We start from the raw sequence: 144,179 nt of genomic DNA, 5'->3' as shown, positions 1-144,179 counted from the left end.
AAGGTGCAAAGATTTTCTTTCCCCACATTACATCATGTGCTACCTAAGATGGAAGCCAGGAAAGTTGGTTTTGTGCAGATGACTATGCGCAGAGATTGGACCTTGCAAATCCGCTAGAGGATCACCAAGTTCTAAAAGTGAGGCAGAGGGGCTGGGGATGTGGCTCTAGCAGTGGCACGCTCTCCTGGCATGCGAGCGGCCTGGGTTCGATCCTCAGCACCACAAAGATGTTGTGTCTGCTGATAACTAAAAAATACATATTAAAATTCTCTCTTTCTCTCTCTCTCTAAAAAAAAAAAAAAAAAAAAAAAAGCCTAAGGCTTGAGAATAAAAGTGAGGCAGAGTGGTAGCTGCTGGTGGTGACCCACAGCTGGATCTTTTAGGGTCATGTTTCCCAAATCTGGGGGGTGCATTAGGAGTCCCAGGAGTTTTAGAAGCAACTCTCAGGCCTCACCTTCAGAGAATCTGACTTAACTGGTCTGGCTGAGGCTGAGAAACTGATGTGACTCCATTTTTTAAAAAACCAGCCTCTACCTCAGAGTAAGGCCTGTCCAAAGGGGGGAGGGAGATGACCCAGCGTTCCTAAATTCCAGGAAAGGCCTGTGGAACCAGATACCCCTAACTGCAGTGACCAGATAGCCTTGACTCAGCAATGCAAGATCAAAGACCTAATGTAGGACCATAGCAACAGCCAATCAGAGTGGGTCAGGGAAAATATCTGAAATGCCAGGTGACCCTCCCAGTAGTTTCAGTGATTGATAACATGATTAGGTAACCCTGCAAGTTTAGCGCAAACACCCCTCATGGCCTAAACCAATCAGTTCAAATGTATCCACCACTTGAACTAACCAATCACCCTTACCCAACTCGTTCCTGCCAGTGAATGTGCTAATCAATGTTAAGAGTTATTGTAAAGAATTATTGTTTGATTTTCCTGAAATGATTTGCTGTGTGATGTTGTGACACATAGAGTATCCCCAAAAACCTATAAATCCTTACTGAACTAAGGGTCAGGACTCACTCCTCAGGACCACTGCGTTGGAAACGGTTGTGAGTCTAGGTTCGAGCTTGCAATAAAGACTCTTGTGTGATTGCCTCGGATTCGGCTCCTGGAGATCTATTGGGGTTCCACGAATCTGGCATTACGAGGCCTGGGTGTTGGTGTACTGTTTAAACTCCCCAGATGATTATGCAGCAGTGTGGAGAGCCTACTGTCCTTGTCCCGGATGCCAATCCAGTAATAAGGACACGGTTTTGAGAAAAGGGAAAAAGGTTTATTGCTTTGCTAGCAAAGGAGAAAAACACAAGAGACTCCTATCCCAGAGGCTGTGATTCTGCCCATCAGCAGGAACAGGGAGCTTTTAAAGAAGAGACTCATAAGCTACATTCCGTGTGTTCAGTGTGGAGTTGTAATTCACTTGCTAATTTGGGAGATAGTCATTTCTGAGATCTTCTAGTACATCCCGTTAGTCTGATGGACTTTGTTCCTGTGGTGGGTGTGTGCTCAAGGACAGATAACTCTGCCTAGGATGGGGAAGAAAAAGGTAACCCTGTTTCCCCTGAGATTAGGGAGGGGGAGAAATTAGGGAGGAGCAGGGAGAGAGGAAGAAAAGTGGCAGAGAGGCCAGGGCTATAGTCAAAGCATAAAGTGGACCAAGGTTAAACTACCGCCTCAGGTTTTCAGAGGCTGCTCCAATCCACCAACTAGTCTAGCTAAGCTTCTGAGTTGCAGTGCATGCTCTGTAAACTGCATGAGCATGTTCTCCGAATCCTGCTGGAGAAACAGGAAACCAAGCCAGTGCTCCAGTTTGTAAAGCTCAAGTGGGGCCCCCTGAGGGCAGTAGACAGATTCTTTCCTTAGGAGCAGTGGAAACTGTTGGCCACACATTTCTAAACTAGGAAGTAATCTTTCTTTCTTTTTGGTAGCACTAGGGATTGAACCCAGGGGCATTCTACCCCTGTGCTACATCCTCAGACCTTTTTTAATTTTGAGAGAGGGTCTTGCTGAATTGTCCAGGGTGGCCTCTAACTTGCAATAATCCTGACTCAGCCTCCCAAGTCCCTGGGATTGATTATGGGTATGTGCCACTACACCCTACACGAGGTAATAACTTTTTAAAATCCACTATTCATTGTTTTTGAAGCTTTGAAATGGATTTCTACCATTCTGTGGAAGCTTCATATTTGCTCACTAAGATCCACAGGCATATTCCGATTACGGCACTCTGACCGGGTTTATATTGAGTCTGATATCTTCCTCCTGGAATGAGCCTTGGGAAAGTCTGAGAGCAGTGCTTCTCACAGCTCTTACAAAGCATAGATGTCCATTGAAAAAGGAAATCTGCATTTAGCTAACCCTGAGGGATGTTGCATACTGCCCTTCTCCCAGTGATTCACGATATACATTAACATTTTAAAGGTTCTAAGAAATCCTACACTAATTAAATCAGCAGTTGGCAGGAATTCCCTTTTTCTCCACCCCCCCCCTTCTTCTCTCTTTATTCTTCCTTTCAGGTAATAGCCACTATCATCATGCAGAATTAGTGCTCCGTGGAATACCTTTCGAGCAATGCTATAGTAAAGGATTTTATCTTCAAATTCTTTTTCAGGATGGGGGAGTAGGGAAATAAGTCTCCAATTAACTGAGAGAATAAATGAAAAAAAGCTTCATGCTAAAGCATTTTTGAAGCTTCTAAGCTTGATTTAGGAGGTATGGCCTGGGTAGAGGCAGGAGATGGGTCCTTTCACATTCTTCGCCATCTCTGTATTGGTCCACCCACGTTCCATGATACTGTGATATTTATACCTTTTCTGCCTTTGAGATGAGATGCTGAGGGGCATGAGTGTTTGGCACATGGTAGACAGTGGACATGCAGTGAATGTTTGCTGAATGAATGAAAAAACAAATCATGTTTCTGCTGTAGTGGGTTGTTATAGCAGCACCCCTCCACCATCCTAAATTTCTATGTCCTGCTAATGAACGTGTGTCACTCATTCTAACAGATTTTCATATACCAAGAGGCCTGATTGACAACAAAAGAATTATTCTTTGCTGGTGATAAGTCATAAACTTAGTTCCCACTAGAGATTCTGAGGAGAGGCTACGCAGGCCTCTGTACTCTCTGCCTCAGTTGCCTTTCATTTGGATCCCAAGAAAGTTGGCTGATTACAAATTAGATATATCCCTGAACAGGGCCTGATGGTACTTCTTTCTATATCATATCTTGTCAGCTTAGAATATTTCTGAAACATGTCTCTCCTAATTTTATAGGATGCTGTACTAACATTTTAACAGCATAACGTTTTCAGTGTATTACTGAAATTACTTTCATCTCCTACTTTGTTTGGGTGACAAATGGTTCACAAGATTTTAAATCTCATGAAACAGTAATGTTAGGATGGCAGCAATCTTATGCAAAATTCATAAGTATTGTCTGGAAGAAACAGGCCAGTAGCAATGAGGACCTAAAGAAATGCTGTCACCAGTATTGTCATCCTGCAGGTGATTATTACAAAATCTACATCTTGATGCTTTTGACGCTCACCCCAATCATTAGTGGCTCTGAGTTAATGAGTCACTATGCATTCACTGAGGGTTCCATGAAAACCAAGCCATGCACAAGAGCGTAACAGTGTCTACTTTATGCTTTGAACATAACCCTTGCTGCTCTGTCACTGCAACTGATTTTTAAAATGGACATGTTTCTTTCTCTTCCTGTCTCTAGGCCTCTCCCTAATCTCTCCCCTCCCTAATCTCAGGGGAAACAGGATTACCTTTCTTCCCCATTTTAGGCAAATTTATCTGTCCTTGAGTACACACCCACCATAGGAAGAAAGTTACCCAGACTTTGGGGATAGTACCAGAAGATGTCAGAAATGACTATCTCCCAAATTAGCAAGTGAATTCACAACTCCAACAGAGAACGTGTGGAATGAAGCCTTTGAGTCACCATTTAAAAAACCCCTGTTCTCCAGGATGGGCCGAATCACAGCCTTTGGGACTGGAGTCTCCTGTGTTTCTCCTTTGCTAGCAAAGCAATAAACCTTCTTTTTCCTTTTTCTCAAACTGTGATATTTTATTTTATTCATTTGTTCTCTCAGTTAATCGGATTGGCATCGTTATTGGATTGTCATCGGGGACAAGGACTGAGCTTTTCAGCAACAAGAGGATAAAATAACAGGCAAAATAGTTCTTGCCCTTGGAGAGTTTCCAATCTAGTTAGAAGACTCCATATAAACTCCAATACTCCACCATCAGGCAAAGGAACCCCAGATACTCTATCAACATAAGAAGAAAATCTTATCTGTGACTGAAATTCTGAAAAAAAACCTAGTTCCTTATGAAGATACCATAAGGACCCTTCCCTAACAACCCGCTAGCAATGGCCTATATGACCTATATCTACCCTAGGCTATAATCAGAGGGTCTCAGTCTCCGCCAGGACCCCCTCCACCTGTGTGTGTGACTGTGAGCCACCTGTCCTTTCTATGCCCTTCATTTCCTTCTTTCCTTACACCTCAGTGTATGAGCTCCATCTCCAGCCCTCAAAAGATAAGTTTTAAAAGGTGAATTGTGGCACTTATGGTAAGAGAAATAAATCTAAGGGAATAGGAATCAAACACATGAAGGAATAATAGATCTATTAAGTAAATTACTTACAATAGCACTTCGATATCAAGATTTTCTTTAAGTGTTATTTTTTTAAAAAATTTGCCACGCGCCTTTGCTTTTGAAGCGGGAATATAAGAGATGGGTGTTTAGGGTCTTAAGAATGTGATACCTAGGGTTGTCATTGTTGATGTCCAATGGAGAATGAAAAACACCTAGCTGGAAGGATTAAGATAATTTAAGATCAAAGGTTCTGTCCTATGAGCTAAGAGGGAGGATAAAAACCCTGGGCCCCCAGGCAGCCATAGGCAGCCCAAACCTGCATTTCTTTCTCAAACTCACACGGGAAGTAAATATTTTTCTTCAGGCCCAGGATTTAATGCACCAGAACTAGGAGGCAGTTTAAAGTCTATAACAAGGAAATTGAATGAGAGAACCCCTAACCCTTTCAGGACATTGATGGCTTTCTAAATTTAGTCTGAAGGTGAAACTCTTAAAGGAGAGAGCAGTGCTTGCTCTGCCCTGTGGCGGTTGAGATGTCTACAGTCCTTGCGTCTGGGAGGGAGTTTGTTGTCTGGGTGAACAAAAGAGCGGCAAACACCAAGAGGTGAGCCTGGCATGAGGCATGGGGGTGGTAAGAGAAAAAACAGGAGAGAGGAAGAAAAAGTCTTCCTACCTACATTTTTTTTTTGGGGGGGGGTGAGGGAATATGCAATATTATTTATTATTTAAGACATTCTACTTGCATCCTGATGTCCTCACTGAAGGGAAAGCGAGAAATGAAAGACAGAGAGCAGGCAGAGATACACACCAGAGACACACAGGAGAGTTTATCTGTCAGAGCTGACACATAAAGGCCGGCTCTCTATAGGACAGAGGCCACTCTATAGGACAGAGGCCAAACAGGCTTGAGTTCTGGGACTTTTATGGGGGAGGCTCAGGAATGGGGGGAGGTCCTAACTGTGGGTGAATAAGGGTTGGGTTAGTATGAGGGAGTGGTGAGCCTTTCTCAGAAAGGCCCTTGGGCGGGGAAAGTGACACTTTTTCCTTAAAATGGCAGCTATCACTTAAGATGGCTTTTCAGATGGTAAGCAAGGACCTTATACTCACCATTCCATTCCATGAAGAAGCCCCAAGGGTGAATCCAAGAAGGACTTGTAAACTATGAGTGCACGGATTTTTATGTATGGAGAGGCTAAAACAAAGGCTATGCAGTTCTCAGTTTTTTAAAAAAAAAAGTTGGAATCAGAGCTAGAGTAAAATAAAGGAAAGGGGGAGGGAAGGATAGGATAACATAACCAATTAAGCCCAGGATGGTGATGCACGTCTGTAATCCCAGCAGCTCAGGAGGGTGAGGCAGGAGGTTGTGAGTTCAAAGCCAGCCCAGCAATTTAACAGGACGGTGTCACTAAATAAAATATAAAAAAAGGGCTGGGGATGTGGCCCAGTGGTCAAGCACCTCTGGGTTCAATCACTGGCACCAAAAACAAAAAGAACCAAACAAATATAAATTAATAGCGAAAGGAAGCCCAGTAGAGTGGAGGAGGGTGGGGAAGGACAGGAGGGAAGAGGGGAAGAAAGCAGAAGTTGATTTCCATGCACTATGAGTTTATCAGGATGAACCCAGCTACTCTGCATAACTATTAAGCTCCAATAAAAAAAAAATGTTGGAATCAGAATAAGAAAAGAATCATTGGCTGCTGCTGGATCATTGTCAGGAGAAGATTGGAGAGAGCAGATTATTGAGAGTCTGTCTTCTTTTTCTTTTTCCTTTGAGGGTGATCCCAAAAGTCACAGAAAACAGGACAGAGTGAAACTTAAGGATTCCAAGGCTTTTCTTAGTGTTCAGCCTACTAAGTCCTTCATCAAGGCTAAGGTTAATTCAGATCTTGGGACCACCTTAATCCTTCCCAGAGTTTTCTTTGAACAGCCTCTAGGCTGGCCCATCTTCCTCCTTTGAAGGGTTAGTCTGAGGATTAAAGGGGATAATATTTCTAAAGCACTTCATGCCATTCCTGTCTGTAAAAGAGAAAAAGAGGAAGCATTGTGGGTTTTTGACAACTATTAACATTAGATTTGGGCTGGGGATGTGGCTCAAGCGGTAGCGCGCTCGCCTGGCATGCGTGCGGCCCGGGTTCGATCCTCAGCACCACATACAAACGAAGATGTTGTGTCCACCGAGAACTAAGAAAAAATAAATAAATATTAAAATTCTCTCTCTCTCTGTCCCCCTCTCTCTCTCACTCTCTCTTAAAAAAACATTAGATTTGAGTTTTTGCAGGCTGTGAAGAAGGGAGGCCTGATGAGGAAGGGGCGGGGGTCCAGCCAAGACATGGCACTTGGAGTTCAACATGCAGCTAAAAATGGAGAGATTGTTTCATGTGGTTCATAAGCTAAAAATGAAAGTTTGTGTTTCACCAAATGCTACTAAATGGAAAAGAGAAAGCTTATGAAAGTGTCTTCACAGGACGTCCCAGCATGCTCAAGGTGACAGGTTTCACAAGTGCGCACACCTTCTGGTGTACTTTCTGTAGGGCATCACAGGGTGTATAAATGGGAACCCAGGGTCTGGGTTGTAGCTCAGAGCTAGAATTCTTGCCCAGAATGTGTGAATCCCTGAGTTTGATTCCCAGAACTGCAAACTGTTGTTGGGAAGAGATGGAGTGGGGTGAAGATTAAACAAGGAGACTCACAGGAAGAGGTGGTGCTAAACTTGCAATTGCTTCTGGCTGGTGCCTTCTGGGGATACAGGGATGCAGTTCTCAGTGGATAAGCCCAGAGGAACAGCCTCCAGATCTCTTTTGACTTTGTGGGGCAATGGGCTTGGATTCTTGCTCCTCCATGTCCTTGGGATTAAGCAAATTATTTAGTCATTGGGAGATCACTTATCTTTTCTCAGAAATCTGGGGCAATTAACCTGTCCTTCAAAAGAATTTCTATTTTGTTTTCACTTTTTATTATGAAAAATTTCAAACATTTCAAAGTGAACCAGAAGAGTATATTTAATGAACCCCCAAGTATTCAGGACCCTGCTTAACACCTACTACCTTAAGCAGATTTTTTTTTTTCTATTTTGTCCATCATCCTCCATACCACACTATTGTAAATCACAGGCATGGTGTCATTTAATCATTTAGTAGTTCAGCATGAATTCTAAAAGGTCTTTTTTTTAACACTATTCTCATAATAGTTTTATAACTATCACACTAAAAATTTTGATCAGTGATTCCATAATGTCAGGTCACAGCCATGCAGTCAGTGTTCAAATTTCCCCAAAGGCTTCATAATCTTCCTAACAGTTGATTCAAATTAGGAGTAAAATAAAGTCCATACTTTGCAAGTGATTGATTTATTTCTTGGGGCTTTTTTTAGCCATAAACTGTCTCCCTCCTTCTCATTTTATCTACTTGCTATGTCTTTTCTTTTATTGAGGTAAATTCCCTTGACACGTATCATTTTTCTTGTACAGTTGCCCACATCAAGCTGTTTTAAAATACAGGTTTTATTACTATTCAGGTGTGGGGAGGCCAACAGGTTAGGAGACCTCTGCCTCTAAACACTGCCCCTCACAGTTCCCAAGAGGAACTCTCAGGTAGTCTGGGAGCAACAGGGAAGCACAGGGTCAATCAGGAGGCAGAGACAGCATGAGGAACTGTTGTGGTTTCCAAGGGAAAGGCCGGGCAGAGTAAGCAGGGTAGGATGGGCTACTTCGAATAATTTCACTGGGCTATGTGCATAAGGGCTGTCCCTAATGATTTACCTGACCCTGGGTGGTTAAGGTAGGAAAAGCGAAGTATTTATCACTGAGCTACATTCTCATCTCTGCTGTATTTCCTATAAATTGGGGATAAAATATTGATTGAATTCAAATTCTATTTTCTGTGGCCTCCATCACAAAGAACATAATATCACATCTTTTTTCTTGTTATGCTAGCAGCCATTGTGAACAATGAATAGATTCATCATTGACATGGGGAATCATAAAAGAGTGACACTCTGTCCTTCCTTGTTTATTTATTAGCCCCATAATTTTTTCTGTAAAGATAAATGTCTCCTTAACAAATAATGTTTGTTAACCCAGAGAGGTTGTCTGTGCAGGAAAGCTAGGTTAAATTGTGAAGGTAAAATTTCTAAGCTGATTCTAAGCTGCAAAAGTCTGAGTTAAAGTGTAAAAGACTAGGGCATTGTAAAGCTTCTAGATTACAAGGCCTGGGCTAAAAGGTAAAAGCCTATTGTTACAATTCCCCTGCTATCCCCGGAACCTGCAATCTCTTGTTAGGACAATGCGGGACCTGCTCAGTAAATATCTCCATTGATTCCCTGGTTGTTTAATAGCTAAGGGCTCCAGGTAACATGGCACGTAGGCATCCAGGCCCCAGAACCAATCAGTTTGAATGTGTGCCCCACTTGGAAGTGACCAATCACCCCTACCCAAACTGTTCCCGCCAATGAATGGACTAATCATGTATCAGAATTGTTGTTCAATTTCCCCGCGCCTCATGATGATTTGTTCTGATGTATGCAAAGCCCTCCGCCCTCTCCAAAAAGTGTACTTAAGCTCTGCTTGACCTCTGCTCTGGGCTCTGGGCTGCTCTCCCTTCTTGAGTGAGCACAGAGCCCCAACGCGTTGGAACGGATCCCTAATAAAAATCCCCCTTGCCATTGCATGAAGCTAGTCTCGTGTGGTCTTTCCTTCTCCGACGTTTCGCCGGACCCTTACAAAATACTTGACGCTCCTTTTATTTACTTTTCTCAAAAAAAAAAAAAAAAAAAAAGAAGTGTTGATATGTGTCTTCTCTGAAAGTAAACAGTGAGTTTGTTTCATAGGTTTAAACGTATTTAGTTTGTTTCAATCAGTAAGAGTTATTATTCTTGTCAAAGCTGAGATTGTCCCATTTTTTGGCCATTGGGAACTCTTCAATTTGGCTCTTGTCTCATTTTGCTACAACACTGATGGTGTTTGGTAGCTTGTGTTTGGGGATGAGGAGGGTTCCAGGCTTATGTCAAATGTTTCCCACCCAAACCTGGAATCGGCCATGTCTCCGAGTGGTCCTTTCCTCTTAATGGAAGGCGTGTTCGGCCCATAGGCACATCATTACCGAAGCTCACTGCCTCCATATTGGTCATTGTTTCCAGCTCTTCTCAATGGATGGAGCAAGAAATACCTGCACGAAGGATAGGTTAACATGCCTCTTAGGTCTCCTTCCAGCACAGGTTTCCCTTGTCAGTTTTTCTGCTTTGCTCAGGCATACTCTTTGAATTTGGTTGTTGAGTTCAGACTAGCACTTCCAACTCAGATTCTCAAATTTTCAGGTGTTTTTCTTAGCTTTAATACCTTTGCATCACCCCCCACCCCCCGCAGTGCTGGGGATGGAACCCAGGGCCTTTCACATGATCAGCAAGAACTCTACTGCTGAGCCACATTCCTAGCCCTGCATCATGTTTTTTTTTTTTAATGCTGAAAATCTTGGTTCCCAGCTCAATCAACATGTTTATTCATTTGCTTTGTCTCAAAATATACAGACAACAATCCTGGAATAATAATTGCAACACTACTGCCAACAGGAGGGTAGCTGAAAACAGTTTAATTTTTAATCGTTCTTTAGTCCTTGGGTTCTACTTCACGAAAGGCTGTTCGTTTAAATTTTGTGTTTTGGACTCACCAACGTAATCCCTCTCTGTGAGCCACATTGCCAGCTTGATTCTCCACTAACTAGCTCAATCATTGGCTTTATTTTGCTTTAGATTTTTAAGGATTATTTGTTTTTTAAAACTTGTTATATCATCAAGGTGTGTTCAGAGAAATCTCCGTTCTATCTCAGTCTTCTCCTGAAAGGGTAAAGTTTCTAAGCTGCAAAGCCTGAATTAAAAAGTGAAGGACCAGGTATTGTTAAATTCCTCTGCTACACCCAGAACCTGAAATTCCTGAGGCAGTTAAGACAACGCCCTACTGGCCATTTAGCCTAGGGCCCTGTGCAGCTTGTCATGTAGGCCTACAGGGCCTGAACCAATCAGTTTGAATGTGTACCCTGCTTAGGAGTGACCAATCACCCCCGCCCAACCTGTTCCCCAATGAATGTGCTAATCATGTATGAGAGTTGTTGTTCAATTTTCCCGGGCCTCATGCTGATTTGTTCTGATGTGTGCAAAGCCCCGCCCTCCCCAAAAAGTGTACTTAAGCACTGCTTAGCCTCTGCTCTGGGATCTGGGCTGCTCTCGCTTCTTGAGTGAGCCTAGAGCCTCAGCACACTGAATTGGATCCTCAATAAATCCCCTTCTGCAATTGCATGAGTCAGTCTCTTGGTGGTCTCTTCCTCTGACTTTTCGCCGGACCCTTACACTCCCTCTGTCCTCCACTCTTATTGTCTATTATGGGTTTTTCACTTACCTCCTCCCCACTTTTAGTGTAAGCAGATCTTCGTCCCCCCACTTCTAAGATAAAGATAAAATTAAAAAATAAAATAAAAAGTGCTTTCTCTATACTTACTGTATCCTAAAGAACAACTTGCAGAAATATTTAAAATATAAAATACAAGTCCACAGTGGTTTAAAAATCATTCCTAAATCCTTAGAAATTTGGAAATCCATAAGTTTATTTTAAGTTTGCAGAGAAATCATTCAGAAAAAAAAATGGATCCTAACACATATCTGGCTCCAAGAATTTCAGATAAGGCATTCTGAACCCATAATATAAAAATCAGGGCTGGGGTTGTAGCATGGGCTGGGGTTGTGGCTCAGAGGTAGAGTGCTCGCCTAGCATGCGCGAGGCACTGGGTTTGATCCTCAGCCCACATAAATGTAAAATGAAGATATTGTGTCCACCTAAAACTAAAAAATAAATATTAAAAAAAATCATTTATCAGGGCTGGGGGTGTGGCTCAAGCGGTAGCGCGCTCGCCTGGCATGCGTGCGGCCCGGGTTCGATCCTTAGCACCACATACAAACAAAGATGTTGTGTCCGCCGAAAACTAAAAAATAAATATTAAAAAAATTCTCTCTCTCTCTCCTCTCTCTATCTTAAAAAAAAAAAAAGAAAAAGAAAAACCTGGGGGCTAAGGTTTTAGCTCAATGGTGGAGCGCTTGCCTAGCACACGTGAGGCACTGGGTTTGAGCCTCAGCACCACATAAAAATAAATAAAATAAAGGTATTGTGTTCATACACAACTAAAAATATCTAAAAAATAAAAAGAAGTTTAAAGGAAAACCCATGTTTTCACAGAAACCTCAGACTTTGTTGACTTTTTCTGTGTTTTAGTGTCATAGAATTTCAGATGGAAAGACCCTCCTTGGTTGTTGCTGGTAAGCATCTTCCAGAAAATCTGGACTCACCATGACTTGAATAAGAATCCTAACTTTCCCTGTTGCTTTTATGAGGAAGCCTTACACTTGTGGTGCTCATAGCAGGCAGGTATGAACTATAATTATAATACTTCTTACTCTATTGCCAAGTATTTTTCAGAATCATTACATCATAAGTTTTATTGAAGAGGTAGCTTAGGCCAGACTTTTTCACAATTAAGAAAACGGAGTCTTCTTGGTCTGAGAGATTGTACACTGTTCTAATAATCGCTGCTTCTCCTTGTGACAGGATTACGTGTCCTTGTCCCTTTGACAGAGCCATTGAACCTCATTTGGACAACAGACTGTGGGTGGAGATGACTTGGACCACTTATGGGAAGAGCCAGTCTCTTGTTTTTCTATGTGCTCTTGTCCCTCTGCTCCAGACTGGACAGATCTTTCCTTGGCCTGAGAGTGAGGCCCATGTGGTGCAGAGCCAGGGTTTCCCTGCGGTGGATACATGATGGGAGTGAGACATAAGTCACGGAGGTTTGGAGGTTGCTTGTTACCTCAGCACAACCTGATTTACTGACTGATACCCTTGTAGGGTCACGTACTGAGTTAGTCACCTTTTGATGACTATGACCAAACTACTGACAAGAACAACTCAGAGGAGGAAGTTTGTGCTCATGGTTTCGGAGGCTTGGTTGTGTTTGGCTGACTCCATTGCTCTGGCCCAAGGTGGGGTAAAACATGATGGTGGAAACAGTGGCAGAGAGAAGCTTCATGTCAGCAGGGAAGCCAAAGATGGCAGAGGTGAGGTGGGGGGGGATGACAGTTGTAGTCCAAGGCCATGTTCTGCATGACTGACTTCCTCCAGCCACACCTCACCTGCCTTCTGTGACCACCTAACAGTACTTTCAAAATTATTCATCTATCAAATGGATTAATCCACTGATGAGGTTACAGCTCTTATAATCCAGTCTTTTCACCTCTGAACATCACCACATGGCCTAACCCATGAGCTCTCTGGAGGCATTTTTAGATCTAAACCATAACATGTAGCCAACCAGTGTCCAGATGAGTCCCCCAAGTTTTTACTGAGAGTACTTAACCATTTGGGTTTCCTAATGCTCACTTTCCTTGCCCATTCTATTTTTTTTTAAATAACTAAAGACACCTAATTAATATTCATGAAGTTCTTTGAGATCCTATGGCAAATATTAAATGCCGAAGCACTAGTACCTTTAGATACAGCGAGTTGAAGTATTATAAATATTCTCACCATCAGACAGGGAGTGGAAAGAGAGTGACTGAGAGGTTCATAATCTAGGAAGTAGAAGAAAGATGAAAATGAGACAAGAGGTATATCATGATGGATGAATTTGTTGCATATTTTAATTTTCCTTGCTCTGATCAGGAAGGGAGGACTTTTGAAAGAAAGGGGTTTTCATCAATCTTTTTCATTTTTTTTAACCAAAATAAGAAAATGGGAAAGATCCATCTAAAAAAAAAAAAGAAAAGAAAAGAAAACAAAAACAAAAATCCAAACTACTCCCAGGATGGATGGAATTTTCACAAGTTTAGACTGGGCACAGCATCTTTTTGTTCTTTTTTTTTTTTCGGGTGTTAGGGGAGTACCAGGGATTGAACTCAAGGGCACTCAACCACAGAGCCACATCTCCAGCCCTATTTTGTATTTTATTTAGAGACAGGGTCTCTCTTTTTTTTTTTTTTTTTTTTTTAAGAGAGAGTGAAAGAGAGAGAGAGAGAATTTTTAATATTTATTTTTTAGTTCTCGGCGGACACAACATCTTTGTTGGTATGTGGTGCTGAGTGATCAAACCCGGGCTGCACGCATGCCAGGCGAGCGCGCTACTGCTTGAGCCACATCCCCAGCCCCTAGAGACAGGGTCTCACTGAGTTGCTTAGCACCTTGTTTTTTTGCTGAGGCTGGCTTTGAACTCATGATCTCAGCCTCCTTAGCTGCTGGGATTATGGTGTGTGCCACCATCTTTTTGTTATTTAAATGCTTATTTGAATAAATTTCAGTTTAGAGGTTGAAGGACACCCTTCCCCTCTTTCTTCTTCTTTTTCTTTCATTGTCTTAAAAGAAAACTGCTAAGGCCAAGCTACCATGCCATACCCAAGTCCATATAAGAGAGTCTTACAGAGGCTTTTGCAGTATAGGAGTGACAAAACTTGGCCTCACTGCTGAATTCTGTATCTTCATGAACTACATAGCAGTGAGGCTCCAGCCTGTTTATTCTAATATCTGTGAATCTTGGGGGAAATCAATTAAGCAGAGGAAATGATAGATAATTGGGAATTCTGCTTAATGTCCTCTGTTATCAAAGAGACCTTGAGTCAATGTGTCACATGCCAGGAACATTTTGCTTCTACTTTGTATTAAAAAATTGCCTCAGTAAAAAAAATGTTGTATATATGTACCAGGATAAAATAAACATTTATTGAGTGCCTACTGTGTGCCAGACTTTCTAATACTCATTGCCAAACTAAGCAGTTTGGAATAACTTCACATTTGGCATAAGATTCCAAATCATCTTGGACCCAACTCATAATTACACAATAAGGAAAGAGATTGGAATAAACTCTTGAAAAGCATCAATTTGGCTTGGCTTTAAAGGTCTGAATTAAAAGTGTGAATTGAGAAGGCAAGAAAAACCCAAGGAGTAGCATCCAAATGAAAGAGGATCAAAGTGGGCATGAGATGGGGGCTTCTGGACTTTTGGAAACCTTTAGTTGATTTATCCACTTTGGGGCAGCTGAGAGACCAGCATCAGAGATGCAAATCCACCAGCTGAACTCACTGACTCACCCTGAGAAATTTTATTACCAGGTAAAACATGCATTTCTTTTGAAGGATGATTACAGTACAGTGACTATGAGTCACACTCTAAATGATGTGGAAGCTCCCAATAATGCAGAAAAAAATTTTTTTTAAGAACATGGAACATGAATATTTCCACTCACCACCAGCATCCCACTTCATTCTCTACTTCCGACATAACTTAAGGGAGTAATATCCTCGATTCTCTCCTAGTGTTGATATGAATTTGGTTCTTTCGTCACCTATAATTTGAGGACAGCAAAGTATGCTCTCCCATCGGCTTTTTCTCAGCTCGTAGATGTTTGAACAAGTATGAGAGAAATAAGTTCTGGCAAGCAATAACTTGCAACTGCAGCTGTTTCCGTTGTTTGGGGATAAAAGAAAACATCCTAAATTCAGTCCACCCCAGGGACAAGCCTATTGGCTGCTGTTGGGAGGCAGGATCAAGGAGCAAACACCAGCTCTGCCCAGCCTCATCTGCTTTTTTCCTTCCCCACAGTGGGATGGGGCTGTTTCTGGCGATGATTTTGCTCCTAAGGCACTGGAGACAGGAGGGCGTTTTGGGCTAGAGCCAAAGCAGGTAGGTCTCACACATTGTTATTACAGGATAATTCGGGGAAGGGGCTAGGAAAGGAAAGATGTGAGAGAGAGAGGTGGCGGGGGAGAGAGAGAGAGAGCGCGCGCGCTTTAATAGGAACAGGTTCTGGTCACATAGCGATAAGCAGACTTAGATGGTTTGCATTTTGCTGAGATTTGGAGTGGGATGAGATCAGTCAAAACTCATGCGATTCAAGAAGTGGTAATGGAAAGTTCTTGATAAATGACTTAGAATTCCATTAAGGCCAAGAGGAAAGAGTTTGGGGACCAAAAAAAAAAAAAAATGAATCACAAGAAAAAATTCTGCCACTTTCAGGTAAAAAGATGCCAATTTGTGATGATCGCACAACCCCCCTGGCTCCGTGCACCCGTGGATGCATCCTTCCTGTATTAGTTATCAGTTACAGTGAGGCAAATTACCACACAATGCAGCAGCTTTGTAACAATAAAAACAAAGGCCAAAACAACACAACAACAGCAACAAAATAAACATCTGCTATTTGACACAGGTTCTGAGGGCTGGGATCCAGAAGTGGCTTGGCTGGTGGTCCTGGATCCAGGTGTCCAAGGAGATTGAGGTTTGCCCTTAGGCCAGCCAGGGCCACTGTCATCTGGGGCTTGACTGGGCAGGAGGATTTGCTTTAAGCTCACTTACTCGAATTGCTCTGAGCTAGCTGCCCCTGTTCTTCTGGTCTTCCTGTGGGCTCCTCCTCAGGCTGCTGGAGGGTCTCAGAGAGCGGCAGCCAGCTTTCCTAAAAGAGGCTGATCCACATGGTTACTTCTGTCAAAGTACAACCCACACCCAAGGGAGGGAAATTAGTCTGTGCCTTTTGGTGGTAGAAGGAGCAAAGAATTCATGGTCATACTTTTAAATGACTGCAGTAACGACTACAGGAAAACTACTCTGTCACTTTGTGGCAAAAGCTATTTTTGGTTATTTAACATGAACGATTGTTCATTTACTGTCCCTAATTTAACCTGAGGCCATCTCTCTTTGCTTATATAACAGTAGCAAAGCCAGACCTCCTTGCAGGCAAGAGGGAACAAGAAAGAGTGAGTGTGTCTGGCATTTAGAAGAAATGGCATCGGGCACATTGGGGCACCTTGTAATCCCAGGTACTTGGGAAGCTGAGGCAGGAGGATCACAAGTTTCAAGGCCAGCCTGTGCAACATGGCGAGACCCTGCATCAAAATAAAAATAAAAAGAGCTGGGATGTAGCTTAGTGGTAGTGTGCTTGCCTAGCATGCACTGGCTAGTCCCTTGCTTTGATCCCCAGTATTGCAAAAAAGAAAGCAATTGGCATTTCCCAGTGGACTTACCTAAGCATGGCCCCACAGACCTGCTCCATCAGAGCCACAGCACACCCACTCTGTGTGCCTAGATGTCCCTGAGTGCTGTTGTGGCTGACCCTGATTATTCTCTTCTACCCTTGATCAATGATAGTGCCTATTCTGTGTTTCCATGTACTTTCTGGCTACTACACAAGAAGTGTTACGTTCAGAGCTAAACAAAAATAAATAAATTAATTAAAGTATTTGAAAAAGGCACAATTATCTGATAAATAAGGATGGATGAGACCTGTGGTTGAGCTGTACGCAGAACCTTCAAAAAAAGTCCAGGGCAGTTGGGTGTGGAAATATGCTGCCCACAGCCCCCAGACCTCACTATTATCCTGTAGGTGGCCCATTTCCAGTTGTCAGCTTCTGCATCTCTTTGTTTGAGGGCTCTGTCTAGAAGCTGAACCTGACCTGCCATTGCATATCATGTTCCTCATGGAAACCCTCAACTAACAGCTGATGGGAGTAGGTAAATCCCCAGCTCCCTCATCTCTGGGGAGATAACTCAGAGGCACCATGCTCTACCCCAGCTTCTCAGAGTTCCCAGAAGAACTGTGCTCCAGTTGCTCCTGGTAATGGCTGACAACACACTTCATTTCCTTCAATTCTCTGCTCCCATATAGTGTTTCCTTGAACCACTTCTCAAATAAACTGCTGTATCTGAACAGATCCTTGAGACAGGCTTTGCTTCTTAGGGAACCAAAATTAGGACAGTAGATGACATGACATCTGTCTTCAGCGTTAGGCTATATGCCTTATAGAAGAATTATTTGATTTATTGTTCAAAGGGGAGACTTTGAGCCATCATATAATTGTTATTAGGGGCTGGGTTTTAGTTTAGGATAAGGAAGATTTCTATAAAACTCTAGATGCCTAGAAGTGGAATGTGCTGCCTTGGGAGGTAATAAATTAAACATTTTGGAGGGCAGGGTTTGTACCAAATATGTGTGATTGATATGTAGCTTAAACTAAATGATCTCCAATGACAGAGGTGGGTCCTTGAAGTTCCTAGCAATCCATTTGCATGATCAGACATTTCTATAATTTGCAGATTTGCAATTGATTAAGGCCGCTGCCTATTTTCACTCCAACTTCATTTTATTCTGCAAATCTTTTGAAAACAATTTATCAGATTCTGGAGTTTGTGGGTGACACCTGTGTAGTGCTGCTGGAAATGAATGCAACCTTGTGTGACGTTGCATGTTTTTATGCATCCAGACACATTGGATTGATTTTAGCACATCTGACACATCTTGTCCTGACAGCACAATGGTTCCAGGTGAAACATCAGGCAAAAGTGCCATCCCATGCAACACAATAGCGGGAACAAACAAATAATGTGGGCAAAAATAAGCTCCAGGGACAAACTTGTACACTGAGAGTAATTTGTTTACAAGACTACGTTGCTGTAGACATCTGATAATAATTATAAAAGTATAATTTGCTTTTTTTGGGTTTTTAAATTGTAGATTAATTTTAGATTTTTTTCATGATTCTGAACTGATCAAATGTTTAAATGATAGGAAGTGTCTTAGTGAAAACCCAAAGCGTAAATGAGAAGGAAATGGTTGTAGTATTTCTCATCTTTAAAAAAATTATATATCGGGGCTGGGGATGTGGCTCAAGCAGTAGCGCGCCCGTCAGGCATGCGTGCGGCCCGGGTTCGATCCTCAGCACCACATACCAACAAAGATGTTGTGTCTGCCAGAAACTAAGAAATAAAATATTAAAATTCTCTCTCTCTCTCTCTCTCTCCTCACTCTCTCTTTAAAAAAAAATTATATAACCTGTTTATGATTCTCACTAGAAATACATATTCATTTTTGTATCTAATTTTGCATTTATAATTTGCACTTATAATGTATCTTCTTTGTTTCTTTTAATTAAAGGGACTCTCATACAGGCATCACCATCTCTCTGAGATTCTTTTCAATTCAGAGATTCCTTTTTTTTTTTTTTTTTTTTAAGAGAGAGGAGAGGGAGAGGGAGAGAGAGAGAGAGAGAATTTTTTTAATATTTATTTTTTAGTTCTCGGTGGACACAACATCTTTGTACGTGGTGCTGAGGATCGAACCCGGGCCGCACGCATGCCAGGCGAGCGCGCTACCGCTTGAGCCACATCCCCAGCCCAATTCAGAGATTCTAAGTCACAGATTTTTTTTTTCTTCTAAAGATCTGCATGGTAACTATGTTCTTTATGTATCTCATGAAGAATAATTTGTAAGTCAGGTGTAGTGGTGCAGCAATTTGGGAGGTTGAGAAAGGAGGATTGCAAGTTGGAGGCCAGTCAGGGTAATATAGTAAGAACCTGTCTCAAATTTAAAAATAAAATAAAAAGGGCCTGGGGATGGTACAGCACCTTGAGTCCCTGAGTTCAATCACCTGTAATGAAAAAAAAAAAAAAGGCTCAAACAAAAAAATTCCACAGCCACCCTTATTTATTTACACATTGTCTGTGGCTGGTTACCTTCAAGTTACAACTGCAGAGTTGGTATGACAGACCCAATGGCCTGTAAAGCCTCAAATATTTACTCTCTGGCCTTCTGTAGAAAAAGTTTGCCAATCCCTAGTCAGGAGGAAATCTTTAGGCTTGGCAGGTCTCTGTGGGAGTTTGTAACGAGGTTATATAAAGGGAGAAAATCCTTTTTCTATTGGGAAAAAAAAAAAGCAGAAATCTTAATTCCATGTGAAACTCAATGAGACTTCTTTTGCTCTCGTTAGAGGAATTTAAACAGTTTTAAACATTTGATAGTGAAAGCTGTGAATCTTTGCTGTATCCAGGTCAGGCTGTGAGCTGTGACTAGGCAGTGAGGCGTTCATGCCTGCAGTTAGGATGGCAAAGGCAGACCCTCAGCAGCCAGGCCCAGGCCTAACCTGCAGCCTGACGCCCTCCAGCCAGGCTGCCTTACGCTGCTCCTCTCCTAGCTGTGGGTTCGGAACACCTGAGCTCAGCTCCCCTACCCACCTTTCCAGCATCAGCATCCAACACTCTCCTAGCTGGTGCACGTGTGCACATCTGTACTCTCCACAGGCATCCACCACACACGTGCAGGGCTTGGGCTGCACTAATCTCCGAGCTCTCTCCTGTATCTTTTCCTCGCTTGTTCCAGAGATCTGGTGGTGGAGAACCATAAACCAGATTCGTTTTCTCTTCCCTTGGAGCATGTTTGGGAAATGTGCCCCTTTATTTCAGGCTCCTATTTCTGAACTTTTGTTCTCCATGCCTTTGGATGGGTAAGATGAAATCCAAAGGGTCCAATTAGTGGGCCAATGGTACTTGGGCCTGCTGAACCATGTTTTTAATACTTCAAGGAAAATCCTAAATTCACTGAAGAGCTATAGTCTACAACTATAGGGAAGTTATCCTACTCTTTTTCAAAATATGTTTTTATTAGTGCATTATAGTTATAAATAGGGTTGATTTTTTTAGATTGTATTTTTTTATATTTAAAATATTTTGTATGGGGTCCCTTTTGACATAACCATACATGCATGCAACACAGTTTGCTCCATTCCAGTCCCCAGTACTCCTTTGCTCCCTCTCTCTTTTCATTCCTCTACACATCTTCTATTTATTTATTTTAATTGGTGCTTTATAGACATACATGCAGGTGGAATTCACTGTGATGTATTCATTTTCATTTCACAGTTCCTCCCTTTTCCTGACCTTCCTCCCTCCCCCTCGACCTTTTCCCCCTACTCCACTGATGTCCCTTCTATTTTCATGATACCCCCACTTTTTTTTCTACTCTTTTTTTAAACCAAGACTTAAATAAAGCTTTCTTTCTTTCTACTCTTTTTTTTAACCAAGACCTAAATAAAGCTTCCTTCCTTCCTTCCTTCCTTCCTTCCTTCCTTCCTTCCTTCCTTCCTTCCTTCCTTTCTTTCTTTCTTTCTTTTTTAGTCATCATAACCACAACTATATTGTAACCTTTGCCAAAGTAATGTGAGCATTTCATTCTTTGAGTGGCCTCTGAAGCCCCTTAGAGTGGTTGACATGCGACGGCAGCCACTGTGCTCATTGTAAAAAAGAATGAATGAGCTGGGCTTGGTGGTGCATGCACATAATCCCAGCTATTCAAGAAGCTGAGGCAGAAGGATTGCACGTTCAAGGCCAGCCTGATAAAATTAGTGGGACCCTGTTTCAAAATAAAAACTTTTAAAAGGTCTTGGGCCATAGCTTAGTGGTAGAGTGCTTTCCCAGCATGAGCAAGGCCATGGATTCACCCCCCATTACTGCAAAATAAACAAATAGAATAAAACAAAATAAAATAAAGAATGGCATTATGGCCGTGGAGGAGCACATGGTAGAAAGGTGAGCTGTTGTTTGGATGGCTATGTGACATTTTGTGGCATATTATATGACACTGACATGTGTGGCTATTTCTCTTAGATAACTTGTTGGCAGCCATTGCATTCCTGTCTTCCAGCATGGAGCTGCCATGTTGCACGACTCTCCAGTGCACAGGCCAACCCATCACGGGAGCCAGCCTGAACTGGTGTCAGAGCATGGGTTTTAAGGACACATTCTCAGATTTGATTCCCAACTTCAGCATTTACTACTTTATTGCTTCTGCAAAAGTTCCTTAAAGCACTTCCAAACCTCCATTTCCTCATCCTTACCATGGGGAGAAGTACCCCGCATTGTAGTTTCAGGAGCAGTAAATGAGCTTAGGTGTGACCCTTCATAAAATGACAGGTGCTGAATAAGGATGCTTTTTATGGTAGGTTCCTGTGGTTATCTCTGAATCTTCACTGGGGATTTTTTTTTTTTTAAAGAGAGAGGAGAGAGAGAGAGAGAGAGAGAGAGAGAGAGAGAGAGAGAGAGAGAGAATTTTTAATATTTATTTTTTAGTTCTCGGCGGACACAACATCTTTGTTGGTACGTGGTGCTGAGGATCGAACCCGGGTCGCACGCATGCCAGGCGAGCGCGCTACCGCTTGAGCCACATCCCCAGCCCATTCACTGGGGATTTACATCACTGTAAATTACTTTAGAATGGAATGGCTTTTGATGCTGTTATGTATGAATGTCACTGTATTAGTTTTCTAGGGATTATGTAATAAAGGATCACAACTTGGGTGACTTAACAGAAATTATTCTCTCACAATCCTGGAAGCTGAGAAGTCCAAAATCAAGGTGTTGATAGAGCCACACTCCCTCTGAAGGCCCTGGAGAAGGGTCCTTCCCTGCATCTTCTGGTTTCTGGTGATCACCAGCAGTCTTGGCTGGCGGGGACACCACTCCTGTCTCTGCTTCTGTCATCACATGGCCTTCTTTGCTCTGTGTGTCTCTGTCCAAATTCCCGTTTTCTTATAAGCACCTCAGTCACTGGATTAGAGCCTGCCCTCTACTGCATGGCCTCATCTTAACTTGACTACATCTGCAAAGGCACTTTTTCCAAATAAAGTCACATTCTCAGGCACATAGAGTTGGAACTGGAACGTATCTTTCTGGGACACATAATTCATTTCACAAGGGTGACCATGAACATAGTTTGGGGTGCTGACAGGGAGGTTTTCTCCAGCAACCTGACCTAGACAAGTGTTCAAGCATCTTTTCTTCTTTTCTGTACACCTGCAAAATGAGGAGATTGGGTAAGATGCTTGCTCCGATCCTTTAGCCTCATTGGGCAGTTTTATATCTCAAATTCCAGATTCACGGAGCCCGAATTCATGGGGTTTTCCTGCAGTTGAACCTGACATAACTAAGGAGGTCCTCATCTTGGCCTTTGGAGATGGGATCGGTCAGAGCTCACTTGCTGAGCTACCTGCTCTGTGTCCCAGGGACAGCTTCCCGGCAGCAGCCTTCATGTGCTGGGCCCCCTTTCTCACATCAAAATTTTTTCCCTATTTCTTTCATTCCTAAGCTACTGACATTAAAATTGATTTCTGTCTTTACAAAATCTGCCTCTATTTGAGTAGATTGCTTTCGGATCCAGTTTCATTTCAATCTCTGTTTTTGAATTCCATTAAGTACTAGGATAAAACACACAGCTCCCCCGCCCCCAAATAGGAGGGCCTCTGGATGTGTTTGCATTCCTCTCAGGTCTTTCGAGGCCCAACTCTTCCAGTGGGAACCCAAATGTCCTTGTGGTTCATTGGCTAAAGATGGATCTAGAGATTTATATCTCATGTGAGCTTAGAAAATTAGTCTAGCAAATACTCCATAAAGTAAAATATTTGTTTTATACTTATAAAGTAATTGAACACATTTTATAGCCTGGTAGAACCCCTAGGCTCTCCCTAGAGCTTTGTTGTTAAATAACTTTTAAATCCCAAAGCTACTGGAGTCTTAGAAGTTGTAGTTTTTATTATGAATGATGTCATTACCTAGGAAATAACCACCCAAATCCCATTCTTTGTAAGGATTGTATTGAATACACCACAAAAGTGTAGATTCTTCTGTATATATGCATTGAACAATCTAAACTTGTCAAATTGGTTTTGCATATTTTGAAAAATAACCAAATCAAAGGATATTGCTGTATAAATACTTCTAATATCTGTACTCTATATTACATATGCTAAGAATTATATTTTGCCTTTCTACTAAATTTTGCAAGTGTGACTTAATATGATAATTGTCAAAATAGAAATCCAGATTTTTTTATGGAGTATAATAAAGTGCTTTGGCATTCTGTAATGAATAAAACTCATAACTGCTTAATTTCTTGATTTGTTAGGAAAGGGTTTAAAAAGGTAAAATTCAGTATGGTTCTTTTTAATTTAACACTGACTATGAATTAGTAGCATGTGAATTAAAGAGATTTAAATTTGTGACTTTATTTTTTTAAATTTGCTTAAGTATATTCATTTTTTCCTCCTCTGGTTACATCCAAAGTGTCTCAGATATCACTCTGAGGATCTTTATTTCAGGGGCATAATTTTCTCCCCAGTACTGGGGATTGTACTCAGGGTCACACTGTAGCTGAGCTATATCCCCAATTCTTTTTATTTTTTATTTTGAGACAGAGTCTTGCTAAATTGTGAAGGCTGGCCTGGAACTTGTTATCCTTCTGTCTCAGCCTCCCGAGTAGCTTGGGACTCCATGTGTGTACCTCTGACACAGGGGCATGTTTTGAAGACAAGCTAGCTCTGACATCACCTTTGATGAGGTTATTTTAATCCCAGGTGAGTGGCTTGCTCCACAGCAATCTGCTTCCTCACAGCAGCTAGAAAGTGAAACAGTGTGAGTAAAGAACTTGCACCTTGGACATAGACTCAAGTTCAAATGCTATTTCCACAGCTTGTTAGCATGTCCTGGGCCTTCCTTCATTTCCCCAGCCTCAGGTTTCTCATCTATAAAAAGGGCCCAGCTTCACAGGTGAGTTAATGGGATTGAATGAAATAAAGCAGGGGCAGTGCTTTTTAAGGCATTGTAAAAATGTTAGTGGGATTAGCTAGTTGCAGGCCTTACTCTCTTACTCCAGGCAGTGTCCAGTATTCATAATGAGCTTATAGGAAACATTTGTGGAACAAAATTGAAATCACCATTTTATGTGCTGGTGGTTTGTGGAGGTAGAAAAGAAATGGACTTCATTTTGTTCTGTGGGATAGTTGATTTGGATGACATGATTTCCAAGAGCTTTTAGGTTCAATTCTAGATGGACCTACATGGTATAATAATGTATATTTATTTGGTCTTGGCCCCTGGTTATTGGGAAAGAGCTCCTAAAACTCTCAGAATTTACCTAACGAGGTGACTTTTGATCAGTCCCTAAAGAGCTTCAGGATGTGGGCCCAGTGAACAGAGGTTTAAACCTTGATTAGAAGGTTGAACTTCTCAGTTCCATCCTGGGACCTCCAAGGATGGGAGAGAGGCTAGAGATTGAGTTCAATCACCAATCAACAATGATTTAATCAATCATGCCTACATAATGAAACTTTCAAAATCTCCAAGCAATGAAGGGTACAGTAGCACAACCTGTAATCCTAGCTAGTCAGGGGGCCAAGTCAAAAGAAGAGCAAATTTGAGGCTAGAGTTGGCAACTTAGCAATACCCTGACTCAAAATAAAAAGAGCTGGGGATGTAGTTTGGTGGTAGAGCATTTGTCTAGCATGCATGTGGCCCTGGGTAAAGTCTACCCTATTGCAAAGGAGAAAAATCCACAAACAGCAAGAGTTGAAAATGATTCCAAGTCGGCAAATTCATCTGCATGCTGAGGTGGTAGTGCACCCCAAGACCAAGGGACAGAGGCTTCTGTGCTCCAGACCCTTTCAGACCTCACCCTGGATACCTCTTCATCTGGCTGTTTATTTGTAACTTTTGTAATAAGCTATAATAGTAAGTGTAGCCTTTTCCTGAGTTCTGGGCATCCTTATACCAAATCATCAAACCCAAAAGGGGGGTCCATGTGGGAATCCCCCCAAATTTTTTGCCAGGGTGGAGAGAAAGGTGAGTAGCTTGGGTACCTCCTTTGCCCCTGATATCTGAAGGGAGGCAGTCATCCAGTGCTGAACCCTTCAACCTGTGAAGGCTGATGGAGTTCTGTGCAGTTAGTGTCACAATTAAATTGAATTGTTGGACACCAGGTTGGTGTTGGAGAATTAGAGAATCTGAGAGCCTATTGTTCATTGTGTGTGTGTGTGTGTGTGTGTGTGTGTGTGTGTGTGTGTGGTACTGGGATTGAACTCAGAAGCGCTCTACATCACCAGCCCTTTTTATTTTTGAGACAGGGTCTCACTAAATTGGCAAGGCTGACCTTGAACTTGTGATCCTCCTGTCTTAAGACTCCCAAATCACTGGAATCACAGGCATGCACCACGGTGCAAGTTATTGTGTTTGTTTCTGGTAAGTTTTGCAACTGAACATATTAAGGCTGGTGCCAGGGAGTAGTGATGTTTCTTACCAGGGTCTCTACAGTGTGTGTGCATGGGGACGGGGGGTGGGGTGAGCTGTCCTGCTCTGAATTGCTGTTATCAGGTGGGCATTTCAGGGAGAGACTTTGGTGGCCTGAGTGAGCAACTATCGGCCAGGAGTCATGAAAATAGGGAGGTTGATTACCACAACCTAGGGCATCCTTGAACTGCCAAAGGGAAGCTGAGAGTGAGACACTTCCCATGACCATGGGTCACATCCTGCTTCATAGTACAGATCCTCAGATGTGTGGAAAACACGGTCCAATCCAGACTGAAAATATACCACACCACCAGATTTTTTTATTCACTGCACATCTTTTTTTGAAGTAGGTAAGTGAGCCTATAAACAACACATACGTAATATAGTTCATCTTTGCTATAATATCGTTAGGATTAATCTTCCAATGAACTTCCAAGTCCTCAAAAATCATCGTCTACTCCTGAGCTTCCTATTTTCAATTTTGAAATGTTCTCTCAGCGCCTGTTTCCTTCATGTGCAGAACCTATGAAGCAAAATTAATTTCCCTACCTCTTTCAGGGGTGTCTGCTCAGCCCCGTGAAGTTGGAAGCTAGAGCAAACATGTTAGAACTCTCCATGAGAACTAAAAATATTTTCCAGCTCGCAAATTGCTTTTTGTTTATTTAATTGTGTCTTTCACGGACTATATATTCAGCATTTGCCTCTGGGGTCTTTTCTACATTAACAATTCAAAAGCCACTGACCTATAATCATATTAAACTTCCCATTTTACCTCCAGTTCACCCATAATAGAACCCTCTTACATGACTTGAGCAGAAGCCTGGTGACTTGATAATCTTGTATCTACAAATATTACAGCATCAGGGTGTCACCAGGGATTGTAAAATCAAATTGTGGGCCATATTATTATTGAAAATGCTGTCATTGTCATAAAATGACAAGACATTCTAAGTGTCATGGTGGATCTAGCCATCACCTGATCGGTTGGTTTTCCTTCCGTCAGGGCTGCTGAGCCTTCCAAAAGGTTAAGAAGGAAAACAGCTCTTAGAGATGCTGCTTGCTTCCAGGATCCTGCAGGAGGTGAATGGATGGTGAGGGCCTCAGTGATTGAATCAAGAGCCCTTTCCACAGTGACCTGAGAGGGGGGAAATGCCTTGCTTCAGCAGCCTGTCCTGTCGAAAGTAGGCTAAGCTTGGGACACGTGAGGTGTTGGCTGAAATTTGTTTCTCCATGTAAACTTTGTCCTTATTAATCTTTGAGGTTAGCCTCTTGGCTCGTTTCCAAGTGGAAAACTGAACATGTTTGTTTAAGACAATAATGACGCTGACTGTCTGCCAGGCTTTGATTATCCAAACAAGTTCTAATGTCCTGTTAATGACAGTGTGATCTAAATTTCATTATTCAGTGTTATTAAGAGTTGTTCTATGAGGGAAAAAAAAAAAAGGGAGACAAGTTTAAAGCTGAAGTTACACAGGGCCATTTGGTCACTCTCTATGAGGCTTTTTAGACTTTTCAACAATAATTGCTGTTGATTTTTGTACAATTATTTAGATTACCATGTGATTAAGCCAATTTAGTCATTATGACTGCTAACGGGCTGGACTATGTGGCTGTATATTTGTTTTGGCCGTGTTAGGACAAATGAGGCTGTGTTTTCAGGATGCTTAGCTAGCTTATTAAGTGGAATGATCTCAGTGGACACAAACAGGACATGGGGTTATTTATTTTTCCCTTTGTGGCTTTGGATCTCTGTTCCTGACCTAAGATAACACCTGGGCAGGTCTCATTACTTGTGAATGGCTTTCACTTCTGAGGACTCTTAACTTTCAGGAGTTCAAATGTCTTCTCTAGTCCTGATCAGAACTGGTCTCCCATTCCATCCGGAAGGTCTTCCTTCCCACCAGCTCATCAAACGTTTTTGACAAATATATACTCACCACCCAGGTATACTCCCATGTAGAAACTGTACTTTTCATGATCAGAAAGCTCTGAAGGTCTTTAGTTGACTAGGCGAGAAAAGACTATGGAGCCGGGTGTGGTGGCCCACACCTGTGATCTCAGAGGCTCGGGAGGCTGAAGCAAGAGGATCATGGGTTCAAAGCCAGCCTCAGCAACAGGGAGGTGCTAAGCAACTCAGTGAGTCGCAGTCTCTAAATAAAATACAAAATAGGGCTGGGGATGTGGCTCAGTGGTTGAGTGCCCCTGAGTTCAATCCCCAGTACAAAAAAAAAAAAAGACTATGGAAGGTAAGTGGGAAAGAGCAGCCCATAATGAGCTTCTAGCCTGCTGGTTTTCACTCCAGGGGTAGGGGTCTGTGTGTCTGCTTCATACACATGGTGAGATGACCCTGGTGTCCACAGGTGGTTCCCATTTGCCAGAGACAGAATCAGGGCCATCTCTCTCCTCTCCATACCCCAACTTATGAGAGTGTGGTCTCTGTGATGTGGAGAGGAGTCCTGAGCTTTGTGCTGTCTCTGTTTAATTTGTTTATATTTTCATTTAACTACTCTGATGAGAACATTAAATCAATGTGGATGATTTTTGAAAAATGTAATCTAGAAAATTCAATTATTTCGTGTCTGGAAGGGTTTTGAAGATTAAAGTGCTGTGTAAAATGGGTAAGTATTTAGTATTAAAATTAAATACACACTTTCTCCATGCAATTAAATTGTCAAGAGTTTGTATAACTCCTCAAAACACATTTTGTGTTATTTTTTGTTTCATCTTCTCCTAATTCCTCTAGGCAGAATTAGAAACTGCTGTCTTCTGTTACTCCTATAGCTTTTCCCTCATACTTTTCTTGTAGCTAGATTCAATTTGATTTGACTAAGTTTCAAATAACATTTATAAAATGTCACTGTGTACTAGGTACTGTGCTAGGTTCTGAGGAACACAAGTCCCATAGTACCTTCTCTCAACCTTCTGGAATCTGCACACGTGGACCCTCTAGTGCACATTAACTTTACTCCAGTTAGTTCCTGGGAGGAACAGCATTCCAAGGGACCCATGGGGAGGGAATGCCTGTCATTGTTCCAGGGATTGAGGAGTACAAAGCACAATGACTGTGGTTATGCTGAGTTACAGCAAAATGGCGTCCTTCCCTTTTTGTAAGCTTTCAAATATTAGGGGAAAAAAATTCAAATCTTTGAGAAAGTGTCCTTCTTCCAAGGAAGAGGCACAACAGAAAACTGTGGTAGCAAAATTTTCCTTTCAGCAGCTCTGCCCTTGAACTTGGTGAGCACAGCTCAGCCAGTTGGAGCCATCTCTTAGGTGTTCCTGCTGCCCGAGTTTCCAACGAGGGTGCCCAGTGAGCAGACTTCTCGCCAAGCAGTTCTCTTCCCTTGCTCAGAACTCTGACCTGTTGACTAACGAGCTGATCCTGAGTATTAGGCAGGTGGTATTCAGGGGCAGAAGCTAAGAGACAGCACTTATGATTATACCGTCATTGCAAAAAGAATTAAAGAATCAAGATTTTGACCGGTAACTTTGGGAGTGTTAGCAGAGATTTAACGGGAAGGACATGAAACAAACTAAAATAAGTGTCCCCATTCCCCAAATGTATCTATTAAGGTGAAGATATGAAAAGGTGAGATAATAAAAACCATTTGTCTTAATGTTAAAAACGTAGCATAGTGGGCTGGGGTTGTGGCTCAGTGGTAGAGCGCTTGCCTAGCATGTGTGAGGCACTGGGTTTGATTCTCAGCATCACATATAAATAAATAAAGTAAAGGTCCATCAGTAACTAATAAAATATTTTTTAAAAGAACGTAGGATAGGGATCAGCCATGTTAGACATGTCTATTACCAAAACTTTGGATTTTGAAGAGAATGAGAAAAGCATCTCCATGTTTACTTATCTATAAATGTTTCATAACCTATTAAAATCTCCTTGAAAAAGGAACACTTTTTAAGCCATTTTGGTGAGGCAGCAAGTTTGATAGAAAATGGAATTAACTGTGTGTAAAAGATCAATGGAAAAAAAATTATGAAAGAGAGACAAAAGAAAGTGAAGGAAAAGAATCCAAAATGAAGAGAGTATTTTCCTACATACTCTAGAACAAATTATAGAGGATGTGAATTTTCATTCATTGGAAATTTTTTTTTAAATCTATCGGCAGAAAACTGGTTCTAGAATCTTCTTTCAAGAAATAATTCTTTGAAATTTTTTTAGTTCATTGTTATTGCTCTAGTACACTTTCCTGGTTTTGATTTCAAGTTGGAAATTTATGTCTCCCAGAAAAGGGCCAGATTATGAGGCTTACTAGCAGTGAGTCGAACATGGTTTAAGAGCTGTGTAAGCAAGTCTGTCACCCTACTTGATGACCCTCTGTCACAGTCGTCCTGTACTTTGTCACTTCTAAAGTTGTGTTACGGTTATTTCTGTTGTTTTTCTGCATGTAAGTTTTCAGACATAACCTACTTATTTTTTGCTTGATTATAAAGTTTTGCATTTTCTTGCCAATCCTTAATCTTATTTGGAGGATTTTTCACCTCAATTATTCTATTCTTTCTCTTTATTGTAGTTATTTTAGGATCTTTTTATAACTTCTAAAGTCAAATGATTGTTTTTCTTTTTCCAATATTTCTTGAATTACCATGAAAACTTTTCAAACTTTGAATTGGAATTCGGTTTAATTTTGGCCAAATTCTTAAGTTTTAATATGTGAAGTTCTAATTTCTGCTTTTTAAAAAAATACTTCCTTTGATTTTTGTGGTGCCACGGAAGGATATATATATGATACATTCATATACATGTAAATGCGTGTGTGTCTCCTTCTCTTTCTCTCTCCATACATTATATGTATGCATTCATCAGAGAGATATATTTATCTTTCCATATATACCATCCATCCATGTACACATATTTATACAAGCCCATTAGAATTAACTTGTCAGATAGTCTTAGGCTTTGTTCTGAACTCTTGCCTTCTCAATATACAAACATTTAGGTCTCCACAGGCCTCCGAGGCTCTTCTCTCATTGCTGGTTCTTCTCTGAGGTGGTCCTGGTTGTCACCTTCCCTGCACAGGTCAATATTCAGAAGTGATGTTACATTGACTAGCTCTAGCACCCACTCCTCACTCCCTCCTTATTTTCTTAAAATTCGAACGTTTAAACCTCCATGGAGCTCCATTCTGAGGTGGTGGCAGAGGTATATTCAGATGAGGTCCAAGGTCTGCAGGGGTTCCTCTGGGTCGGGTTGCAAAGCTCCCAGCCAGGTTCCTGGACTCCCCTCGGGGAGGACAGCTTCACCCCAAGGCTGTTGCGGATGAGTGGAGAGAAAAGGCAGAGTAATGGGCCTGACAACAGCAGCACCATCCCTCCTTTTTCTTCTCAGTCCCTTTGACCAAGAGGATAAGAGTGTGGAGGGCAAAGGGCGCCCTAACAGGTCTGAGCATCTCTGCCCTGGGGGGCCGAAGAGTAAAGAGCAAGACCTGTGCCTGTGAGGCTGGGAGGTGGAGGCTGTCCTCAAAGCTGCCCCAAACTTCTGTCTCTCAAGCTGGACTGGTCGGATTCCAGAGAAGGGTATCAAGAGGTTCAGCTAACAATGTGCACTTGTCTTGCACTCAGAGTATGTGTGTGTGGCGGGGTGAGCCATTTCCTTGGGAGAGGGTCCTCCTATGACAAATGATTTTTTAAGAATACTGGGGATCAAACTCAGGGCCTCACACATGCTAAGCAAGTGCTCTACCACTGCTGGCCCCTTTTTTCTTTTGAGATAGGGTCTCACTAAGTTCCCCAGGCTGGCTTCAAACTTGCAATCCTCCTGCCTCAGCCTCTAGAGTAGCTGGGATCACAAGAGTTTGCCACCACGAACAGCTCAGGTGATTCTTTTTTTCTTTTCTTTCTTTTTTTCTTTTTTTTTTTTTTTAGTACCAGGGATTGAACTCAGGGGTACTCGGTCCCTGAGCCACATCCCTATCCCCAGCCCTATTTTGTATTTTATTTACAGACAGGTTCTCACTGAGTTGCTTAGTGCCTCGCTGTTGCTAAAGCTGGCTTTGAACTTGATATTCTCCTGCCTCAGCCTCAGGAGCCTCTGGGATTACAGGTGTGTACCATCACACCCTGCTTCAGATGATTCTTATCTAGTGCTGTAGATAATATTTATCTTTGTGCTATCTTCACCCTGACTTAAAATATATTAAACTACTAGATGTAATCCAAAGAGCTTTCTAATTAGCACACACAGTGTCTCTCTATGTAACATTTATTTATCCTACCTTCCTGAAGCAGAGATGGGTTATTATAAAATATTGTCACTGAAGTGGGCTTTCCCTCTGTAACATGCGCCCCAAACCCCGACCTCCCCTCTGGGTCCGAGGCTCTTCCCTCCCTGGGCTTCTTGCCCTTCTTTCTCACCTTCTGTGGGGCAGCCTTCATTCTTGCCATGCATGCCTGACTTTTCTTGGACTTTAAATCACATGACAATGTATTTGCACTGCATTCTTTTTCTCTGACATGACCTTGAAGCTTGTCTCCATCTACATCTGATAAACTTCTCAATCTGCCTGCCCAAGCTCCATTGGCCTCTTTTTTTTTTTTTTTAAACCATGAAAACAAAATATTTCTTGTGTTTGCAAATGCTTCTGGTATACTCACACGGGGGCTGAATTGTCTGCATCCAAGTTAACAAACAACATATAAACTCACCTTTTAAGGTCAAACTCTGTGTTATATGATTTTAGAAAGAATATGTGTTGGGTGTGTAAATTGTCCACATCTAACAAAACATTTTACATCTGAACCTATTTATTTATACTTAATGGAAGACAAGACAAAACATGATTTAAGCATCTTGATTTGAGAATAACTGTGCATTCGGTAGTTCTGTTAAATTCCAACATTATAATCATCAAATGTGCATCAAAAGATAGTTATTCCAATTTTTGAATTATTTGTTGTCATTGGTTATATATGACAGTAGAATGCATTTTGACATTGTACACAAATGGACACAACATTGTACACAACTTTTTATTCCTCTGGCTGTACATGGTGCAGGGTCATTCCAGTAGTGTAATCATACATGTGCAGAGGGTAGTAATGTCTGTCTCATTCTACTGTCCTTCCTATCCCCACAGCACCACCCCTCCCCTCACTCCCCTCTACACAAAAGTTTTTTCATTTTTCCTTATCCCCCTGCCCCACTATGGATCAACAACTGCTTATCAGAGAAAAAATTCAGCTTTTGGTTTTTTGGGATAGGCTTATTTTACTTAGCATGATAGTCTCTAGTTTCATCCGTTTACCTGCAAAAGCCATAATTTCATTCTTCTTTAAGGCTGAGTTGTATTCCATTGTGTATATGTGCCACATTTTCTTCATGCATTTATCTGTTGAAAGGTATCTAGGTTGATTCCATAGTTTAGTTATTGTGAATTGAGCTGCTATAAACATTGATGTGGTTGCATTACTATAGTATGCTAATTTTAAGTCCTTTGGGTATAAACTGAAGAGTGGGATAGCTGAGTCAAATGTTGGTTCATTCCAAGTTTTCTGAGGAATCTCCATACTGCTTTCCAGAGTGGTTGCCCCAATTTGCAGTCCCACCATCAATATGAGAGTGTGCCTTTCCCCCCACATCCTCACCAACACTTATTGTTGCTTGTATTCTTGATAATTGCCATTCTGACTGGAGTGAGATGAAATCTTAGAGTAGTTTTGATTTGCATTTCTGTCATTGCTAGAGATATTGAACATTATTTTATATATTTGTTGATCAATTGTATATCTTCTTCTGTGAAGTGTCTGTTCAGTTCCTTAGCTCATTTGTTGATTGGGTTAATTGTTATTTGGTGTTAAGTTTTTTTGAGTTCTTTATATATCCTGGAGATTATAAAAGTTATAAAGGTTATAAAGATTATCTGAGGTGTAGGTGGTAAAGATTTTTTCCCATTCTGTAGGCTTTCTCATCACAGTATGGATTGTTTCCTTTGCTGAAAATAAGCTTTTTAGTTGGAATCCATCCCATTTATTGATTCTTGATTTTACTTCTTATACTTTAGGAGCCTTGATAAGGAAGTCAGGTCCTAAGCCAACATGATGAAGATTTGGGCCTACTTTTTCTTCTATTAGGTGTGGGGTCTCTGTTCCAGTGTCTACATCTACTATGAGTTGATTTTTGTGCATGGTGAGAGATATAGGTTTAATTTCATTTTGCTGCATATGGATTTTCAGTTTTCCCAGCACCGTTTGTTGAAGAGGCCATCTTTTTTTTCAGTGTATGTTTTGGGCACTTTTGTCTAGTATGAGATAACTATTTGTGTGGGTTTGTTTCTGTGTCTTCTATTTTGTGCCATTGGTCTACATGTCTATTTTGGTACCAATACCATGATGTTTTTGTTACTATTGCTCTGTAGTATAGTTTAAAATAAAAAATGAAAAGTAACTAAATCCTGAGGAACTGTGATTTTGGAGAATGCCAGAACTCAGGGAAGTCACTAAAATGGGTTTCCTCTTCACTTGTACTTCCTTCCATAATGTATTTCAGTCACTCTGTATTGTGGTCAAGATGGTCACTGGTATGTCCAGTGAGATGGCTCCCTCAATATGTCTGTGATCTCAGAAGAAGAGAGAATTCTTTTCTGTTGACTCTATGCGAAGTCTCCTAGGAATAGTGCACAATGGCCTAGTTTGTTATGAGCCCATTCTTCAGTCAATTACTAAGGCCAGAGAGATACAGCAACCTGGGCATATGTTCTATTTAGTGGACTCTTCTCCATGTCACAGGAGGCTAAAGCAAGAGGATCACAAGGTTTGAGGCCAGCCTGGATGACTTAGTGAGATTCTGTCTCAAAATAAAAAGGGTTGAAGATGTAGCTCAGTGATAGAGTGCTTGTTAGTATGCTTGTGGCCCTGGGTTTGATCAAAAATAATAATAGCAAAAACAACAACAAACCACTTGCTGTGAGCTTTACAAGCCAACCCCAGCACAACCACTACCCCCCGCAGCCACTTCATCTCCCAAGTCCATATTCTCTTTCATCCTTTCTTAATTGACCACCTTAAATCTCAAAGACAGCCCTGGACTATGGACTCACCCAGGTGGGTTTTACCACGGGCCACTAATGACTGCAGCTGTGGGGATCCAAGAGGGAAACAATCCCACAGAAACTTTCCAAAGACAGAATTTAGTGCCACTGAATGGAAGTCCATGGGGCAATCAGAGAAAGCGTTGCCCTCGTCTGCCTTTGGAGTTACCCATCTCCCAGCCCCCACCAGAGAGTACCCGTTTGTAAACACATATACACACCGGGTCCACATGTGAGTTGAGTGTTTTTGACCACACCAAGTGCAGCGATTTTCCTTTAATTTCAATCCTGAATGCAGCTGTTGCCAGGTGCCACATATATCCATTCTGGACTGGTAAAATGAGATTATAGAGAAGGTTAGTCCCTCAGGCTAAAGACCTGCTCCTCTGCAAGTCTTACCAATTCTGCCTGCCATTGTATTTGCCTTCAGGACCTGCCTTAGGGCCAAGCTGTGCTGCACCCAGAGGTGCTCAACTGGAGTGCAAATTGGAATCCCCTACTTAGCTTTGAAAAAGTTCCTTGTCTGGGCCTCACCCTGGACCAATTAACTGAGACTAGCTGAGGGTGGAGCCTAGACATCCCATTGTTTAAAGGCTCATCCAAGAGCTAGGGTGGAGAAGAAGCCTCCCTGTGCTGACCTGACCTGGCTGTGCCCTTGGACTACTCTCACCTGGGAAATCATTCTCACTTTCTGAGAATCAATTTGCAATCCTACAGCTGTGCTACTTCCCAAGCAGGATTACTGAAGGAGCAAATGGAAAGAAAGAGTTGCTTGTATTGTGATTATCATGTCTTCCTGCTATCAGCCCAATTCTGGTCCTAGACACCTTTGTGGGGACAGGGGCAGGGGCTGGGGATGGCTTTTCAGCTGTGCTGTTGCCTTCAGTGTCTCAGCTTTCCAAATCATCCTCCACAACAGGGCCCGTCAGCTTTTAAAAAAGCACCCTTTTGTTCAAAACCTGCCTTCTTTTTCATTTCTACAAATAAGTCCATACCTCATTTCAACATGGATTCTGGAGGGAACAAATCATCTCCAAACCATAGCAGCCAAATGCATCCAACTGCCACCCAGCTAGCCAACAAATGTTTTGAGTTCTTATTATATGATCATCATGCTAGAGCTGAGGGGGAAAGCAAAGATGAACCTGAGCCATGTACCCAGAAACTGTCTACCTAGATGTTCATGGAAATGGTTAGTTTTAGTTCAGTATAGTCCCTGAAGTCATCTCTAATTTCCCCATCGCTCTGCCTCTGTACTCATTAATACAAAGATGTGCACAATGCACCTTGGTCTTCCAGTATTCTTGAACTTGAATAGATGAAATGCCATTGTTAAATGGTAGAATGATTTCTCCGGTTTTTTGAGGATCATGGTAGTTGGCAGAGCCGTCTTCATGGATATGTGACCTGTACGGCCACACAGAGTTCTGCATGTAGAAGAACATTGGGTTAAATGCTCTTCTGTTGCCATCTTGACATTCTTTTAGCTTTAGGGCAGGGGACCCCACACTTTCACTTTGTATTGGGCCCTATGAAATGAGAGTAGCCATATTTGACTATTCATTTATTTGATTTTTGGCTTTATTGTTTTAAAAAGGATTTTAAGGCAGAATCAAAAAAGGATAGTTAACATAAAACTTAAAAGTAGCTTTTTCATGAGGCAAAGGAAACATCAGGTGGGGAAGTGAAGTTGGAGCTGGGACTGAGTCTACTGCACTAGAAAGAATGTCAGACTGTCCGTCTGTCTGCTTGCTAGAAACTGCCCACCAATGTGACTTGAGGATTTCCAGAAAACATGGTGAGAAGAAAGGAATGGTCAGGTAGGAGATGCACATTACCTGTGATCAGGGGCTAAGGAGAGAGCACAGTTTCCCTGAGAGGAGACCAGAAGGAAATGCCTCTCCTGGATCGTCATAATTGAGACATACTAAGAAGTTCTTTAGGGACCTTATTGGCAACATACACCGTGGACTCAGCAACAAGCGTCACAGGTCCAGTTCTTTTGATGTTCCTCCCACCAGGGGCAACACATGATTCAGCAAAATGGATGAGCACAGACTTGTACAAGGGAGGGGCTCTGGACATAGGAGCAAGTGCCTGAATGGGAGAATGAACAAATATGGGGGGTGGATGGGTAACGAGAATCCAACCGGGTGTCCAGCTCTGGTGGTCTTACTTAATTACTTAATTCAGGGATAGATGTTAGAATACTTTGAAGAATGGATAATTAATTCTCCAAATTATTTAGAGAATCCTCCAAAAGAATGCTGTTTCTGTTTGTGTATCAAAGGACACTGTCAGCAGAGTAAAAAGTCACACCGGAGGATGGGAGAAAATATTTGCAAATCTCATATCTGATTAGATGAAAATTCAGAATATACAAAGAACAGCTAAAACTCAGAAAGAACAAAAACCAATAGCAAACAACCTACTTCAAAAAGGGGAAAAAAAGCTGGGTGTGGTAGCACACGCCTGAAACCCCCAGTGGTTTGGGAGGCTGAGGCAGGAGAGTCGTGACTTCAAAGCCAGCCTCAGCAAAAGTGAGGTGCCAAGCAACTCAGTGAGAACCTGTCTTTAAACAAAACACAAAGTAGGGCTGGGGATGTGGCTCAGTGGTTGAGTGGCCCTGAGTTCAATTCGCAGTACCAAAAAACAAAAAAAACAACAACAAAAACAGAAATGGGAAAAGTTTTTTTTTTTTTTTTTTTTTTAAAGAGAGAGTGAGTGAGAGAGAGAGAGAGAATTTTTAATATTTATTTCTTAGTTCTCGGCAGACACAACATCTTTGTTGGTATGTGGTGCTGAGGATCGAACCCGGGCCGCACGCATGCCAGGCGAGCGCGCTACCGCCTGAGCCACATTCCCAGCCCCAGGGGAAAGTTTTTGAATAGATATTTCCCCAAAGAAAATATACAAATGGCCAATCAGCACATGAAGAGAAGCTTAACTTCACCAATTATTAGAGAAAAGCAAATTGAAACCACAGTGAGATACCCCTTCATACTCATTGGGATGGCCAAGAAAAAAAAATCAAAATAAAAAAACAAAAACAAAAACGAAACAGAACAAGCATAGGTCAGGATGTGGAGAAATTGGAATTTGTACAGTGGGAGTAGGAACATGGAATAATATGGATGCTACAGAAAATAGTGTAGCCGTTCCTCAAAATTTAAAAATAGAATTCCCATACGATCCTGATCCACTTCTGGGTATATACCCAAAAGAACTGAAAGCAGGGACTTGAACAGATACTTGTATGTGCATGTTTAAAGCAGCATTATTCATAATAGCCCAAAGATGGAAATGATCCAAATGTCTGTCAACAGGTGCATGCATTAAAGTAGTCTATCAACAAGATACTACTCAACCTTAAAAGGAAAGAAATTCTATCACATGTTGCAACATAGATGACCCTAAAAACACTAGGCTAAATGAGTAAGATACAGAAGGACAAGAATTGTCTGATTCTACTTATTTGAGGTCCTTACACAAGGCAAATTCCCAGGGACAGGAAGTAGAAAGGTGGTTGCCCAGAGCTGGGGAGAAAGGGCAGGAGTTATTATTTACTAGGTGCAGTTTTAATATGGGAGGATGAGAAGTCCTGAAGATAGATACTGGTTGTAATTGCACAACGACGTGGTGGATGTATTTATTGCAAGTTGAACTGTATGCTTAAAAAATGGCCCAAATGGTAAATTTTATGTATATTTCACCCAAATTTTAAAAATGAAACAACAAAATGCTGTTTCTCTTTGTGGAGCCTTTGAAAGTCTATATAGCAGTAAATTTGAGGTTATTGGTTTCTAGTAACCTGGTATCCCCAAACATCTCTTACTGTGGAAAAACAAAGCATACTTGTAGAAAGGCCATATTGAGATTATTTCAACTGCAAATAGCAGAAAAGCTGCATAAAATGGCTTAAAAAATAGGAGATTTATCATCACACAAAGTGAGAAACAGGTGGGAAAACACTTTCGGGGTTGGTCCACTTGGGCAGAGTGATGTCATCAGTGCTGGTTCTTCTCCCTCCTCTCTATTAGCACTCCTCTCATGGAGACCCCCCTCATTGTTGCAAGATAGTTTCCACCATCCTGACGTCCCATGTGGATGAGGGAAAAGCCAGTAGCAGGAAGGGAGCTGCTGCTTTGTGCATCTGCTTTTGATGTGAAAACCCCTTTTCTTGAAACCTTCCAGCCAGCTCCCTCCCATTGTCCAGAGCTGGGTCACACTTTCATACCTACCAACCAGTGGTGAGAGAAATGGTATTATCAGGAGTGACTGCAGGACTAGTGGGATGGTCCAGGTGTGGGTGTGGGAACAAAAGAACAGATTTGCCACATGGAAGAAGAGCAAAATAGAGGACCAGTAGATCAGAGTCAAGCCTTGAATACTATTGAAACTATGATGTCTTGGGCAACTTACATAAATAATCTTTGAGCCTCCATTTCTGTAACTGGGAACGGAGGGTAACAAAACCTCCCTGAATTAGGTGGCTAGGAGGATCAAATGAGGTAATGTTTACAAAACACTTAGTGTAGTGATTTATACATATTACCCTACTGAACAGAATCTCATTACTGACAGACACAATAAATGCTTCACAAATGGAGGTTATCATTATTGTTTTTCTTCCCCCAAATGTGTGAATGTACCATTGGTTGGTTATCTTCTTAGCTTACCCGTTCTTGTAGGTAAATTCACAATAAGCGAACAGCCCTGAGATGATGAACCACCGTGGGTCGTGGAATCCAAGTTGGAGTGAACAAGAGTCCCAGGGGGTATTAGTTTGCTCCCATAACAGAGCACCTCAGACTGGGTGTTTGAACAAGTTCATTGTCTCACAGTTTGGGAGGTCGGAAGCCTGACACCCAGGTGTTGGGAGGGCTGCTCCTTCTGCGGGCCGTGAAGGAAGGCCTTACTCCAGGTCTTTCTCTCTGACTTATCCATGGTTGTCTGTTCCCTGTGTCTTCCCATCATCTCCCCTGTACTTATTTGTGTCCAAATTTCCCCTTCTGTATTAACATTAGTCATTTCGGATTAGGGTCTTCTCTAATTTTAACTTACCTCTGTAAAGACCCTAACTCCCCAATACAGCCACATTCTGAGGTTACTGGGGGTTAGGCTTTGTACATGTGAATTTTGGGGGGACACCAGAGTGAGAATTCTCATGCCAATCATAAGCCTTTATCCTTCCCATGTCAACTTGCCTCTGTACCCTCTCTATTTTAAATGGATTTGGAAATAACATCAAATCCCACTCTGGCTAATCTGGAGTAACAGGGTTATAACAGATTTGTTACAATTTAAAGATAATTAATTTGTTATAACTTAAAGGTAATTCTGAGAAAGGTTGTAGGAAGCATGCCCCTGAATGAAGCAAGAAGAAAGGCCTGACTGGTCATTTCAGATGAACATTTATTAAGCCCAGACTGTGTGCAGAGCATGAGCGCTTCATTCTGCATATTCTTGTGGAGTGGATAAACTCCAGTTCCAGCCCTTAGGGATCCAGATGTGCTAACTGCTAACTGCTATGTAAGGCAGAGCACAGTGTAAACTACAAGATCAACCAGTGGCTCATAAGTGTGCAGAGAAGGTGAAAATGAATCTAGGTGGGAAAAGCTGAGTGAGTTTTGATGGAGAGATCAGTTGAGAAACCCTTGGAAACTTTGAGAGTACTGGATCTTTGAGGCTTGACAATTATAAATTCAGGTTATGTAGCTGTGTAAGGAAAGGTACAAAGAAACTTTGAGGATAAGGAAGAGCAGAGTCACTTGACATCTTCGGGGAGATTTGGGCCCTGCCATGAGCTACAGTGTCTAGTTTAGAAGTCATGTGCTGACTTTCAGCTAAACTAGGAATGACTTGCAAGAGACTGAGCTGCATTTTGGGCCAAACCAAGTGGATTTCCCAGGTGCTATGGTCTACGGGAGCAGCATAGCCATTAAGGGGAAGAACATGGCTGTGGGCAGACTGGGGAAAGTCCACATTCACCATTTACTGGTCACAACCCAAGAAAGGTGCTTAAATTCATGGACATCAGTCTCTTCATCTGTAAGGTGGGGATGATCATATTGCTTCTAGGATTCTTGCAAGCACATATGGAAGTTCTGCAGGTAATGGTTAGCTACACAGCCTGGTATAAATGTCCACCAATAAAAGAAGAATCACTGTAGTTTATGGATTTTGCACATGGTTGATACCCTGAAGTTCCCTTGTCTTGTGGCAGAATAACTTGTGTCCTTAAAAACAATCAAATATTTAGACACACCTAATGGATGCAGACTTTAAGGTTGAGAGCCTAATGAGGGGTTTATACTCCATCCTTTCTCCCAGCACACTCCACCCACTGGGAAGGAGAGAAGGAAAGTCACTGCGGCAAGAAAAGGGAGAGCATGTGGAGAACGCCCTGTCAGGCGCTGTCTTGCCCCCATCTCTCCAAGGGCCTGACCTCTAGGCCTGGTCCAGAGGTTGCCCCTTCTCTTCCTGACCACTAGGGGATGCGCTGTCTAGACCCCCTCCCTGGTGCAACAGATGGTTGCCTTGAGTTTGAAATGATGAGGGCAGGTTGTAGCTGAGGACAGAGACAACAGGGAGAAGAAGCTGGGTGAAGCCAGGTCCGAACCCAGAGCAGGTACTGGTGCAGGCCAGGGAGGGAGTACAGAAAACCAAGACCTGCAGGGACTGCAGCCAGGGACAAGGTCACCCCAGGCAAGGGATTAGACCCTCCTGTTGCTTTTGCTCCCTTTCTCCTGTCCAGCAGGACCATTCCACTTTCTGGCAGGTGCAGTAGCAGGTTTAATGGACACATGAGGGGAGGAACCGTGTGGACGCCAGCAACCTGATGGCTGATGGGAAGTACGACAGTAGGAAACCAATGGATGAATAGAAAGTGGGGTACACCTGCAAAGAAGGAGACCAGGACAGATGGTGGAGGTGGAAAATGAGACGGTGACAGGGGAGCTCTACATTCCAACCCCTCCCAATCACAGTGGAGCTCACGTGGTCACTCCCATCCTATAGGCAGTGAGAACATTGTTGACACTGCTGGTACAAGGGAAGGGACTGAGTTTAGGATGGTTCCTCTGCCCTATCTCCTGCACAGACACCAGAAATTTCCTGGCAAAAATGAGAATCTTATTGAGCCCCAGACAGTATGAACATGATAAAAACATAGCTGATTCTTGCTGCTGTGGAGGGGCCCAGAGGCCTTGGACATCACAGTCTAAACTGACATTCAGCCAGGACATCACAAAGGCCATACCGATTGTTTATGGTCTGCATCCAAAATGATGGATGGATCTCTGATTGTGGTCACATCATTCTGGCCAGCTGCTTTGGCAGTTAAGGGCTGGGGATGCAACTCAGTGGTAAGGCACTTGGTTAGCATGCACAAGGCTCTGGGATCAATCCCCAATATTACAGAAAAGAGGAACAAAAATGAGGCAAAAGAATAGAGAGCTTTGTTCCATGGACCAGTACTTTTATTTTATTTTATTTTTTTTTAAGAGAGAGTGAGAGAGAGAGAGAGTTTTTTTTTTTTAATATTTATTTTTTAGTTCTCGGTGGACACAACATCTTTGTTGGTATGTGGTGCTGAGGATCGAACCCGGGCCGCACGCATGCCAGGCGAGCGCGCTACCGCTTGAGCCACATCCCCAGCCCGGACCAGTACTTTTAGAAAAGCAATCCTGGATATAGTTTCCATCAAAATCCTTTGGGGTTTCCAAAATACTTCAGTATTTTGTTCCAGATGAGATTTAGCTGTCCTTAGATAGCACTGGATTCTTAATAGGTAAGAGACAATATGTCAGATATAGTACTTCTCTCCCTCAGAACATCTTACCAGAATAATGAGTCTATTGGGACTGGTTGATGCAGAGCCCCAAAATAAAAACCAGTCTTGAAATGTGTACTATCTTTAGCACTAATTATTAGTAAATTATCTTAGACTATATGCTTTAAAGCTTCTTTAGCCTTTTTTCATTTTAAGGTGGTTGATATCACATTAGTGAAAAGTAAATTTGTAGATTAATTTGGTTTAAAAATCTATTAGGAAGGTTTAGATATCTATTATCAAATGTGTGTGATTAAAGATACCTCTTTGTCTTTTCATTGACAGTCTGCACAGCTGTCTAAACACTTTGATCTTTTTAAACAACTTTATTGATGTATAATGTACATACCATAAAAGCCACTTGTTTAAATGTAGAATTCATTGATTTTTAGTACATTCACTGGGTTGTGCAACTATTGCCATAATTCAGGGTTTTTATTTTTTGGGGGTGGGAGGCACCAGAGATTGAACTCAGGGACACAAAACCACTGAGCCACATCCCCAGCCCTATTTTGTATTTAATTTAGAGACAGGATATCACTGAATTGCTTAGCACCTCGATAAACTGCTGAGGCTGACTTTGAACTTGTGATCCTCCTGCCTAAGCCTCCCAAACTGCTGGGATTATAGGCTTGTGCCACTGTGCCCAGCCCATAATTCAGTTTTGAGGTGTAAAACTGAATTATTTCAACATGTAAAATTCAAACCTGTTGAACAGAAAACTTACCCTCAATTTGGGGCTGGATCTGGATCTGTCAGGGTATGGAGCACAAAATAGGGTTTGCTTCTTTCCCAGTTCCTTTCTTGTCCCAGTTCCTCTCCCTCTTTCTTCTTGCCTCCCCTCCCCTTTTTCTCCCTAGTGTGTTAGATGCTGAGGATACAAGTCAAAAGATGACCCCTGTCCTCAAAGACCAGGAAGACAGTCACAAAAGCTATGGAAGAAATCATCACATTCTTTTTCGAAGGTGTCATCCTGATAGAAGAGCTGCCCTGGGTATTATAGGATCACATTTATCTTTGCCCCACCCCAGGTTCTCAGAGATTTAAGAGCTCAGCTCAATAAACATTTATTGGGCATCTGTGCTCCATGCTGTGGGTACAAAGATGAATAAGAACTCACCTGCCTGATGTAAGCAGTTTTGCTTCAATCTCAGGTGACTCCGCATACATCAATTATGGGTCTCACTGACCTTATGACCCAGTTTAAGTATCCTGACCTTTGCCCCTGGCCAAGTGCAGACCTCTTCTGGTACCCTCTCTGGTAATGAAATAGTCTTTCCCTGTTTCCTGGCATTGTGTGCCTCCTCCATTCCTTCAGTTCTCAGCTCCAAAGGCGGCTTGTTCAATGGCCCTCTCTGGCCACCTATTTAAAATTCCCCTCAACACACACTTCACCTCTTTCCATGCTTTATTTTTATTTTTTGACTATTGGTTTTTAGTTGTAGATGAACACATAAGGTATCTTTATTTAATTTTATGTGGCACTGAGGATCGAACCCAGTGCCTCACACATGTGAGGCAAGTGCTTTACCACTGAGCTATAGCCCCAGCCCCATGCTTTATTTTTATTCCTTACCTTTTTCACTTTCCAACATACAATTTATTTTAATTATTTATGTTGTGGGTTGTGGGGAGCCATTCTGACACGTGATTGGGTGACTCCCGTTAAGGGCCTGAGGCACTCTGGCTGTGTCGGAGTTATCCCGACCCTTTCCTGATGAGAGAGCCCATCCGTGTGGGGGTGTGCGTAACCACTGACCCTGGAGACCCAATCACTGACCCTGACCTTGGAGTACAGCCCCCCCTCAACCTTCATTGGATGGAATTCTCCCCTGAATTTCTTGTCCCCCCAAATAAAAGGCTGCTCCCCGGCGTGTTCGCTCTCTCTCTCTCCTGCTAGCCCAGAGTAATCCTCGCTGCCCTGCTGAGCGGCTGGAGGCAGGGAAACAGGGAGACCGAGCCGTCTCGGACCTAGCATTAAAATAAGGTACTGTCTGTGTGTTTTATTTTGATCTCTTCTAACTAACTGAATGCCAGAACCTCATTAATGAAACCACTGCGCAGGCCGCGTGGTAGAGTGGGTTGTCTGCTTCTTCTTTAGAACATGCATTCTGTGAGTGCAGGGATTTGGGTGTTTGCTTCTCTGTCTTAGCCCTCCCGATGCATGGTCAATACTCAATGAATATCTGTTGTATGAATTCATGCATAAATGACTTGTGATCCTCCTGCCTAATCCTCTTGACTGGAGCCCCCTCCTCATAACCCTGGTTTTCCCAGACCTGGGGCGGTACCTTGATTCTCTCCTCCACATGTGCGTAGTACCTGAGTCTTGAGGGTGATGGCAGATTCTCCAGCCACACTGCTTGCCAAGCCTGCAGCCCCGAACGCTGCCTGGTTCTAGCTGCCTAGTTCCTGGAACTTTCTCACAGAGGAATCTGTTGTGACATGTTCTTGCCTGTTCCTTCCCTGGCTCAAGCTGTTGCTGCCTGCCCAGTGCTGGCCTCTAAGGAGTCTTAAGAACCGGCCCATCCCAGTTTGCCCCAGTTAATTAACCTTCTCTGTGTGACAACTTTACAAGACTGGACAGAAGGCAGAACACCCATGATGCTCTGTGAATTAAAATACTAGTCAGTAGAAATGCATAAGGGTGGAGGCCTTTATGCCACACAAAATGAATTCTTAACATCCCCTCCCCCAAAGAATTGTCTTTTCATTTGTGGCAGAAAAAAAAAAGTGTTGAAACATTTGGGAATGATTACTGAACCCTGAAATTAGTTTCTTAAAAGTAATCTTGAAAGTCACTTTTATTTTCCTGGTAAAATATTGGGGTGTTATAATTCACCCTCCTTATCCTGAGTTCCAGGCCAGCAATTGAGCTGTCAATACCCTCATTAACTTCTCATTAAAAATAAAATTTTTTTTCTGCCCTAAAGTTGAAGCTTAAAATAAATCTCTGAAAACTTACCTTAGGCTTCTAAGATGTGCATACAGCTTTCACACCTCTGTGGTATACAGGAGAGGTGATAACTTGGGGGAACAAAGGCATAGGGATCAGTCAGGGGACCATATAGGAGGCAGTGCTTTAACTGGGATCTCAGACTGATACATTTCAAGTTGTGTCTCTCTCCAGGTGACCAGTTTTCTGTATGTGCTTACTAACAGTATTTGGAAACACCATCAACAGGTTGTATTTGTGGTACAAGACAAGAAAGGCTGCTGAGAACATTATAAGTTTTGGTAGATCACACATAGCCCCCAAGAGTTCACAGGGTTTTATTATCAGGGCAAAAGAGATCTGGTGAGAGACTTAAGGGAGGGAACATGGGACTTAGGACTTCAAGACAGTTCCAGTTCAGGCAGCTGGAGGAGAGGCTGCCTGCTCTGCTCTACAGCACAGGGGAGGGATCATTCAACCCAACCCTGGAGCTGGAGGCCCAGCAAGGTTGGCAGGCTAAACTTTGACAAGAGTCAAGAGTTTTAGATTTTCATTCTGCAAGGAAATCCTTTAAAAGGGCACCCAAAGGGGCATGAAAACCATCATTTACCGGAGACCTTCCTCCTCCATTCCCCTGTTTTAGTTAGCTGAGGAAGCAGGAGACCTTGTCTAGATTTTCTTGGGGGTACAAGGCGTTCTACACTTGTCCCTCAGGCTTTTGCTTGTTGTGTCTTTGTAGTACAGGGCCTTGAGCATGCTAGACAAGCACTCCACCACTGAGCTATACTCCCAACCCAGAAGTTAGATTTTTAAGATGGGGAATAGAGTGGGCCCGGAGTTGGGTTTTAAGGTCAAGAACGGGGTGGGATGGGGGTGCTCCCAGGCCCTAGTGGTTCCTGCTTGCACAACCCCCTAAGACCTGCACCTTCTTGCTTCCCTATTCTCTGTACCCCAGCTACCCGCGGGGTCCAGACGTGAGGTGACCAATCGGATGCATCCTCCCCTCCTCGAAAGCAGGTTCGGCCCTGACAAGACTACGTGAACTTTTAGGGGTAGTCAAAAACTAGCTGCGGTGACACGGATCCTGGGCGGTTTCTGCAAACGCGACGATCTCAGCTGCTTCCTCCCACGGTCGGTGGGGAGCCCCAGCCTGGGCCCTCCCGGCGGCCGCGGCCCCCACTTTGACCCGCCCTCGCTGCCCACCGCTCTAGGCCTCCTTTCACACCTGATTCAGGCTCCCGAGCGGGGAAAATGCAACGTCCAGGTGCTGATCGGGGGGGGGGGGCACTTGGGGACCAGGTGCGGAGGGCACGTGAGGGAGCGGGCACCTCTCATCCCGGGGGAGGTTCGGAGAAACCAGACCGACAGACTGAGGCCCCGGACAGGCGGATGGGTGGGGTGGGGGAGGAGGTGGAGCCGCCGGGGAGGGGCGGTGCCGCGGGAGCCGAGCCCAGCCTCCCGCCCCCACCCCCTTCGGTGTCTCAGTGTCGGCGGTGACACAAAAAGCTCCCGCTCGCTGCCGAGCGCCTGGCGGCGGTGTCCGACCGGGGACGCGGAGGGCGGCCGGGCAGGTGGGGCGCCGCCCGAAGGGCCGGGCGGAGGGCTGGGCTGCAGGCGCCGCCGCCGCGCTGCCCGCGCCGCCCCGCAGCCCGCGGCGGGAGGAGCGGGCGGCTGCCGGCCCGCGGCGCGCGTCTGGCTGAGCGGGGCGGGCGCGCCAGGACCACCCAGCGATGCTGCCGCCGCCTGTGTAGCGAGCGCCCGAGCGCGCTGCGGAGAAAGGTCAGTGAGTTTCGGTTTGTTTCTGTGCCCAGGACACCTCCCGGCCCGGGCGCGGAGGGAAAGGGGCGCGAAGGGATGTCTGCGACCCCACGGCGGCTGCGGGGAGGCGCGAAAGGGCAGCTGCCGCCTGGTGTGTTGGGGGTGGGTACCCTTTGGACAGTGAATGGGGTGGCGGGCCCGCTGGAGCCCTGGGGAAGGGAGCGCGGGGTCCGGCGGGCAGCGGGGGCGGTGGTCCCGGGAGTTGCGTTTCTCCCCAGCGCTGGCGGAGTTGGGCGCGCGGCTGGGGCGGGAGAGCGGCGCTGGCGGCGGCTCCGCGGAGTCCTCGGATGCCCCCTGGAGCTCCGGTCCCAGGGAGCTCGCCTCGTGCTTGCGCCGCGCGCCCTCGCTGAGCCCCCAGCCCGCACACGCCCCCGCTGGTCCCCTCCCAGTCCCCTAGCCGTGCGCTTTCCCCACCCCTGGAAGTTGCCCGGGGGCCCCTCCTGGGAAAAAAGGGTGCAGCGGCGGGCCAGACGTTGGGGGTCTTTTGTGCGGACTACAGACGCCTGGGGAGCTTGCTCCTGGAAGGACAGCGGCAGGACAAAGCAGGATGGACTCGAGGGGTGCTGCTGGAACAGCGGCGGTCCCCGATCCCGCTTATGGTGGGGGTATAGAGGGGGGAGCGCTGCACGGGTTTGGAAGGAGTAGAGAAATCAGCAAAACAGAGTGACAGTGACTTGATGAGGTGGCGGACAGGGGCCAACCAAAGAAGGATGCTTGCGAATGCAGCGCTGGTGTGTCTGGGCGGGTGACCAGGCGTCCCGCATTCCCATATGACCGGGTGTACCTAGTGTATGTTGCTCTTTGCCCCTAGATGGTATTCTCCACCTCTCGGATTCCTCTTTCTGAGGGATTACTGTCGCTAGTATAGGCTGTACCACAGGAGAACTTGGGGGCGGGGGAGACTGCGGAGGAGGGGATGGTTATTTATCCTAGAGAGACAATTAGGATCTGTTACACCCCCTCCTCTCCCCGCCAGTCCTCCACTCCTCCGCCGCTTTCTCCCAGGACACCCAGTCCGAGACAAGGCTGGCTGGGGAGGGTGCCTGGATTTCTTTCTGTGCTGCGCGTATCTAACCCTTACTGCATGTATTTCACTGCAGGCTGAACAAAGCTCAGTCTCAATTGTGCTTTCTGCTTGTCAGCCTCTTGCCTCCCAAATGCGTACCATTTTCACTTGATGTCATCACGCAGAAGGGGGTGAAAGGGACTCGGTGACAGATTCAGGTAACCCCCAGTAATTTGGGTAGCCGCCTGGGTGTCTCTGGGTCATTTGGGCCCACGGTGCTGACACAGGGCTGCTTGGTGGTTTCTGCATCAGAATCGTTCTCCTCAGTGTGAAGGCATGGGGGCTGCAGAAACCTTTGCTTCAGAGGAATAAATTGGAAATGACTTCCTACCTTCCTTTTGAAAAAGTCATTGGGGGAAAGGATGCTTTGGGGGTTGTATATTCCACCTGGTTGATGGGAATTTTGATACTGTCAGTACATAGGCAGTGGTATCTGCATGTGGGGGTTGGATAGAAGATAGTGTTCTTATCTATGGTAATTTATTTTTACTTCAGTTTATAGGTGGGTATCTTTGATTGGAAAGGTGTCATGGTAAGGCTGATATTGTTAAGACCGATTGTGCATTTGACCACTGCTCAATTAGGGCATTGACCAAATGCAGTGACCTTCTTATGAAATAATGCCTTTTCCCCATCCCTTCATTGTAAGAGTATTTGCAAAATCAAGACAGCCAGTTGGCAGTAAGTTGCTGGGAGGTGTAGTGAGGGTTGTTGGGGGACCAGAAAGAACAGAAAAAAAATGGAGCTTTAGTGAAGTTTCCATTTATACAGCCATGAACCATTAGACTCTCATTCTGCATTTTATCTTTAGGTTTTTGGTTCTTTTCCAAAAACTGGCCTGTTCCTGTTTTTCTTTCCAAGGATAGTTCTGTTTTGGTGTCAACCTAACCAGGTTTGGGGTTATCTTGATAAAGTGCAATGAAATGTAACCTTCAGACTTATCGGGCACCTTGGCATTGGCATTCTCTCTTAGAGGGCAGAGCTCTGCGCATCCCACACAAGTAGCAGGGAATAAGAATGGTCATGGAAATGCATCCAGGGTTTTCTCATAGACAGATTGCTGAGGGCCAAAGGCTACTGGAGTGCCTTTGTGCAGTGTAGCAGCAGCAGAACAGCAAATTCCCTTTACCCGCCCTCCCCCAATCCCTTGAAAAATAAAGTTTAACACTTGACAGATTTATCATTCACCTCTAAGGTAGTTTGGTTTTGAAAGGTGACTTTATAAACAGAGTGACACTAGCATTTATCCTCCCCTTCAAAGCACTCGAGAATCACTAGGAGAAGCAGATGAGTTACCCAGTCCCAGCTGAAACAAAGGCCAATGCTTTGGAAAGATGAGATTAGTAATATGGTGCTAGGATAGAGGTAATTTGACAAGTGATTTTTTTATGTCAGCAGTAATGCACGGTGTGTACTGTGTTGCTGCAAGAATAAAACCCACATGATGGGATAACAGGGAATGTAATAATGCAGTAGAAACAAGGGTGTGGTTTCTTTTTAAATAGAAAAAATAAATACCTCATACACAAAATTCCACATGGGAAAACAGCTGCCTGCACATGTAAATGCTTGTCTAAGAACAAAGATAGACACGGTGCAATGTTAGGTTTCATTGTAGTTTTATTTTATTTATTTATTTATTTTTCATTGTAGTTTTAAATGATGCACAGTGATAAATCATAATAAAGTGTTGTATTGATGCTTATTTAATTTATTTATTTATTTATTTTAAGAAGGAGACTCCCCACTCCCAGATGTCTGCCATAGTATGTTTAGGTTTAGGTTGGAGGAGCACAGGAAATATTGGCTAAACCTTTGGCTCCTGTGCCTTTCTGTAATATGAATCTACTCATTCACCAGGTGTTTATTTGGCATCTGATAGATAATGGGCTCTGTGAGAGGTGCCAAAGGATGGGGGTGAGGGGCAGAGGTACGAAAATGAGTCACCTTCAGGGAGCTTGTAGGAAGATGGAGAAATGGAACTGGATAGTGATTAGGTTCTGGGGAAGCTAGAGGGGTGAATAGAGTGGAATTGGACTTCTGAGAAGGAGACTGTGCTCCACTGGCCTCTACGTCATTCCATCTCATTGGGGAACTCTTCTCCCTAGATGGCTGAGACTGTAGTCAGAAGTGTCCTTTTATTCATGGTCTTTAAACTTTTCAGCTGAATCCCACAGGAATGGCTAGGCTCCACCATGGTTGGGAGGCCATTGTGTTTTCTTTTTCCCTCAGAGGGGTCTGAACCTGTCTGGGGACCCTCCCCACTTTGAGGTGTGATACCATCTCTGCTGTACTTAAATTTTGAAACATATTCTGCTTTTCTGTATTATCAGATTTTTAGAAAACAGATTGGGGGTTCCTATTATTATTATTATTATTAGTTTTTGAACAGTGATGTGTGAGTAGGAGAGGTCAGTTAAGCTGCAGTAACACCTCCATATCTCAGCACTAAACACAGTTTCTGTCTTTCCCATTCTGTTTCCAGTGTGGTTGGCAGGTAGGTCCTGCTCACTGTAGTCACTCAAGGACCAAACTGCTGAAGGCTAAGGGGGCTTGGGCTTGGGCAGTCACTGCAGCCCTGGGAAGGAGATGCAGCAGGGTGTCACTCTGGCAGTTATGTGATCCCACCCAGAAGTGAGTGGCACTGCTCCAGCCCAACATGTGTCATAAGACCACACTGAACCACGGTTCAATATTTCTTGCTTGGAAAAGAGGAGAATAGGATACAGTGAGCAGTGCTAGTGACTTTCATAGTGATCTGGTCCCAAAGAGGTTCTAAAATGTATTCCACAGGGCCCAGCTTAGTGCTTGGAGGCATTGGGTGTTCTACAAGCAATACGTTCACATGGTATATATTAACATGATTGTTAGTAATCTCCTCTCTTTTTGCCTTTGAAGTAGTAGGCCACTAGGTATTTCCAAGGCAGATGCTGGTAGGTTGTATGCCTAGTGTTATATAATAGAGAAGTGTCGTGTACAGACTTTCTCTCCCTTACCATCTGCTTCTCATCTAAGACTTCCTGACTTTCTTTGGAACAGCCCAAGGTAGGAAAAAAGGGTCAAGCCTGGAGTCTCCCAGGAGGTGGCCTCCACGGCAAGGACAACAGATGAGACTAGAGGTGGGCTGGGTTGGGTTTAGGGTAACCGTGGGTCATCTTGTTAGTTTGATATTTAGAAGATAATTTGAACAAGAGGCTTTTTCTAGTTATAGGACCAATAGAACACCTAGAGAGTTCTGGGTCATTTATGGATTTGTCCGACACCACGTTGGCTATGAGGGTGGTAAGTTTTAAAGACTTCCTTCCTGCACTCCCCTAGAAAGAGTCAGGCGCTGTGGAAGTAGGCATTGCCAGGAGGAGTGGGTCAGGCATCTGGCAGCTCGTAGAGAGAATGCTTTGGGAGAGCTGGTCACTTAAATATCTTTGTTCACACTGAATGAGTGCATGCATAGGTTAGAGTATTTAAGATTTCTTAAGTTCTTTAAACAGATGCCTGGAACTGAACAGGATAATATTGCTTCTGGCTCAGTAATCACCTTAGTGAAGTCATTTTTATAGGTAACTCTCTAACTAGAAGCAACACGGTAAACTGACCAAGTTGGCCTCTGAGTCCCAGTGACTGAGGGGACAGCAGTATTAATTGAAGGATGCAGAGGCCACCCTCTGGTCCAGCTTCGTTTGCGTGATAAGATATTGCACTCAAGGGGCTTCTGAGTTGGGAGATGAACAGCTGGGAGAAATAGGCAAGACCGCCCAAGAACCACTGCAGAGTGCTGGGGCTGGACCCAGGGTGAGCACAGACTACGGCAGGAGGAAAAGGAGGCCCCAGGGACTGCTCTTGAAGTATATTTGGGAAGCTCCAAAATTCACTTCTATATTTTGTGTGGCCTCTGAGTCTCTACCTCCTGAATGTCAAGCTGAAGCTGTCTGTTCAGGTAGAGGGCACTTGTGGCATTGAACATGGTCCCTGGTGCTGCCTGCCGTAACATTGCAGCAACTGAAAAAGAGGAAGGATTGGTTTTTCTGCTCCTTCCCCCTGTGGCTTTGCCAGTTACACCCTGTGTATCCCAGCAGTCTGCCTCCTTAATGGAAATCACAGTTTGGATAAAATAAGTCCTTGTTATATGTTCAGAGTTTCTCTGTTTCTGGTTGACTCACTGTCATTGCAGGATCTAAAGAGAGGCCTCAGAGGGTGTGCTGGCCTGCCATCTCTCTTGGATGAGTCTCAAGGCCATAGTTTTTGGACCTAGACTTGTGTGGATGTTGAAGCCCCCAGCAGTGTCTTTTTTTCTGGAGTGGTGGGGTCTGTTTGTGACCCACTGAGAATGGAAGGGACGAATTGGAAAAGAGAGCTTACTTACCACTGATGTGTTGCTTCCTGCAAAAATAAAACTCTGTGCAAATATTCTGGGTGATAAAACCTACTGTAACATCACACAGGTTTCCTGGGGATCAGACCTTTGTGCAGAGAAGGAGTCAGTCCAATGAAGATGGGCCACTGGTGGGAGCAAAGGAGTCACAAAGTAGAATCTCCAGGTGCTGTTTTCTGTGATTCTGTTTCTCCTCCTCCTTCCCACCTCATTCTCACCTACCAGGGAAATATAACTTTGCTGGCCCAGTTTCCATGTCAGATAATGATACTGACCTGACTTTTCACCCAGGTTCAACAAGAATTGATGAGATTTTCCTAAGAGCTTTTATAGACCTCTTAAAAAGGGGAGCTTTGTTGTTAATGTCGCTGTTTTTCTTGTTAACAGATTCACTGTCCATCCTTTATCGGTTTCCACGTCCCCTTGATTTCCATCTCCACTGCCACATCCTAGCTAAGAACCTTACTTCTTCCTGGGCCATTACCGTGGGCATCCACACCCCCAACTTTCCCACCCCCATTGCCACTCTTAGACCAGGTCATTCCCTCCCTGGATAACCTTTGGTACCTCCAGGATTTGCTTAAACTTCTTTCCAATCTTGACTTTTTCTCTGCCTGACTTTAAAACTCCACATTAGTTGGGATGGTTAATCCACTGTTAGCCCCAAATGCTTTGCATAACCCTTGTCTTAGTTCTAGCGCCTTCTGTGACCTAAAATGTCATCTTTCCTCTTCTTCTTCCATCCTGTTGTTAAAGACTCAATCCAGCTTTTAACTCTTCTCAAACAATTAATTAACTTGAATGCTTAGCTCTTAGCAATCCTTTATTACTCTCTGACAAAATTGCTTCCATTTAATTTCACTCAACATTCGTTCAGTTCATTCATTTATACTCATTCATTCATTCTACAAAGAACACTTGTCATAAAATAGATTGTCTTATAAAATTCCCTAAGGTTGTAGTGTCTTTCTGTTTAATTGCAAAGAAAAGAAACTAATTCAAGCTAGTTCACATAAGGGGAGGTGTCTTGAAAAGACATCCTGGGACACCTTTGTCATCAAGTCACACACTCCAGGAGTCTCAGTGCCTGGGAGCCTTTCAGCCATTGCTCCTCTGGTACCTTCCTTGCTGGGGGAGAGGGTGAGGGGTACAGCAGTCCTTCAGGCAGGAACACACATTGCAATCGAGACCTGAAGGATCTCAGTTCCCTCCTGAGCTCCTTCAAGATGACAACTGGATGAAGTTTGACTCTGTTTTGTATTTGCTACCATGTTTATGCACAGGAGGGGCTCAATAAATAATCATTGATGAGTCTTTGACAGCACAGAAAATGATTTTGACCTACTGTGACAAAGGGATGATAGACACTTTAGGCCTGCCTGCTTCCTTCCTTCCTTCCTTCCTTCCTTCCTTCCTTCCTTCCTTCCTTCCTTCCTTCCTTTCTTTGTAGGATCAGTCCTGGGTTCATTTCCCAGGACTCTTTTATTTTTATTTTGAGAAAGGGTTTCCCTAAGTTTCCCAGGCTGGCCTTGAACTTGCAGTCCTCCTGCTTAGCCTCCTTAGTAGCTAGGATTACAGATGTGCATCACTGGGCCTGGCTGGTCTAAAGTCTTAAGGAAAGTTAAGAAGAGGGAAACTTACTTTTTAAGAGCTTCCTCTGCTCACATTAACAATGATTAAATCTTCAATCAAATTTGAGTTTCCAGGCTTCAGCGTACACACAATGGTTGGAAGAAGAAGGTTCTCATTGAAGGTCATTCTAACAAATGAGTTGTTGCTGATAGTCTGTTTTTCAGCTTCTGTTGAAAAAAGAAAGAAAGAAAAGAAAGAAAAAGAAAAATCCTCAATCCTCCAATCTTCCTTGGTTACATTTTGCTGATTAGAATTTGCATCCCCACCAGGTCACCCCACAGTCTAACAGAGCAGACTGCTATGGTGACATTTGATATGACCAGGTGACGGCTAAAACTACCACATCTCCCCTTGTGATTACTCCATGGGCATCAATATTTTTGTGACACACATTTATTCTCTTCATCTCTTGATTTTGAAATACTCATTCATATGATACTCTTATTTTATGCTCAAAACATTTGATCATTATGGACAGTGTTATTATGAAAGAGGGAAATATGTCTAGCTGCTTGGAGAAAACAGCTAGGAATACATTAATGCTAAAAACATTCCCAGTTTGAAGGATAGTGAATAGAGCTGAGATAAACGTCTCAAAAACTGTCTTTGACATGATGTTCTTTTGCAGTTATGTCGCTCTGGGGTAGATTTGCAAATTGCTTCCTTGCAGGCTACTAATATGAGATTAAAAGTGCCAGAGAGCTTGTGAATAAATCTTCATACTTTGGAGAATTTGCCTCTTTGTTTCATGAGGCAAAGGATTACTGTCACTTTAGGTGAGTAGTGGATAATTCAACCAGGGAGGAAGAGTCAGCCTTAACTGGGGTGAATACCCCTCCATCTAATCCTGCTCCATGATACTGATACTCCAGGAACCTAAAGTGGGGAGCTTTCTGTTCACCTATGGTGGTAGGCAAAATAACAATTTGAAAAACTGAGCTTCGATGAATAAACCACACATTTGTTATAGCAGTCCGCTTTATGCTTTGAATATATCCTTTGCTGCTCTAAAACATCTAAAGCAGACATGTTTTTTTCCTCCTTCCTGACACCGCCCCCCCCCCCCCCAAGCCCCAGTCTTCTCCCTGATCTTCTCCATCCTAATCTTTCCTTCCTAATCTCAGGAAGACTCCTCTGAATTACCTCTTACAAAACCTCCTGTTGCCCTTGATGGGCAGAACCCCAGCCTCTGGGACAGAAGTTCTCTGTTTCTCCTTTGCTATCAGAGCAATAAAACCTTTCATTTTTTCTCAGAACCTTGTCTTCATTATTAGATTGGCATTGGGGTCGAGGAGGACTGAGCTTTTCATAACACACTGCGTAAACAGTTGCATTTGAATATCAAGTGCCAGGCATAATCTAACAATCCCCTTGCTATAGCTTAATGTATGTATGTAAATTAATTTTTTTTTTTTTGTAATGGCAAAGCTAAAATGGGAGAGAACAAAAGAAATGTATCTGATACTTTTCTCTCAAGTTTTAATTTCTTTACCTTATAGTCTTACTTGGTCCTGTCAGTTGAGTGGTTAAAAACATGGAATTTTAAAAAATGAGATAGCTTTGGGTTTAAATCTCAGCTCTGCCATATGATTTTTAAGTAAATAGGGTCTGACCGAGCCTCGGTTTCTTCATCTACAAAATGAGGGAGAATCGACCTCAGTGAGTTCATTGTGAGAATAAAAAATAATTTATATCTGTGTTTAGTGAATGACCCCACGCATCCTAAGCACGAGGTAAATTGTAGCTACCAGTAACTGAGTGCAGTTCTGGAAATATCTGGATGAATAGGCCTGATCTAACCTGAAGAATCCTTTAAGCTAGCCAAGGAGGTGACCACATCTAAATAATTATAGCCTTCAGTGTTTATATGGGGATTTATTTTGTATGTCATTGTTATTGAAGCCTTTTCATTGGAAAATCTCTGTGAAGCTTTGCTTAAATGGCTGGAGTTTAAAATGATAGGAAGCGGGAAGAAGCCCGAGGCAACAAGTCTGAGATTTGGAGAAAGCCTGGAGGCAGCTTGAGCTGGTCTCAAGGAAACTGACTCCTTTCTCCTATGGCCGCACTCTTCCCTGGCCAAGTGAAGGACATCCTGTAATAGACTCCCCCTTTCCAAGGGTCTGTTTCTGTGGGAGTAGGGTAAGCCCCAAATTTACTTATGACCAAGGGGATACTTAGTCATGGTACTTTCCATTTTATACTTTGTTTGTCTTTCTGTCTGTCTGTCTATCTATCTATCTATCTATCTATCTATCTATCTATCTATCTATCTATCTATCCATCCATCCATCCATCCATCCCAGGGATTGAATTTGGGGAGGCTTACCCACTGAGCCACATTCCCAGCCCTTTTTAATTTTTTTTGTTTTGAGACAGACTCTCACTAAGTTGATTAGGGCCTTGCTAAATTGCTGAGGCTGACTTTGAACTTGGGATCCTCCTGAGCTGCTGGGATTACAGGCCTGCGCCACCACGCCCGGTGGGACTTGATGTTTTAAAACCAGAACAGCTCCAGGAAGGGTGGCTGAGTTGGCCACCTCACCTAGGGATCCTGTCTTGTTCTGAATTCATTGCTTGGCATGGGAAGCAGGTGGACATTTAATACCTTCAGAGATAAAGACCTCCTAAGAGAGGGCAGGAGAGAACGGGGTTAGGATAAAACAATCCTTTTGTTTATGAGTCCACATTTGGAATGGGACCTTTCTTAAGACAACAACTAGCCAATACACTAAGTGTGCAGTAGGAATGTACAGGGGATGAGATGCTTTAGTGGGTCCCGTTAAGCAGCAGTAAGTCGCTTGCTTGGCAGGGCTGTTGTGCAGGGCTTGGCATGCAGTAGGTACTCAAAGAGGACTTGTTGGAATCAATTCATTCTTCAAAAGTAACTTGGAGGCTGCACAGGGAAGTGGGAGGGGCCTCTGAGACCCGCATTCCAGTCCAGGCTGGGTTGCTGGTCACTGTCTGGTTTGGATAAGTTTGGGCCTTAGTCTCTCAGGGACCTGGCATAGCTGATTTGAAGACATGTCTAGATACACTCCGGATTTCCTCTTGCACTGGTATCTGGAGTGTGTTTGTGGATGAACTTGTGCTCTTTCTCCTTGGTGGAACCACACAGTGCTGGCAGACGAATGGCTTTGTCTTTTGTTCACAGCTAGGATGCTTCTGAAACCTGCTCATGCTGTCAGCAGGATGGTAGTGTGGGCTGGCCTGGGGGCACTGTGTGCTCAGTACCTAGTGTTTTCTTCCCAGAGATTCTAGAGGAATTTCCTGCTGAGTCTGTTATACCAAGCGGGGGTAAGGAGGGAACCAGACCTGGCTCCACATTATAGCAGGGAGGTGTCTGCGGAGGGGGATTGATGGAAACCGTTCAGGCAGGCCCTCAGAGGAGCCACAGATTCTTTAGTATTTAACTGATGCCTCCAATGATAACCCTTTGCATTCTTTTCCTCCTTGGGAAGTGAAACCGTTTATCCAGGGCTGTTGCGTTGTTGCAGGCAAAACCTGCAGCAAATTGCCACCAACTGCAATTCATTTGTTGGTTGCCAGTTCTATAACTCATGCACACAGCCATGGAGATAATTGTGAGACGTTTATGTCATCCCTCTCTCATGTGATCATTGGGCACACTGAGACACTGTGTTCAGTATGTTGCTGACCAGCCAGATTTCATCACAGTCTATAACTTTACCTGTGAAAAAGGTAAATAGCTTGTCTATGGAAGAGGAACCTTTTAGGTAAACAATGCATTTAGTAAATTGCTTTTATTTCTAAACACAACATTGTTCAATAAGTTCAAAGAGTTAGCATTTCTCTGTAGTCAGTAGTTTTCTTTTCTTTCCAACAGTGGAGTCAGATTCTATTAAAATAATGGTCCATACACCTTTGGATTTATTAAAAACATAATAAATAAGGGTTTTGAGAACTTGTATCTCAAAGCAGTCACACTACCCTATGAGATGCTTTTTAATTTATGAGGAAGAATGTCTTCGTGAAGAAGGAAAAAAGAAACTGGATGGGGTGGTGCATTCCTGTAATCCCAGTGACTTGGGAGGCAGAGACAGGAGGGTTGCAAGTTTGAGGCCAGCCTCTGCAACTTAGTGAGACTCTGTCTCAAAATAAAATAAAACACTGGGGGTGTAGCTCAGTGGTAGAATGTTTGCCTTGCATGTGCAAAGGCCCTAGGTTCAATTCCCAGTATTGGGGGAAAAAATTAAAAACAAAGGAAAAAAGAGTCTTTCAGTTTTTCACAGCCTATTTCACCTGATTTAGTGGAGCCTGTCCAAAAGGATGTGGCTATCCACAGACAGTTTGGATTCCTTGTAAATTAGGAGGACAATGATGATCAATTTTGCAATGTAAACCTGATTCAGCCTCGTTCTAGTTATCTCTTTCATTTGATTCTGTCTTTGACTCTTTCCAAGGACAGTACCCTCAGATCCTGCCACCCCTCTTAGTAAAGGTGAATGTGATTTCACTTAGGCCCAAATCCTGCCTGACCTGGATGTCCCACCTCGTCGTGCTGGGAAGCAGTTGTGAGCAGCTCACTGGCCTGCAAGTTCCTGAGTCTGCGTCCCTCATTTTATTGTTCCCTCGAGATTCTGACTTGTAAAGAAACAAATTTCTTCCTTTTATGAGGCTTTTTAGTGCCAGGTGACTGGTGTTGTTCGATATAATCTATAGCACTTAATAGCTAAAGACACTTTGTTTTCCCAGAGCTGATCACAGTGGAAACAAGGAACCTAGAGACAGTGATTGGAGGGAGGAAGAGTGGGGGAAGGGAAGGAAGGAGGGTGAAGAACTATATAGGAGTGTGGTATTTTAAAAGTTCACTTTTAGCTTTAAAATTAGGAATGACTGCTGTTACGTGGTGATGCTGGCTTCATATATAAAAGCATCTTGCTCAGAGCAAATTGAGGTTGCTCATTAATAATGTTCTAGAATGACATGGAAGGTCATCAGATAATCTCCTTCCCATATCTTGTTGGATCCTACAATAGTCTTTATATCAACCGAGAGAAATTTGGGGAAGGGGATAAGGAGATAACTGTGGTGCTAATATAATAGACAGTGTTTATCATGTGCTTCAGGGTCTTGAGCACATCAGCTGGAAGTGCAGAATGTGGAAAGACCAGGTGGCTTGGCTCAGGTGAAGCTGCGGGTTTAAGCTGATAGTGAAACTTAAAAAAGTTTAGGTGGGTTCTGACATGTTGGCCTGTCTTTGGGGAAAAAGGTGGATGGTTTTGGTCACTCATCTTCCTGAATCCGGTTGATACTGACTTGGAGCAGCATGTTTGAAAGCATTGGTGTGCTTTTGGGAGGTTTGCAGAGATTCTGCTATTCCCTGTGCTTTGCCCTGGGCCCACTGACTTAGGCCTCCGTGAAGTCTGGTGGCCGTGGACTGTTCTGGAAAGGCCACTTGACTGGAAGCCCGTGTATGTCATGTTAGAGATTCCTTCAGATGCTGGGAGCTATGACTTCTATGAACACTCTGCTAAAAGACTATTTGAACAAGATAGCATCTTTACAACTCTCCTCCTTTAGTTATTGTGTTTCTCCTGTAGTAGAAAGTAGAATAAATCCTGTCCTTTCACATCCCATTCCTCTGTTCATGCAGTTCCCTCTCCCTGGAACACCGGCTCTCCCTGCCCTTCCAGTGTGCAGGTGGGGGGGCTGTGGTCTGAGCCTCCTAAGGCTTCAGTCGCCTCTCACCAGCCTCTGGAGCCTCCCCTGCTCCCACAGGCAGAATTATTTTCCTTCCATTTACTCTTTTTGGTCCCCTTCCCCCTGCGTGTGGTAATTCCGCATATGATTGTTTCCTCTGCTTCACTGTGAGTTCTCTGACTGTTTGGATGAAGGAAAGAAGGAACAAACAGATGAATGAGTAACTGTTGACCTGGGATTGATGACCATGTATGTTAGTAGGAGGTGACGGTAGAGCTGGGCATGAACATGTTATATAACGTAGCAGAGACTGGCTGGATGCTCACCCAAATCTCAGCATGTTAACATTGGGGCTGGGTGATTCTTTGTTGTGGGAAGACTGTCCTGTGCCCTGTGGGATATTGAGTTGCATTCTGGACTCTACCCACTAGATTCCTCTTGCCCCAGTTGGACAATCAGAGATGTCTCCAGACATTGCCAAATGTCACTTAGGAGGTGAAATCACCCCCAGTTGACAGGCGCCGAGCCAGACCCGTTTCTGCATCTGGGTGGGGCCATCTGACCTATTCTCACCCATGGGATGTGTGTGGAACAAGAGGCAGTTTGGAGTGGATGGCTTTTCATGCTTGCTCTCCTTCAGATCTGCTGTTCAGCTGTGCATGGGTGGGGAATCTGGGGGGTCTCTAAAGACACAGCATGGATGAGGCCTGGGACCCTGGGTGACCACATGGAGCAGAACCTCTTATCAAGCTGCACTGGGATGCAGTGTGAGGAAGAGATAAACCATTCTTGCACTTGGCCACTGAACCTTCGGAGTGTTCATGTTAGCGGCCAGTCTACCCTGCCTAACTTTGACTGACACTTGGGATAAAGTGACGATGCTAGTCACCTTTTCATTGCTGTGGCCCAAGCACCTGATGTGAACAACTTAAAGAGGAAAGATTTATTTTGGCTCCTGGTGTCAGAGGTCTCAGTCCATAGTCAGCTGGCTCCATTGCAGAACATGGAAGAGGAAGAGTGTGGCAAGGGAATGCGGCTCAGTTCATAGCAAGCAAGAAAGGAGAGAGAGAGAGAGAGAGAGAGAGAGAGAGAGAGAGAGAGAGAGACACCATGTGTACAAACTGTGCAAAAGAGAGTAAGGGGCCAGGGACAAGAGGAACACTTCCAAGGCATGCCCCAGTGACCTGCATCCTCCAACTAGGCACTACCTCTTAGTTCCCATGGCGTCCCTATAGTCCCTTCAACCATGGTAGATGAATCCTTTGAGATCTGAGCCCTCATGATGCAGTCGCTTCCAAGGCCCCACTTCTAAAACTCACTGCACTGGGAACAAGCCTTCAGCACATGCACCTTTGGGGAAGATTCCAGATCTGAGTCAGAACAGAGCCCTAGATGAAGCAGCCATGCTAGTATTTCAGATATAAGGAAAGCTAGGGATTCCAGCCATGAAAGGACAAAGAACAGATTGTTCTTGTATAGCGTCCGTGTTATTACTGTATTTCTTTTAATTTCCATATTTTATAAAAAGTAAGACAAAAATGATAAAATGTGAATTTGTTATTCCTAACACTAATAATTTTGACATGTGAATAACAAGCACCTATGAGCTTTTAATATTTTTAATAAAAAGCAGTAAAACATACGAGCAGTTTTTATTTTACTGTGTATAGGAGTGGTGCAAGATCAAGTGGAGATATTTGTGGCAATTTATGTTTGATACATTTTAACATTTTTCTGGGAAAATAACAGATGTTGATACCTTGCAGCCACAGCTGTTTCCTACACCATTAATAAATAAATCACTGTAGGATGCCATGGTCTTTGAAACCGACTCTTACATGCTTAGTCCAGCTGAATGCTATGGATTAGTGTCCTTTAAAAAGACTGAACAGAAAAGCTTGCTTATCAGACTACATTCAGTGTTACAGTTCTAAATTTCTTTGGCAACAAATAGTTGTATTTGTGGTGTGTCTATGCAGAGCCACTGACCAAAAGCATAAATCAGATGGTTTCCTTTGGTGCCCATCTGGATGATGACAGCAGAGCTATTTGTGGGGGACAATGGCTGTTTGTGGATGATCCCTTCCAAGGCTGAATGCTGTGCATCGGGCTCCCTGGTCTCCTGGGCCTGCTGTGTTCACAGGGCACTTAGCGCATTGTGCACAGGGCCACCCAGTGCATTTCACAGTGCATTTCAGTCCAAAGCCCTGCCAGGAAAGAGAGTGAGTGTGGCTCTACAATGATAAGATGGTAATGTCACAGGTAAAACCCTGCTAGACATCTCAACTACCACATATTTGATTCTAGAGGTATTTTCCCCCAATATAAAACATTTTCATGATGTTACAAATAAGAATAGCTAACACTTAGGACACCAGTTACATGTAAGGCCCAACGTGCCTTTTGGATATGGTGTCTTTAGTGGTACCGGTTGATTCAGGGCTATATCATCAAGAAATTCTTCTTTGTGTATCCTAACTACATCTTGGTCGCTGAAGCTTGTATCTGTGCAGTCAGAAGTCCAATATCTCAGTTCAATTATCACCAAAGGTTTAGTTTTATGTGTCTACTGTGCCAGACAAATTGATTTGGTGGAGGAGGGTGGCTGAGGATGGAGCCTAGGGCCCCAAGCGCACTAAGCAGGCGTTACCACTGAGCTGCACCCCAGCTCAGCTATCTTGATTAAAACTTCTAGTCACTTAAGGTGCTGCTAAAATATGGCAGCAAGCAAGCTGCAGCACTGGAGCAAAGATCTGTGCACTTGGGCCTTTGGTTTCATTTAAGATGTTAGGGTATGGGGCTGGGGTTGAGCGCTTGCCTAGCACATGTGAGGCGCTGGGTTCCATCTTCAGCACCACATAAAAATAAATAAATAAAATAAAGATGTGATAAACTAAAAAACTAAAAAAAACTTAAAAAAATGATGTTAGGTATGTTTCAGGAACTGAAGTAAAGCTCAACCCAAAATGAGTATAACAGTAGCAGAAATATGAAATCAGTTTTTTAAAAAAAATTCTAAAATTGAATTAGACAAAATTCAGTTTGTGTGGTTTGAGGAATGATCATGAGTGTACAGAATGAAACTCCGCTCATCAGAGTAGATATGGGAAATACTCAGGGGGAGGCAGGAGCTTTAATTTTCCTTTTGTGAGGTTTATTTACTAATAAAATCTCAGCAGCACCAGCTTCATAAAACTCTCAGCAGTGAGCACCAGTTAGGATCTGCCATCCAGGACTCAGCCTGTTCCATTTTCTTAGAAAACAAGGCCCCTTTCCTTGTGTCATTGAGAGAGATGTTTTATTCCCCCAGATGATACGTTAGGGTGGACTGATGTTCAGAGCTGACTTTTGAATAATCAGAGTTCACTATGCTGAAGAAAAAGAAGCCAGGGGTAACAGTAGTCCCAACCAGGTTTTTAAGTATGGAGACAGCAAAATTTGGAGTCAAATATTAAATATCTTTAGTATTTGTGCTTTTGTAAGTTAAAAAAAAATGCTAACAGGGACTTGGTTACAACTAAAACCCAGAGCATTTTGTGAAGCTTTACTTGGTAAGTTACCCAGTTTATTTCTCACAATAATTTAGGAGTTGGTAGTTTTTTTATTTTTATTTTTTAAAGTACTGGGGATTGAATTCAGACCTGACCACTGAGCCACATCCCAGCCCTATTTTGTATTTTATTTAGAGACAGGGTCTCACTGAGTTGCTTAGTGCCTTGCTTTTTGTTGAGGGCCACAGCCAAGTCGGGATGACGCATGGCATTTTTGCCAGAAGTAGTGGTTGAGAGGTGACACCAGCGAGCCGTTAAGATGATGACTTTCGAGTTCTCCCGGAGTTCCCGTTGAGTTCCAGTTGAGCTCTCGCGGGGATTCCTGAAGAGTTCGCATTGGCTGGGGAAGTGCTGGAGGAGGGATTTCCGGTTGGTGGTTCCTAGAGGAGCTGCGTGTCGTTCGGGAGAGTTCCTGGGGAGCGTGTGTGGAGTGTGCTAGTGGAGTTCAGAAATAAAGTTTGTTCCTCTTGAGTGGCTCGTGATTTGTGCCCAGCCAAGCTGCGGCAGCTTTTGCTGAGGCTGGCTTTGAACTTAAGATCCTCCTGTCTCAACCTCCCTAGCCTTTGGGATTACAGGTGTGCGCTACCATACCCGGCTAGGAGTCGGTTGTTTTTATCTTTGTTTTTTGGGGTGAGCAGATAGAACACAGTGAAGTTCAGTAGCTTGCTCAAGGTTGATATGATAGCTGTCAAAACTAGGATGGAAACCTAGATTGGACCAGTAGTAGCATGGACATGTAGTCCACTACCATACAGGGATCTCCCAAACTCTGCAGTAGTAGTCATAGAAAAGTACCAATCAGAAGTTGCTATCAGAAACAAAATAAGTTAATGGTAATCTTTAGTAAGTATATGTTCACTATAAATGAGAATGTAGTATTAAAAAGGACATACTAAACATTTTGGAGTCTTAATTCCAGCCACTCTTTGCTATAATAATAATAGAGTTGTAATTAATTATCTTACTGTGATTATTTTGTTTCTAGACCAGAAATTCATCTGGAAATTATAGTGTAACAAATAACTGCCCAAGGGCAGGGGATGTAGCTCAGAGTTAGAGCCCTTGCCTAGCATGCACAAAGCCCTGGGTTCAGTCCCCAGAACTGCAGAAACAAAACCCAACAAAAGGTTATGAAAATCGTGATGGTGGTCATTATACCAATGATATAATTGTGGAAGTAGAGAATAATGAGGTTATTCTGAGGGGAGCCTGCTTCTGTAGACTATCGAGTGCTTTTCACAGGCAGAGCACACCAGCTGGGAAAGAGGCCTTATTATGGATTAGTGATACATCAGGGCAGTGGGTGGGGTTTCAGGAATATTTTGGAGATTAAAAATTGGGCAGCCAGGGTTTATTCAGAATTTTTAGCTGTTATCAAGGTCACCTGCAATATTTTTGGCTCAGAGGGTGAGTTTTCCATCCCTAACCGTTGTTCTGGGTAATTTCTGTGGGACAAGGAGTGACTTCAGCTCTCAGCTTTGCTGCCCTTCTTGAGGTCTGCCTCACAAGGCGCTTCACTTTTTGCAGTAGGGAACTTACTGCCTCCCAAGTACATTGTTCCCATTTTATGGTTGGGAAAACCTGCAGCTAGAGAGGTCCCTTGGCAGATCAAGGCCTGTGCAGCTTTGAGATGGGCCCTGAGTCATGTGGGCCCACCGGCCTGCAGGGAACCCGTGATTTTACCAGCAGAGAGTCATTCATCTCTTGGTTGGTGGGAACAACATGGAGTTTGGTCTCCTGATGAGCTGCGGGTGAATGCCTTCCCTGCTGCTTATCAGCAAGTGACTGTTGCTGAGCCTCTGCTCCCCATTTAGGATGAGGCCAGCAATGCGAATGTTGGGAGGTCCTGGCAAAGGTGAGTGCCCATACTTGCAGGTGCCCAGCGCTGTTTTGAGTGTCATTTTCTTGAATTCTAGGAACAGTAGTCTAAGGTAGGAAGTGGAGGCAGCTCTCCCCCACCCCCGAAATGAAATGATGGGTCTGAGGTCACAAGATGGTGTGTGGACAATTCTGTGGAAATTGGCGCTTTCCTTCTTGTTTGCTTTTCGTTTTTTTGCCCACAAGTCCTGTGCTGAAATGACAGGGTCTGTGGGAAGGGAGCCCACTCACCTCCATAAGGCTGTAATTATTTCAATAGGCATTGATCAAAAAGTAGCTGATTATGTGAATCAGATGTTGAAAAGCTCCTCTGGAGAGGGTGCAGGGTCTTGTGAGAATGGCGCCTGGGATGGGGGTGTGGGCTCTGATGGAGGGAGCAGACGGGAACATTATCTCTGCAAAGAGGCTGTGCCAGGACTTGGGGTTGGGGGCTGAGGGGAAAGGAGGGGATGGGCCTTGGAAGGAGGCAGGGAACTGAGAGAAGGTGGGGCATTGATTTCCCCCAAGCTTTTTGCCTAGGGCTGGAACTGGCCCCTTCCTTGGGCTTCACTTTTTTCTTGGACCCAAAGAAGTGAGATCTACAAACCACGGTAGGAAAACAGGACTTGGTACTTTTTCTTTCTTGGTTTACCTTAAAAGAACTCTTGTGCTTCTCTCCATGTCTTAAAACGGGAAAGAGAGAGAAAAAAAAAATGTCTTGAAGCTAAACCAAAATGGGTGGAATTTGGGCCAAGATGCAAACACTGTAGTGGGCTTTGAGTCACTGAATTGGCAGGGATTTGGAGTCTTTTCTGTAGGGACAGACAGCAGGGGGGTGAGGTGACAGGCGTAGTCCCCCCTTTCTTCCTGGGGTGGAAGAAAACCAACGCAGGCAGGAGCCCAGAGTTTAAAAAAAGCCACGTGGGAGATGAAGATGGGAAATGCTTCAGACGTGAAGATCTACCCAGATGAGGTGCTTGTGGCAACTTACAATAATAAATCCCACCCCCAGAAGCTATGGCTCCTGCAAAGGCTGTTTCTCTTTGGAGAGGGCAGGCCACCTCACAGTGCCCTGGAATTTGACTATTCAAGGCTTCCTGCTGTTCTCTCCATGCCCCACCCACCCTGCAGCTTCTTTATAATCCTGAAAGCAGGGGATTAGTGATAAATGTGGGTACAGTAAAATAATATTTCCATATTTCCAAATTATTTCTTTGCAAAGAGGGCGAGGTTTGGAAGAAATGGGAATACCTTAGTAGGAATAACAACATACTTGGTGAGTTGGTGGACTCGCCCATCTTTTCCTCCATGGATTGATTTCAGGGTGAACGAGGCTAATGTATAAGCCTTTATCAGAAAATACAAATGCTTCTAGTAAATTTTAATGACACTGTTAGTCCAAAGTACATCTGCCTATGAATTTTCTCATTTTGTCTTTATGTCGTTCTTGTGCCAAGTTCATGGAAACATGGGAAGCAGAGGTGGTTGGTGGTTAAGTGGCTGAGGTCATGACTGAGGTCGTAAAGATGATCTGTTGCCTGGTGTGAGCGTGTGTGTAGATAAACATGTGCATGAATGTGTGTGCATGCATGTGTAAGTGTGTACGTGCCTGGCTGTTCTTCTCATGAGAGTCCTTGGTGCTAAACTCTGCCACACCCTTTAGGGAAGTGTAAGCATGAAGTAGACCTGAGCAAACAGGAAGAACACAGACTAGTTTGCGTGACTTTGTCAAATGAGTCTCTGAATGATCACCCTCACGCTGTCTCACATTTAGTTCCCTCCAGTGACAGAGTCTGGTCAGGATGAGGTGACAAGTGTCTCTGGAGGCCACACTGGATAGGAAGTTGGAATCATTTTTCTGTTTCCCAAAGGATGACTCTTTACCTGAGACCAATGAGTTCCCTGAAAGTATGCCTGGAAGACGGCCCATTGTACCTTCTGGTGATCGTTGAGATAGTTGAGACTAGGCCTGACTTTAGCTCGTCCTTCTTAAGAAGAAATGGTGAATTTAGAAGATTCATAGAACCCACAAGTTTCCCCACAGGATGTTGGAAGGCTCCAAATATCTTTCCTGAGAACCTGAAATGCTTACGGAAAACCTGCGTTCATACAGTGAATGTGTTTTAGTTATTCTGTTTAATCATTAACCCTGAGAACCTCAAGTGTAGGCGATTTGTTATCAATTCTGTTTTCTGCACATGTGAAGTTTGTGGATCGTTGATCCACTTCTTGAAGCTGCCTTTGTCATGACTGTTCTTGACCTTCCTACCCAGTCCTCTCTGCTCTCCATCTTTGTTGCACATAACTACAAGGCAAAATACTAATTTGTGCTTTTCCTTCATTTACTCCACAACTTTGAAGTTTCTTCTGGAGCCCATACGTGATCTAGTGGCCTCTGGTGGCCTTGCCAGATGCCCTGTGCAGTGAGTGCCCTACAGGGCCAGCTGAAGGACAGTTGGGTGCACCTACCTGTCTTCTCTCTAAGCTGATACTGAGCAGGAGTAGCTGCCCTCGAGACTTTGAGAAAACTGGAGGAAGGAAATACAGGAGAACATTTCAAAAATGTTTTCCCTGGGAGAAACCTCTGCCTTAACACAGGTGTATGTCATGCCGTAAGCCCATAGCAACCTCTCGGGCCAGCCTCGGCAATCTGTGGCTCATTCTGCATGTGGATGCTGGCCCAAGGAGTGACAGAAAACCCTGCTGCGTGTGTGACCTGGAGTCACCTTGGACAGTGTTGGTCAAGAGGATCTGGTGTCTCCATCGCCCGTAGGAGACTCAATAATTCTAAACAGATGAGAAAAGTTGATTTACGATGTTTGTTGTAGCTAGCATATTAGTTTAAGGTTCAGTTGATGTAATAGGGGAGCTGTATTTTTATGTGCTTTGGGTACTTTTATAGTGCAACGGGGTTCTTTGTAGAATTAGTGTGCACCCGGACATTTGTGGCCATCATATAAGATTTAGGAGCAGTGTTTTACATTTTAAGTGATTACAGTAAATTCAGTTGTCTTTGTTCTTCCTGCTGCATTGCTGTTGATATCTGGGTTTCCTGGATGCTAAGCTCATGGTCAGAAAAGTGTCCCTGATTGTTGAGGCTGAGGCTATGGAGACTCCAGCCTGGTTGTGGTTCACCCCTGCAGCTATCACTGCATGGACGGTGGGCACTGTCTCCTTAAAATGGGAAAAAAAAAAAATCCCGAATTTTTTTCAAATGTCTCTTTGCTCCCTCTCCCCCTTCTCTTCCCTTCGGGGAACAATAAAAACCAGTCTAGTTGAAGATGCAGTTTGTTGTCTCTTTGCTTTTGTAATGCATTGGTAACTCTTGAGTTCCCACCCTGAGGATTTTCAGAACAGGCTTGCTGCCCAAGCCCAGTAGCCAGCAAGCATCTACGCATTACCTCTCGCTTGGTTGATGCTTGATGGGGGAAAAATATCTGGCAGAGCCTTTTGGAAGTCCACGTAAACACCTTTCCATTTCCCACCCCTATTCACAAGGGACCTGAGTTCATTTTGGGACGAGTCCCTATGTCTGCTTTTTTTTTTTGCTTCAAGTTTCACTGATTTGCCAAAATGCATTCTTAGTGCCGAGGAGTGGACCATCTCCCTGTGCCCTGATCAGCAGTGAGGATGGAGGGCAGCTGGTGGAAAAGCCAGAGCTGCTGCCTCCGTTTCACCGCAGACATCAGCAGGGAGGAGTGAGTGGTTGATGACAGGATGCATGGGGCACTTGAGGAGCACACGGAAGGAGCACACTCACAAGGGCTAACGAGGACCTGGCAGGTGGGGAAAGCAGAAGGAACAGCATTTGCTGATGGTTTGGGAAGGGGGGGCACTGGGGGAAGATGCAGCTGGAAATAACAGTCACCAAAGGACCCACAGACCCTGTGGGGCTGGGCTGGGGTGGGTCTGGGCCTTGCTGGTGGTATTAAGGAATCACTGAAACATTTGAAGCTGAAGTATGGCATTGTCAGAGTTGAAAGCACGACCCTGGCTGTGCAGGGGTTTGTTCTGTACCTTGGTCGAGGGTTTTGACCTTCTTTGCTGCTGGTCCCTGGTCTATAATGTGGACATGAAGGTGCCCTCCTGGAGCTGTCTGGAGGATAAAGGAGCCAGCTGTGGTATGCAAAGCACCTGGCAGAGTGGCACTCCTGAGAGCCGCCTCCCCACCTGCCCTGCCCCCAGTGGCTTATTGATGGTTGGAGTCTGGAAACCTTGGAAACAGGGAACCTGGTTTGCAGGGCTTTTGTGAGGACCTGGGTAGCAGCACCCAGTGAGGTGGGGTCTGTGCACAGGAGTCCTGAGCTCTGTGGGAAGAGGGGGTTGGTGTCAGGAACACTCCTCTAGTCTAGTGTGTGAACCCAGGTGGTGGCAGGACCCGACCTGAGAAATTTTAGAACTGCATAACCAGAGCTTGGAGAAATTTAGGAAGCATTCTACTGTTTTTTTGGAAGCATGGTTACTTTAGTGCCCATCGATCAAACAGAGATACAGAATTGAACCCCAGCTGGCTAGCCTTCCTTGAAAATTAAGAGAACATTACTGTTTTCCTAGAGTTTTTCAAAGGTTTTATGTAGGTTTCTTTGGGGGTTGGCACAGATACCACAGCAATATTTGCCTACACCGTTGAGCTGTACGTGCAAACTCTAACGTCGAGAAAACTCTTTTCTGTGGCACGAAGTGTCAGCACATTATGAGTCTCTTTGCAGCAATAGAGACTAAGCACTCAATTCCACAACGGAATGGAGGCTGCTAGCAGGGGATTATCTGGGACTTGGGTTGAGGCAGTTTGCAAAACAATTCAGCAAAGTATCTAAAGGCAGTGGGGGGAAATAGTATTGCTTTTTTGTGCTGCCAACCAGGTTTGTCACATGGATTAGTAATTTAGATAGGAGCAGCCATGAATCATTGCTTCGAGTTTCACATTTAATTTTATCCTGGAAGCAATTTCCTTTCAAATTCTCGAGCTGTAGTTATCATTAATGAATTAAACATCACGAAACCCAGAGAACTACTAATTCATTTTGAAATAAGTAGACATTTAAATCTGAAAAAGAAACCTTAAATTTTTTTCAGTGGTGTTTAATATTTTCAAGCTGACAAAATGTGGGATGGCATTTTGTAGATGGAGTTTCCCAGAATAGTTAATGGTAGATATGGGGTACATGTGCTGGAAACTTGGCTGCAGGGTTTAGGGTATGGTTTTGTGACCTAATAAGATGGATATTTGGTTTTCATCCCCTAGTACCTGGCACAGAGCTCCTAAAACCCTGCAATTTCCTGAGGAGCATCTTTTGCTAGTCATAATAAACTCCTTTTGTCTGTACCTGAGCTTATGCCATGAGGTGACTTTTTCCCCTATATTTTTTTATTGACACTTTATATACACAGTGGCAGGATTTGTTGTCATATGTTTGTACGTGAACATGGTATAACAATGTAATGGGGTGAACATTGTTCCCCAGCATTTCCCCTTTCCCTCCCCTGGGAGGTGGCAGTTGGTGGACTCTGAGACAACTTCAGAACGGGGCTGGTCACCAAAGGAATCAACTGTGTTATTAGAGCTTTGGGACTTTGTATTCTACCCTGGGCACCTCCTGGGAGGGAAGAGGAGTGTAAGACTGAGTCAGTCACAAATGGCCAATGGTTTAATCCTCCATTCTTTATAGTGTGGCCTCCATAAAACCCTGACTATTGGGGTTTGGGAGCTCCTGGGTAGTGAACATGTGCAGGGTGGCATTCAGAAAGGGCACAGGGACTGTGAGTCCCTCTCTTCCATACCTAGCCCTGTGTGTCTCTTCTCCTCGGCTCTTCTGGGTTGTGTCCTTTATAATAAATTGGTAATAGTAAGTACACCGTTCCTGAGCTCTGTGAGCCATTATTTAGCAAATTTGGAACCCAAGCAAGGGGTGTTGGGAACCACAGTTTGCAGTTAGTCAGAAGTATGGGGGACCTGTGGTGGCCTCTGAAATGAGGGCGGTTTTGTGGGTCTGAGTCCCTAACCTATGGAATCCACACCAAGTGTGGATAGTCAGTGTCACATTTGAATTGAATCTTTGAACACCTGATTGTCGTCCAGGATTGACGCATTGGTTGTGACGAAGCCTGCACATTTGGTGTCAAGGGTTCTGAGGGGCAGGAAGTCAGGTTTTCTTGGCAATTAGTGACTGGGTGTTCTTCAGACAGAGAAAGATTACAATATATGGAAAAGGCAGCTGATTAGAGCAAGTTCTCCACCCAGGTTTCTAATCTTCTCAGTTTAATCCTGTGGTCTTGCCCTCTTCTGGGACACTGCCAATTGTTCTTTGGCTCTGTCTTCTTTGAAACCCATATCAGCTGAGTGTGGTGGCACACTCCTGTAATCCCAGCTCTACTGGAAGCTGAGGCAGGAGGATCACAAATTGGGGGCCAACCTAGGAACTTAGTGAGACCCTGTCTCAAAAAGGGCTACAAGTGTAGCTTATTGGAAGATTACATAGAATGCATGAGGCCTTGGGTTCAATCCCCAGTACTGCATAAATAAATAAATAAGCTGGGCTGGAGCTCAGTAACGGAGCACCTGCCCAGCATGCATAAGGCCCTGGATTCAACCCCCCAGTGTCACAACACAAAATAAGGCCTTACCCTAGTTGCTTTGGGGGAAGACTCACCCCGTCCTCAGATTTCCTTGGTGCACGCTGTTTGGTGCTTCACCCTATCAAATACTTTCTTAGTCCAGCTTCAGAAAAACATGACCCTGTGCAGTGTGGGGGTCACGGATGGGCCACAAGGTAGCACAGGATCCCCTCAAGATTAAGGAGAGCACAAAATGAGAGAGAATGTAAAATCCAGAGTCTGATTACATTTTAAGTCTGGAAAATGTGCTCAAGTTTTTTTTCTCCTAAAATAATTCCACATAAAAAGGTTGGTAGGAGAAGGGTAGATGGTGTCTACAGCAAGGTTATCTGAAGACTGAAAAAAAAAAATCAAGGCTTCTAGGACTTCTTTTTAAACATAACATTTAAGGCTATTTCTTAGCTACCCCACTACTTAAAAAAAAATAAAAAAGCCTCTTGCTCCTGCTTGGTCCGCTGACCTTCTCAGGATGGGCACCTGCTCTGTGGCCAGGCCCTGATCCACCCAAGTCTGCTTCCTGAGTGTAAAATGGGGATAGTTCTCACCCCTTCCCTGCTGCACATATTGTCCTGAAGATTAAATGGACCCACTGCCGGCATTCCCAGGAGCTCAGGAGACAGAGCAAACAGGGGGGGCAGGAGGGAGGAGCCTCCGATCCTAGACCCACCCTGCCCCTGCCCCTGCCCCTGCCCAGTTTAGGACCCGAGTTAGACAGAATGAGCAGCCTTTTGGGGAAGGAAGGGTCTTTGGAGGGGCTCAGGCCTGGCCTTCCTTTTTCCACATCTACCAACCAGGTGGCTGCTGCTGCAAAGACAGTGCTGAGTGTAGGGTGTTTTCTTTAACTCTTGGGAGCTGCTTCCAAATCAGTTTTTTTTTTAATTTTTAATTTTTTTTTTTTTATTCCTTAGATGTTTGTTTCCCAATTACCTCAGTTTCCTAGGGCTGCATTAACCAAGTATCACAAACTAGGTGACTTCAAACATCAGAAACTTGTTTATTCTCTCTTATTCTGGGGCTGGAAGTCTACAGCCAGGGTTTCTCAGGGCCTGCCCACCCCCCGAAACTCTGAGGGGAGAACCCACTTGCCTCCCTAGCTTCTTGCATGGTCAGCAGTCCTTGGTGTCCCTGCTCAGAGGTGCTCTGCTCTGCTCTGTGGTCCCAGGGCTGCCTCCCTGTGTTTCTGTTTTTAAGGACACCATCATGCTGGATGAGGGGATGATCTCATCTTAACTAATTATATCTGCAGCAACCCTGTTTCCAAATAAGGCCACATTCTGAAACACTGGAGGTTAGGATTTCAACCTGTCATTTTGGGGGATGCACACGGCCCCCCGCCCCCATAGTTTGATACCCATTCACACTGCAGTTCATTCTGCAGGCAGCACATGCCTCAGTAGACAGGACTCTGCCCAGCCTCTCCCCAGAACTCTGAGCTATGCAGTTGTCTCTAATGCACGTGCTGCGAAGCCCCTGGGAACAGGTGTGCGGAAGCCTTGCAGCACTTCTGAAGCAGCTTAGAGCGCGGATTTGCTAAACATTCCTTGCATGCTCCGTTGCCTATTTCACTTAAGTCAACTAAGCCTGAAACCAAGGGGCATAGATGGTACCGGTGGGAAGTACAGAAGGCCTTCCCATTTTATTTGCCACAATTGGTTTTATCAGAAGTACTGAGGTGGGAATTTGAGCAGATGCATCCACTGTCCTGTTCTGCAAGGTGGAAGGAATGTGTGGTGGCTTCTGAGTGGTGGTGATGACTGGTAAGAAGTGGAGGGAGCTGCCAGCACTAGTCTGTAGGAGGTTGTGGCTGCAGGACGTGGATGGGCCTGTGGGTTTACAGTGCCTCCTCGCAACCGACTTCACCCAGTGAATGAGAACGAGGAGTTTCCCAGATGTGATTCACCCAGTAGGAGTGAAGCCAGAAAGACCCTGAGTTCTGTCCTAGTTTTGCCCCAGTGTTGCCAACTGAACTGAACACACGTTTCTTATTAAAACGGGATCTGGGTTTTCTCATCTCAGGGAAATTTGCTGCATCATGATGTCTGTAGGGCAGTGAACAGGCTGCTGCGTGCTGGTGGCTGGCGGGCTGCAAGTGAGCACCAGGGGAGCATGAGGACCGCTTCTCTCTGGTGGTCCCTGTGGGATTGGGGCGTTTAGGGTGGAACAGAGGGACTAAATAAAGAGCAAAGTCTGTGATGCAGGAAGTGCATTGAGAAGCTGCTGGTCGTGTTCCCATGGCCAAGGAAGCTGTGCTGTAGGCTTGCCTGGTAGGAGCCCCGGGTGGAAGGGCTCTGGTCAGGCGGAGAAGCGCTGAGGGCGTGGGTGGCCTTTGAATACCAGGTTGCTACAGGAAGTCCAGGGAGATGCCAAGGGGAATATTTCCAAAGGTGGCTGGCTCTTAAGGACAGATTCCTTGTCCTAGTATTAAGGGCTACAGGTGGCTCAGGGGCAGCAAGGACTAATGAGCTTCAGACCTAGAGTTCTAAGGTTTCAAGAAAGGACTCAGGTGCAGAGGAGCCCTGGGCAGGAGGTTACGGCTGAGCCAGCAGTTGGTGGGGACCTGGAGGAATCCCGGAGGGCTCTCTCTACAGAACTACTTAGAAGTCTCTGCTGGGTTAGGGCTGGTTCTGGACATAGGTGCCTGGGTGTGCATGTGGCTGGAGAGGGGCTTCCGATTGTGTTTCTGGCTGACAGACACTTGTCCCCCCAGTCTCTGGCAGGGGTGGTCACTTCATTCATTTCAATACGTTCAGCAGCAGAGAAGTTCCACAAATGAAGCCAAATGTTTTGCTTTCCCACTACTTCTGCACTGACTAGAGCGGTTCTTTGCTGCTGCTGCTTTTGTTTTAATTGTCTGGTTCTTTATAATCACAGAGCAAATGTGTCATTTTTGAAAATACTCTTGAATGTAGATGTTTGTACACTTCCATGACAAATTTACTTTAAATGACTATTGATTTACTAGGCTCAGGCTGAGAGGTGTTCTGTGACAGACGATCATCCCAAATCACAATGAACAAAGGCCTCCAGTCGGTCTTCTGGTGGTTGGCCACACCTGGAAGACACGGATCCAGCGTGGGGTTATTTGCTACTTTTGTTCCCCCAATGACCAGAACACGGCTATGAAACAGAAGGGCTGGTCATTTAAAAGAAGCACCAGTAGTAACATTTCAGCAATAACAACAGACTGTGGGGCACATTCTCTTGCCTATTATAGAGAAAATGCTGTTTTTGTGACTATTGACAATTTACTTCATTTTTTAGGATTCAAGCCAGACTGTTCTGAGGCCCTAAGTGTTGAAAATCAAGTCCCAGGCAAAATATTTGACAGCTTTTAATATAAATTTTGTTGTTGTTGTTGTTGTTGTTTTAGTTTCACCATGAAAATTAAGTCATGTGTATTCAGTGTGTGGTTGTCTTGGAGCAGGTATTGAGATAAGCGATTTGGTGACCTGAGTTTTTGTCGTGACTTGACTTTGGACAAATAATTTAATTTTTGTGAGTTTTGGTTTTATCAGCTACAGAATAGAAGCATTTCTATTTTTTGTCAGTAGAAATGATGACAGTATTTAAAAGCTGGTGTATATTATGAGTGATTAAGTAGGAATTATCAGCACAAAGGTAAAAAGTCCGATTCTGCTTTATGCCAGTTCTCCTGCATCTATTTTAATTCTGTTCACTCCAGAGTTTTGACTGGTTTCTCTTGTTTTACTACTTAATTAATTTAAAATGTTGTCCTGAGTAACGGCACTGTATCTACATGAGGATTGCTGGGAGGAAGGAATGTGCATACGGGTGTTTGTAAATAATGCCTCGGTGACACTATTGTGATAATTATGGCTATTTGAAGATGGGTTTTATAGCAAGTCCTCAATTTTCCTGTCACTTTTTTTCCTGGGTGCTTCCACTTAAGCAAGCACATTTGTCACATGGAGCCAGCCATTCAGGGAACTAAATCCCAAGAGGAGTCAGCAGCTCTGTGACTTCACTTTTTGAATTCTGTGGCCAACACTGCAGATCCTCAAGGGTGCAAAGATTGCTCTGCACTCTTGGTCCTTATGTGGAACCAGTAAGGACAGCAGGAGGAAGATGTCACAAACCCACCAAATGTTCCAAGGAATGGCCATCCCTGGATCCGAGTGGCCTGGCAGGCTTCTTGCACTGTTGGCAACAGAAGCAGTGTAGCCAGGACACTTGTGCCCCCACCTCCATCCCCTCCCAGTCTGTCTTTGGGAGCCTCTGCACATGGGAGGTAGCCCGTATGGAGAGTCCTCTCCCACAGACAAGTCCCCACAGGGCTGGGAAGTAAACCCTTGGGGTCCCCAGGCTTTGCAGCTCTTCCAGGGGAAAGGCCCTGCTGTGCACGTCACTCTACTCTTACCCAGTTCATCTGTGTTCTCCAGCATTTAATTTCTTTCTTCTTCTTTTTCTTAATGATGGATCTATGCAGGCGTATTTCTTAAATTCAAATTGATTAGTGAAGAATTTGTTTCCAAATACTTTTACACCTATGCAAATCTCACAATAATGTTTCTTCGCCAAAGTCACGCAAATTCAGCATTTAGTTTCTGAAAGTCTTGAATATTGTCTTCACCATCGTCACTTTACACACTGACTCAATTAGAATCTAATTTCAGACAGAAATCGGTGAATTTTGTTAATGGATCTTTTGGAAGCGTTTAGAGTCAGGATTGGAAAAGACCTTGGAAGGTCATGGTGTCCAGTCCTCTCACCTTATGGGTGTGAACCTTGGCACCCAGACAAGTGGAGTTGCTGGTCCAAGGTTGCACAGTGAGTTAGAGTTACAACCAGAGCCAAGACTAGAACCCAGGGCTACTTCAGTACCTGCATGCAGGAGAACGTTGAGGGGGTCATGTGAGTATTTAGTAGGTGTTCTTTTTTTTTTTTTTTTTTTGGTTAAGACAGGTTATTTTTAAGGTCATGATATTGATGAAAATATGAATTTCAAGGGCTAGAACATGCTCATTTTATTACCTCTTTATGTGTGACTCTTGCTAAGCCAGAATTCTTGATGATGCTACCCTCATGGAAAAGCTTTGCAAAATACATTGGTGTACTTTTCTGAGTTGGTAAGCATGCTGTCTCTTTCTTAGAGGTCAAGGAGTCCCTCTGCCCCTTGGAATCATCCCACACACTGGTCATAGTTGCTTAGGAAGGTGGCAGCAGAGCATGGATCGTCATGAATGAACCCACAATGCACGCCAGCGCCCCCCTCCTCTCCACCACCGTTAGCCTATTTAAAATATGATATTCTGGTTTGTATTCTTCCCCATGACCTTTAAGAGGCCCTGTTGGCTGTTATTTAACAGTTTTTGAGAAAGAGTTTATCGTCCAGGAAAATTGTGCAACTTGCTCTTGTGCCAGTTGCCTTCTGATGTGGCACTGATTTCCTACTCCAACACACACACACACACACACACACACACACACACACACACACACACTGTTTTCGCTTCAGATTGAACACTGACATAGAAGATAATCTTGGCAGTGAGATTGTTTGGCTTGTTTACTTTCTCCCATTGTTAAAGTGGCTGTGATTCAGCACTGGCTGCTGTTCACCCTGATGTGCTTCTGAAAAGAGAGAAATGAAATCCCAAGTTACCAATAGAAGCCTGGCCACCAGGTAGGATGTCCTTTATGTAGAAGACTATTCACTGCCTCCTGATTACCCCACTAAAATAGTATCCCATTCTGGAGGATGACTGAGACTCCAAATGCCACCCCCGCCCCTCTTTAGTTCTCTCAGTTGAGAGAGATAAACAAACCATGAAAGATCACCAAGGGAATGGCTCCCGGTGTCATTCTGTACAGTGTGTTAAATGTGGAGGATGTGAATCTGACCTCGTATAAATTTTTCCTTGAGACTTTTGCTGTGGACATGTGTGTCTTATCAAGTTCAGATCATTTACCATTCTCAGAGGCAAGAGCTCACTCTTTTCCCTGTGCACTTTTTGCAAGACAGATCTCAGATGACCATGAATCAGTGTGTGGGGTGACATGCTGTCCCCATGGGCTAACTGGATCTGCGGGGCCACAGGGAAGGCTTTGCTGCCCCTGGGTACACCTTTGGCATGTATTGGCCGAGGAGGAGATAATGATTGAATCAGACTGAAAACACTTCTTGTTCACAGTATGGTAGAAACTTGGAAGAGAAGGACATCACACAAATATCACCTTATTAGGGGGTGGTAACAGTGGTGGAAAGCAAGTGGGGCTTGGAGCTAAGAGATAAAATTCAACTATGTCCCTGTCCTAGGCATGGGACGTGGGCATGTCATGAACCCGGAGCCAGAACTTCTTCAATTAGTAAATGGACCTCTAGGACGAGGGAATGGCCATAGCAACACTGGTGGTGATGTTTGCCTTTCTCTCTGGTAAGATGAAAAATGCCCCAGAAGAAGTTCTTGTCCTAATCCATGGCTTCTGGAAATACCTTAGTTTACGTGGCAAAAGGGCTTTGCCAGGATGATTAGGCTAAGTATCTTAAAATGATGAGTTTAACCTGGGGTTTCGGGTGGGCCAATGCAATCACAAGGGTCTTTGTAAGAGGGAGGTAGGAGAGGAAGAGTTAGTAGGAGAGTGCTAGAAGCAAGGGATCAAAGGAACACGAGGAAGAGCCTGCCAGCCAAGGAGTGTAGGAGATCACCACACATGAAAACAGATAAGGGGACACCACGATCCTCTCTTCAGAGTCTCCGGGAGGAATCAGCTCTGCCTATACCTTGACTTGAGCCTGGAGAGACTGATTTCAGACATCCAGCCTTCAGACTTGTAATTCATGTTAAGAGGCTAAATTTGTTTCGATTCGTTACAGAAGCAGCGTGAATGAATGCATTTACCTATTCCACAGTTCTTGCAGTGGTTCAGAGTGACACTGACTCTTCTCTATTTATGAGTAACCAAGTGCTACATAGATACTATCACTTTTAAAATGGGTATTTTTTTGTTCATCTCGATTTCCAGGTGAAGGTAGTTAAGTCAGGGAGACTAGGAAAATAAGAAGGACTTCTCAGTTATGCAGTGAACAGATTGTGTCTAAAAATTTTAAGCCTGTGTTCCTGAGGAAGTCTTAATTGTGAGGTTATTCATGGTCTTTTAGCACCTGTGCAACAGTCTTTGGGGAGCAAGCAGTTGTGCCTGACTTTCTGTGCCCTTGGGCCACAACCTTGCATGCCCAGTAGCATCACCTGGTGAGCTCTCAAAAGCCCTGATGTCCAGCCTGCACCCCGGACAATTAAATCAGAGGCTCTGGAAGTGAAGCAGAGCACGAGGGTTTTAAAGCCTCCAGGTGATTGCAGTATGCAGCTGAGCCCACTTCGAGGGGCTGTTGCCACTGAGTGAGGGTATAAATCGGGTCTTCCTTGAGTCTGAGATTTAGATGTTTTTTTGAGTTTTGGGGAAAATGTTCATCTGAGGACTCTTGTTCAGCTGAGGACTCTGTCTCATCTTTCAGTGATATACACAGATCAGTTTATGGGCTATGAAGTCATTCCGGCAAGGAATGCAAAAGCATTAGTTACCTAGCACTCCGGAGCCTGTTTGGCAAACCCGTCCGTCAGTGTGCAGGGATGGCAGACACCATGTTAATCAGCCAAGCTTTCTCCTTTTGCTGCCCAGAGGTTTTTAAAAAGCACCAGTGAAGGACAGAAAAGGAAGGCGGGAGCTTTCTCCTCAAGTGGGTGAGTCCCTTGAGGATTGATAAATATTACTTTTACTTATGTCCCGTGTCCTGTTGTCTCCAGTTTGGAGGAGAAAATAATAATTTTGAAATCTCCTCCTTTGGAACCACTGTTTCCGGAAGCCGTGGCTTTTGCAAGTTGCCGTTGCTGCCCTCCTTGGTTCCTGGGTGTTTTGACTGTGATGTGACATGCAGCTGAAGCCAGCTCTGGGCTGCCTGTCTCCGAGAACACCCTGGCCTTTGACAGCAGGTGACATTATCTGCCTTCTGCATGTCACAGAGAGGATATTAGAGATAAAAGTGTTTTTATAAATCACAAGGTGCTGGGCAGAGGCTGCTGTTGCCTTTTCAGTGGGACTTCTAGGCTGTGGCTGGAGAGACGACTGCATGTAGGATAAGCTTATCGTAGTCACGTGACGATAGATGAGGGCCTTAGGGTCTAGTGTTCTAAGGTGGTGACTGGGTAAAGGCACTAGCTCCGGTACCATGTGACTTCTTACTGTTCATTTAACCAGTTGGGTTTAATTTTCTCATCTGCAAATGGAAAAGTTAATTCTTGGCTTTTAAAAAAATTATATCGGGTGAATTTGAGTGTGGGATAGTCTGGATGATGCTGTCTCCATTTAAATCTTGGCTCTGAAACTTACTCCGAGGGACACTCGGGTAGTTTCCTCATCTGTAGAGTGGGTGAATGAGATGCGCTCCAGAGCACAGACAACCCAGCCATCTCTTCCACTCTCTGGAAGCTGGGGGGGGGGGCTCGGCTGGGGTGTTTGCTCCCCTTTTCCTTCCTCCCCTCATCAACATTTGTGGGATCCCTGTACCTGGTGGGAACTGTGCCACAGATACAGTGTTTGTGCAGAGTAGATGCTCTGTTCACTTTGGTGGTTGAAAAGTTTGATTTAAAATCTTGATAGGAAAAGGCGACGGGGAAGGAGGGATGGGGAGACTAAAGCTTGTGTGTCCCTGATAGGTCAGAAATGTAAGGCCTCTGTTGGTTTGTTTGCACCAACCAGAGTCAGATCATGAAAAATTTCTTAGAATTGTGCATATAGAGCCAGGCATGAAGCCCACGCCTGTAATCCCAGCTACTCAGGAGGCAGAGGAAGGAGGATTATGAATTCAGGAACATCCTGGGCAACAGACCTCATTTCAAAACAAGGAAAAAATAAAGTGAATATCAGTAGATAGTATTGGGACCAGGCAGAAATAGGTGTTTTTTTTTTTTTTTTTCTTTTCTCTTTGTGATGGTGGGGATTGAACTACCCTATCAACTGAGCTGTATCTCCAGCCCTTTTTATTTGGAGTCAAGGTCTTGCTAAGTTGGCCTGAAACTTGGGGTCCTTTTGCCTCCTGAGTAGTGGGGATCATAGGTGTGTGCCACCAGGTCCAGCGAGAGAAAGGTGTGGGGCATGTTGCTGATACCACAGGTGGTGCCCTGGCCATAGCTCTCTGATTTGATTGGCAACACGGTCAATCATTATCAAAGCAAACAGGGTGACCTGGCGTTTCTGTATACCTGGTGCTGTGCTGGTTATCAGGGCAGGCATCCCCACCTAGAGATGGGACTTCCTGGGATCTGGGGACCTCATGGTTTAAGGTTGAGGTACTGCCAGTGCAAATGCTGGTGGGAGCCTTGATTAGCCTTTATCAGGTCCCTGAGCTCAAAGAAGCCTTTTGGGTAAACCATAAAGTTGTACAGAGTAATTTTTAACCTCAGTGTTTTTAGGTCACATTCACAAGCAGGTTTTCTTTGCTGTCACCTTTTTCTAGAAAATGGTGCAAACTGACATTCTCTTTTCCCCAAGATTCTCTTGGTACCCATTTCTCATGCTCTGATCAAGTGCAGATAGCTCAAGTCTGCCTTTTGGGACTTGGGTTTTCTTAGTGATTAGAGCTATTCTCAACATTTCATGGTGATCATAATAGCCATTTGAGTTATTTTTAACTCCAAATTTTAAGACAGGGGAAGAATTATTTTAAGGGTATAGATAATTCTGTAAAATGCTCAAAAGAAGTTTTGTTCTTTCACCAGTTTCACTTAGAGGCACTTAGGAAAGATGACGAGGATTCTAGTGATGAGGACAGTATCCTGTGCTCCGGTGGCTGTTCTGCACAGACAGTGTGCTGTGGGCTTTGCGTGTATTTTTTATTTATTTATTTTTTGTAGTTTTCACATTTTACAGGTGAGGGGCACGAAACCACAACAAGGTTAGATAACTTGCCCAGGTTTAAGCTGCTTGTCAGAGGAAGGTCCTCCATTTGATTCCAGACAAGTCTGACTCACACTTTTAACACTGCTGTGTTATTGCCTCAATCAAAATCCAGTTAGAGAGTTAGGAGGAAAGGGCCTCTAATGGGGAAGGGTGTGTTATCTAAGGCGCCTCTATATCTGTGGCAGGTTTGGATGCAGAGGCACACTCAGACACCTCAGTGATGGGGATGCTGAGTGCTGAGAACTGAACACTGTCTCAAGCCTCTGAGTACCTGTTAGGTCTTAATCCAGAAGCCAGGTGCTCCTCGAACTCATTGGACAACGATCCTTTCCACACCATTGCTTTCTTCCAGATTAATGGATGGAGAAGAGATCCATTTTGTTTCTGATCATCTGAAACCGAGGTTTTAGGGTTTCCAATTTGGGATAAATTCTAAAACTTCCTTCTACATGTTTCGGAAAACTGCAAGCTTTGGTGTCAGGTAGGTGGTCACTTTGGGGAGGTTACTTCAGTTCAGCAATTCATACCTCCTGGTGTGTGTCTGTTGGGAGGAATGGGTGCCAATAGCATTGATAGCCTGGTCCCTGTAACTGCTCACTTAGGACACATTTGACATAACTTTAGAAAAGGGATCCAAGTTCTTAAAATTGTCATCAAGGGTCCAGAAAATTCCTCAGGGTCAATTTCAAGGTAGCAAAAATGGAGATTTTTCTAAGAAGAAAACTCTGGCCATACTAAATAGAATTCAGTTTTTATGGGCTGGGTACCAGAGCCCATTTTTTTGGACAATAGTCTTCAATTTAGTCGGTCCTCCATGTCCTCAGGCTCTGCATCCACAGTTCAATAACCTCGGATTGAGAAAATACTAGGAAAAAAATTGTATCTGTATTGAGCATGTGCAGACTTTTTTCTTGTCTTTATTTCCTGAACAGTACAGTATAATGGCATGTTTACAGTGATTTAGATTTTAGAAGTAATATAGAGATGATCTAAAGTATATAGGAAGATATGTGTGGGTTATATACAAATATTATGACATTTTATACAAGGGACTTGAGCATCCTTGGATTTTGGTGTCCAGAAGACAGTCCCTCTCAGATGCCAAGGGATGACTACTTAGGTTATGAGATGTGGAGTGGGGCAGCCCTCTGGCTTGAAGTTGGCTTTGATTTCTGGTAGGAGATTGGAGGACAAGGAGGAGAGGTCACAGACATCATTTCTTCCCCACCTCTCATTCCCACTCTGCCTCTGCCCATTTCCCATTTCTTTATTAGCTCCTGCTGGGAGGCCCTCATCCGTGGCCACCAGCTTTTTACTTACTCTGGAGACAGTACCCATCTTGCCCCCTCAGGCCAGTGGGTGGTAGGGCCTTTCCCTTGTTGCCAATCCCTGGTTCCTTGGTAGGACCCTTAACCTCAGTACAGACCCACCTACAGTTCTCTCTGTGCCCCTCTTTGCATACTCCTAGGAGGGTGACTGTCTAGTCTAGGTCACGTGCAGTCTAGGTCGTTGTGTATGGAAAGCAAATGCGTGCTGCTTACTCTTCTGTTACCAGTTTTATTTGGGGAAGATGATAGTAGCCAAAAGGGTATTATTATTATTATTATTATTATTATTATTATTTTCTCTGGTGGTGCTGGGGATTGAACCCAGGGCCTTGTGCTTACCATGGAGCTATATAACCCCCCCTTTTTTCTTTGATATTTTGACATGTACAATTGGAACTTCTCTCCTAGTATATGGAATTATTCAGACATGTGATGTAATCACTAATATTTAGAAAGAATTGTGGAAGCTCTGATGTCTCTTGCAAAAATATTGAGCAACCTAGAAAATTTTTAACTGATACTGTTGGACACAGAGACAGACAGACAGGACAGATTTCATAAGAACTCGCTCTTCCTGACATCTCACTGGGTTCCAGTTGGCTGATGCAAGAGAGGCAGGTTTTTGTCTGTGCATTACAGTTGTATATAATAGTGGGGATTTTGAAACACAAAGACAGTTTTTAATTCAAGTATCTGCTGGTTCTGGAGATGTTGGGGATGCAGCATGGAACCAAACCTTAGGGCTGATGTTCTGGAGACAACAGCATGAGATGCGGAGATGACATAGAGTGTTAGAAGATGGTATGTGTCTGGAGAAGAATAACCAAGGAAGGGAGGAGGGAATGCTGAGACACTGCCATTTGTAAAGAGGTCACAGGGCGCCCCCAAAAGAAAGTGCCATTTGAGCGCAGAAAGACCCATTAGTATCTGAGAGAAGAGAGTCCAGGCAGAGGGAAATTTGAGTAGGAAGACCAGGTCTGGGGAGCCGGCCAGCAAGGGAGGCAAGTCGGGGAGGCTGAGCTGTGAGGCTGGATGGACCAGGTGGTATTTGCTTCCTGTGAGGTGAGTGGCCCCTGCAGGGCTGGAGGGAGGGACTGACTGGTTGTGGCATCCCCACTCTGGTGACTGTACAGGCAGGAAGCTGTAGGGAGACCCAGGGATGAAGAGGGAGGCCAACCAAGATGCTGCCATCTTCCCTGTGAGAGGAGGAGCTGGGACCTGGACCAGATGGGGGCGATGGAGTAGAGAAATGGGTGGGTTCTAGATATATTTAAGGTGGAGCTGTGGGGTAAGTTGAATGTGGGGTGTGAGAGAGGAGTCTCTGATGGGATTCTGAGGGTTTGGCCTGAGCCACTGGAAGGATGGGGTTGCAGGGAAGGAGTGTGGAAAGGGCAGCTGGGGGGGATCCAGGAGTCTCTGTGAGCTTGAGACATCCATGAGAAACCCTGGTGTTGATCTCCAGTGTGAGACTGGTGTCAGTGTTCGAATGTCAGTTCTCCAGTTAGACATCACATCACCTGTGGCGCTTCTCCCCTGAGGTGTGCTTTAAGAAAAAGAGATGTTTACACCATGACATGGTAGTGATTTGAGAGGCAGCCTCAGGGCAGAATATGCAATGCTTATATTTTCCACTGATTCAAAACCATCTCTGCATAATTAATAGATTCCAAGACACTTAGAGGGATTTTTACTGAACTGGGAGAGGCTTTTGCTACTTTTACCAGCTCTGAACCTTTTTCGGAGCAGAGCCGGAGTGTTCCGGCATTATGTAAAGAGGATTTCAAGTTGGCCACAAAAGCAGACCCCCTACAAATGGAAATCGCACGTGGAGCAAAGTCCTAATTTATCTCTGTTAAAGCCTTGATGCCCTTTTATAGATATATTTTTTCATTTATATAATTACTTATTTATTTTGGTTCTGGGGATGGAACTCAGGGCTTCTCCCATGTTAGGCTGTGCTCTCCCAGTGGGCTACATCCCAGCCCCTTTGAAATGTTAGTCCAGTAGCTCTTATGTTTTTCTCTCCAGTGATTTCTTTCTTTTCTTTCCTTTTTTTTTTTTTTTTAAATTTCTGAAAGTCTAGTTTTCTTCTTGGCCATGTCACAGTTGCTCCTAGTAGTTAAGTTAAACTGTAAGCACAGGAAAAGGAAGCCAATGTTTCCTGAGCCGCTAGCGTATCTGGTATGTACACTTCTAGGCTGTCAGCTACCCTGTCTATTTAATCCTCAAAACAATATTTTGAGATAAGGAGATTATCCCTGAAACTGGTACTCTGTGAGGTTAAATGATGACATAAGACTCTGTAGCTAATTGGTGAGAGAGTGGAGATTCAAATCCAGACTAGTGGCATTTCAGGGTCCAGAGCCTTGATCCTGGGCGGGCAAAGTTCTCTTTAGGCCGTTTAGTGCTTCTAGATGCTGGTTCACTGCCTGTCTGACTTTCTTGCTGTTAGAGGAGAGGAGGGTGATGCTAATACTTCCCTGCCGGCTCCTTCTCTTGCAATGACTGTGAGTTTCCAGAATGTACGGAGCTGCCCTTGTGGGCCAGGTATTTGCACAGCATTGAGGTGGGCCGTAGCAGTGCTCGCGGGGTTTTTGCCCCGGCCAACATTCCTTAAGGAAGTACACGCTGTGGAGCAGAAGGGAAGGGAAGGTGCCTCTGTCGCCACTTTCCCCCATCTCAGCCGTTCAGCCAAACAGTTGTCCGGGCCCTAGAGGTGGAGAAGGATGCTCTCTGTGGCAAGAGCAGAGGCCCTAGGCAGCAAAGAGACTGGACTAGGGGAGGTCGCACAGGCCAGCTGGTAGAGGGAGGCTCAGGGGCCTGTTCCTCCATAGTAAGTGACTATTCTGTCTTTGACTTTCTATTTCGTGATGTCATAGCAGATATTCCAGATAGTTTAATGGGACTGTTTAAAAAAACCAAAAAACCAAACAGAAAACAACAACAACAACAAAAAAAAAAAAAAAAAAGGAAAAAGGCAAGAACAAGAGAAAGCATAGTTGGATTGAGATTTTAAAAGTGTGTCTTATCCTTTTGAATGGCTTTAACAAAATACCATAGACCAGGTGACTTATAAACAGTACGAATTTATTTCTCATGGTTCCAGAGGCTGGAAGACCAGGATCAGGGCAGATTTATTGTCTGATTCACGGATGGCACCTTCTACCTGCACCCTTATGGGGCGGGAGGAGATTATTTTTATAAATACACAAATCCCAGCCACAAGGAACCCTGCTCTCAGGGTGCATTCAAAGTACCTCCTAACACCTTGCCATTGGTGATTGGGTTGCACTAATAGAGACTAGCAGTGTGCACTGGCTGAGCTTACAAATGGGCTTAATTCAGGTTCCCCAAATGAAAGTGGTTACTGAGAGGAGGTGCTAATTAAAACTGCTGTCATCCTGGCCCTTCCTTGAAGAGTGGGACTTGTGAGAGCAGTTGCAGCCTTGTTTTGACAGAAGATTGACTTCACATAAACCCGAATGTGTCTCAAGGTATCAGTGTATCTACACATTTAAAATGAAGTCATGTAAGAACTTTCAAAATCTGCTTTGAAAGAAGCAACTTTTTTTTTTTTTTGATACTGAGGATTGAACCCAGGGGTGCTTAACCACTGAGCCTCATCCCCAGCTCTTTTTTTTTCTTTTATTATCCCCAGCTCTTTTAAAATATTTTATTTAGAGACAGGGTCTGCCTGAGTTGCTAAGTGCCTCACTAAGTTGCTGAGGCTGGCTTTGAATTGGATCCTCCTGCTTCAGCCTCCTGAGCTATACTTTAAATTTCAGCCTCTCATGAGAAAAGAGATTAATATTCTCTGGCACAGAAGCTCCCAGGTGACCAAGTCAGTAAGAGTGGTGGCCCTGGATGCCCACATGACATGGGCTGGTGTGCAACCTGATGAGAGTCCTGGTGAGCAGAGCTGACTTCATTGTTCAGTGAGATTTTTATCTGAGATCCTTTGCATTTCTTTCTTATACAGCATATTCCATACTGTTGTCTCTACAAGTAAATTAGAAAATCATCTTCACCCAGCCTCCTGACTAGTATGTGAATCCTCAGTGTCACCAATGCTATTGGTCCTTGCTTGTGTCTACTTCTGGCCCTTAGGAGCAACAGAGGGAATAAAATGAATGAACTAGTCTCCTTGTTATTTGCCCTACATAAATTGTTAATTACTAGGCTGAGTAGGTGAGTAGGTGCCTCTTTTGCAAGGCTATTGTGAATATCTAAAGGTCATTGGAGCCTTTAAAAACTGGGCTAAAATGCATTTTGTGCATTCCCTGGAGAAATCAAGTTTCATCGCCCTTTTTGGAGATGACACTTTTAAGTACATAAGACCTATAGCTTTGCGTTATTGTTACTATTATTCCCCCAGAATCCCCAGCGTTACTGAGTGGGCACAAGATGAATAATCCCTTGGCCTGTTTCTGAAAACTTACCTTTTAGATTAAAAATCCTACTATGGATATCCTACATTTCCAGATACTTTATTATGCACAAACAGTACCCACCCCCTCCCCCCAAAAAAAACCCACCAGAGCCCGTGAAGCTTTTTCTATCAGATCAAATAAATGGATCGTTTCCTCTTGCCATGGTGAAAGATGGTGATGGGTTGTCACTTTGTCCATTTCCCAGCATTCAGTTGCTCATAACTCCTTTCAGATTAGTTGCACAAGATTTTGTAGAAGTTAGCTGATGATTGGACTATGACTTTCACCCAAATTATGAGCCTCATTTGTACTTTGCAGAGTTTTAAACTTTGTGCCTTTTGGATACCTAGGTCCTTACTATTGGGCTCCCCTCTTTATTATTTATTATTACCTGCTTTTATTTATTGTGGTAAAATGCACATCATAAGTTATCAAGTTGCCACTTTTAAGTGTATAGTTCTTTGGTGTTAAATGTACTCAACATACAAAACCATCATTGCCACCCAGCCCCAGAACTCTTGTCTTGCAGAACTTGAACTCTATGCCTGCTAATACTCCATTATTCCCACCTCCCCTCAGCCCCTGGCAACCACCATTCTGCCTTGTGTGTGTATGTGTGTGTGTGTGTGTGTGTGTGTGTGTGTGTGTGTGTTACTGAGGATCAAAGTCTCATGAGCATGCTAGGCAAATGCTCTACCTCTGAGCTACATCCCCAGCCTATGAGTTTGGCTAGACTAACTACCTCATGTCAGTGTGTTGTGCAGTCTTTGTCTTTTTGTGGCTGGCTTATTAGAGTAATGACCTCGAAATTCATGCATGTTGTGACATATATCAGGGTTTCCTTCCTTTTTAAGGCTGGGTACTTCATTGTAGAGACAGACCACATTTTGCTTATCCATTCATCTGTCTGTGATGTTTTATTCCCACGTTTTGGTATTACAAATAATACTGCCACAGACATAGGTGTTTCAGTGTCTCTTCAAGATCCTGCTTTCGATTCTTCTGGTATCAGAAGAGGAATGGCTGGATCACCTGGGAATTCTATTTCTAACCTGTCAAACTGCTGTGCTGCTTCCCACAGCAGCTGCTTCTATAGGTTTTCAAACAGCCCCAACAATCCCGACTGAAGGATGTGGATATGGAATTAGGTGAGGCTTGAGTTGGGAAACCTGTAAAAACAGCTAGACACACACCATCGACTTGAGTCATTTCCAGTGAGAGCTGGCTTTCCTGTAGAGTGTGCACGACTTGAAAAGAACATAGTTTTCCAGTCGCCCAGCAAACCCACACGGAGCCGTCTAACATCCTTCCCATGGAGGAGGCTTGCCTGGCACCCGGCCAGGTCTGAGCTTGAAAATGCAGGACCATCCGGAGGAAAACCGTGTGAGCCCTTCACCCTGCAGTCGGCCAAGGTCAAGGGGGCAGCCACCCCATCACAAAGCAGGAAGAGATTGGGCGAAGCGCACCCAGGAAGGTGCCTGGTGGCCAAGCTTCTGACCTTTCACCGTGATGGAAGAAAGAGGCCAGAGAGAGGGCGCCTCAGAGTGTGGGCCCTGATTCTGGTAAAAACAAGTCTCCAGCGCAACAAGGCCCTTGTAACTGGCTTGAGTGTGACGGCTGCCCAGGCTTGCTAAGCAGTGACAGCAGCCTCCAGAAGAGAAATGGGCCCCTGGGAACAGGAAAGAATGTTCTGCCTTTTCGTCTGGTTTGCGGTCAGCTGTCAATTAATAGAACTGTGCTATGAGTTAGAAAACGAGGCCACAAAGGGTCTTTCAGGAAATGTTTATAATGTGGAATTATTCTAACCCTCATTGTGTTGGCCAGAAAATGGAACAATGGCTTGTTCATAACAAATTGTTCAGTAGGAAAAAATGTACTAAGTGGATTTTCTGGCTAAGAAAATAGCAAGGCGAGTATGATAAACTTGTGGTAAAAATAAATGTGAACCTTTAAAAGCACAATTGAGTTTAGTTTTATGATTGCTATTGTATTCCTTTTGCTAGATTTATTTTTATTTTGCTCTGCTGGGAATCAAACCCAAGGCCTCACATATGCTAGGCAAATGTTCCACCACTGAGCTACCCGCACTGCTCCTTGTGCTAGCTGTAAAGTGGTAACTGTTAGTATATTATTACTGTAGCCTGAGGTCTTCCAAACCTCCCATCCTGTTTTTATAAAGTTTTATTGGGATACAAACGTGTCCATTTGTTGATACATTATCTATAGCTGCTTTCCACTGTAGTGGCAGAGTTGAATCATAGGAACGGACTGGTCCACAAACCCTAAAATATTACCACCTGTGCCTATATAGAAACTTGTATTGAGAGTCACTGGCCCATCAAGGTGTGGGGAACACTGGCTGGGCCACTTCTTCATGTAGGGCTGCATGAACAGGCTTCAATGACTGGTCTCCAGGAAATCGTTTACACACTTCTGTCTATACATAAATGTTTACTTTTTTGATATGTTTCCAACCCCTTGGAGGAAGAAGGGCTTTATTCTTTATCACTTTCTCAGCATGGTTTGTAACTCCAAAAAGTTTTAAATCACTAGGCTAGAACAGGGGGGTCTTTGGTCAGAACAGATTCCTGTTCGAAAGGATGGTCACAAAGATCTCACTGCTTGACACCAGAAATAGACCTGGCGCATGCTCATTTATTTATTATCCCTAAATAAAACATACAGATTTGCAGCACAGTACAGCAGTGGAATATGTCATTTTGTAACTATTATTAATGGATAAGGGACCGTTTCATGGATATTGGTTTCTTGGGCCTTAATAGCTAGTGTCATATCACACTGCAGGTCTGAAGATATTTATTACATGCCTCTCCCACTTTGGAAAAATGAAAGTTCTGATGTCCAAAATTTTAGGCCTCTGTAGTGACTTTTTGGGTACCTACTAGAAATCACTGCTAGTTAGCCTGACAGTGTTATTAAACATCCATCATGCATGGAACCCTGTAGAAATTTCTACAAAGCAGAAGATAGACTCTGCAATGGGCTGAGCCTGACTTTGGATCACCCTTCCTAGGAGTGGCTGTTTCATGTACCCCGTGGTCTTTCTCTCCCCATACCAATCTTGTAGTAGATAAAACCAAAAGATTCCTATTATAGACAGCAACTTCTGGAGATGGCAAGTTGGGCAGAGCAGTCAAGGGAGGAAGAACAGTGGTGCTTTGAGAAAACTGCTTTCAGAGGTAGAAAACAAAAAAGAAGCTCATGCAGGACTAATTGAGGAGAATGGACTTTGGAATCAAAATGTCACACACACTCACACAGACACCCATCTGTGCCTCTACCTACAAAGGTGCGTGTCACTTTGCTGCACTATGGGTTAGAGATAGTAGAAAGTTGTTGCTGTTAAAAATGTGAATCCTTTTTGGGGCTGCCTTCAATGGGAGGAGTCTCCTCTGGAACAAACAGATCCCAGGGGTGCTAGCCCTGCACCATGCTGGTTCTGGGAGTTGGGGGTGAAGATTTACAAGAGGAAGGACTAACCCTCAAGATGCCTGGTACCCATTGACTCTGAAAGTCCACCTATGAAGTCACAAATTATAAGCAAACACACAGTTAGATGGAATTTGGAGCTTTCAGATCAGAGCTTGAGTCTGGAAGAGGAAGAGGACCTCTGAGAGACAGGATACCACTTTCCCTATTCCCTGTTCTGTGGTCACAGGTCCTTGAGGTCCTGGGTTGTGAAGACAAGCAGAGCAGGTTCCTAGGGGATTTTACTGATGTTTAGGCTTGCCTGCTTCATGAGAGCAAATCTTTGGACATTGTCTTAATCTGCTTGGGCTGCTATAACAAAATGGCAGAGACTAGATGGCTTATAAACAAAATTTTATTTCTCATGGTTCTGGAGGCTGGGAACTCTATTAACAAAGCACTGACAGATTCAGTATCTGGTGGAGGCCTGTTACCTGGTTTGTAGATAGCATCTTCTCGTTGTGTCATCACATGGGGGAAAGGGTGAACAATCTCCCCTGGGATTTATTATTATTATTATTATTATTATTATTGTACTGATCTCATTCATGAGAGCTAGTCCCCATTCCTGAAGGCTGATCCCTCATGACACCTCCCAAATCACCTCCCAAAGGCCTCCTCTCCTAATGCTGTCACTTTGGGATGAGATTTCAACATATGAATTTGGGGTGGATACAAGCACCCTGACCACAGTAGACATTCCAGAGGAGCTCAGGGGTTACGTGTATTTCTTAGCCGTGTTCCCTGCAGGCCTAGGAGCCGTGAGACCCAATGGCTCTGAGCACTTTTATTACCCATATCTTGCTATTCAAATGACATTTTTCATTAAAAAAGAGCCAGGACTCCTTGGAGAAATAACTGGTTCTGGGCTTGGAAAAGGGGAAGCACAAGATGAGCCTGAAATCTTTTTTCTTTGTGCCATAAGGTAATAAAGTGCTCAAAGAATGACAAGGACAGATGTGTCAGAGGGGCACAGGGGCCAGCTTGCAGGTGTTACTTAGGCAAACGTGGCTCTCGTAGCATCAAAGCAAATATGAACGTAATAGGTTGGAAGAATGTGACATTGTGAGTCTATGCCACTAGAAAGAAATAAGAAAGAAATAAGAAGGCTCTTCTTATAAACAAATGCCAGCTATTAAATGTAGAAAAAGAGATACTTTAAAAAATCATTTAAAATTTTTTGTTATATATCACAGCAGAGTGCATTACAATTCATATTACACATACAGAGCACAGTTTTTTATATCTATGGTTGTACACAAAGTAGAGTCACACCATTTGTGTCTTCATACACATACTAGGGTAATGATGTCCATCTTATTCCACTGTCTTTCCTACCCCCATGCCCCCTCCCTTCCCTTCCCTCCCCTTTTCCTATCTAGAGTTTATCTAATCCTTCCCCCCACCATCACATTATGAATAAGCATCCTTAAATCAGAGGAAACATTGGGCATTTGGTTTTTTGGGGATTGGCTAACTTCACTTATATAAAAAAATCATTTTTCTATCACCATAGTTGTAATAATTCAGGGAAGAAGTTTGAGAGTATTAAAAGGAGTGGATGAAAGTTTGAGCAATAGGATATTTATGTTTATACAACTTAGGGTGTTACTCCACGAAATACTCAATGAATACAAAGAAGGGGAGAAATCGGGGAGACACTTGTGTCATATTTAATGTAATGTAGCCATTTGCTGGAGTGGGCAGTGGGGGGTGACTACAGCATCACTTCTGTAATCCCCACCAAACAAAATGTAACTCAAATCTGTTCATGGACGAACTCAAATTGAGAGATGCTCTATGAAATAACTGGTCATTTTGAACTGTCAAGGTTATGAGAGTCAAGGATTTGAAGATGGTATATAAAATGTGACAGGTAAATGCGCCACGGACTATTATTAACTCATGCATGATTGGAAGGACCACTGTTGAAATTTGGATGGGGACTGTGGTAGTATGCCAAGGTTGATTTCCTGATCTTAATGATTGGACTGCAGTTATGTAGAAATACTTAGAGCTTACAAGGGTGAATGAGACCTTGGGTCTGCAGCTTACTAACAAATGGTTCTGTGTTGTTTATTTTGAAACAAAGTGATATCGATGGGTAGTCATTATGCTTCTTGAAGTGGAAGATGATGGCAGAGTTCATCTGGGATTGCAGGAGTATGAGGAAGATGTGAGTAATTGTCAGTCCCTGATATCCTTAGCAGAGGTGCAGTTTCCAGTAGACCAGGATGAGAGAACAGAGAGGAAGTGGTCACTTCAGGGTGAAGGAGCCTCAGTCCACCAAAGGAGGGAGTGAGTGGGAGTCAAGAAGTTCAAGTTGCTGGGCTAAGACTTGATAGGTCAGAATGTGGAGGCAAATACTGGGTCTTGAGTGGGCTTTGTACTGCAAATGTGTGTCCATCTGTGTGAGCTGCCCTTTGGGGACTCTCCAGTGCCATTGTGGTAAATGGCAGCTCTTTTGTCTCTTCCTAGTCATGAATTTTAGTTTCATCTGGGGACACTCTATGGCTATCTGTGGATATGTTGGGCAGGGGAGGGCAGGGGCTTTGGAAGGATTTTCACACCATATGAGCATTCTAGAGGGAGGCTGCTTTAAACTCTACTGAGGGCTATTTCATTTCATCTCAATTTTCTGAGATTGGTTTCAGCTAATGCCCGTGCAAAATCTGGCTGACCCCAAGTATAGGTCCAAAATGTGAAAATGAATTACTTCTCTTTGGTTATGGTTTGGTTTGGTCTTCAGTTATGAGACTGATCCTTAAAGTCTTTAGCTGTTGCTGTTGGGGTCCCTTGAACATGCCAATGCAAATGAAAATCCACAAGAGGAGCCTGAAGTCGAATTATAGGACCATTTATGTTTCCAATCAACTTAATTCACTAAGGACATGCATGCCTAGCACGTGCTTAGATACTGCGGCTCACAAAGGTAGAGAACATGTGTTTCCTGCTCCAGAGAGAAATAGTCTGGGCATGAGAGACATATAAATGAACCAGTCATTAGGACACAGCTTGGAATCATTTTAATAGGGGCCAACAAAGGGCTGAGGAAATGGTGTGTGTGAGCAGGTGCGGGGTCTCTAACTGTGCAGAGTGGGAGGGAAGCCTTTGGGACAAACAGAGTATGTGTTTCTTCAAGGAAAGGGAACAAAGGTAAGCAGCCAGCCCCAGAGGGGACACTGGAGTCAGGGACAGGCGTGGGAGTTGGTAACTCTCAGAGCCAGGTCCCCAAGGACCTTGTGTGCCTATCCCTCAAAGTTTGGAGGGCAGAGTGCATTTGGATGTCATAGGCCAGGACCCCTGCTAGGCACCATGCTTGTGCAAAATAGAAAATGAATCACGAAGCACTGAGTCAGGGACCTTCATGTTTGTGGGTCCTCACACATTGCCGAAAGGGCTGTAGGATTTTCTGGAAGCTGGAGAAGCTTGCTAATCCTGAATGGAGGCTTTCTCCCACCTAGAATCTTGGAAATAGGGAATAACTGAGCAGGTGGAATGGAGATCTGTATGAAGACGTGTTATGTGGAGATGCAGATGAGTCTGTAGTACACTTGTTCAACTTTGAAAAACTTCAAATCTCTAGAATAAAGTAGAAAGACAGACACAGTTTTCACATATTTGTCTGTTTGCAGATGTCATGACCCTTCACCTTAGAATACCTTTAGCCTGTGTCCTGAGAACAGGGACATTCCTCTGCATAAACACAACACTACTATCACATCAAGAAATTCACCCTGGATGAGTGTGATACAGTGGTTCCAATTTAAATTCAATACAACTGTGTTCTATCTCACTTTCCCTCATTTTAATATTTTTTATTTCCTCCTGCCACAGTGAGAAAACCTTGTTCCCTGACAACATCAATATAAAACTGCTTGTTTTAGCATATAATATATATAAAATTAATTTAGAAGTACTGTAGTAGCATTGGTACCAATACCAAGAACAAAGCAAGCAAAATTCAAGTTGCTTTGCAGTTTTTATTGTTATTTAAGAAAAATGTATCCCCTGAAGGGTGTGCAGAGTTCTTAGGTTAAGAATTACTTGAATGTGGTTCTTAGTCAAATTGAGGTCAGTGACTTGTTTCTACTTGTATTTCATTTTAGAGTTTTATTTTCTTCATCCTTTTTGACTTATTATTTTCTGATATGTAAAACATTTATGTGGCTCTAAAGCCATAATTGCATGACAGGTGTACTGAGAGCTAATTCCTTCCCTTCCTCTGCATGTCCATGTACCCCATATTGTGGTCATAGTGTTTTTGTCTCTTTATCTGCTTATTATAATCCAGCTTCAGGGATAGATGACATTTTGGAAATGCATAGTCTCTTTGGCCCTGAGCTCTGGAAATGTTTCCCATCAGCAAAAGAGAAACAGACAGACAAGGCGGACAGCCCTCAGGGTCAGTTATGTTAGCTCTAGAACTACTTCCTCAGGAAACCGTGGTGTGTGTGTGTGTGTGTGTGTGTCTGTGTTCCTGTGGTCTCATTGATATTCCTTCAGACCAAGAAACAGGAGATGTGACATTTAGAATGCCCATTGGAAGGATGAAGTTCTTGGTGATGCTGGAATTGGGTTTGTAGCCTGGCAGTGGGACACTGAATCCCCTTGGATTTGAATTTCTTTGTGGCTGTGCTGTCTCCTCCCACCTCCGCATGTAGGTTAAATTTGACCTTGTTTCAAGTTACTCCATAACTTGAGAGCATTGGAGATTATTTTTGAAATACACTCGCTGTCTCAATAAACCAATTTAAGCTGATTCTTGTGACCTACATAAGCTAATGGTTTAGGAGAAATCGGTTCCTACTTAAATCTGTATTTGTTGTCTTACTCCTGTTATTGCAACATTTCCATGAAAGCTGTCAGAAGGTGTGTAAGGTAAGGAGATAATTCTTTGTTGGTAAAAGTCAGTGAGTTTTAGTAGAAGCCAAAGAATTAGGAACCACAAGAAGCCTAAAGCACAGTGGCTTTATGGGTGCTCCCCGTATCTCCTGCTCTGTCAAGTGTCTGAATTAGGCAGATGTGGGTTTACCATGACCACGCACTGGCAAGGCTTACGGCAGTGCCTCCTTGGGGACGAGAGGTCATGATATGCTGAGTGGCAAAATGTATCATCACCAATCATAACTTGGTGATTGAAAACGTCTGGCAAGGTCTAGTAGAGGTGGGTTCTAAATAGAGTGGCTTCTAAAATCCCATCAGTTTTATTTGTTAGCCTACAAAAACTCTATTTTAATCATTTTCTATTTAGAAGATACATGGTGATTAAGTCAGGCTATCAACCCAAAGGCAGAATCTGGGTAATTTAAAAAATATACATTAACTGTAAGATACATTTTGCAACTATTCTGAGAAAGGTAAATTATGGAATTTTTTTTTCATAAAGAAAATGAAAGTTGAAGTGCTACAGTAAGTTTTTGGTATATTAAATAGGATTAATTTGAAAGAATGTGCATGGCAATTTGGGTAATAACTCTGTTACTGAATTGGAGAGCAGTCTTTACCAAATAAGATCAGTTAACGGGTATGGTGGCACACACCTGTAATCCCAGCTATTTAAGAGCCTGAGGCAGGAGAATTGCAGGTCCAAGGGTAGCCTGGGCAACTTTGTGAGACCCTGTTCAAACTTGGAAAAATTTAAAAAAGGACTGGGGATGTATGTAGCTCACGGGTATAGATTGCCTAGCATGTTCTTGACCCTGGGCTCAATCCCCAGTACTGAAAAACAACAGTAAATCAAACACAAAGAAGGACTTATCAGTTGCTTTAATTAAAACTACTAGCTTAGCACAAATAAATATTCTGTAGTATAAAAACCTATTTTATATTTTAGTTAAATAGTACGTACATACTTGTGTACTTAGGAAATATCTCCATATTTGGAATAATAACATGGAATTTTCTACTTGTACAAACCCAAAATGTTTAAGAAGGAATTGACCCTAACAACAACAAAAAGTCCTTTTATATTGATAGAAATTATGAAGTGTTGATTGTTGCTGATTGAGATGTTTGACTCTTGAGTACAAATAAGATGTGAATACTGTACTCCCCCTAACATTGAATACAGTTGACATGAGGAAGAGTTACAGTGATTCTATAATAAAACCAATTTAAGGCTTAGGAATTGTCTCTTAATTGGATTTTACATGGCTTGTATACATGTTTATAGAGCATGACACAGAGCCTATACCCCCCCCACACACACCACATTGAGAATATTTATACTCTAAAAAGTTTACATAATTAAATTGTTTTGGAAATAAATTATTTATTTGATGAGCTCTTAAGCTTTATGGTTTAGTAGGACATTTTTAAGTAGAGGTTGTTTACATGTAAAATTTTTGAATAAAATGAATCACTGCTTTCTATCAGAGAAATTGCATTTTCTACAGTGTTGTCTGTTTTATTCAAGTGTCAGTAGTAACAGCACATGGTGAGCATTGTGCCTGAGTTGATTTATATTTTCCTACATGCGTGATTCATAGTCTCTTTCTCTGCCATCACTTTTTCTAGAAATTATGAAAATATTCATTTCTTTTAACTCCCTATAAATGATGCAGTGATACTAGTTTCCCAATAGCTGTCTTAATCTCACAGAGAACTTAAAACTTTGGTATTTAGAAAATTTCAAGATTTGACCAGGTGTGGTGGCACATGTCTAGAATCCCAATGTCTTGGGAGGCTGAGGCAGGAGGATCATGAGTTCAAAGCCAGCTTCACCAAAAGCAAGGTATTAAGCAACTTAGTGAGACCTGTCTAAATAAAATACAGAATAGGACTAGAGATGTGGCTCAGTGGTCAAGTGCCCCTGAGTTCAATCCCCGATACTCCCCGAGCCCCCAAAAAGAAAATTTCAAGATTTGGAGCATATTGGCCATCTCCATCATCCCTTTCTGCATTCTTTTCCCCTCAGAGCTCTGCCTCTCAAAAACCTTCCTTCACTAGGTGAGATGGCACACACCTGTAATCCCAGCTACTCAGGAGACCGAGACTGGAGGATCTCAAGTTCAAGTTCAAGGCCAGCTAGAGCAACTCATAAGAAAGGGTGTCTGATATGATATGTCAAGAGCTTTGTAATGTTTTGAATAACTAATAAGAAAAAAAAAAGAAAAATAAATAATAAAACATTCTCAGATCAAAAAAATAAAAAGGGTGTCTGAGGCTGTGGTAGAGTGCCCCTAGGTTCAGCCCCCAGTACAGTGTGCATGTGTGTGAGCGTGTATGTGCATGCATTCTCTCTCTCTCTCTCTCTCTCTCACACACACACACACACACACACACACACACGGCTACTTGTCTCAATGAGAAAATCTGGGATCTTATTAAAGAAACTTTATTCACTGATATTTGTTACAGTAGAGCAGAAAGCCTTTATTCGGGACCTGGCAATTGGGTCTTGCACTTGGAGAGAGAGATTAGGCTTAATGGGCATGTGGGGATTGACAGCCAAGGAGCAGGTGGGGGTCAGTGAATTCAAGAGAGGAAACATCCAGGGTAAGGAGGATACTGGCTAAACTCACCTAACTAGATTCTTGCTAAAGTCAGGCCAGGGTGATCAGACCTTACCTCAAGGGTGACAGAGGATGAGGAACCTCCTCAGATATTGAGGATGGTCAAATATCATATCAAAGGTGGGGTATTCCTTTTTAAGAAAACACAATAAGTATAGACAAATTTTATGTCAATTAAAAATGTAGGGGCTGGGGTTGTGGCTCAGCAGTAGAGCACTCTCCTTGCATGTGTGAGGCGCTGGGTTCAATCCTCAGCACCACGTAAAAATTAAAAAAAAAAACATTGTGTCCAACTATAAAAACTAAAAAAAAATTTTAAAAATTAAAAAAGAGATTATCTTTACACTCCTTCTGAATAATAGAAAAACAAAGTTGTAAAGTTCAAGATTAATGTACCAATATCAGTTGTATTTTTATATACTTAGACTAAATAAAATGAAATCAGTAAAGCATTTCATTCACTGTAGCATAAAAGAGAATAACTTACTTGTACAAGATTTATACACTGAAAACCACAAAATAGTGAATGAAATTTTAAAAGACCCAAGTAAATGGAAAAAGTTCTCTGTGCTCATAAATTGGAATATAGAATATTGCTAAGACAGCACTAACAGCGGGTGGGGGATTCTTGCTATACTGACTTAGCCGAGTTCTTTATTAAAAGTGGATATTACAAGGAACTACACAGATGGACTGAGGAGAAAATTCAAAAGCCTGCCTAAGGTTTGGCCAAGCAAAGAATCCTTCTCCATTCCACCTTCACTCTTCTCTATTTCTACCCAGTTTCCAAGCCCTCTTGATTGTTCTTCCCCCTTCCTCCCTCTCCATTCCTTTATTCCAGCCTTACCCACCTCTCCCCTTCCTTCTCCCTTCTGCCAGAGGAGCTTTAGAAAAATAACCTACAATTAAATATTACTGAGTTGTCAAAAAGGAGGGAAATTTCAATATATGTTCCAACATGAGCAGACCCTAAGGACATGCTTCGTGAAATAAGTCACACAAGTATTTGATAGAAATTAAAGGACAAACAGCATATAATTTTACTTTTATGAGGTATCTAGAATTCTCAGTTCATAGGAACAAAGGCAAAGATTAGCAAGGGTGGGGGCAGTGAAAAGGGGGACTTAATGTTGAATGACTACAGGGTTGTCATTTGTTTGGGTTGAAAAAAATTCTGGAAATAGTGATGAGGATAACACATTGAGTTTGCTTAATGCCACTGAATTGTACACTTCAAACTGGTTGATGATGATGATGATGATGATGATGATGGTCTCCCCTCTGAAGTCTTCATAAGCCCTATTGCTCATGGGATGAAATCCAAACTCTGAAGTAGGAGGTTGGGGTAGGGGGCTATCTGTTCTCCCCCATTCCTGGGATTCCCACTTCTCCCCCCCAAATGAGAACTTAGGCCTCTGGCCCCCTCTCCTGCAGCCTCTCCCTTTCTCAGCCTCCCTTCATGGGGTGGGAAAGAGGAGGGTAAGGGCGATGCTTTGGGTGGCATCCCTCCTGCTCTGTCTTGTCCTCTCCCTTCCTGTCTCTCAATCTCTCTGCCCTCCTTTGGGCCTTGTTTTGGTCCCTGCTCCTGATGGCATCTAGTGACCTCTCCCATCCCAGCCTGCAGGGAAGGCTGCTGTATCCTTGGGACCAGAATGGGAAGGACAAGTGCCCTTTGGGCCTTGGGGCTGGCCCTGTTGTCCAGTCCTGCTTTTAAGCAGTATGGCCAGGGTCAGACCTTGACCCTGTCTCTTCCTGTGTCTGCTTCTGCAGGGGCTGTGCTGAGTTGACTGGTTAGGGCTGCTCCGCCCTGCTGTGCAGACCAGCCTCCTCATCCCGCCTCATCTGCTGTCCCTGGGCTTCCCCCATGTTGACACAGGGCAGTCTTAGCCACCCTTTTAAAGAGCCATGCGAGTCACTTACGGGAGGTCACAGGCTTTGCACTGCCTCACCTTGGGCTCTGCCTTTTCCTCTGTGGAGTCTCTTTGGAGCTAACCAGCAGCTCGTTCCATGGAAAGCCTTTCTTGGTTTCCCCAATCACACCTCGTTCACCTGCCGCTCCTGCCTGAAGCCCAGTCACTCTGTGCTGTGGTTGTCCCTGTGTCTGGCCTGGTTGCCCGTATTCCCAACTGGACTTAGCAAGGCAGGGCCCCATCTTTTCCTCTTTATATCCCCTAGACCTAGAAGGGTATACATATTTGAATGAATTTATTAATCATATTGTAGTATAAGCTATAAGTTATTTGTTACTCTAGGTTTTCTCTGGGAAACATGTATGTGAACTTGACTGTTTCCAAAAACGTGGTGCTAGGACACCTAAGAAGTACACAAGAATATTACCATTTTCCCCTAAGCCAATCCTATGGGTTGGTTTTAAATATAAAAAATGCAAAGGTGGAACAGACAAGTGGCCATGAGGGGCAGGGGGCAGGGCAGGAAGGGTGGGTGGACTAGCCAGGGCCCAGGGAATGTTTTGGGATGGTGGAAAATCTTGACTGGTGTAGGGTTATCCAGGTGAGTATTTGTCAAAACTCGTTGAACTCTATACTTAAAATATGTATTTTTTATTGTTGATAAACTTTGTCAGGGTTGACTTAAATTTCATTTATGAAAGCAAAAAGAGAAAATCTTTTGGATTTATTGTCAGGAAAGATGAATTAATGGTGGATGGCATTTGTTTGCACCACTGTTCAATATCTAGTTTTGAGGTTTGTACTTTTTTCTTTCCTTCTTACTTTGCCTAAATGGAAAATCAACTCTCATTGAGTTACTGCAGCTGGAAGTAAGAAAAAGCAGAAGTAATGAGCGAACTGACAGCTGACTCCCCGAGGTGCTTAATTTTAGTACTGATGCCTTTAGGAATTCTTTGCAACTTCAGTGTGAGTCTTAACTCGTGCGATGAATCACCGATATTGAGGGTAGGTAAGGAGATTGCAGCAATAAACACTCTCCACTCAAAGAAAATAATCTTAAGAATGGCTTTTGAATAGGCTTATTTAAAGAGATATCTGTAAAACCTACCAGGTGTTTAATTTGTCATTCTTTTCGACTGTTTAATATAGAATGTTCTTTGGTTAACATGAAGGAAAACACACACACACACACACACAATTAATGGGTGAAAGTAAATGAGTCTCAACAATTAAGTGGATGGGTTTTGCTTTTTGTGTGGGGGAGGAGTGTTTTGTTTTATTTTTGAAGTAATGGGGATTGAATCCAGGGCCTTGCATATACTTGGTAAGTGCTCTGCCATTGAGCTACATCCATAGCCTATTATTATTATTTTTTTTTATTTTATCTTGAGACAGGGTCTCACTAAATTGCCCACAGTGGGCTCCAACTTGTAACCATCCTGCTGCAGCCTCTGAGTCAGTGGGATCACAGGCATGGGCACTGCACCTGGCTGTTTTTTAATTGAACTGAGACTTTCCCTCCCTGCATCTCCATCTACCTTAGGGTACCTCAAATGAGTGGAGCTCTACTTGTCATAAATCAGACATGTTCTTTAGCACTTTGAAGGAGTGCTCAATGTGTTGGGGAGTTTACACATTGTCCCATTGGGTTATTCTGTGGTAGTCAGCTTTTTGTTGTTATGACAAAATATCTGAGAAATTCAACTTAGAGGAGGGGAGATTGATTTTGCTCGTGGTTTCAGTCCTAGTCACTTGACCCCTTTGCTGTGGGCCTGTGGTGAGGCAGAACACCATGGTGGAGGGGGTGGGACACAGCAAAGCTAGTTCCTTCATGAGGGCAGGGAAATTACAAGAAAGGGCAGGAAAAGACTGGGGACAAGATATAGTCCTCAAGAGCATGCCCCCCAGGTCCTACTTCCTCCAACTTGTTCCACCTCCTATAGTTTCCATCACTTCCCAATAATCCATTTAGCTGTGAATTCCTCAGTGGATTAACCCCCCATGAGGTCAGTCCTCATAATCCAATTGCTTCCCCAAGTCCCCACCTCTGAACATGGCTCTATTGGCAATGAAGCCTTTAACGCACGAGCTTTCAGGGACTGTCCATGTCATGGAGTTCTCCAGAGATGCAGATACAGATACATGAGAGGTAAGTTATTAGGGAAGTGGCTCTGGAGATTATGGTCACTGAGATGGTAAAGGTGGACCCACATAAGATACTGCTGTGTAGAGCTGAGATGAACCTGGACGAATCTAGATTTGTTCAGCTACATTATGGTTGCAGAGTACCAAAACTGCAAAGAGACCAGGAATGTGTCCACCTGTGGAGGAATTTGTCATGTCTTTGTGAAATTCCATCACATGGGGAGTTGCCTTTTAATCTGAAGCTATCATAATGACTTTTCTTTTTTTTTTTCTTTTTTTAAACTATATTATTTTTTTTAAAAGAGAGAGAAAGACACACACACACACACACACACAGAGAGAGAGAGAGAGAGAGAGAGAGAGAGAGAGAGAGAGAGAATTTTAATATTTATTTTTAAGTTTTCGGCGGACACAACATCTTTGTTTGTATGTGGTGCTGAGGATCGAACCCGGGCCGCACGCAGGCCAGGTGAGCGCGCTACTGCTTGAGCCACATCCCCAGCCCTCATAATGACTTTTCTATTATTCCCCATTTTGTTCAAATTTGCATTTCTAAATATGAAGTTTGCAATTGTGTCTGTTTTCTCACTAATGGTATTAGTTTTTGCTGTTGGTGGGTATGGTGGTTGATTTTAGGTGTCAACTTGACTGGGTTAAGGAATATGTAGAAATTTGGTAAGCATTATTTTAGGTGTGTCTCTGAAGGCATTTCCAGAAGAGGATAGCAGGAGTCTGTAGAGAAGTAGGGCAGCCTGCCCTCAGTGAAGCGGGTATCATCCTTTCGGCCAGTAGCCCAGATAGAACGCAGGCAGGTGAATTGTTCCCACCCCCTCCCCTCCCACTCTCCGGCTCTGGAACACACTCTTCTCCAGCCTAACTCATCAGAAGTCCAGGCTCCCTGGCCTTTGGACCGTAGGACTTACATCACCAACAACCTGGGTTCTCAGGCCCTAGGACTTACATTGAGCCATGCCACCAGCATCCCAGGGTTTCTAGCCTGCAGGTGGCCTGTCGTGGGACTTCTCAGCCACCAGAATGTCATGAACCAATTCCCCTAATAACTTCCCTCTCATATATCTGTCCACATATCCTATTGGTACTGTCTCTGGAAGACTCAATACAGTGGGACAGGAGAATGATGGTCATTCTTTGTTCTTTGCTCAACTGTCTTTCCTATTTTCTGGAAACGGTCTCTTAAAAAATGTTGCATTTGTAAAGTTATAATGTTGCATCTTGTAAGCTTTGTTATCTCCAAAATAGAATGCAAGATAATTATGAGAATTCTCTGGGTTTTGTAGTTTGTCACGAAACTCAGGTAACTATTGATAGAATGAATTGATTTGGGGGTAGATATGTCCAGAGTAATATACTGAATCTAAGGAACAGGGGAAGGATGAGTGGGAAATGATGTTTGTTCTAGGATCTGTTTTTGTAAACATAGTTCTATTGGAATTGCAGGGAGGAAAGAAAAAAGTTCTTATACAGTCTTAGGTTTAGTGTCTTTGTGAATTAAAGTGATTAAAAAAAACCCAGATTATACAAGAAAATGTTTATTTAGGCATGCAACATGTGCTCAGTCATGAGAAACTCAAAGGGTTGTCTGGGACAGGGGAATTAAATACCTAGTTTAGTAGGGAAAAGGAAAGAGAGAAAAGGCTTGTATGGGAGGACATAGATATATTTAGGAAAGACAGATGGGTTTCTAGGTGCACAAATGAGAGATAAGCGTGTGTGTGATAATGTATGGCTGTGCTGTCTTCTTCCTGGGCATGAAACTCCCCCAGAGGGATTTATAGCATGTTTACCCTTTATCTGTCTCCTGGGGGTAGACTTGCCCTGCAGTGGGAATTTATGGCAGCCTGATTTCTCAGAAGTTTCAGCTGTTAGTCAGACAAGGGAAACTCCAACAAGGCTTCTTTCCACATCTATTGACTCTAAAGTGCCTTCAGCTTAAACTTCACCCCAATTCTGAGTTCTGAGCGACTCTGCAGAACACAGCCAGCCCTTCTGGTCCCTGGACATCACCTGTGACTTGCTTTCTCATTTTGGCACAGTTGAGTATGCATGCTCCTTGGCTTACAGTGGGCTATGTCTCAATAAACCCACCATGAGATGAAAACACCTTTCACACACCTAACCTTCTGAACATTGGAACTTATAGCACAGCATGCTAGCATATTGATTGTTGTTTCCATTTTTTCTGGAATTTATAGTTGGATAAAAAATTAGGAGTTGGGAATGCCAACCACATGGATGGTTTACTTTATACAAGTATAAATTTACATACAGGAAGTTTGTGGCCTTTGGAGGTCCCCGTATCCTCTCATGAAGAGTAGGGGCCACCAAGGTGGGCAGCAGAGAGAGGCTTGCCCCAGGAGGTCTTGCAGCCCTTGTCATGGACTTAACCTCCATCGATGGCTTAACGTGCATCCCAGGACTTGGGGTGTCCTCACACCTTGCCTTGACATGTACCCCAAACACCTGCATTCTTGGGTCTGTGGGCTCAGAGCAGCCTTGCAACCTGGAGTAATGCTGATCACATCAGCAGTGATGCTGACCAAATAGAGGAGATGCCAGTGTTTTGACTCTCCAGTGGCTCTGGAGTAGAAAGAACAGTGGGCCAGCTTGTGGCTCCTTGGGGTCCAGGGTCCTTTCTGGTTCTGACAAGCAGTGACAGTTCTTTGCATAGCGGTTCTGGCCAGTCCCTTCATGTGACCACTGTATACACGTGATCAGTTGAAGGAGAGTCTCTGTTCAGGGCTTTGCCTACCCTTCCCTCTTTCCTGTGGATCTTTTGATAGAGTTCTTCCCTTCAGGATGTATGTCCAGGCTGATTGAGGGCAGGGACTCTGGTTTGCCACAGCATCCCCACTGTCTTGACTAATGCTTGGCACATGGTGGGTTCCCAGTAAATATTTGTGTCCCTACCTCTACGTGTTTTACCTTAGTAGGTGTCCGAACATCGACCATCCACCATTGGTAAGACTTGAGATTTTTGCATTCCATCTTTTTGGCTTTCTGGTGTGCTTGGCTTGTCTGTCACTCCAACTCCGCTCAGGATTCTAGCAGTCAGGGTGCTGGCTATTTTTCATTTGCTCTGTCTGAGGCATCTTTTATCATTCCCTCTCTCCGGGGAACCTCGGATCCTTTGACAGTCTTTTATAGCTCTTCCTTACTTCATGACCGTCAGCAACTTTTTCTTGGCCATGGCTGGATGACAGAGCAAGTGAAGATAAAGCAGTGTGACTGGTGGCTACCAGAGTGACCTTGGCCTCCTGCATGAGCCCAGTGCCACTGAATATCTTTGGAAGGAAGAGTGGGACCATCCATATCTGGTAACAAGTTTGGGTGATAGGGCCATCTTGCTTGATCCAGGAAGGGCATCGATTAGACATGACATCGCTTTTATTGTTTCTGAAAATCAAAGCTGTGACTGTTTCTGTGAGTTAGCTCTAGCTAGATGCATTCATTAAACCAAAGACATAAAGGAGGAAGTTTCTAATGCAAACTGGCTCCCATTTAAATGGTTTAGATGTGCAATCTCCAGCTCATGTAGACACACATGCTTGCAAGGTCATTAATAGAAAATATTGTAAATTATCCATCAGGTGTAAGAAGCATAGAACAAGCAGTCAAGCAGTGCTGTCATGCAGTTGGAAACCTGGCAGTGTATCATGCGGTATTTTTACTAGAAGGTACTTTATGGGAGACCATCTAATCCAGACTCAGTTTGCTTATGGTAACCTATCTATTTGAGAGTTATTCTTATCTCCTGTTTCTAATAATATTGGTTGTTCAACAAACAAACCCGGTGGTTATCATCACTTATTGCAATACTGAAATGTAGCTAAAATTCCTAAAACTGTCTCAATTCCAATATACTTTGATTTTCAATATGCAACATCAAACTTGTGTCAAATATATTCATCTTTTGCTAACTTTAGTGAAATATGCCTAAAGCTGAGTAAGGAACATCTCTCTGGTGACTGTGGCTGCTTGGTAGGTAGGTTTCTCAGCGAAGATTTGGCAGGCACCATGGTGTGCCCTTTGGCACAATGCCCTTGGCTCTGTGGCACCTACAGGCAGGGATGGTCACCAGGCTGGGCCAGGTCTTTGGTTGTGTGCTGAGTCCCTGAAGTGACCTTGTCATTGTAGCTGGTCTCTTGCTTTCTTCCTGTTCAACCACTTACTTTCTTCCTGTTCAACAGTTTACTCTCTGTCCTACCTGCCTGCTCTTCTACCAAGGGCACACAACTTCCTCATTTGTTAGCATCCAAGACATTTAAATGACTCTTTTCACTTTCCATATTTTTGGCTTCATCAAATACAGCAATCCAGAATGCTCACAGGAGGAAACAGTACAAAGACTGGAGCTTGGGCCAGTGGGATTCTCGGTTGTGATTTGTCGGCATCCAGGCACCCACTGCCTGGCTCCATTAAAGCAAGGACAGCAGTTGCACCAAGTTTGCAATGCACAGACGTGACAGTTGTGTTCAGAAGGACTGCTCTCGCTACCAGAGAACCTGAAGTCGGTGACACACCTGTCACCAAGCCATCTTCATTCTTGCCACTTATTGGAGTGTAACTCAGTGGTCTTACCAGCTGACATACCAGATGAAATGGAATTATAGTTGTTTTGTTTAATGATACTTCAAATATTTATATTTTCTTTAAGAATTAAGCAGTGGCCTATATCAACAAGTCACCCTATTTCAATAGAAAAAGAAAAGCAAGTGCTGAGTATAGTCTCTTAACTTTGAACACAACCTTTAAGTTTAAGGTTCTTGCGTAGACCATCAGATGGAACAATCCAATGTCACCAGATGGAATCGATATCAGATCATGCTACGGCTCCACGAGTAGGCCTCATAATTAATCCCATGGTTAAGGAATATAGGAAGATTCTTAAGAGTACAAGCAGAATAAGCCTATTTGGATTGTTTCTTTCATCACCTTTTTATCTGTAGACTCCTAAGTCTGCACTTCTGAAAGCAACTGGTACCATAAAAATTCATTGTTGGAGACCTTTGCTATTTTACCACCCACTAAATTCACAGAAGCACTTTACCACACCCACACTTTATAAAGATGCATATAGTTTTATAGATCAGAAAAAGAAATTTCATTTTATAAAAACATGTTGATGTTGTAAAGTGGCCAAAGCACCAAATAGCCATGATCCCAAAACAATGGCAGCACACACACCCTTCAGCTCACCCACGGGCTGTGTAATTGATAATATTTGTGTAACTAAATAGTGTTTTATGAAGATGTTTGGAAATAAGTTCTACCTTGTAAGCTGTAACTTTTTTTTTTTTTTTTTTTGAAATGCCCTTCCTTAGCCACTGTTCCTCAGTTTTTGGGACTATTTTTCCCTTTGATCTTTCCTTTAGGGTCTTTTGAAAAATAAATCGAAGTGACATTTAAAACTTGTTCCAGTTGTTCCAGTATTTTGGCCTATACATCTACATTCTATCAAAGTACTCTTTCCTTTTAAAATTTAATGAGTATTTTATTTGAATATCCCATTTTGCTCTTGGGGAAAAGCGACACCAAACACGGGTTCCTAAGGCAGTCTCCAGGAGGGGCTTATGTCTAACACACTTGACAAAGAACTCTGGATTTCTTCCCCGGCCTTGGTGGCCTTGTTTCCACTCCCCTCCTTCAGTTGTTGACTTGCGTCTTTCGAGGCTGTGATGAAAGAGGAGAAAGAGTGATTCATCATTTCCTTCAGGCCATAGCCTCATAAATTTTCTTCTCTTTACCTAACTAATCATCATCACTACTAATTATGCTCCAGAAAATAAACTGGAATGCAATTCAGGCTGCTTAATATAGAACACATCAGTGTATAAATCAGAGGCTGCTGTCAAAGTGGCTTTATGTGGCCGAACACCGAAAATAGGAACTGTGTTTCCCATTCTACTTTTGTGTTCAGGCTGCACCATAAGGCCTAGAACCTACTGGGATAGAGTTGGAAATTGAGTAGTAGAATCTAATTTTAAATGAGCTTAACACAAATTAAGTGAACATTACTTTGAGGGTAAATTCATGAATAAAATTACACATTGGTTTTGTTGATGGTGTGGCAGGTCTTGGAGCAGAGCCAAGAGGAACACTTGCCTTCCTCCTCTGAGCTGTTCAAAACGGCAGCTCTTACATGACCAGGAATCACCTCTGGGCAAAGCACACAGCCCACTGTGCAAATGGTAGGTGAAGTCACTTGACCTTCAGCCATGATTCCATCATCCCTGGTTGGCCAGTGAGGAAGCAGGTTCGGATGAGTGGGGTGACTTACGTTGGTGCCAGAGTTAGGATTTGCCAGAGACCAAAGCCCTCCAGTTTTGTTGTTTCTTCCTCCATAGTTCAAAGTGATCAATTCTTCTCCACATACCCATTTCCCATCTCATCTGTGATGTTATGGCCGGATCCCCGTCGGTAGTAGACTTTAACACTAAGGAGAGATAAGAGCAAGGTTAACAGCATTTTAGTGGGTATAAAGTTAGAGGTATCCTATCCACACATGGGATCTCTACTTCCATTTGCATTTCCTACTGCAGCCATCCTACACATCCTCCTTCCTAAGCTCTCTGCGCAGATTTCCTCTTGCACCTGTGGCTAAAGGTCACCCTGCTGGACTGCAAAGACCAGACCAGACCAGGCCATTCAGCTTTGAGCACCTTCTCTTGCCTCCTCTGCCCCTCTTTGCCTCAGTTCCTCTATTTTAAAAGATTTAAAAAAGTGTTCATTGATTCTGCTCCCTCCTTGCATGATCTGATTCTTTCAGTGACACCATGATCCTGTCAAGACTGTACCTCAACTTATTCCCCCGTGTCCTTAACAGCAGTGCACTGCCTGACCCCTCCTAAGCCTCTTCTCACTTTCCACCTCCTCATCCTACTAACCTCTAACACAGAGTAGCCTCTGCCTTGAACGGATTGTTCTCCTATTCTTTATCTTTCTGGTGTTTTCCCATTGCCCACTATAAACTCCCAAATCTTGGGCCTGGCCTTTGAGTCTGGCTGTGGTCCCCAGTCTATGGGGAGAGGTATAGACATACCTGATTAGCTTATTCACCTTTCCCTGTAAGGTCTGCTATTTGGCTGGGTCTAGGGAAGACTATACATAGGCTCTCTGAGAACTTTCTTTCAAAGGCATCTGTCAAAGATGGAAGAGCTAAAGCTATAAAACTCTTAGAGAACATCTGTAAGTGATTCTCAGATTAGAAAATATCCCCTAGCCAATGTCACACCTAGAAAAGAGAAATAATTTTATAATTGCTGACATTCTTTCCTTTGCTCATGCTGATTTCTTAACCTGAAAATAGCCTGTCTTTGATTTTACATGACTGACTCTTATCTATAATCCAGGTTTTCCACTCAGACATCCCTGATTCCTCCAATTCCTCCAGCTCTTTTATAGCACCATGTTGTTTTGTTTTGGGCAGTACTGGGTGTTCTATCACTGAGCTACATTCCATGTATTCTATCCCTTTTTATTTTATATTGTGAGACAAGGTCTTGCTAAGTTGCCCAGGCTGGCCTTGAACTTGCAATTCTCCAGCCTCAACTTCCCAACTAGCTGGATAGTATTGCTTTTAGGGGCTAGGGGTGTAGCCAAATAGTAGATCACTGGCTTAGCATGCATAAGGCCCTAAATTTGACCCTCAGCACTGCTTTAAAAAGAAAAAGAAAAAAAAGCATTGGCTTTTAATCATGTTTCTTGGTGCAGGCCTAAACACCTACATTAGAAGAATTGATTGGAAAATATCAGTGCTACTTTGGAATTAGAGTGCCTTTGTGACCTCCACTGCCTTCAGGGTCACTGCTGCCCTAGTTCTGTTGTTTTGTGTTTTGTTCTCTTTTTGTGTCTTAAAACCAATTGATCTTATCTCTGGAAAAGATGAAAATGAAAAAGTGCATTTTTGTGCTTCAGCCCTTGGCGTCATTTTAATTACCTGCGTGAAAGAAACAGTCCTCCCTAGGTAAGCTAGCTAGGTTTGCGGAGCACTTAGATTTGTGAAGTTACCTGACTGGCAGTTAATACTTACAGCAGGGTAAGTAGAAGCAGAAAAAGAAGGTTGGAGGATCTAAACAAAGAAGTTTACTTCTAGAAAATGCTATCAACACACCAGAAGCTAGAGTTTCTCCAATGTCATTTAGAATGACCCACGCTGTGCTGAAATGCACAAAATGGAAAAACAGATTCCTCCTTTGTGAAATAAGAGTGCATGGTCTACACCTGTCCAAGGTGCATTTCTTTGGGAATGGGTGTACTTGTTGTGACTTGCTGCCTGAGAGCATTCCATCACCTTCCACTGAGCACTACAGGAATCCTATGGTCTCACCTGTGGGGACATTTTATGCGTTTGACCCAGGATCAAGACCTCAGGGCTGTGGTGTAAATCTTCTAACTCTATGGACAACTTATTGAATGAATTAATTCGTTTGCATTGTTTATCTCCCTCAGAAATGAACACGCCCATGAATGCTAGATGCCTGTGAGCTCCCTCGGCGGCACTGGAAAGGCAGAGTGGAGGCCTCCGAGTACCGGCTCCTTGCCCTTGGTCTTGGCGCTGCCCCTGCTGCTCACGGTCCGCCATGGAGACGCTGTCCCAGGATTCGCTGCTGGAATGTCAGATCTGCTTCAACTACTACAGCCCCCGGCGGAGGCCCAAGCTGCTGGATTGCAAACACACCTGCTGTTCGGTGTGCCTCCAGCAGATGAGGACGAGCCAGAAGGACGTGAGGTGCCCCTGGTGCCGCGGCATCACCAAGCTGCCCCCTGGCTTCTCCGTGTCGCAGCTGCCCGATGACCCCGAGGTCCTGGCCGTCATCGCCATTCCGCACACCTCCGAGCACACTCCGGTCTTCATCAAACTTCCTAGCAATGGGTGCTACATGCTGCCCTTGCCCATCTCCAAGGAGCGCACACTGCTGCCCGGAGACATGGGCTGCCGCCTGCTCCCCGGGAGCCAGCAGAAGTCCGTCACGGTGGTGACCATCCCTGCGGAACAGCAGCCGCTGCAAGGCGGGGCTCCGCAGGAGGCAGTGGCCGAGGAGCCGGACAGGCGGGGCGTGGTGAAAAGCTCCACCTGGTCGGGCGTGTGCACTGTCATCTTGGTGGCCTGTGTCTTGGTCTTCCTCCTGGGCATCGTGCTCCACAACATGTCTTGCATTTCTAAGCGCTTCACTGTGATATCCTGTGGCTGAGGCGGGGTGCAGGGAAGGCTCTTGTGGGTGCCAACTTAGGGGTTGAGTACGTGTTGGTGATGGGATCCCAGCGAGATGATGGGGGGCGACACTGACCATTTGGTGCTGAGCGCTGGCCTCTGGGTTGCCACTTGATTCACCTGAAGACAGATGCCAAGGGAGGAAGGTGAGGTCTTTACAAGATGCCAGGTGAATTGTTCTGAGTGTGGATGGCAACGGCTTTGAAGATGATTGCATGCATCCTCATAATCATGAACTAAATGGGCTGTGACTTATGAGTTTTCAAGATCATGTTATGAGATAGACATACTCTACTTAGACCTTAAACCCTACATGTGCATACCATGTGATCTCTAAATGCGGTAGATGAAAATAAAGATGCTGTGTATACAAGTAGAATTAAACCTTGAATCCATGTAAAAAATAATTCAGTGAAGACATACACTGCAGGCTTCTTTGCTTTTTTTTTTTTTAATGGAACCCAGTCTTCATTTAGTTGCTAAGATTTATATATATATATATATATATATATATATATATATATATATATATATAATGGAACCCCAAATCAAAATAAGTGAAATGGACAGTCGTGTTTTTTTTTGGAGAAAATATTTGAACAAGTGTCTCCAGTGTGTTGTGTTTTGTCAGGTACCTTCATTTTTCTTCACTGGTGATTAGAGCTTGCTACGTGTTTATTAAGCTGGAAGCCCGACAGGGAAGCAATAAACCAAGAAATAATGAGAAATGCCTAATCCCGCAGGAAACCCGTATGCCAGTTTTTCTCAAGCCATCTCACAAAATAAGAATTTAAAATGTAAATATTGTGTACTTGTGTGTATACATGTGTGTGTGTGATTTGATTTACCTCAGGCTTTTGAGTCTTTTCAGAAGAACCCCAGGATTAAGACCTCGTGGGCATGAAGAAGTCAAGTATCTGAAACGGTGGGCACCTCGATCCTCCCAATGAGACGTCCCCTATGCGACACCCCAGTACTCACCCCTCTGCTCTGTGTTTAAGTCCTGTATTTTTTAAGGCACAAATGGAGAGTAATGAAAGTTTGACTTTTCTCCTAGTTCTGGAGTATTATAAAAGCCACACTTGTTGTTAGCAATGGCAAAACTGATGGGCATTTCAAAAGGCAGTCCACAATTATTTTTTTGAAAGATGCTGTTCCTTGAGCATTAGACCTTTTTGAATTCCAGTTTCCTCTTGTTGGTGTAAGCAAGAAAATCTTCTGTATTTCAAAATATGTTTTTATTGAGAGAAATGGCAAGGAAGACTTACTATTCACATTCCTAATGTAAGTGTTCTTAAATGTGTAATGGCTTATAAATGTTCTAAAAGAAAGAACTGCTGGATTAAATAATAAATTCTCATCTCTGGGTTTGTGTGCATGTAGAAATAGCTGTAAACATTATAGTTCTCTTGTAATTCCTTTTATGGAATTCAGGAAGCAAGTGGTGGTATGTGTCAAGAACTCCACTCAAATATATGTTTTTAGGTATAAATGACTCCCAGAAAATGATGGGAAGGGTAGGGGTGGGGAGAAATAGGGACAGAAAAGCAATGACTGGTTCCAAAAAGGAAGGCTAGAAAGTAGCCCTGTAAGATCAAGACAACTTTATTTATTTATATGCTAACTATTATCTTCAAGCAGCACAAAATATGCATACTAAAGTGATGGAGTTCATGTGAAATAAAACAAAAATTTATAACTAGAATACAAAGCTAACACCTAATTGGCATGAGAATTCAATATAAAAATAGGAACTCTGGTCTTTTCAGATCTTTCAAATTTGTCATAAGACCTTTAGAAAATGTATTTGAAAGCTCAAACTAGAAATTAGGTTAAAATGCCATTTTATTGTACAAGCTATTGGGCATTATACAACAAATAATCTAGGATTTATTTTGTATTAATAATTTAGGTATCATATTAGCTGAATACTATCCTCTATTACATAACATAAAATACTGTTGGGTTAGTGTCAATTTCTCAAACTCCCAGGCTGCTGTAATGCATGTCTGACCTAATTTCTATTTCTCTTGGAGGAAAAAAAAATGACAGAAATGTTGCGTTTAAAATGCTGCATTTAAAATGGACTTTACCTTTGTAATTTTAAGCCATGTCATATTCAAATTAATTTTTGAGCGATATCTGCATACATTTATGTACAGTATGAAATGACTGACCTGTAGTGTAGTATGTGATAGAGTTCTACTTGTTTAGTAGGTTATATATAGACACTAATGTGTGTGGTGATAGTGTCCTGTGTTTCTTAGTGCAAAGCTGTAAAGTAAAAATGTCCACAGAACTTTTACTTACAAACAATCCTGTGCTAGAACTGCAATTAAGCAGTGCAAAATTAATCAGCTCTCTGGTAGATTCTTGACCTTAAAACTTAACAATAATCACCTAAATCGGAATTTTTTTTGTGTAAATCTTACTGATGTAGGTAGAACATTATTTAAATTGTTTAAATGGATTCTGCTTGCAGGTTGCACACCTTCTTATTAGGATGTGCTTTTGAGTGTGTGTGTGTGTGTGTGTGTGTGCGTGCGCACACACGCACGTGCACACACTCATAAGTGGGGGACAGGGAGGAGAAAGGCAAAGAGATGTCTTAGCCTACCAGATAGAATTTTTCCAGGCTTAATGATGTTTTGATGTTATCTGGCAAGCCATTACTCTGGTCACTTCTGGAATTTACCCACAACACTAACAACTTATACACCCCTTGTGACAAAAGCCCAGGACACAGAGGCTGGAATTCATAGTTGCATACGAGTGAAATGTCACAACTGGAAAGCCCAGGAAGAACTGAAAACAGCCTCCGATGGTGATGGTTTCGTTTTGTAGATGAGCCCAGGGCGGCTCAGAGAGGAGTGTGGAGACTTGTAATTCTGCAGCAAAGGGGAATGAGAACTGTGCATTGCTGTCCCTCTTGCTTCTTTCTAGATCCATTGCCGTGTCTATCTGGCTGAGCTTCTAGTCGGGGCTGATCGAGACCCTTTATTATCTCAACTACTGCTTTAAAAGTGTTGGTTTATAGTTTGTTTCTTCATTTTAGTTAGCTACCTCTCTGGAAAACAAAAAAAGGTTAGGGTTAGGGAAGAGGATAGACATTTAAAAGAAACTATCTGACCATATTATCTGAGATTTTAAAATTGCAGAACATTGGTCCACCCCCATGTGTAAAGAACAATGAATGTTGTGTAAATAGTAAAACTATAAGCAGCATGTATTTTCATCTTTATTAATGATCTTGACATAAGCAAGAGAATGCTTTAATATGTTTAGTAGAGTTAAGTATGCCACCAAAAAGCATTATCTTTGAAAAAATTTTGTATAATTACTTGGGGCACAAATTTTGATGCAAAGGCAAATTGGTTCTGAGTTCCAATCACATTTTTTGATCAGAAGGCTCTAAGGTATTTTCTTTTAAAAAGTAAGTTTAATATTGTGCGTGGCTTACAGAGTGGCCTCTTGGAGTTTCAGCTGTGCACTGGTGTAGCCCTTACAGTTTTCTAGATCAGTGCCATTCTGTGGAACATTCTGGAATGATGGAAATGTTCCATAATGGGTGCTGTCCAGTAAAATAGCCACTCTCCACAATGACTGTTAGACAATTCAAATGGGGATAATACGACTAAAGAACATATCTTTAAATTTTATTTAATTTTAAACAATTTAAAGTAGAGCCCCATGTGACTAGTGGCTACCATATTGGCTCATGGCATCAAGGTGTTCCTAACAGACTAGAGAGAATTTGTGGGCTAGTAACAAGCATTTGGCAAAAAAATAAAAATAAAATCCTTTCTGGGCTTAAGAAGTGTGTCATCCCAAGTATAACAGTGAGAACTCATTGGTTGCCCTTTGGGGTTATTAGATATTTTGGACCAAGGAATCATCAGTGAAGCTTAAAGAGTGTTTTATTAAGCCCCTTTTTCTGGGACCATTAGCTGCATGTGAATCTATTGTCCAAAAATAGTAGTTAGACAGTAGCTGTAAAAACGTTTGACTTGCAAGCTGTGCATGATCTGTCCTGTGAAATTGTGTTTAGGGTCTTGTGGCCAAAGAGTAAATGTTACAGGAAAAAATAAGCCTAATGAAATCCTTCTTCACTTTCAGTATCTTACCCACACTTCATTGCTGCATTCGTCAGGTGTGAGATCTAAGAGCAAGTGTGTTTTTGGTGTTCAGAATGGTTTTGTTGCCCTTGAAGTCTGCCAGCTTATCATTGTACTTGGTATGGCATATGTAGGCATCATTTGTCAAATGCCAGACGAAAACGCAGGTACTATTTTTAGAGTGGGATTTGGCAGTGTTTTAGTGTCTCTTGCTTTAGCTATCACTAAAAGAATTTAAGATTTGAAGCTTCGCACAAAGTCACTTTTTAAAAATCTATTTTAGGGTAAAAAAAAACAAAACATTGCCCAACAGAATTTAAAGACTGGAAGATTATTAAAGCTACTAGAATTGATTGTTTTTTTTTTTTTTTTCCTTTTTTCTTTGTGGTGCTGGGGATTGAACCCAGGATCAGGCCCTGCACCACTGAACTACATCCCTAACCCTAGAATTGCTTTTAAAGTGAGTCAAAGGAAACAGAAAATTCAGTTTGAGATATATTTTCATATAAAGATCAGACTTTTACTGGTAGCCTGCTATTATTCTGGTCCAGATTTTGATTTGAAGAGTTTCCATTCCTTTATTTGAAAATCTGTGCCATAGCCAGGCACTGTGGTGCTTGCCTATAATTCCAGCTGCCTGGGAGGCTAAGGCAGATGATTGCAAATTCAAGGCCACCCTGAACAACTCTGGGAGGCTCCATCTCAAAGATGAAAAGAGCTGGGGCGTGGCTCAGTGCCAGAGTACTCCTGGTTCAATGTCCAGTACCACCAAAAATTAAAAAAGAAAAAGAAAATCTGTTAAAATTGGTTAGTTGGATTTTCATTGTGTGCAAAATGTAATGCAAGTCAAATGCATTTGCTTTAATGTAGGAAAAAAAATATTTTTTTTATTCTAGAACTTGCCAGTGGGCAAGACTTTTTTTTTTCAGCTCTAGAATTTTGTTTTTAAATTTTTGTCAAAATGTAGTTATTCTCTACACTTTTAAGTTGGGAGCCCAAAGGTCATTGTTGGGTGAGGAATGACACACAAAAGACTATGATTTCCATCTTTGCTTAGAGAAATGATGCTGCTAACTAGACAGCATTTTGTTCCCACACAGTAGTGTCAGCCAATCTATCTGTCATCCTTGACCTCAGTGGAGAATCCATTCCTTGACATTTCCACCATTCTCAGTAAAACAACACCCACAAGATAATCCTTACCAAACCAGAAATTCCATAGAATGAGGTCACCAAATTAATTCCTGACTCTTTTGAAAACAATCTGTTTTAAGAGCAATGATGATCAGTTGCTGGATTTTGCTACACACACACACAAATACACAGTTTAGCTGTGATTGGAGATAAAGTAAAAACCACTCTTAGTCATTTTTCCCAATTCGTGAATTGTACAGTATTGAATTTAGATGTTAATTTCTTAACAATTGCTATCAGCGGCACTCATGTCAAACCAATTACCTTTGGGAGTAAGCTCTTCAGACTTCTTAGAATATTTGAAAAGTTGTGTTCTACTACGTTTATTTTGTTGGAAAGCCATTGATCACTGAGGGACATAAGCAAGTGGGGCATTTTAATTTCTGTCCCTTAGAGAGCTTACGTTTGGCTCTGCTTGAGGGGTCAGGACGAGGGGTCAGGACGGCGCACCATTGCTCTTGAACTTCTACAGTGTGGCTCCCATTTCTGCACAAGTTTCCTCGCTCTGTCTGGCCAATGATCTTTTGATTTTTCTGGAGTCAACTGCCTGGGATATCCCACTGTGTAAATCTTACTTATGATGTAGTGGTGCTTGAAAACACCTGTTCACTGAATTTTATTCTAATCTAAGGGTTTTGATACCATTCATATTATGATACTTTTAGGGACAATCAATAATTATAGCCAAGTACCGAGGGGCTTCCTGAGATCTCCCACGGTATGCCTGTTCTTTGTTTTTGCAGGAATTTTTTTCTTTTTATCTGTCCCTGTTCTTCCAAACCACTGTTCTGAATTCATCACCATGAGACGTGTGGCGAGGAGTCCATGGGAAAGTCTGTAATCTCCCCGAGGTGTGTGTTATTGGGTTAATCTAACAAGAGGGATGTTTAGTTTTCTATTTGACTTTTACTTTTTGAGAATCCAGAAGGAGGTGGTTGAGTATGGTAGAGAGAGAGCATGGGATGTAAAAAGGGAGAGATGTGACAAATGCCCCCTACCGGAGAAGTTGATATATCTCTAAGTAGTGAGGGGACAGTTGCTGTGATCTTACACTGTGCTGGATTGGCTGGGAGAGAACCCAGCTGTTTAGTGGACCCTCCTTGGGCGAGGTAGAGAAGGCCTTGGGTCTGTATGGAGGGATAGGTAGATATGCTCAGGGAGGGAGAAAATACTTTAAAAAGGAGGGAAAATCTGTCAATACAGATAACTGCAAAACAAGAAATGGGCACTGAAGGTCAGTCGTGACAGAGACCAGCTTAGGACAACTGGGATAACTTGGTCAAGCCCAAGCTGCCATTATAGCGTGGACTCCAGGGTTTTTTTCCCTCCTATCTTTTGGTCTCTCTGTCTCTGCCGCTCTCTTTAGTTGAAGATGAACCCATGATCAGCTGATGGGAGGCTCCAGGGAGGCCCCATTTTTCCCGTCATCCTCTACAATACTCTCAGGTTGGGTGGTCAGTGCTCTGGACAGTACAGGTCTGCTCTAGACTTGGTGGCTGATTCTGTGCAAACTCAAATCTTCTGAACTGTGGAAGGTATTGCTTAGTCTGTGGCTCTACACTGACCTGAGTATCTTACTTCCGAGAGTAACTTAACCTCCTGGAGAATCTTACTACTGCTGGGAAAGTTGGTTGAAGACTGTTTTGGTTTCTGTTCTGGTGGTTGTCATTTATTATATTTATTCCTTCTGCCACTTGTCCGTGTTTGTCTCACTTGACAGTCACAGGTGTGGAAGTTGGTTTCCATCTGGGTGGTCACACTGCTGCCCAGGGTACCTTCCCTTCTGAGAGCTCTGCTGGTGGGTTCCCTGAACCCCTGGGTAACAAATGGCTAGATTAATGCTGCCCGGAGGCTGTTAACCAGTCCTTGACATGTTTTATTTACAATTATGTGGATTATTTATTTTAGGAGCTTTTCTTTTAAGGGGCCAAATCGCCCTACAGATAAATGAGCTGCTGGGCCACGTAGAAAATATTGTCCAAATGTTGCCAAATATTGACTTCGTAAAGGGGATATCAAGCTGCTGTTTATAAATCTGAATGTCTTAAAAGCATTCTTGCTTGCTCTCTGTTATAGATGGTGTCTTAGCCAGTCCTGAGTTTTTCCAATGAATCCAATTTTAATATATGGTATTTTTGTATGCCAAACTGGTGTCTTGTCCTTTGTATATGTGGTAATGTTGATTTTATGACTACTGTTAAAACACATTTGCTATGATTAAAATTCAAAATGATTTCAAATAGACTCACTCATTGTTTTTCCCCTACCTTTTTGTCTGTCTGTCTCTGCAGCTCTCTTCCTTCTCTCCCCATCCCCGCCCCCCAACACACACGCGCGCGCGCGCACACACACACACACAGTTGGCTGGGGTTTTTATCATCAATTACTTGAAGAATTTTAATAAATGTGGGTAATAGAGCAACAAGGGACTCCTGAGCTGAGGATTTCAAGCGGAGGTGACTTCCTCCCAGAAGCTTAAGAGTTTGTAATGAATAAACCAAAGCTTGTTTTAGCAGCCCGGGTTCTCGTGGTTCCTGGTGGCCCCCCCTTCATCTTCCACTGTTGAGAAATGACACAGCATGCCTCGGCCTCAGGTGGACCTCCCATTGGGCTGTGTATAAGACAACTTCATGCATCTCTTAGCTCTGAGTCTAGAAAGATCCTTCCTTAAATGTTTTCATCAATAGGACAGAGGGTGTTTGGGGAGTTCTTTTTTAGTATTGGGGAAAGAACCCAAGGTGTTTCGTTATTGAACCACATCCTAGCCTTTGGTGTGTGGGGGGGTACTGGGATTGAACTCAGGGGCACTTGACCACTGAGCCACATCCCCAGCCCTATTTTATATGTTATTTAGGGACAGGGTCTCACTGAGTTGCTTAGAGCCTTGATTTTGCTGAGCTTTGAACTCAAAATCCTCCTGTCTCAGCCTCCTGAGCTGCTGGCCCAGCCTTTTCTTATTTTGAGGCAGAGCCTGGCTAATTTGCTTAGGGCCTTGTTAGGTTGCTGAGGCTGACTTGAGCCCTCCTGTCTCAGCCTCCTGAGTTGTTGGGATTATTCACCTGTACTACTGTGCTGGGCTGGGAGCTCTGGTAAAAAGCATCTTGTCAGAGCTGGGGTGTGGCTCAGTGGTGGAGCACTTGCCTGCTGTGTGTGAGACCCTGGATTTCATCCCATCAGCGCCAAAAAAGATTTTTAAAAAATTAAATAACTGATCACAGTAACAGATTTCAATTTGGTTGAACAGGTCATCTCATCCTCATTAAGGGGTTATCAATGATCTGATATTCCTGGGTGCTGGTATAAACATGCTCTGGCTCTGACTGGAAAAGTTTTGAATTGTCCCCATCGTTTTAAAACTGAGGTGTCCCTGTGATTCAGCACCCACTTCTTGTACTAAAAAAGCAAACTTTGTGTTAGGAATTCTAGATTTTGAAAGTGTGAAATTTATTTTGCATATTCCTGGTGGACCATCATGGGACGGGGTAGGTAAGGGTCCCCCCTCTTGCATCTACTGCTCCCACTTGAACTTTTCTCTCAGCCAGAGACATCAACCTGAAGAAGGCAGAGGCTGTTTAGGGCAGGTAAATGCCTGGATCAGCTCCCCAAACTAGGAACAGATGGTGCATCTGGTCTCATCTAGAGCTTGCTGGTAGTTGATGAGGACAGGATGAAGGCCTAGGGGTCACGAGGAGCCCCGAAGGTGCATCCTGCCTGGAGATGCCCACATTGGCAACCTCTTCAAATGACACTACTGGGTGGCACAGATTTCTGCATCTAGATGTCGGGTTGGAAGGCAGGGGAGTGCCAGCTCTAGAACCCTTCCATCCAGGCCCCGCCCTGCAGAGGAGGAACACCTGGCAGTCGTGAAAGGTTGGGCAGGGGAACAGGGGGTAGAGAGTGTCACCAGGTCCTGCAGTCATTGCAAGCCACCCCTGCCCTCCATTCATACATGTCACACGCTCCAAGTACTAGGACAGGTTTCCTGAACAAAAGCTTGTCTGTCTGCCAACGCATTCTTCAGGCTTTCATTCCAGTGATTGTTCTGGCTGTGTGACGTTAGGCTGGGCGAGTGGCTGATGGGGGAAAAGGGACCAGTTATGGAATTACGGCTTTTTATAGGTTCGAAACTTTAGCACAATTCTCTTTGACCCAGAAAATGATACAGCTATAATTGGATTAGATCTCTCTCACTCCCCTAGAAAACTGCTTGCTCCCCGTATCCCCATCTTTCCTCGCTCCATTCTGCTGAGCACAGGATCATTTGTTTTGATTACCTTTATTTGAAGCAATGAATATAGAGATGTGTTATTGTGTGCGCGCATGCGTGTGTGTGCATATCCGTTTATGTACACACACGAGCATTTCACAAGCTCTTGGCATAGATTTTTAAGTTTAAAAGGGTAAAGATCTTGAGAGAGAGAGAGAGAGAGAGAGAGATAGATCAGAATAAGGAAAGCACTCTGATTTGGCTCCAAAGAGAGGATTGTTGAAATGGAATCATGAAGAAAATTAGAAGGAAGCACCCTTTGATCCTTTTGTTCTTCACCCTGAGTCCCCCATTCATCACCGGCACTAGGAATGCAGAGTGTATCTTGTTCAAGACAGCAATGGTCCCTCCCCATGCAGGGGACAGAAAGTACTAACTTACCCCCCTTCACAAGGTTCAAGGCTGTGACTCCTGTAATAAAAGGTGGATTAATGAGAAGAACATAGCAAAGTTCTGTAATACTAGTTTTAGGGGACACAGCAGAAATGAAGACGCAGGGCTGGGTGTCATTCAGCGGTGGAGCATGTGCGGAGCCCTGGGTCCCATCCCAGGGTTGGAGGGGGTGTGAATGAGAGCCCAGGGACCCAGGGAAAACCTCGGTGCTGACGGGGAGTCGTGCACAAGTGTGATTGTAGGAGAGAAGGGAAAGCACTGGTGGTAACAGGAAAACACAGCACGTTCTGTTTAGATCCCTCCTGGAGACCTGTGTGGTAGGTATAGGCTGGGACCCTGTCACAGAAGGCTCTTCAGAATGCAGGGCAAAGGTCAACGTGACCTTCCTAGGTTTTATGGCCCACTTCATGGAAGAGGACGAGGGGACTGTTTCCATGGCTGGCTGCAGGAGAGTGGGTGGGAGAAGAGCAAGACACCCTCCTGCTCCTGCTGTTTCTTCAGCTTCCCTTGGTTCCAGAACCCTCAGTATGCCACAGGGTCACATTTGGAGTACTATGTTCTGAGCGATTCATGGAGGCCTTAGAGTCTCGCAGGAAATGCAGGCCATCGGTGACAATAAACAGGTTTTCATCCCTGCACAGAGCTATGAAGCATTTCAATGCATGCACGGGGAAGAGGGCCCGCTCCCCTGGTTCGGGTAAGGAGTATAATCAGAAAAGAATTTCTGGAGGAAGTGGCTTCTAGGATAAGACCTGCAGGGTGAGTTGGGGTTAGGACTGTTTCTGGAAACATGTTCAAGAGGGAAAATGAGAGAAGGCATGTGCTGTCTGCTTCTCCTGTTAGGCTTCCCCTCATTCATACTTTGTCTTGTGCAAATGATGCGCCATTGAAGTGGTTTCACCATTGCTCGGAGTCCCCAAAAGTACCTGTCACTCTGGTCTGAGTGTTTGCTTCTGCCCCCAGTTTACATTTTGATCAGATCTTGGATTCGTGCCCTTATACAGTGGGCCCTGCAAGCTGCCTCACCCTCTTCCACTATGTTGGGATGCTACTGAGAAGGTGCCATCTGTGAACCAGGACCGGCCCTCGCCAGAGACTGAATCTCCCAGCACCTTGATCTTAAGCTTCTCAGCATCCAGAACTGAGAGAAACAGATGTTTTGTTTATAAGCCACCTAGTTTGTGGTATTTTGTTATAGTAGCCCAAACAGATTGAGGCATCCATAAAAAAAAAAAAAAAAAAAAAAAAAGTTTTACTGAAGCGCAGCCATGGGGGCTATTTCACAGGGAGATACTATATCATAAGGCATAACTGCCTGTGCAACCGGCTCTACAACGGTCATTTTGCCTTATATAACACGATCTTATGTCTTTCTGACCATGTCCTGAACAGAAGAAAAGAATGTGTGGAAACTTGTGCTCTTAGTTTCTGAATAAAACAGACTCAGGGTCCAATATTGCTGACGTGGGCTACGGATAAATCTTGAAGGTACAGCACCTTTCCAAGCTGTTTTGAGGTAACATATTATATAAAAAAGTGTTTTGTGGTTAAATAAACTGGGGAAATACTGGGTTGAACAGTTTTTTAAATTATAGAATTTTGCAGAGTCTTTAATTTTGTATATTAACTAGTGTTCTCTAGAGAAAACAGTGGGCAGGTGTGTGAGGAGAGAGAGGGAGAAAACGGGGGTGGGTAAGATTTTAAGGAATTGGTTTGTGAAATTGTGGAGGTGTAAGTCCAGAATCGCCATAAGTCAGCAAGCTGGAGACTCAAGGAAAAGATGACGTTGCAGGTGGAGTTCAAATTCTTCTAGTCTCCCGGAAGGAAGAATTCTCTTCCTTAAGGGAAATCAGTTTGTCTTCTTCTTAAGGCTTTCGACTAGTTAGATGAGACTCACCCACACTGCCAAATGCGATTTTCTTCACTCAAATTCTACTGATTTAAATGTTAATTACATTTAGAAAATATCTTTACAGCATTTCAGACCAGTATTTAACCAAATTATCATATAAAATTAACCATCATGGGGGCCTAAAGATGTAGCTGTGTGGTAGAATGCTTGTATAATATGTGCAAGGCCCTGAGTTTGATCCCCAGCATTGAACATTAAACAAACCAAAAAAAAAAAAAAAAATTACAATATACTAAAGGCCTGGCAAATCTCTAGAAAGGGAACATAATAAACATTGCTTTCTCTCAATTTATTTAAGTAGAAAAATCCACCATTTTCAGAATGTCAATTAACATCTATTAAAACTTAGTTGGGAGAATCTTGACGTTTAATGATGATTATTCAGTTTTTCCCCATTTATTTTTGTGCTGAAGCAATCATAAAAGCCTTGCCCCAAACAAAAGAAAACAACAACAACAAAAAACGTACATTTTCTTTTGGGGGGAGTAGGATTAAACCATTAGCTCATGTTTGCTTTTTTGATTCCAAAACAATATCATGTAAATATAAAATAACCGAATAATTGCATTTGATTTACCTTGATGGTATCTTGTAAGTAATTTGCAAGTTAAAGTCGTGCATTGCATGAATTACCAAAGAAGTGTTGTCACATAAGAAAATTATGGGGGGAATATACATACATCTGCTTTAGCAATAAGGGTATGGATGATTCACACTTGAACACATTGCATGCATATCAGAGTCTAGTTTTGGAAAATTATAGCCTAAAAATTCATAAATATTCATTACTACATATTGTGGGGTTAAAAACAACCCATAACAAACTAAATTGATTATGATGAGCAAAAGCAACAATAATTTGTTATTAAGCAGCCAGAAGAACAGCAATTAAAAAACACGATCAATTCAAAGCAGTACTACTAATAAGTATCTTTCCCCAAATGGTGGGAATGTCAACTATTTGCATATGCACTTGTGCAGGAGAATTCTTGCAATGTCACTAAAGCTATGAATTAGTAAAATACTGAATTAGAGCCATCTCTATACTCCATAAATATTTTTTAAAAGCACTAATTTGATTTTAAAAGTGCCAAATTTAGCAAAACATGAAGGCAATTATTAATGGGTTGATCTCATTCAGGCATTTAAGAAAAAGTTTTTGGTGGGCAGTCCATTAGGCAGAACCTTTAGCCCCCACCTCCACCCCAGTGAGCAGAGAGCCATACTTCAGAACCACTGCCCAGAGGATTAGGTGAACAAAAAGGAACTTATGAACATAAACAAGACACATACATTTAAAATAAATAAATTTTCTATTTGTTTCTTTCTTTTTTGCTGTAGATGGACACAATACCTTTATTTGTTTTTATGTGGTGCTGAGAATTGAAGCCAGTGCCTCACACATGCTAGGCTAGTACTCCACCACTGAGCTACAACTCCACCCTCTATTTCATTTTAATAGGAATAAATTTCACAGAATGAAATCAATAGTTGTAATATTTACTTTCAAATATGGGCAATATATGGGCAATATAAGGACTGTCTATGCTTCTATAAATTCCAATCCATTTTTATACCAGTTTATGAAAAACACTCTCTCTCTCTCTCTCTCTCTCTCTCTCACACACACACACACACACACACACACACACACACACACACATTATGGTCTGAAATGTAAATTACTTTGAACCTGTCCGTTTTTATGTGTTTTAAGGATGTAATCTCTCACAGTGTGTTGGTTAAGTACCTTCTTAAATGTCAGCCCCACCCCACCATCCAGGGCATACCTCCTTTTTAAAAAAATTTTTTTAGTTTTAGGTGGACACAGTATCTTTATTTTTATGTGGTTCTGGGGATCGAACCCAGTGCCTCATGCATGCTAAGCGAGCACTCTACCACTGAGCCACAACCCCAGCCTGCATACCTCCTTCTTAACTTTATGTCGGAAAACCAAGAAATGGTCCCAATTTCATTCCATACCATCCATCCCTCAATCTTGGGAAAGATAAAATTCACTCCAAAGGGAAATGATTGTGCCTTCTGAAGTGTCAGCCCAGATCCACTAGCCTTTTACAGAGAAAGTGGCTGGTGGTTTTGATCTGTATGGAGATGGCTATTAATTTCAGGATGACTTCTGTTTACATAAAATGGAAAAATGGTGTTTTGCTTGAAAAAAAATGGGACAGACTGAATATGTCAATGTTGGAGTGCCACAGAGTTAGTGATTGTGGGGTTAGACAGGGAAGTCTTCCTGCAAGACGTGTGGAGCTAGGTGCCACTCTCAGGAGGACCTGCTGTCCTTCCTGCCTGGCATCTGTCCCCGACAGACTGCATTGGACCGCACTTTGCACTCACCATTGCACCCCAAAGGCTGCTGCTCAATGAGTCTGAGTTGTCTGCTGAGCTCATTCAGGGACTTCAGGCTCCCAGTGCACTGACAGTTTTGGAGTATGAGGCTTGGTTGGGACTCTCTTTGCAGGTCTCATCATTTTTTTGCACTTAGAGTCCTGCTTTTGCTGTGGAGAGTAGCTCACTTTCTCCTTCCTGCCCATCAAACCCATTTTAATGAGCTGTTCCTGTTCAGCTGTCTTCTTGCAATAAAGTCATATCCTTTTCTCAAAATGTTCATACCCAAGGCTGATCAGCTGGGCAACTCTGCCTGTTAATCAGAATTAACTGATGTCAAGTTCTGCCGACCCTCTGGCTTTGACCACCCACAGGTGTGCATTTCCCAGAATCCATAGATTTGAACACACGACCACACTCCATCCTGTTATGTTAATTATGGTTTGTGTGGGGTGGGGAGGGAGGGAGGAGACAGGGCCTGGACTAGGGTGAAGCAGGTAAGGTACCCAGGGTGGAAATCTAGAGGGGAGCTCAACCTCTGAGAAGCCCGCTGTCCACACCCTAGTCTCACTCTGCCAGGGGGTTCAGGATAGAAGTATGAGCATGCATGTTGTCCTTCCTGAAGCTGGATCAGAAGTAAGATCAGCTACACCTCATTGGTTTCCCTAATAATTGCCAACACCGTCTTCCAAACTAGTGGTGCTCAGTGAATACCGTATATGCCAGAGTATCAAATGACCCAAATTACAAGGTGATCATCGTAAATTCTCAGTTCTAAAAGAGGAAAACGTGACTTAGGCCAACTTGAATATATAAACTTGTAGAGACAGATGCCACATGTCCACTTTAAATAGAACTCACCTGTGTGTTTTAAACCTTCTTTACGTACTTCTTAAGTAAACCAATTCTATCAGATGACCTCTATAAAAAATCTAGGAAACTAGCAGTTTCCTCCTATTATAGTGGAACCTGATTTATAGGGTTGTTGTGAGGATTAAAAAAGTTAATGCAGATAAAGAATTAAGGTGGGGTATAGCTCAGTGGTAGAGCAAGTGCTTAGCATCTGTGAGGCCCTGGGTTTAATCCCCAGCACAAAATGCAAGGAAGGAAGAAAGCAGGCAGGCAGACTGGCAGGAAGGAAGACTTGGGACAGTGCCTGGTAAGTGTGAGGTCTCAACAAGGATTGCTACATGACATTGTGTGTGTGTGTGTGTGTGTGTGTGTGTGTGATGCATGTGCACATATTTGTAGTCCATGTGTCTAACCTGAGTAGAACTTCGTTGTTCAAATTTAATGACCCTCACAATAGGAAAGGCAATAATGATGTGAATCGGGGCTGCTCGCTGCTTTCTGAGGCATAACGTTTCTTTTTATGTGATTTTTTTTTTTTTTTTTTGTGGTGCTGGGGTAGATCCCAGGGCCTTGTGCATGCCCTCCAGCAGTGCTGTACCCTCGAGGCACTGCCCAGCCCCTGGGGGGCCATACTGGGAGGGAAACAGCCTTCCGTTCTCTTTGGGCATATACAGAGTAAATAGTATTTATCAAGTAGCAAACTCACTGACTCCACTTGAAAGGACCTGCTTTCAAATCTCAACGGAGGTTCTGGGAACAGAGGCTGAAGTGAGGCTTCAGAAAAAGGCAGTGGGGAGACAAAGCCTCAAGAACAACAAAGCCAGTTCTCTGTGCAAATATGACTCTCTTTCTTGAATTTTTCATGTCTTTTGAGTGCGTTTCCCGCCCCCCCTTCTTACTTTCCCTCAACTAAAAAGCCCGTTTCTCATTTCATTACCATCTCCACTTTACTCTTCAAGACTGAGTGACTTTAGAAACGTCTAATTCAACTGGATTTATTTGAGACTCTCAGGAACTAATTTATTTATTCCATTTATTTTTACAGCATGCCCATTACCCAGGGATTCTGGGCACATATAAATGATCTGCTTGGGGCTGGCAAACAAGAACTGGTGATAGATGGAGAGTAAGCCCAGCCGAAAACACCAGTCAGAAGGACTCCTCCCTTCTAGAAGGGCCTGGCCGAGCAGCTTGTGCTGGCAGATTCGCAGATTGTGGCATCTTAGGCTCACAGGCTGCTGGCCTTTTTATTGACACCGACAGCCTGAGACACTCTGTTCAGCCCCAGGGCGAGGATGGAGCTGGGGAGGAACAGGGAGGGGGAGGGAAGGGGAGGGCTGCTGGCCAGGCTCTGCAGAGGTGCCGGTTCTTTCCCTGGGGGGACATTAGTTTAGTGATTCACTGAGGGGAAAGCTCTGGGGCTGATAATTGGGTGTCCTTGAAAGGTCTCTAGGAGTCTTGACCTGGATTCTAGGAGGAAAAAAGAAAAACTGCTAGTTCCCACGAAGGAACACCCAGGAGGGAAAACCGAGTGGAGGGGCTTCGGATTCCCCCTGAGGAGGCCACACTGACTTGGAAGGGATAGAAAGGAATGCTCTCGCCCCTCTTTCTTTGAAGTCCCTCCTCAGCTAAGCTGGAGGTTTTGGTGTCCTCTCTCTGGGCGGTTCAGGGAACAAATGGTGACTTGGCTTTCTTTAGGGCTGTTCCCTCTGCCAGGTGGGTCCACAGGCTGTTCTTTGTCTTCAGGAGTTCCATGGGATGAAGTGGCTGGTTTTTAAGAGCTTCCCTCAACAACATGGCTTTGAATGGGCCTCTCAGCCCAAAGTGCTTTCCAAATGGAAAATATTATTACAGGACTAATCCCTTTTACAGCAGTAAAATAGAGACCCGGTCTTAAGGACATGGGTGGAATCAGCCAGATTTAACCCTGAATGGAAAATATTTTTTTGGACAAGTAAGCCTGGGAGCAACAAATAAATATGTACTTAGCAAGAGGTGGGAGATGTGACCTTGGCCTTTTAGAAGGCGCTTGTGTTGGGACATGGGAGAGTGGAGGCACCCGACAGAGTCACTGCCTGATAACAGGCTGAGCGAGTGCGCACCTCTGGGCTCCCACTGCTGCAGAGAAGCCTAAAAGCAAATTAAGCCTAAATAGGTCACCAAATGCTTTTTGGTTTTCTCAGTGATGGAGACAGATCGTCATGGCGCTGTTAGCCTTTCCATCCGATGCAGAAATTTTATCCAGGCCGTGGGAGGAGGCAGAGGCCTGCGGCCTGGCCCCATGAGTCCCCCTTATTCACTGTGCCAGAGTCATGTCTGTGTACAAGTAGACAGACCACTTACTTAAAAACAAACCAGAAGGGGGTGACTGGTGAGGCTGAGGCAGTTCAAGGTCAACCTGGGTAACTTAGACTCTGTCTCAAAATTAAAAATTAAAACGGTCAGGGACATAGCTCAGTGGTAGAGCGCCCCTGAGCTCAATCCCCAGTACCACAAAAACTAAATAAATGAATAAGAAAAATAAAGATACACTAGAAACAGTCCTGCGTTCTTTCTAGGTTGCCAGGCCATTGTGTCTCCATTGATACCTCTGAGAATTCTAAAGTCGGTCAAAATGTGGTCTTTCTTTGAAAATTTTCATTCCCATGTCTGACGACCCCCCATGTGGAACCCACTCACATTTCCTGGGGCGGCATAAAAAGGGAAGGTGTTTGAGCTGAATGATAGCAGTTCAAATGGGTGGGGAGTGGGTATACCTGGGCCAGAGTAGGAAGATTGGGGTCTGCATAGGCTTTGCTGACTATATAGCCATGGGGTAAATGAATTCACGTCCCTGAACCTCAGTTTCTTTATGTGTAAAACAGGGACAATAAAACCTTCTCTTCCTGACATCACTACTCAGGGGATCAAGCAAGAGAATGAAGCCTGTGCAATGCTTCAGGAACTGAAATGTATAACATAAGTTAAACGAAATGCTTCAGTTAACAGCCAGTGACATGAACCACCCTAAAGACTGATAAAGAATCGCTGTCTTTATTTCTTTTTTCTAGGTCCTATGGCCACTCCCTGGTTTAGATGCTCATCAGAAGGTTTCAGTCACTCCGACTGGTGTCCCTGCTGCCTGCTGTCTCTCTACCACCTGATTTTCACTAAAGCTAAGGTGTTCTTTCAAAAACCACGGATTCTGAGCATGCCCCTTCCTTGGCTCCTACTTGTCAGTAACACCAGGGATGCTCATGAAACTCCCCCTACCTACCTCTCCAGTCTGTTTTTAGGTGCCAGCAGGGTCAGAAGGGTTTTAACGCCCCAGAGTGCGTTTATCCACATGCCATCTCTCTCTTGCTGTGAGTCTGGTCTGACTGGGAAACTCCCATTCAATTTTTGAAATCTAGCGCAGATGTCACATGCATACACTAGGAAGCTTTTCTGACCCAATGACAGAGGACCAGTCGTCCCTCCTCTGTGGCACCTAGGTATCCCTTTTTCTTTTCTTTCTTTTTTAATTATTAGAACTTCATAGTTATCCATAGTAGTTGGGTTCATTCTGACAAACTCATACATGCATGGAAATCAATTTCAGCTCCTGGTCCCCTCTTTTGTCCTTCCTCTCCTCTCCTATTCTCCATCCTCCACTCTGCTTGACTTCCTTTCACTCCTGTATTAATTTACGTTTGACTGGTTCTTTTTATCATCCTATTCTTCTCACCTCCTTTCCTTTATTTTACTCTAGCTTCTGCATATGAGAGAAAACCTTCCACCTTTGAATTTCTGAGTTTGGCTTATTTCACTCAGCATGACATTCTCCATTCCCATCCATTTACCAGCCAATGCCACAATTTCATTCTTTTTTTTTTTTTTTTTTTAAAGAGAGAGTGAGAGAGGAGAGAGAGAGAGAGAGAGAGAGAGAGAGAGAGAGAGAGAGAGAGAGAATTTTTAATATTTATTTTTTTTTTTAGTTCTTGGCGCACACAACATCTTTGTTGGTATGTGGTGCTGAGGATCGAACCCGGGCCGCACGCATGCCAGGCAAGCCGCTACCGCTTGAGCCACATTCCCAGCCCAATTTCATTCTTTTTTAATGGCTGAGTAGAACTCCATTGTATAGATATACCACAGTTTCTCAAACCATTCATCTATTGATGGGCATCTGGGTCGATTCTATAATTTAGTTATTATGAATTGTGCTGCTAAGAACCTTGAGGTGTGGTATCACTGTAGTATGCCAATTTTAGGTCTTTGGGGGAAAATACCACGGAGTGAGATAGCTGGTCATATGGTGGTTCCCTCCTTAGTTTTTTGAGGAATCTCCATACTGCTTTCCAAAGTGGTTGTACTAGTCTGCAGTCCCACCAACAGTATTCGAGTGTGCCTTTCCCCACAACCTTGCAAGCATTTATTGTTGTTCACATCACTGCCGTTCTGACTGGAGTGAGATGGAATCTCAGTGTAGTTTTGATTTTCATTTCCCTGACTGCTAGAAATGAGATGTTGGACATTTTTTTCATAGATCTGTTGGCCATTTGTATTTATTCTTTTGAGAAGTTTCTGTTTGGTTCTTTTGCCCATTTGATTGTGTGTGTGTGTGTGTGTGTGAGTGTGTGTGTGTGTGTTAATGTTTTTGAGTTCTTTGTACATTCTGGATATTAATTCCCTATCAGAGAAGTAGCTGGCCAAGATTTTCTCTCATCCTGTAGGCTCTCTCTTCATGCTCTCAATCCTTTTCTTTGCTGTGCAGAAGCCTTTTAGTTTGATGGCATCCCACTTATTGATTCTTGGTTTTATTTCTTGCTTTGGGGGAGTCTTGTTAAGGAAGTCTGTGCCAGGCCTATATGATGGAGTGTTGACCCTATGTTTTCTTTGAGTAGTTGTCAAGTTTCTGGTCTAATTCGTAAGTCTTCGATCCATTTTGATTTGAGTTTTGTGCAGCGTGAGAAGGGTACACAGGTATCTTAAGGACTCCTCTTCCTGTGTTTATCACTCGCTTGCCTTTCCCCCTATAGCCAGGGACAGGGCCTTATTTACCTGCTTTCTCTCCCACTGTATCACCTTGCATAGTGCTTGGCCTTTGAACAGGGTAGGCTCAGGGTCCCCAGGTTTGTCAGGATTTCTGGGGCTGCCCTCAGCGGCTCCATGGTTTTCTGCTCCGATTCCCACTTTGTTCTCCCCTCCTCCCTCTCTTCCTCTGTTCTTTGCTTTTCTCTTTCCACATCTTTCTGCCCAGGACCCTACTTTGGGCCATCATTGTGATCCTGTGGTGTGGGGTGTACTCTGCTCCCAGGCTCCTGTGGGTGGGGGCCACTGTGAAGCTCACAGGGCAATGTGCCAGGTTTGCTGCAGCTCGTTTTCTTACCACTCAGTAAGTTTCTTTTCCACCAATCAGTTCCTCATTATAGTTAATAACAAGGACTTATTTAAATGTATTTGCATATTTAAATAGATAAATAACCTTTTATCATATAACCAGTCCCCAAAATAAGTTACTAAAAGTTTTCTGAATAAATGGGTGCCACCTTGTTTGTGTCTGTGCAGGTTACATGTGACATTGGACATTAGCATTCCAAAGGATTATTATTATCCCGGCTCTTCAGATAAGGATGCTAAGCCGCAGAAAGGTTAAAGAACTTTCCTAGAGTCAAAGAGGTAGTTAAGGGTTCAAATGTCGACTGTCTGAAAATCATAGATTTGGATAATCAGGATCCTTTTAAGAGAATTAAAGCTTTGCATGAAGTATAATTAGGCAGCCTCCATGCTAAAAATATTATCCTTCTTGTATATATTTACAACTAAAATAGAGAACAAGGTAAAAGAAACGTGGGAGAAGGGAACAACAAAATAAGTAGGATACCCACTAAAGCATGGGTGACCTGAGGCGTCACGCTAAATGAAAGAGGCCAGATATGGGACAGATACAGGGCTATTCCACATACATATCAAGAGTAGGCCATCCTTAGAGATGGACAGTGGAGGTTATCAGGGGTGGGTGGAGGGCACGGGTGACGCTGTGCAATGGATACCAAGTTCCTGCTTGGAATGATGAAAAGGTGGTTCTGGAAATGGTATGATGGTAGCCCAACACTATTAATATGCTTCATGCTAATAAATTGTGCACTCAGAAACAGTTGGAATGGAGGTTGTATGTGCATTTCCCACAATAAAAATAGATCCATATATAATTTATGTATCTATATGCACATAGATACATAATTTTAAAAAATATTATGTGCATATGGCTATATATATTTATGTGTGTATATACATAAATTATATGTCTTATATAGGTAATCATATATATTACGTGTATGTGTGTGTGTGTGTGTGAGAAAGGAAGTATGGAGGAATGCTTTTTCATAGCAGTGGTTTTGCAGTCCCCCCACCCCCTCCCCAACCACCCGCCCAGCCTCCTCCTGAGCAGCTGCAGAGGCCTGAAGTGTGATTGCAGCCTCTGCCATTTGCTCTAAGTTCAGCAGATTGTCCCAGCATGCCAGAGGCTCAGGACAATTACTGTGGATGGAGTGAAATCATGTGGAGGGGGGACAAAAATCTTCAACTTCCTATTCAAAATTAAGGCATTATGCAAAGTAAGTGCACTGTATCTAATATCACCTTAACCAGGGTTAAGCATATTCTGCAAACAGGACGACCAGAGGCCTTTGAAACGTGAAGGGTTGAGTGCGAGAGGAAAAGAAAGAGCTTCTCTCAAGCTGCCCAGCTCATCGTGGATCTGTGTCAGAGCTGCACAGGGGTCGTCCAGTCCCATCTGGACACTGGTTTTACTTGACCTGCAATGATGTTTCTCTCAGTTGCCAATTCCTAAAAATCTGGCTGTTTCTTACCAGTATCTGGATTTCTAACTTTTTTTTTTTTTTGGGGGGGGGGAATCAAAAAGTCTGTGTTACCAGTGACGTTGACCCCTCCTTCCCGCCCAGCAGATGGGTGGTGCAGGCACCCCCCGTGCTGGGAGTGTGGAATTGCTGTTTCTCTCCTGTACTTAGTTTCACTCATTGGTGTTCTCTGCTGGGCCCCAGGGGACACCTGGGTTCCCTGTGTCAGCTGGAAGTCTTACCCTTCTTTATCTCACCTCCTCAGTACTCTCTTCCCTGCCTCCCAATCCCCAGCTCAGCAGCTCTTTATTCCTGGAGCACTGGCTGTGTCTCGACCATTCTTGGTCTGAATCACATATTACATTTTAGAATGTAGTAGGCATGACGGAGCTAAACTTTTCTGAAATGGAAAATTTAATTATTTTCCCCATTCTTTCTCTATTTCTGCCTCACAAGACACAGTCATTAAATAAATCTGTCTTATGACCCCTAACTAGGTTGTGAGACTAAGGGCACAGACCACCTTAAAACACTTGGTTTTCTTAGATCAAGCCTGGGTTGGTGTCAATAATGAATGGATATGTTTAGAAGGGTTTTAAGAACAAAGATGACTCATGAATTCCAGGGGTTAGTGAACTAATGCTAATGTAGCCAAGAAATGGACTTATCCCTTGAAAAGTCAATCCATTTATCGTATCTGGTTCATGGGTCAAGACTTATCTTCTCCTTGTTCAAAGGGCAGAATGTGTGATAAACTCACACAACCTCCTTCCTTGGTCTTGGGGAAGGGGGACTCGTGGCTCCTGGACTGGCCTAATGACTTTTGCATGAGAACATTGTCCCTAGAATGGCAAAGGCCATTTATTTTTTAATGCTCATGATGTAGTCTGAGTGGATGGATGCTGAATTAATGATTATAACTCAATAACTGATATGACTGATAGGAAGAATCATGGTTAGGAGATGAAGAGACTAGACAATCCAGGTGCTGACATAAAGAGAATGAAATTCATTGTTACTACCCACTTGAATCAAAGTGTGAAATATGATATATCAAGAACTATGTAATGTTTTGAACAACCAAAAATAAAAAAAAAGAAATTCATTGTTACTGAGAATTCACAGTCACTTATTGGAAAAACATTCTTGATCTTTAAAGAAAAAAAATAGAATCAAAGAAAACAGGAAGTTGAATTTCAGTGTCCAGCCTCTGCATAGTTTAGTACTTTCTAGTAAAGACAAACATCAGCGATCCTTTCTTTGCATGTACCATGTTCATGAACACATGTGTATATTACAATAGCAACTTCATTTGTGAGGTTCCCTTACTCACATCTAAACAAGGTACTCTGTGAACGAAGCACAGCTAGTGAAGTCTAGTAAATTTCCCTTATCTATAAAATGTGGGACAATCAAGGAAGATTAGAGGGTGTTTCGTGATCATTTGAAATAAAGCAGTGAGTACTCAGAGTGAGTTACCTGTCATGTCAGACCGACAGGTTAGTTTGCATTGGTAAGTTTGTTTGGACATGTCAAAACTCTGCCTCTCTTCCTTCTGGATTTTCACAAAGTCCATAGGAGAACATTTTGTTTGAGGGGGGATGGCTCAGTTATGTTGTAGCCATGAGCAGCCCGTAAATTTCATGGCTGAGCACCACCATGTTTATTTCTCATGCTCAAAAGTTGTTTGTGGATGCAGGTGACTTGGTTTAGAACAAATGGCTTTCATGCAGCATTTCAGGATCTAGGCTGAACAGAGGGTCCACTGTCTCATTGCCACCTAGAACATGTGGCTTCCTCAATATTAAGGGAAGCTGTGTGAGAACACTGACTGTTGAATGGTTTGATCTGGAAGGGGCACAGTTCACTTCTGCTCTGATTCATGGCTAACTTCAAAGAACTGCAGAGCCCTTATCCTTTCATGTGCCCCAAAGGCAAGCAGACAAAGATATGGTACACACTGGAGGTAGCCACTGCACATGTCCACTCGTAGTCAAAGTTTCTTCAATGAATAATTATAACAAAAATTATCTGGCAAATATTCCAATTTTTTTAAATAAACTAAAGAATATTTTTGTTCTCTATAAACTTAACTTTGAGCAGTAGGCAATGAGTATCATTCTAACTAGAGATTGCAATGGTTTGAATGTGTCCCCCAAAATTCATATTGCAACTTGATCACCAGTGCAATAGTGCTAAGTGGTGAGGCTTTGGGAGATGATCAGAAGGAATTAATGCCCCTATAAAAGAGGCTCATGGAGCCTTGGGTACCTCAACCTTCTGCACGTGAGGCTGCAGGAGTGAGGCACCATCTTGGAAGCAGAGAGCAAGTCTTCACCAGATGCTGGACCTGCCAGTGCCTGGATCTTGCACTTCCTAGCTTCCAGAACTATGCAAAATCCATTTCTATTAATGGTAAATTACTCAGTCTGTGGTATTTTGTTATAGCAGCCTGAATGGTCTAAGACAGAGAAGCAACTCAGGGAAAACAAAAAAGAGTTCCTTATCCATCCATCCATCCATCCATCCATCCATCCATCCATCCATCCATTCCATCCATCCAATATTTGTTTGTTTTGTTGCTTTGTATTTATTTGTTTAAGACAGGGTCTTGGTAAGTTACCTGGGCTGATTTTTTTTTTTTTTGGGGGGGGGGAGGTGGCAGTATAGGGATTGAACTCAGGGGTACTCAACCACTGAGCCACATCCCCAGCCCTATTTTGTATTTTATTTAGAGACAGGATCTCACTGAGTTGCTGAGGGCCTCGCTGTTGAGTCTGGCTTTGAACTCGTGATCCTCCTGTCTTGGCTTCCCGAGTTGCTGGGATTATAGGCGAGCGCCACCTTGCCTGGCTTCCAGGCTGATCTCGAACATGCCATCCTCCTGCCTCAGCCTCCCCAGTATCTGGGATCACAGGCCTGCACCACCACACAAATACTTGTTGAGTGCCCACCATGTACAAGGCATTGACTTAAGTGCTGTGATTCAGCAAAAATCAAAACCACAGAAGAGGCTCAGTCCTCTTGAGCGTGTATTTAGCGGGGAAGATAGACAATGAACCAAACAAGTCACAAAACAGTAGGTATACATTGTAACTTCCATCATAATCATGTGATACAGAAAGTAAGGCCCAGCAAAGAGATTCGGGGTCTCTGGGGGCTGGTGCATTTTCAATAGATTGCTCATAGAAGGCCATGCGGAGTGTGGTTTTGAATAAAAGAGTCCCCCCATTCAGAATGTTTTGGGTACTAACCAAATGGAAGGCAGGCTGGAGGGTGACTGGGTAGGATTATGATATACATTTTGCCCCCAAAGGATTTACAGGGGAGAAAGGAGCTGCAGAGTATTCAAAGGGAATATAATGCAAATTAAATGTGATGTTTTAAAAATAAGAGTTAAGCCAGGCACGGTGATGCATCTTATAACCCCAGGCTGAGGCAGGAGGATCGAAAATTCTCAGCCAAGAAAAAGCACAAGGACTGGGCTATAGCTCAGTGGTAGAGCACTCCTGGGTTCAACTCCGCACCACGAACAAGCAACAACAACAACAACAAAACTCAGTATGTTTGGGAGGACAAGTAATTTGTCTTTGGCTGGAACTGGTGGGTAGGAAAGCTGGAAATAAGCTCAAAAAGATTTGAGGTCAGATCCCAAGAAGGTCTTAAATGTCAGACAAAGGAGTTTGAACTTCGTTGGGAAAAAAAAAAGCAACAGTCACTGTTGAAGCTTTTGAGCAGAGAAGTGGAGTGGAGAAAGGCTGCTGCTTACCATAAATAAACCAGCCAGCTGTGCGAAGGCGGATGGGATCAGAGAGACCAATTAGGGGCCCTGGAAAGGGCAGGATGGAAACCGTGACTTGAGCAGCGGTTTGGGAAGTGCAGTGGAGAGCATCAGTAATGAGCCTGGGAGAGGAGAGTCTGGGAAGAGGGAGGGAGGGATAAAAGATAAGTCTAGATAATTCTTTATTTTCTTACAATTTACACTTTGTTTCTGCTTTAACATTTATCTTTGATCCCCAGACAGGAGTCAGGTGGGAATTTCACCACAGACTCTTTTGTGAGGTTCCCTGAATGGATGGAACAAAGCTCCTTAAATTATGAGCTGTAAGGCTTCAAATCTCTCCTCCCAATGAAAATCTCATTAGCCTACCATTTGAAAAGGAGCACATTCAAGTCTGACTTTGTTTGGCTTGTAGGTTTGATCCCTTTAAAGTGATAGTTTTTCAGGAGTGTGGCAGGAAGCCTGAAATTTCAATTAGATTAGCCAGAGGTTTACCTGTTGGAGGGGAGACGGCATTATCTTTCTGTTGCTAGGTGATGGGTCTCCAAAGCAATAGTACAGTCTTAAAGGATCAGAGCTCTCTAAATTCTTTTTCTTTTGAAAACAAACATTCAATTTAAAACTAACCCCAAATGCCCCGCAGACAACCTGCCTGCCCTGAGTCCACCAAACCCTTTGTTCTCCACATTGGCATGGACAGGTATCCTCTATCCCAACTGCAGGAGGTGGGTAATAATAACCATGGCGGAGACTAATGCTAGCAGCCATTTCCATGGCTGTGTTATATCACAGGTCTATAATGCAAGTAAAATCTTACCTCCCTTTAACAGATGTTATGATGATAGTTTATTTTAGTGTGTGTGTTTCAATGTGGCTAAGCTATGGCACCCAGTCATTTGGTCAAACAGTACTGGATGTTGCTGTGAAGGTATTCTGTGGATACAATTAACATTTAAATCTGTACAGTTGGCGTAGAGCAGATTGCCCGCCATAGAGTGTGTGGGCCTTATCCAATCAGCTGAAGGCCCTAAAATCAAAGATTGAGGTCTGCCAAAGAAGAAAAAATTCTCAAGATTGCAGCCTAGAAAGCCTGCCTGAGTTTCCAGCCTGCTGTCCTGTGCAACGCAGATTCAACACTACCCAATTAGTTCTCTGCATTTCTCAGCTGCTGGATGATTTCTTTCTGATTGGAGACTTGCTAGGCTCCACAAATGTGTGAACCAATTCTTTACAATCTCTCTATCTCTCTTTCTCTTAATTGCTCTGTTTCTCTGGAGAACCCTAATATAGTTGGAGAGACTGAGGCCTCGTGTGTTCAGGGTCACACAGGTAATGAACAGCAGTGGAAGCAGGACTTGAGGGCAGTCTGAACCTGAGGAGCAGGGGGTGTGGCTGGGCAGGTGCAGCCACAGGCAACATCCAAAGCACATCTTCAAATGAATCCTATTAAATTGCAAACCCAGAGACATAGATGCTAGAAAAGACTTTTCTCCTGAGTACTCTTCCTCTCTACTTATTGATGTATGTGAGATGGGGTCTCGCTATGTTGCCCAGGCTGGCCTTGAATTCCTGGGTTCAAGCAGCCCTCACACCTAGGCTGGTACTCCTGGCATGCACCACTGCTGTGGCTTCTGATTATACCACCTGTCGTTGAGGCAAGAGCTTCCATCTGAATTTGCCCAAGAAGTATAACCAACCTCCCTTAAACAAAGTGGCTAAAAACAACACCATTTTATTGAGCTTACAATTCACCCGGTCAGTTGGGAGTTTTTTCTGGAATGGCTCAGCTAAACCCTGTCAGGTGCTTTGTGTGCTACGCAGTCAGCTGGGGGGATGGCTTTACTCACACGACTGGCAGTGGCAAATGGATTGGTGCTACTGGGGCAGATCCTCTCTGCTCCAGTAGGCTGTCTTCACTTCCTTATGAGGTGGCTGCAGGGTTTAAGAAAATAGGACTTTTTCCCTGAGCCTCCTGCTTGACCTAATCCCTATGAATTCTTCATCTTTGATCCCCTAAAAGAGATTCTGATGTGGTTCAAGAAAGAACATAGTGTGGATCTGAGTTGGACAGAGATATCCACAGCATATCATGTGTATCTTTCTCTTCCTTTAAAGACACAGTGGCTTGGTCCCCCTGAAGCTACTTTAAAATAGGAAGGCCTAGCCCCCTGGGGTGGATCCTAGTACAATCTAGGGGAGGCAAGAGGCAGGTACCTCCAGATCTCAAAACTGCATGCCAGGCAATGACGGGGCAAGGCGCCATCTTCCTGGTCTGTGTTCACTGGGGCAATTAGAGCTGGGGGACTGAAATGGGAATTTCTCCTACAAAATGGCAGCTTCTGAGACATCCCCCACACACACACCATTTTAGTCAGCTTTTCATTGCTGTGACCAAAAAGCCTGACAAGAACAACTTAGAGGAGGAAAAGGTTTTTTTTTGGCTCATGGTTTCAGAGATTGAGCCCACCGCAGGCCAGCCAACCACGTAACTGTGGGCCTGAGGCGAGGCAGAGCATCATGGTGGAAGGGCATGGAGGAGGAAAGCAGCTCAGGACAGGGCCACAGGAAGTAGAAAGAGTTCTGCTCACCAGGAATAACTATGAACCCCAAAGGCTGAGATGTCCCCAGTGACCTACTTCCTCCACCTACATCCTAGCTGCCTACTGTTACCACCCAGTTAATCCATAGATTAGGTTACACCTCTCATATTCTAACCATTTCACCTCTGAAAACTCTTGCATTGTCCCACACATGAGCTTCTGGGGGACACCTCATATCTATAACCGATAGATATCAGAACCCTTCACTAAATAAAGATACCATTTCTTCCTTCTTCCCAGCAAGTTTCTTTTCTTTCCCCTTCTACCTCCTCCTCCTCCTCCTCCTCCTCCTCCTCCTCCTCCTCCTCCTTCTCCTCCTCCTCTTCTTCCTTTAAGTACTAGGGATTAAATCCAGGGGGACTTTACCACTGTGCCACATTCCTCAACCTTTTTCATTTTTTATTTTGAGACAAGGTCTCACTAAATTGCTTAGGGCTTTACTAAGTTGCTGAGGCTGGCCTCAAACTTGTAATCCTCCTGCCTTAGCCTCCTGAGTCTCTGGGATTACAGGGGTACACCACCACACTTGGCTTTTCCCAGCAATTTTCTAAAATAAGTGTCTATCAACTCAAATAGAGATAACAGGTCCTCAAGTTGTTAACTTTATTAAAGAAACTTTATTTCATTTCTATTTTTTTGTGATTTTACAGTTTATACTTCAATAATTCAATTATTGTAACTTACCAATATTAAAGTGCTAATTTTTCTTTTTTTGATGACTCTGGGGTATGTATTATTATAGTATATTTTTACACTAATTATTATGAAAATCACACAACACAGACATTATAAAACACATACATGTAATATAACAAAAATTACAAAGAAATATCTAAATAACTACTAATAAGGTTGAACATATGTGAATATTACCAACACCCCAAATGACTCCTGTGTGCTTCTTTCTAATCGTACCCATTTTCACTTTCCAGAAATAAGTATTATTATGACTCTTGTAATCCTAATTTTTTTGCTCATTGTTATTCATTATATATATGAAAGTATCCTTAAACAATACGGATTAGTACTTCCCCCTTTAAATAGTCTATAAATGCTGTGTTCTGTCTTCCTTCTTTTGCTCAATATTATGTCTGAGAAGACTTGCCACAAACCTTTGATGCCACCAACATTCGCCCATTTTGGATGTTGGGTGGTATAGTCCACTTCACGAGGGCATAGCAATGTACTTAACCTGTTCTTATGTGGATGGACGTTCGGGTTGCTCTTATAAAGTACTAATTTTTTTTTCTAAAGTCAAAATTTATCAATTAAGGGTGTTTCATGGTGAATTTGGGGGTTTCTTTTGTATCTTTATTTTGGTGTGATGCAAGGCCAGACTGTCGTTCCTGTTTAGAATTTGCATAATACTTCACATTTCCAAAGGTACCTGACTAATGTTAGACAATTCCAGCAGTAATTTTAAGTGAAAGAGTATATTCTCATATGCTGCCAGAATATAACTCTGCATGTTAGTCAACTTCTTATGACTAGACAAAAACCTCAGATAACCAACTTATAAAGAGAAAAGCTTATTTTGGCTCACGGTCTCAGAGGTGCAGCCTATGATTGTTTGGCCTTGTCCCTTTGCGTCTGTGGGAAAGCAGCATGTCACAGCAGAGGCTCATGGTGGAGCAAAACTACCCACCTCATGACCAAGAAGCAAAAGAGAGAGAGAGGAAGGGCCCAGAGTTCCCTTTGAGGACACGCCTCCAATGACCTAAAGACCTCACATGAGGCCCCACCTCTCATAGCTTCTACCACCTCCCAGGAGCACCACTTTGGGGACCAACCCTTTAAACATGGGCCTCTGGACCCACAACCAGACTACAGCCCCCGTAAGAGCAGCTGTATCAGCTGGTGCAGACGCATATCCGTAATCCCAGCAACACAGAAGCTTGAGGGAGGAGGATCCCAAGTTCCAGGCCAGCCTCAGCAATGTAGCAAGACCCTGTCTCAAAATAAAAAATAAAAAGGGCTGGGGATATAGTTCAGTGGTAAAGTACTCCTGGGTTTAATCCCCAGTACCATTAAGGAAAAAAACGGAGCAGTCATATTGCTTATTTGACCTGTGTTCATCCACAGTACCCATTATTTGGAACATAGTAGGTGCTCAAGACATATTTTTAAATGAATGATTATGGACCCAAAACGTTCAGTAAGTGTATAGCTCCTTTTTAAGTCCTGTAAAACATTTTTTTCACATTTTCTATTCTTTATCAAATAGATTGCTGCCTTCATTCTGCTTAATTTTCCTTCCAGGGTACTTACTAATGTTTAAAATGTTCAAATCACTCCTTTTTAGAAGTACTATGGTAATTTCTCTTAAGCTTGGCAAATCATCAACCATTCCAACAGAGCTCTAGACGGCCACTGCTTGTGTTATCTCTATTTATATTCCCTTTAATCTGACAAGGAAGAGGACCTCCCAAGACCTGTAATAACCCATAAGACCGTTCATCATGCGACTGAAGGCACAGGCCACAATGGGGACCACGGTCCTCTTCTTTGGAGTGGATGCCAATCATGTTCTTGAGCATGGGATAGTCATTAAGGAAAGGTACTGAGAAAATCTGAGCCTTTGGATTGTGTTTTAATCAGAAATTATTTTTTAAAAGGCTGTTGGATTCTAGTTGTGTAGGAATTGTCCAATAGTGGCACTAAAACTGAGTAGCCTTGCCTTGACTTTTTGAAACACTACATGTTTTTTTTTTTTTTTAAATCTGTATGGTATTTGAAAATGGGTATATAGGTACTCTCTGTACCCCCTGCTTAATTTTTCTGTAGACTTAAAACTGTTCTAAAGTTTCTTCCTTTTTGAAAAGGAAGAAAAAAAAAAGATCCCCCCCGCCCCCCCCCCCCCCCCCCCGCAATCACACACTCCCATTCTTGATTCCTACACTAAATCAGATGAATCCGAATTTCTGAGGCTTGGGCCCAGGCATTAGAATTTTTTAATGCTTCCTAGAGGCTTCTAAGGTGTAACCAGTTTTGAGAAAATTGCTTTGAAGGTCCTGCAGGTTCTCTGACTAATGGAAGTAGCCCCTTTGTGGCGAAGGGGTAAAGGCGCTTGATTTTGTTTTAAAAAATCTATTAGCTGTTGAGTGGATATTATGTACAGAGGTGATGTGGGTCCAGAATCGTGCTAATGGCTGGAAACAGGGAAGCACTATTAAGCAATGCATTAATCACTCTTGTGCTGCACTGGAGTGATCTAAGAAAGAGCATTGTGGGAATCAGCAAGCTGGCTGCCTGTCTGTGCAAGATAATGCACTTGAATTTAGCAACTAAGAGCACAACAGGTTCAAGGAGACAGGTCCCCTCCCATATGTTTATGGTGAGATAGTCTAGGGGTTGGCTCAGGGTCCTAATTACAGTAATAACCGCGCATCCTTCACAATAAACTGCAGGCAGGACCCTAATTAATGAGCTCAATTCATATGAAGCAAAGAGTCCACCTACTGTGCATGAGAGACGCATATCCATCAAGCCCCGCAAGACGTGGGGCCTGCAGAATGTGTTCTATTAATGCCATTTAACACCCTTTATCAGTGCCTACAGAGCACTTTATAAACATTAACTCTCACTGCGCTCATGGGGAAAGTTCTGATAACATGCTGCCTGGCAAGCAAGCAAGCCTGGCCTTGGCTCAGCCCAGGAGATCCGGCTCCCTAGCCACCCAGCGCTCAGGAGCCTGAGGCTCTGCTCATTGCCTGGGCTGAGGGAGGCCAAGGAAGGACTAAGCCATGGTTAGTAGGGAAAAGGGTGGAAAGTGGTGTTTCTGGGCTACAGTCCGACTCACACTGGACCTGAGGTGAATCTCAGACTTCAGAGTCTGCATTGAGAAATGAGGATGATATCTTTTCTTCCATTGGAAAGGACTGTTTGAAGTTAGGTGCACTGGCCCTTTTAGGAATTCTGCCTGCTCTGTTCAAGCCCTGAAATGTGGTTTCCCCCTGAAATATTATGTAAAGGCTGTGAGTTAGCTAGACCTGGGTTCAAATTCTAGCTGTTTGGCTTTAGGCTGATGACTCAGCTTCTCTG

General features: G+C 43.4%; 1 protein-coding gene across 1 annotated transcript; it reads left to right on the top strand.

Moving 5' to 3' along the window:
- Positions 1-46,820: 46,820 nt before the first annotated feature.
- RNF152 (ring finger protein 152) lies at positions 46,821-112,143 on the top strand. The gene is made up of 2 exons (XM_081263660.1): positions 46,821-47,098; positions 111,092-112,143. Exon 2 carries the CDS (start codon positions 111,223-111,225, stop codon positions 111,832-111,834), a length of 612 nt encoding a protein of 203 aa, XP_081119786.1. The 5' UTR covers positions 46,821-47,098; positions 111,092-111,222; the 3' UTR covers positions 111,835-112,143.
- The last annotated feature ends 32,036 nt before the right edge of the window (positions 112,144-144,179 follow it).

The sequence above is a fragment of the Spermophilus citellus genome (assembly GCF_964194105.1).
Source record: "Spermophilus citellus genome assembly, chromosome: 12".
Lineage (NCBI taxonomy): Eukaryota > Metazoa > Chordata > Mammalia > Rodentia > Sciuridae > Spermophilus > Spermophilus citellus.
This window is presented reverse-complemented; position numbering and strand designations above follow the sequence as displayed.

Excerpts from the sequence above, each read along its gene's own strand:
- RNF152 (XM_081263660.1), top strand. The coding sequence starts at position 111,223 with ATGGAGACGCTGTCCCAGGATTCGCTGCTGGAATGTCAGATCTGCTTC.